This window comes from Fringilla coelebs, assembly GCF_963513975.1.
Source record: "Fringilla coelebs genome assembly, chromosome: 9".
Lineage (NCBI taxonomy): Eukaryota > Metazoa > Chordata > Aves > Passeriformes > Fringillidae > Fringilla > Fringilla coelebs.
In genome coordinates this window covers 4,667,134-4,802,905 of record NC_140067.1, presented here as the reverse complement: position 1 = coordinate 4,802,905, position 135,772 = coordinate 4,667,134, and the positions used below count along the sequence as shown (strand labels likewise).

Here is a 135,772-nt window from a genome sequence, read left to right as displayed (position 1 = left end):
AAAGACGCGCTCACGCTTTGTTTGGTGCATCTCTGCCCGGCGTTCTTCCGCTGTGGTTGAAGGTCTCCAGCCCCGCACGGAAGGACGGTCTGTAAGTGCCGTGGAGGGACGGGTGTGGAGGTGGATTTCTGCTAGATGGCGGTGGGAGAGGTTCAAAACTCTTTTCTTTTCTCGTGTTGCTTGAAAAGAGGGTTTTTCTGAGTAATGCTTAGTAGACCCTATGAATCACCATCTGCATAACTTTATATGGGGGCTGCTATTCTCAGCGGCTCACTGGAACTATGTAAACTATCAACATTATCTGTTTGTACATGAAACGTGCAAATCTATTCCCCGGAAAACTATTTCAGAGCAGGTCAAAGGAGGAGACCGGGCAGAACAAAATGTCAGGGAGGGTCGGAGAGTGGAGAAGGGTGTTTGAGAGCCGGCAATTGCTGTGGCTCCGTGAAAACTTGTGCTGGAAATGTTCCTGGGGAGTGAGAGCTGCTGTGCTGATGCTGAGTGCTCCGGGAGAGGCTGCGGGAGCCTCGGGTCCTGCCCCAGCCTCGCACCTCGCTCCCTGCTCCTTCAGGCTCTTCTTCCAGCGCTTGGCATGCTCAGAAAACACCGCGGGTCTTCCAGAGAGGCTCGGGAGAGCTGTGGCGGCCCGAGAGGGGGCTTGGCAAGGGGACGGTGCGGTGGCAATGTCACCCAGCGGTGGCGATGTCGCCACCCGTGCGGGGAGGCTGGGGGAGCTCCCTGCGCTGCGCTGGGCTCGTCAAGAGAGAGAAGAGTTTATTCTCTCGAGCTGTCAATCCATCACCTCCCAGAGGCTCCTCCGTCGGAGGCTTCTCCACCCTCCCTCCTCCTCCTCCTCGCTGCCAGCTCTCCCAGATGTGCTCGGTGCTGGAGGCTGCAAAATTCCCCGTGCCCAGGCAGGGGAACCACAGCATCTCCCAAATCTCACCAGGGAATTTGGAGCATCTCCCAGACCTCACCAGTCTGACCCCAGAATGAGGAGAGTGTTTGTTGCAGGAGGTGAACATTCCAACTCTTGGTCCTGTGCCTCAGTTTGGAGTGACCTGACATTTCCACCCAGCTGGACTCAGAGCTTTGCTCTAGGGGCTTTTTGGGTGATTTTTTTTTTTCCTCTCTAAACAACATGCTGAAATTTCTACCTGAAAACTCATTGCTGTCCAAAGGAGCTGCATCCACAGGTCAGTGGGGTCCTTGTGCTCTCCTGAGCATCTCCTGCTGCAGGGCAACCAGAGTCCAGCTCCTCTCCTGTGTCCTGCTCATGTTCAGTGCTGGTTTGGGGATGCTGATGCCAGCATCTAACACCATCTCCAACAGTCTCTTCTCCATCTCAGCTCAGCCAAGCCCCTGCCTTTCAGGAGGGAGCACCCAAACGTGCCCCCATTACAGAGGGAAGCTCTGCCTTCTCCCAGCCCAGGAACAGGACTGCTTTCCCTGCATGTGGCCACAGCTGATGACCACTGGCCACAGCCAGCCCAGGTGGCATTTTGGGCTTGTGACCCTGGGACAAATGCTGGAGTGAGCTGTTGGGGCTCCCACTCCTGCAGCTTTCCTAAATCTCACTTCTCATCAGATTCCTTCATTAAATGTTGATTAGATCAGCTAGTGCCTCTTTCACTACAAGGTAATTTGGCTTTCCATTTAGTGGGCCCATCTGATAAATAACACCTTGAAATAACATAATTCCCCCTGACCTTGATGGCACCAAGTCCATGCTGGACTTCTGCTCCCTGCCTGGCTCTGGCTCTGCCCTTTCAGATCTCGGGGTACAATTTAGGACCCCTCTAGGAGATGAGCCCTGCCTGGAGGAATGGAGATGAAAGCCACCACATTATGGTCCTGTTACTGACACACAGGCAAAGTGATGAAGGCAAAGGTGACAGCTGAGTGTGGGTCATCCATCTGTCCACCAAGCTCTGCTTGAGCTCCTCCTCTGTCCTGGCCATCCCTCGTGTGCAGGCTCTCTGCTGGCCCTGCCACAGTGACAAACCTTCACAGTGCAGTCACCCAGCACTGAATTCTCTGGGGGTGTTGGTGCTTAATTCCCACGTGGTCCAAAGCTTTTTCTCCATTGAGAAGTGGGAGCTGGGCCTGCATCTTCTGGCTGGGCAGTGAGCAGGGCCAGAGGGGATGTGGGGAAACCTGTCTGCCTCCCTGGTTTGTTGGTTAGTTTGGAGCTGGGGGTGCACAAGCTCAGAGAGCAGATGCCTGCTGTTTGCAGGAGAAAGCAATGGGGACTGAGATCAGAAACCAGTTCCCCCTCCCCAAGTTTTCCAGCACCAGGGAAACTCTCTGCATGTGACATTTAGCTGAGGAGGGCCACCCAGCAGGAACACGTGGCACTAGATCACCTGTTTGGTTGTCAAACCAACCCCAAACCACCCTGCTAAGGAGGGTGAAGCTGGTGATAACTCCTACAGGATTGATCTTGACAGGAACTTGAGAAAGTTTGCACTGGAGCTGACCCAGGCAAGCAAAGTTTTGTGTGCCAGACTTCATGTGGATGAAGATTGAACAGATTTTTCCAATGTCATCAGTTCTGGAGGAGAAAACAGGCACACTGATAATTTGGAAGTGATGACATCTTAAGTTTATGCTCCTCTCTCCAACCTCTTCCGTAAGCCATGCTATGAAAGCCCAGGAAACCCAGCTGGCATTCCTCCAGGCCTGGGAGGAAGTCTGGAATAAAACCCAAAGAGAAGAGCTCCGAAAGTGCCTGGAGCTGGGGTGTCCATCCTGCCTTTGTGCTGTTCCTTAAAAATGGGGGTGTTTTTACAAGGAAGTTCATGGATCCAACCTGGTGCTGACTTTGCTTGCTCTTCCCAAGGGCTTCCCGTCTGAGAGGGTGGAAATGCCCCTTCTGATGGATGATGATGATGATGATGATGATGATGATGATGATGATGGCTAAAGGGGCTGCACTCCCCGGACACCTCCTCACCCAGTCATTTTCTCCTCTGGCAGGTCTTCCACGAGCTTCTCCCTCTCAAACCCGTCACCTTTCTTGTCTTACAGGCTCTCTCATGCCTTGCCTCCCCCTCGTCCCCTCCTAACCCCTCCTGCCGAAGGATGGCGGCCGCCTCGTTCCGCTACGGCCTGACCATCACGGGGGCCGTGCTGCTGGTGACGGGCACGCTGTGCTTCGCCTGGTGGAGCGACGGCGAGGTGGGCTCGGCCAGCGGGGCTCGCCTCCTGCCCCCCCGGGAAGCCGAGGCCGTGCCCAGCTCCTCCTCCTCCTCCTCCTCCTCGTCCAGCGCCCTGCTCCGCTCCGTCAGCTTCTTCTGCTGCGGCATCGGCGGCATCCTGCTCATCTTCGGCCTCCTGTGGTCCGTCAAGGCCAACGCCAGGGTGGTGTCCCGGCGCTACCAGTACCATTTCCCCCGGGACCTGCAGTACTTCACGGCGGAGCCTGCGGAGAAGTGGAACTGCAGGTGGGAGCCCGGTCCCTGCCAGCACCTGGCTGGGCACAGGTGGAGGATGGGTCTGAGCCTAAACCCGCTGCCACAGAGCTCAGAGAGGCAGCAGCACTGCTCTGTGCTCTCCTCCTGCCCCCCGAGCAGATGCTCCTGCTCATTAATGTCAACCCTCCCTGCCCACCCTCTCTGTGCCCACCCCCCCCTTGCCCTGCAGGGCCATCACAGGGGACACATCTCCTTAGCAGGGCCACCAAGCAGAACAATACATCGGTTTTCTGGCAGGAGGTTTGGATGTGGGAGTGGGGAGGGGTCGCTCAGAGCTCCAGTCCAGGTCTGGCAGCTCTGCAGCGCTCTGTAGGGATGAGGGTGTTTGTAAGGTCTTTAATGGAAGCAAAGTCTTCTTTCTTACAAGGGAAGGAAAATAGTCCTTGGGATGGCATCAAGATAGGAATGTGGGCAGAGGGTCCTTTATGAAGCCCATTTCAGGGTGTAGAAAGATAAAGATTCCTTGCCCTGCCCTGAACACCACTGCTGCTTTTCCAGGTTCTCTGGGTCTTCCAGTGTGAGCCTGAGATTTGCTGCCACTTCTTTATTTAAAAGTTTCTTGATAAAAAGGTTGTTTTTTTTTTTTTTTGGAGACTGCTGTGGAAGCAGGGCCAGCCAGCCCTTCCCAGTGCTGCTTTATGGGGTCACAGCAAAGATCCTGGCTCCAGCATAAACGGGGCTCTGGGGAAAAGCAGCACTAAGAGAAACTGCTCAGAACATGAAACCATCAAAACACAGTTGGAGTGGGAGGCACGTTCCTGGTTCTCCAGGGGTTTCAGTGCCCATCTGGGTATCTGTGAGCTTGTGAGCAGGTCTGGGTGTCTGGGGGGAGTTCCTTTTCCCAGGGAGGGACTTTGCCATGCCCCCGTGGGGAATGCCCCTTTCCCTGAGCTCCCAGCTCCCTGGCTGGGTGGGATGCAGCACCCTGGCAGTGCTGGTGCTGCAGCAGCTCCTCCAGCCCCAGCAAAGCATCCTGTGCTGGGATAAATCCCCTCTCCACATTTCCAAGGTAGCATTCCTGTGCAAGCTGAGGCTGTTTGGCAAAATCCCTGGCAGAGAAGCCCGGGCTGGTCTGTCAGGGACAGGGAGCTGCCAAGGTCAGGATGGAGACATCCCTGTGGAGCACATGGCTTTTCCTTTGGAGCAGCTGTGCCCTCCCATGCCTGCTGCCTCCCCAGCTTTCATCTGCAGTGATGAGCTGCTTTCACAGCATCCCCAGCTTTGGGGCTGCACCTGGTGCGAGCAGGGCCACGTGCAGGGCAAAGGTTGTCAGAGGTTTTCCCTGTGCACGAGCTGTGTTTGCTCAGGAAAACTCTGCTGGAAGTGGCAGCAGGCTTGGCCAGTGCAGGGAGGGCTCTGGCTGGCATGGGAGCAGGGTGTGACCACGGTGACCTGGTGCTTGTCCAGGTCCTTGTGCCAAGCTGCCCCCTCAGCTGTCAGCAGCCTCTGTTCTGCAGGGGGTGAGTTAGGGGCCAGGCACGAGGATGCTCTTCTGCCCATGGGACCCTCTTGCAAAACCTCATGGATGCCAGGAAGCAGCTGACATGGTCACCCCCTGACACGGGACACTTCAGCAAAACCTGCCCATGTGCTCTCCCCAGCACACGAGTTAATCATGCTCAGGGATGCTCCAGACAATGGGGTTGGTGGGATGTTGGGGTGCTCCAGGTAATGGGGCCCTGGGATGCTGCAGGGGTGCTGGGATGCTCCAGGGGTTCTGGGATGTTCCAGGAGTGCTGGGATGCTCCAGGGGTGCTGGGATGTTCCAGGAGTGCTAGGATGCTCCAGGGGTGCTGGGATGTTCCAGGGGTGCTGGGATCCTCCAGGGATGCTGGGATGTTCCAGCTGGGTGCTGGGATGTTGATGGTGTGCGCTGCTACGTTTCTTCCTCTCCCCTCGCAGCACCTGGGACTCCAGCGCCATCCCCACCTATGAAGAAGCCCTGACCTGCCGACCGGCCCACGCTGCCCCGGCCTATGTGCAGCCGCCGGGGAGGAAGGAGGAGCTCACGCCGCCCCTGTACCGCTACCTGGAGGAGGACGAGAGCTGGCAGGGCGGCCGGCGGCGCAGCTCCTCCGACAGCGTCTTGTTCCGCCCCAGCCCGTCCTGGCTGGACACGGCGCAGCCCCCGGAGCCGCAGGCGACGCCGCCGCCCAGCTACGAGAACATCAGCGTGCGGGGGCTCTGAGCCGCGACCCTGCGGGGGCTGCCCGGTCCCGCAGCTGCCCCCTGAGCCCCCGGTGGTGGGGTGAGGAGCGGGAGGCTCAGCCCGGCATTCCCGGCTTTCCCGGCTTTCCCGGCTGTCCGGCGCTGTGCGGATTGGGGGGCCGGCGGGAGATGTGTTTGGAGCGTCGGGGGTAGCTGGCATGTTTGGAAGCTTTCATATTTTTAATAAAAGCACTGCTGGTTTCAGAGGCTTTGCATTCCCTGCTCCCCCTGGGGAGCTCCTGTCAGGCCTGCCCACTCGATAATAAATCTTCAGCACAGACCCAGTAATCTGGGCAGAGAAAGCCCAGCTCTGTCTGCACCATTCACTTCTCTGTGAGTGCCCCTTCCAGCCCTGTCTCCATCCCTTCCACCTTGTTTCCCTAAATGCTGACTGCCCACGCCTCACTTCATTTGGTGTTAGCCATGCTCAGTGGGCCGTGCCCAGAGCATCCAAGCACATTTGGCATTTCAGCAGCCTCCTAGAAAATCCACCCTGAGTGGCACAGCCCCCTCCTCCCTGCCCTCCACGGCTGGGTGTGCAGCCTTGTCCAGAGGAAAGGCCAGCTGTGTGTGGCAGGGGCTGCTGCCAGGTCCTGCATCCCACAAAAACTCAGCACTGCCCTGGGACCCCTGTGGCCCTGCAGGGCTGCAGAGTGGCTGAGGAGCCACAGCCACGTCTAACACACTGCTTATAATAGAATTATTTGTCACAAACCAGGTGTTTCAAGGGAATAAAACAAGGGAATAAATCAAGGGAATGAAGCAAACACTATCTGGCTGTCGGGTGTGTGGTGGAGACACCTTTTAACACCTCAGCTCCGACTTAAGTGAACACAGGGCACAGGGACACTTTGTCTTTACTCTCCCTTGGTGGACCAACCCCACTCCATCCTTTTCTAGCTTTAGTACCTCCTTCACAGCCCAGTGAGGCAGCCTTAGCACTCAGCCAGAGCAAGGCAGGGTCCAGCCTCCAAAAAGACCCCGGAGCTCTCCCTCTTTTCCTGTTGCAGCCCTGCAGCCCTTGAGAACACGCTGGGCCCTGGCATCCCCCTCCTCTGGGGCTGTGCCAGCTCTGATTTATGACCAAGTCCAGCTCCAGTGCCCAGGGCTGGGAAAATCCCAGCAGCACCACTGGTCTCTGGGTCCCTGCAGCCTGTCCCCTCCATCCCTTCCCAAGGTGTGGGTCTGGCTGAGTGTGCCTGCAGGGAAGGTTACCCCCTGTCCCTGCCGAGGTGTGGGTCTGCCTGCAGGGAAGGTTACCCCCTGTCCCCTGCCGAGGTGTGGGTCTGCCTGCAGGGAAGGTTACCCCCTGTCCCCTCCCAAGGTGTGGGTCTGCCTGCAGGGAAGGTTACCCCCTGTCCCTGCCGAGGTGTGGGTCTGCCTGCAGGGAAGGTTACCCCCTGTCCCTGCCGAGGTGTGGGTCTGCCTGCAGGGAAGGTTACCCGGACACGTGCCGGGTGGCTCCACTGGAGTGTGAACGGCGGGGCAGTGTTTGCATTCATTACAAACCCATTAAAAACTGGCTGGCTCAGCCCTGGGCAGGACCAGCTCGACGTGCAGCTGATCCTCAGCTCCTGGCAGCCTCTGGAGAGAGAAACCACTCCTTGCCTGGCGCTGCAGGTGTGCTCAGCAGGCAGCAGGTGAGCGGGCTTCCCAAAATCTCTCCTCCCGCCTCTCCCAGCCGGAGCCCATGGCAGAGGAGAAGACCTTCCGCTACGGCTTCATCATCTTGGGCTTCTTCCTGGTGATGCTGGGCATGTTCATCATGAGCATGGAAAAGCCCCAGTACTACATCACCTTCTGTGTGCTGGGTGTGCTGCTCGTGGCCGTGGGCATCACATGGAGCATGTGCCAGTGCTACCCGAAGGTAGGATCCCTCCTGCTGCTGGGAACTTTGGAGGGGCTCGAGGGCTCAGCTGGGTTTGGGGGGCTTTGGCTGCTGTGGATGTGCAGCCTCAGTTTCCCCAGGTGAAGCCAGCTGCAGCAATCTGGAAGGGGAATTGTTTTGGGAGGTCTGTGCCCTGCTGATGCCTGCAGGATGTGCCCTGTCTCCTTCACCCCCTGAGCCTGGGGCTTTGCTTTCAAACAGGCAGCGGGAACAATCCCAAGGAAATAAATTTGTGTTCATCTCTCCTACACAGCCCTTCCTTGGGTTTTGGGGCTTGGCAGGCTCCCAGGACTGCCAGGAAGGGGCTGTGGTGGCCATGGGGGTCGGGGGTGCTGGCTCCCCGAGCCCAGCCCTCGGCTGGCAGTCTCCTTGGCAGAGGGCACTGCCGGCACGGAGCACAGCCGCACGTCCCCGCCCTGGGAAACAGCCCTGGCAGAAAAGGGCTTTTTCCAAGGAGAGGGCATCTGTAGGACTGATCTGGGACTGCTGGATGGCCCATCAACAGCCTGGCTGCCCTCCAGAATGTGGGGGAGCCCTCTCAGGACCCAGGACCAGCTGGGACCTCTGAAAGGAGCCGTGTTCTGTGGGACTGGGGCGGAGCAGAAACCAGCTCCCCTCAAGGCTGAGCTCAGCCCCAGCTAGGAGGGACCTGTGGCTTTGCCACCGTGCTTGAGGCTCAAGGATGGGACACCCTCGGTGTGGTCCCTGACCACTGACCTCCTGTGTGGGCCTTGGGACTCCCTCTGGGCTCGGGGGCACGTGTGACCCCACAGGGGGGAAGGCACTGAGAGCAAGGCTGGACTCATTCATTCCTCACTGATTTCCCTCCAAAGTGCCCTTTCCAAGGAAAACATCCAAATATGGCGGGAAAAGACCCTAAACCCAGCTGAAGGGACACTCTGGCCCCTTCCCCACTCTGAGGGCTGGGGTCCCTGTGATGCCCAGCACAGCCCCTGGGCTCTGCCTCTCTTTTCCCCCAGATAACATTCATCCCTGCGGACCTCGAGGCCGAGCGGTTCCTGGACCACAAAGCCACGGTGCTGCCACACAAGGACACAGGGTGGGTCCCACGCAGGGTGGTCTGTGTGCCCTGCCTCAGGCTCTGACTCTGGGGACAGCTGCTCTGGTGCAGCACAAAATGCCAAGCAGGGATCGGGCTTGGAGAGGCCAGGGCTGCCTGAGCCCCCCCAGGGCTGAGCCTGAGTGATGCTGGGGGATGCAGAGCATCCAGCGGTGTTCCTGCAGGCATCCCCTGGCTCTGCTGCTGGTGTGGGCAGTGACACGGCCCTGGCGGCTTCTACAGCCACTCCCTCAGGTGATGGAGCTCTGTGTGCATGTGCCTGAGCACCTCCCAGCTCCACGGGGCCCAGGTCTGCTCAGCACCCTGTTTTCCCTTTGCCTGCAGCTTGGTTTCCCTCTGCCCCAACCCTGAGGCCATCAGCGCCTACGAGAAGAGCCTGCCATCCTACGAGCAGATCCAGAGGCAGGAGGGGAGCTCGGCCCCAGCCGCGAGCAGGGCACAGCCCCGGTCCCGCAGCTGCTCCCAGCCAGCCCTGCAGGCCACGGCAGAGATCCACCGGGAGCTGGGGGGGGCTGCAGAGCCCCTCCGGGAGCCAGCACCCCGCCCGGAAACGGCAGCAGGCGGCTGGTAGGTGATGCCTGCGGGCTTGGGGCGGCGCTGGGGGATGTGGGGTGGAAACGGGGGGATCAGACCCCCAGTACTGGGAGAGGGAGAGGATGCAGAGGGGTTTTTGCTGTGGCCACAGCGCTGAGCCTCCAGACCCTTGGCCCCACTAAATGGTGGGGATGGAGTCTCAACCCATGAGGGTTCTCTGAAGCAAATTATTTCCCAGGAGGAAATTTAGATGGCCTTTGGTTGTAATTTGCGTTTTGATGTTTGCGTTTTCGCGTTTTGCTTTCATTTCATTCGATCAATATAAACAGCATCCCTCACAAGAATAACCCCAAAGTTCCCAGTCAGACTTTGATAGAAATGAGATGCATAGTGCATCACCCTCAAACCCGACGCCACATATGACACCCAAACATTGTTTTGGGAGGTCCCAGAGGGCTCTGCAAGTGATGGGGGTGACTGTTCAGGCTCTGGGCATAGGGCTTGGGCACCTGCCAAAATGTAGCTCGGGCTGGGATGGGTACAGATCTTTCCCATGCCAGCTGCAGATTCAGGAAATGCAAGGACAGCCACTACTTCACCCCCTGGGCAGAAGGAACCTGGCAGGCAGGTGTCCCCAAAAAAACAGGCACCGAGGGCTGGGACAGAGACAGACATCCCAGGTCCCTCCAGCCACCCAGCCAGGGGGCCGGTGGCGCTGGGACAGCCGGGATGCTGCCTGAGCAGCGCCCCGGGGAGCCGCAGCTCCTGCCCAGCCGTGAGCGGTGTGCCCGTGTCCCCGCAGCCCCGCCCGGCCCGCCCCGGGGGATGCCCCGCTGGCATCGCTGCTGGAGGAGATGGACACGCCATCGCTGGAGGGCTCCGTGCCCGGCAGCCCCACGCCGCAGAGCCGGACCCTGCCCTGCTCCAGCCACCCCGGCCGCCCCCCGAGCGGCTCCCCGGCGGCGGGAGAGCGGCCCCGAGCCACCCGGAAAGGCGCCGGGAGGGAGGATGATCTCTACTACGGGCTCCAGGAGGAGCCGGATGCTCTGCTCAAGGACAGCGATGGCCTTTCTGAGCCTGAGAACTGATTTCTTTAAAGAATGGCCACTTGGCAAGGACTCACCTCACGGAGGGGACACCCAGGTCATAGCCTGGGGGAAAGGGGGCTGTCCCCAAAAGTGCGGCAGCCCCAGGATCCTGCCTGTCCCTGTGCCGTGCTGCAGCCCTTGCGCACACCCAGCTGCCCAGGGGGCTGTCATTTCCCCCAGAGCCAAAGGGGGAACGCCCAGCCCCTGAATTCACCAGAATGTGGGACGAGGCCTCCTCGCCAGAGCCATTTGGGCGGGCACAGAGAAGCTGGGCTGGGCAGGATCTGGGCTGAGTGCTGTGCTTGGGAAGGGAAAGGACTGGCTGTGCTGTTTGGAACAGGATCAGGAGTAGGGAGGTGAAACCTGCTCAGTGCAGGTGGGTTTTATCAGGCAGAGATGTCCTCAAAGTCTTTTTCCCACTCTGCTGAAATTAAAATCCAACCCTGAGTCTCCTGCAGCAGGCAGCCAGGCTGGGAGATGGGTGATGGAGGGGACAGATCCTGCTGTCCCCTATCTCCTGCACAAGGACCAGCTTCCAGCACTCCTGGGGGCACGGGGGGGAGGACACAGCTGAGCCAACACCCTGGTGATGGCACTTGAGGAAGTGGCTTTGCACACTGTCTGCTGGGTCAGTGTCACCAGCTGCAGGTGGCTTTGCAGGCTGGCATTTACCGTCCCCAAACTTTCTGTGAATAAAAGGTTTGTCCCAAACCACGTGGATGGCTCTCAGCCTGGTTTGTCACCACGGCAGGGACAGCACAGGGGCTCTCCACAGCCTGTCCCCAGCACACAGAGACGGCAGAGCTGGTGGGAGCCACAACCTTTGGCTGCTCAGGACTGTGGGGATCTGTGAGGCTGGGCCTCCCCAGGGAGGCTGGGTCTGCATCAAAGCATCCAACAGCACGGGGATGCTGAGAGTCCCTTGCTCTGTTTTGGGAAAGCTGGGCCGGGTCTGCCTGTGCCTGGCATGGCCCCAGGGGGCTTGGGAGCACAGGTCTGCTGGCAGAGGAGACTCCAGCAAATCCCATGGAATCACAGAACTGAGCTGGAAGGGAGCTAAAAAACCCTGCAGCTCCAACCCCCCAAGGGCAAAATTGGGGGAAAGCTGTCCCAGGGGGATGGGGCACGGAGCCCTGCAGGGATGTTCTGTGTGTCACACCCCTGGGACACTCCTGCACCCTTGGCTCACCTTGGTGTCACCAAAGCAGCCAGGCAGAAGGGCGGGGAGCACTTGGGGTGTTTATGGCCAACAGGAGGGTGGGGAATGAAGGCTCCAGTGTTGGCTAAACACTGGCACAGGGTTGTGAGCTGCTCTCCAGGGGAAGCATTACCAGAGGGATTGCATGGACTCAGCTCCTGCCTGTCCTGCTCCTGGGGGAGTGTGGTGCCTCTGGAATGCTGTTTGGATGGGGCCACGTCTCACTGAGCTTCAGAGGGTGCCCAGGGCAGGATGTCTCTGTGTCACTGCTCCTGTGGAGTGTGGGAATCTGCTGGAGACCCAGAAGCTTTTACCTATAGAACCACAGAATGGTTTGGGCTGGGAAAGGACCATAAAGATCATCTTGTTCCAAGCCCCCTGCCATGGGCAGGGACACCTTCCACCAGACCAGGTTGCTCCAAGGCCCGTCCAACCTGGCCTTGAATGTGACATCCGCAGCTTCCCTGGGAAAACTGTGCCAGCCCTTCACAGTCCAAAGTCCTTCCCTGCTCTCCTGTAGTCTCTGTGCTGGAAAGGGCTCTAAGGTCTCTCTGGAGCCTTTCCTTCTCCAGACTGAGCACTCTCCCAGAATTTCCTCACAGAAGAGATTCCTACCTCATGCCTTGGCACTCACTTGCAATTTGGGCAAAAGAAATCTGTTTTTCAGAAGCATTTCTCCAGGCAGAGGCAGGCGAGGGGCTGACACAGGGCCTGGCCCCTCTCCCGCACGGAACCCTTGGCGCAGCTGGGAGCGCATCCCCCATCCCGGCACGGCATCCTTGAGCCGCAGGACGCGGCTCCCGCGCCGGCCGAGGTTAAACATTGTGGGACCGGCACATTCCTGCATGGCATTAAGCGCCGCCCGCAGCCCCGGGCCCGGCTCGGCCCGTGCGGGGGGCGCCGCCCGCTGCCCACGCGTGTCACCCCGCAGGGACCCGATGGACACGGAGGAGCCGGCGGTGCCACCCACGCGGGACGGGCCGGCCCGGCCTTGGTGCCCCGCGGGGGGAGGCGGCAGCAGCGCACCAGTGGTGTAGTGGTATCATGCAAGATTCCCATTCTTGCGACCCGGGTTCGATTCCCGGCTGGTGCACAGCAGGATGCCGCGGGTTTGCCTGAAATACAGCGGTGCTTCTACGTTCAGGCATCCCACCATAATCCGTGGGAAACCTTCTTTTTAACGACGGGATGCTCCATCTCTCCCCGCGGAGGGACTGCAGCAGGGATTTAGGAGCCCTTCCCCCTTGCTGAGACCTTCTCCGATGCCCCCTCTGCTCTCTCCTTCCTCCCCCTCAACAGGAGCCCCTTCCTTACACAGACACACTCGCTGGAAGCTCCACAGAGAGCCAGGACTGAAACATCATCCTCTGTACAAGTTGTAAATTTTAGGCTATTTCTAAATAATTCTCAATTAAAAGGAAAAAAAAATAACCTTTCTGCAGATACCCACTCCTGAAGTGTGAGAGCTGGCTGGGTCCCTTCCCAGGCTTCCAAGACCTCCATGGGTTCCTCAGCACGTGGGGATGCACGTGGAACTGGGGGACCTCTGCCACCCCCACCCTCCTCTTCGGGCTCCTTCCATCCTTCCCTTCCCTGGGACACAGATTGTCCCCTGTGCAAAAACGAAGGGAAAGGCTGCAGGGAGAGGGGGACTGTCCCCCTTGAGACAGGGTCCTCCCGTGCTCAGCTGCCTCAGAAGCCTCCTGAGGCCCCAGTGATGTGTTGTGGGACTTTGCAGCACTGAGGAAGCTGAGCCAAAAATCAGGAGTGAGACTTGATCCCATAATCAGGGTCCTGAATGCTGACCCCTTCCAAAGTCAGCTCTCTGCAGCAGAGGGGTGACAAGCTGGGTCTGGTGTCCCTGCAGTCCCCCGAACCAGAGTTCAGGCACCCACTCGAGGCCTCACTAAAAAAATCAACATTTCCCCTACAAACCGTTCACATCCATATTAAACACACCCATCCATACAAACCATGCACATCCTTATAAAACATGCACACCTACATAAAGCATTAATGTCCATGCAAGGCATACACATAATTATAAAACATGGTCACTATTTAAAACATATAGGTGTGTGCAAACCACACACATCCATGTAAAACATATCTGTGCACACAAACCATACACATAGTTAGAACATGTGCACCATGTAAAACATATATTCATACAAACCGTGCACATCCCCACGAAACACACACATCTGTATAAAATGTGTGCATCCATATAAACATTTAACCTCTGAGGAGCTTGTAAATAACCAGCCCAAACCACAAATATTTTTCCTGAATTCCTATTTCCCAGAAAAGCAGGGAGCAGGGTTTGCCGAAGGTCACTGGGGATGTGGGGCAGTGTGGGATGCCGATGCTGCGGGAGGGCAGAGGTGGGAAGCGGCGTGGGGACCCGCGGGAGAGCGCCGATATCATCCCGCAAAAAGGGCATCTGCGATGTGTGACGACTCTGTAAAAAATGCCCAAACAGGATTAGAGGATTTCACGGGAAATTATTCGTGGAGCGAGGCAGTAGGAGGCACATTAAAGCTTTCAGCCCTTTCTCAAAACAGTCCTTGAGCGGCTGCGCTTTGCTCGCCAGAGCCCCCAGCGATCCGCCGGGACTCGGGGTGAGCAGCGGCCCCGTTTGCCCTCTCGCCGCGGCCCCGTTAATGCTTAACCCGCCCGGCTCGCCCGATGGGGCCGCCGGCCGCGGCGTGATCCGCGCCCCGCCGCGCTGAGCCCCGGCCAGACGGGCAGAGCCGCGGCCGCCGCTGCGCTCCGGGACCTGCGATCCGCGGGTGCGCTCCGGGACCTGCGATCCGCGGGTGCGCTCCGGGACCTGCGATCCGCGGGTGCGCTCCGGGACCTGGGATCCGCGGGTGCGCTCCGGGACTTGCGCGGGTGCGCTCCGGGACCTGCGATCCGCGGGTGCGCTCCGGGACCTGGGATCCGCGGGTGCGCTCCGGGACCTGCGCGGGTGCTCTCCGCGGGTGCGCTTCGTCTCCTGCGCTCCGCGGGTGGGCTTCGTCTCCTGCGCTCCGCGGGTGCGCTCCGGCCCTCGGCTCCTCTCCAGCTCCCCGGCCCCGCTCCAGCCCTTCGACTGCGCAGCGGCTCCTCGGCCCCGCTCCGACCGCTCGGCGGTCGCGCAGGGGTCCGGGCCGGTGCCGTCCCCGGCGCCGAGGGTCCCGGCGTCTCCCGTCTGCCCGTCGGGTGCGGGATGTCCCCGCGGGCGCTGGAGCTGGCGCTGGTGCTGGCGCTGGCGGAGCTGGTTCTGGCCCTGCGGGCGGCCGAGGAGGGGGAAGCCGCCGTCGGGGCCGCCCCTCCGGGACCCGCTGCTTTCCATCGCGCCGCCAAGGTGAGAAGCGTGGGGAGGGGGGGCAGCCACTCTCCTCTGTGTGTGTGTCCCCCGAACCCCAGCCCGGTGTCCCCGCAGGCGTCGTGGCGGCTGCCCGGGCGCTACGTGGTGATGCTGCGGGCGGGCAGCGAGGCCGAGCTGCGAGGCACGGCCCGGCGGCTGCAGGCCCGGGCGGCTCGGCGGGGACACCTGGCCGAGCTGCTGCACGTCTTCCACCTCCTGCCCGCCTTCCTGGTGAGGATGAGCAGCGACGTCCTGGACGCGGTACGTGGAGCGGAGGACAGGGTGGCGGCAGGGGACAGCAGCTGCGGTGGGCGCTGGTGGCGGTGGCAGCCCCAGCCCTGGGGGGAAACAGGAGCTTTGTGTCCTCCCCGCAGGCGCTGAAGCTGCCGCACGTGAAGTACATTGAGGAGGATGCCTACGTCTTTGCCCAGAGCATTCCCTGGAACCTGGGCAGGATCCTGCTGCCACAGCCCAGCTCGGGCCCCTACAGCCCTCCCAGTAAGCTCTGGGGTCTGTGAGAGGGGAGACGCTTTGAGGAAGAGTCAGGTTCCCCCTCCTTAATTTGAGGGGTGGAAATATTGGGAATATTTCCACTGCCCCATGGTGCTGTGGGCTCTGGAGCTGCATTTTGGGAGCAGCCCAGGTGGCCTGTGCTGACCGTGATGGAGGTTGCCTTTCTCCCCTGCTGCATCCCTGGCAGATAAAGGTGACCTGGCTGAGATTTACCTGCTGGACAGCAGCGTGCAGAGCACCCACCGGGAGATCGAGGGCAGGGTGACTGTGACTGGCTTCGAGAGCATCCCTGAGGAGGATGGCACCCACTTCCACAGGCAGGTGAGTCCTGAGGTGCTGCATCCTGGCCAGAGCATCCCTCTGTGTCCACCAAATCCGGGCCAGGCTTGTGAGGCTTTCCAGGACAAAGGAGATGCTTGGCCTGGACCAAAATGTGGGGCAGGATGGGCAGCAGGAGCTGTGTTCCTGGGGGATGTTGGGACCCTCAAGGTGGTCTGTTCGGAGCTACGGCTGAGTCGGGCAGGGCTTCTTTCTAGGAAAGTGTTCTAGGGTAGCATGGCTGTGTGTCAGGTAAGAGATTGGGGGGGCCGCTGTGGGATTGCAAACCTGCTTTGATGCAACGGGCTGGGGCATGAAAGTGCGGTGCCCGTGCCAGGCCGGCCAGTGTGACAGCCACGGGACACACGTGGCCGGGGTGCTGAGCGGGCGCGACGCCGGCGTGGCCAGAGGCGCCAACATCCGCAGCCTCCGGGTGCTGAACTGCCAGGGGAAGGGCACCGTCAGCGGCACCCTCATGGGTGAGTGACCCCGTGCCCCGAGAGCAGCAGGATCCCTCCCGGGGCTTCCTGCGATGGTGTCTTGTCCCTCGCAGCCCTGGAGTTGGTCTGGAGGACGCTGGAGGCTCGGCCGTACGCGCCGCGGGTGGTGCTGCTGCCCCTGGCCGGGGCGCAGAGCCCCGCGCTGAACGCGGGCTGCCGGCGGCTGGCGGGGACCGGAGCGGTCATGGTGGCGGCTGCCGGCAACTACAAGGACGATGCCTGCCTCTACTCGCCTGCCTCCGAGCCGGAGGTACGGCTGCGGGGGACCCTGAGGCTTGGCTGCCGCCTCATCCCCTGCAGGTCATCCCGCGGGTCAGCGGCGCGGGCTGGGGCTGGCGTGCCACCCCTCCCGTGCCGCTGTCACTGTCAGGTCATCACGGTCGGTGCCACCGACAGCGAGGACCAACCCGCCTCCATCGGCACCCTGGGCACCAACTTTGGCCGCTGCGTGGACCTGTTTGCCCCGGGGGACGACATCATCGGCGCCTCCAGCGGCTGCAGCACGTGTTTCACGGCGCGGAGCGGGACCTCGCAGGCGGCCGCACATGTGGCAGGCGAGCTGCGCCTTGAGGGGCAGGGAGGGCTGGCCCTCCTCTTGCTGATGGCCTGAGCTAGGGACATTTTTGTGCTCCCTGACTCCCGGGGTTGGTTTGTCTCGTTCGGGCGCTGCAGCCCGCACAGCGCTCCCGCGGGCGATGGGCTGCCGAGATGCCTCTGCCGTGTCTCTGGAGCCCTGCTGCCCATGGGAGCGCCGCGTAGGTGGCTCTGTCCCCTCTGGTTGTCACTGCGGCCTCTTGCAGGCATCGCGGCCGTGCTGCTCAGCGCCGAGCCCCAGCTGAGCCGGGCCGAGCTCCGCCAGCGCCTCCTGCGCTTCTCCACCAAGAGCGCCATGGACACGGCGTGGATCCCGGAGGAGCAGCGCCTGCAGACGCCCAACAGCGTGGCAGGGCTGCCCGCCCGGCTGGCAGCAGGTGAGGACCTCGCTGTCGGCTGGGTCTCGGCACAGCTCTGCCCTTAGACGGAAAGAAGTGTCGGGGTGGAAGCACGGCAGGGAATGTTCCCCGAGCTGAGCCGGGGACGGCTGAGCCGGGCTGCAGCCGCTGGCAGGGATGGGCGAGATGGAGCCTGGTCCGTGCCGTGGGCGCTGGGTGACACTGAGGGTGTCCCTGTGGGTGTCACTGTGGGTGACACTGAGGGTGTCACTGAGGGTGTCCCTGTGGGTGTCCCCCGCCGCTGACGCCCCGGCCCCGTTGCAGAGGAGCGGCTGCTCTGCCGCTCGGTGTGGTCGGCGCTCTCGGAGCCCGCCCGGCACGCCAGGGCCGTGGCTCGCTGCGCCAGCACCGAGGAGATGCTCAGCTGCTCCAGCTTCTCCCGCAGCGGCAGCCGGCTGGGCGAGCACATGGAGGTGAGCGGAGCGGAGCGGAGCTGCTGGCCCTGGAGGGCCCGCTGGCTCGGAGGGCTGTCCCCGGCCGCCGAGGTGACGCTGGGCTGCCCCGCACACAGGACAAGGACGGGCAGAAGCAGTGCGTGGCCCACGGTGCCTTCGGGGGCCAGGGCGTTCATGCCATCGCCAGGTGCTGCACATTGCCCGGGGCTGAATGCCGGATCGAGGCCGGCTCCCCGGGGGCCGAGGGCGCCCAGTGCTCCCCAGGAGAACACGTGCTGACCGGTAACACCCAACCCCCGGGGTGGGACCTTTGAGCATGATGGACAAGGGTGTTTCTACCAGAATCACTGGGATTTGGGGTAAAAGGGTGCATGTGCTGTGTGCATGGGGTGGGGAAGGTTCGGGGCTCTCTGGGGACATCCTTGGCACCAGTGTGTGCGCTGGGATGCTGCCCTGTGCCAACATCCCCTCTCCCCCGGGCAGGGTGCAGTTTCCACTCCCTATCCATGGGGCTGGGTGCTGGTGGCAGGCCGGTGGAGGGGCTGGGGAGGGGGCCCAGCCGCTGTGCCAGCGGGACAGAGGCGGTGGCACACGCCTTGTGCTGCCCCGGGGCCAGCCTCGAGTGCCGGCTGAGGGAGCGCACGGCCCTGCAACACGAGGACAAGGTAGGGATGGGCCGTGCTCCTCTGCCATGCTGCTGTCTTTGTCTCTGCTGTCCCTCTGCCACCCCGATGGCTTTTGGCTGTGGCTGTCCCCCCCAGCCTTCACTACTGTCCCCAGCTGTAATGGGTGACAGCAGTCACAGCCCCCTGAGCTGTGGGACGGGCCGGCCCTGGCCCTGTGCTGACCCATGGATGGTGACTCCTCGTCCCCGTTAGGTGACAGTGTCCTGTGAGGATGGCTGGACGCTGACAGGCTGCACCACCCTGTCCCACAGCCCCGTGGGAGCCCACGCCCAGGACAATTCCTGCGTGGCGGCCGCTGGCCCTGGCAGCAGCGCGGCCGTGGCCATTGCCATCTGCTGCCGGAGCCGGGGCTGAGCTGGAGGGGGGTCCTGGGCCACAGCAGGGATGGAGGCCTTGCTGCACTGCTGTGTCCCTGGCTCAGTGCCTTTCCAGGCTTTCCAGAACAATCCGTGCTCCGACATGCAGCTGATGACCGAACTCGTCTCCCCCTCAGGATCCAGGGCCAGCATCCAGGGTGGCTCTTCAAGAGCCCTCCAAGCATCCCCCATGCAGCTGGAGCCCTGTCCCACCACTGGAGCCATCCCAAAATCCTTTCCCTGCCATGCACTGGGTCTGTCTATAAACACCTTGACAGAGCAAGCCGTGGTGTTGTCACCCAACATAGGAAAAATCCCCTGCTTTTTAAAGAAGAAAGTCTTGTGAGGATCACTCCTTCCTTTCCTGCTTGGTTGCTCATTAGTTGTCAGCTAATGCTGCTTAGCACCTGGAAAATCTTAGTTTAGCCATTTTTGGGCAGTTTTATAATTGCCTAATCGTATTCCTAGGAGATTTCTTTACTTTTGAGTCAAGTGTAAGGGCTTTAGTTTAAACAGCCTGCTTGGTTAATTAGATTTTTTATCTGCATTGCTACAGTCAGCTACTGCTTCATTAGTGCTTTTTTTGTTGTTGAGTCAAAGTTAATGATCTGCTGGTGTTGTGTGTTAACAGTTTCTGGTCTTCCCAAGACACATAGAACTGTAGGAAGCTGTAATTCCTTAAAAAAACCCCAGAATGAAGAAAAAGCTTTCATAGCACCAGTTTTTACATTTGTACCTTAAATATTTACTTGAAGTTTTATAAACGATCATTTTATAAATGTCTTTTTAATATAAAATTCGTAGACCTGTGCTCTTGTGGTCCATTGTCTGCCTTCACAGACATCCCCCTGGGGAGCTGGTCTGAAAGAGGGAAGGGGGACCCATCCAGCAGGGATTGAGCTTTGTCAGTGAGCAGCCCCAGGTGGGATCTGACCCTGCCTGGGACCCGAGGTGCTCCTGGGGGCAGCTGGCACCTCTGGAAGCACAGCACAGGCACCTTGCCCACAGCTGGGCTGTGCTCCGGGAATGTGTTGTCCCCACACACACACGAGACCAGAAGTTTGTTTTAACAACAGTGGGGCTGGGGAAAAGCTTCCAGTTATGGAAACAAACATCAGCCAGCTTTGGGAATGCGCCCTTGAACTTGGGTCGCTGCTGTTCCTTCACTTGGGAAGGGCTGGAGCCCCAGGAAGGAGACAAAGCTTGGCTCAGAGAGATGCCAGCAGCAGCCACCAAAGCTGGGTCTCACTTTCCCTCTCGGTGCTTAGCAGCCTCCTGGTGCTACAATATGTAATTTTTGTGGTGTTATCTGAGGACAGATGAAAAAAAAATGCAGTTTGATACCACAAGCTCCAGGTTAACCTGTCAGACTCGACTGGGTTGGGTGTTTTTCCCAATCCAAAAGCCCCCTGCAGCTCTGTTACTCTGGCTTTAATTGGCAGGAGAAGACAAACCCAGCACAAAACACCACTTTGAAAGGTTGAAACTAATTCTAACTTGTTAACTAAAGCTGGCAAAACCCAGCCCTAATCTAAACATGTAATTATATAACATGGACATAATTACAGCCCATAATTTCATTCAGCTGGAACCTGAATTTTGCACAAAGAGGCAGAAAAGAAAAAGGGCTGTCAGCCTGAGAGCTCCTGGACAGCTCTGACACCGAGGGTGATTTTTCAGCAGGCTCCTTGGGCTGTCACCTCTCAAAACACACACCAGGATTTCAGCTCTGCTGCCTGCCCTGGGAGAGGGGAGGATCCAGCACAAGGTGTGAGCTTGTTCCACGCCTGATAAGACAGACAGAGCTTCCCCAGCTCAGCTCCAGCCTTCGTAAGCCTGGTGGAAGGAAACAATATTAAAAGATTAGCCCTTGCTTTGTGCCTTGTAGGTGGAAAAGCCTCTCAGTCAGGAGAGCAGGGCTGATCCCAGGGTGCTGATGCCAGTCCTGGCAGCACTTTGCCATGCCCAGTCCCTGCTCCCAGGAGCACCAGGGGAGAGCAGAGGCTGGGTCAGGCTGGAAAGTGGAAGTCCTTGTCCTTGGAGCAGGGGACAAAGGCAGAGGGGGGATGGCAGCCCCAGCTGTAGCTCCTGGTTCCCAAATAAGTGAGAAATGGAACACCAGCTCTGTGTGCAGCCCTCTGGCCCTGGCCCCTGGGGGAGGCAGGATGAATTCACACCCAGCTCGCCCACAAATCTCGGATCTGACCCACAAATCCGTCCTGATGCGCCACTGTGAGCGTGGCCAGGGTAAATCACTCTGCTGGGGGCAGGAGAGGCTGCACAGAGGTACAGACACCGTAAGGATACACAGCAGGGCAGCTGCAGGGCCACTCAGCTGCTTCCACTGACCCTGCACAGGAGCCACAGCAGCAATCAGGGCACCCTCGAGGAGCTCAGCACCTGCAGGGGGGTCAGGGTAAGAGGATCAACAAGACAAAAGCAGAGCAGTGTGTTGTGCACAGTCTAAAGATTACACTAGTTTTCTGTGAAAGGAATAACTTTATTCCATTTACCAGGAATCCCAAGACTCTTCATCAAGACTGCCTATTTTTCCAGTGCCAAATGTCTATGCATTAATTGGACAGTATCTCCTCGAGCGCTCGCAGGCAGGCTGTGGCTGCTCCTCACTGAACATTTTGTAAGCTGTATAAAAACATTTTCATCCAAAAAGATCGGCAGTAAAAATTACAACATATAAATGCATCACAATTTACACAAAAACTAGTTTGGTTGTTTTTTTTTTTTTTTTTTTTGTCGAACTCTATTTTCCAAAAAATAATCTTCAGCAGGTTCAAATGACAGCAGCTGGAAACAAAAATAAGTGACCAAGTATCATCTTATTGCAAATTATAACCACTGACTTTGTACAAGCGTGAGCAGAAGGGGTGAAAAAGTTTGTATTGGTTTCAAGTAGACAGTGGTGATGAGCCACCCTGCTGCAATTCCCACCAAGGCTTCCCTGGGCCTGAGGCTAGCCAGGATGTTGTTTCCATAGGAAATAACAGGAACCTGAAGTGACAAGTGGTGCCAACCCATGGGAACATGACCAGCTTTTCCCATCACCGCTGTGTACTGACTCCTTGGGAAGATTCATGGCCCGTTACCAAAGCATTTGGGGGTGGGGGTCTGTAAGAAATGATTAGCTCCAAATTAATTTAAAACGTCCCAGCACATCGTCAGAAACATTTACAAAATGCTAACTCTGCCCCGTGCCTCTGAAGACATTGTGGTGCCCCCCTGCAATCCATCCTACCCCACAATAAGTTATAAAGCTGTACAGCTGACATCACATCCCGTGGCTCCTTCCAACAGTGAAATGACTGGTTACTTTCAATATTAGTGCACGACAGTGAAAAGCTGTCTGCTGCTCTGTGTTTTGGCAGCAGCGTGTGAAAAGAAACAAAAAAAGGCACTTTTTGGCTGGTTGTGCCTTTAACTTGGCAAATTTGTCTGTTCTGGAGGTACCCAGGCACTCCTTAAGATGTCCCCCCGTTTTCTGTGCATGTTTGTTTATATAATTTTTTTTAAAGTAAGGCAGAATCCATAAATAAAGGCAAAAAGCAGTGCAGAAAATGTGACAAACACAAAATGTACAAAAGATGAAGTTAGTTGGCACAAAAGAAGCTTGAATCCAGAGCCAGAAATCACTGAACTGCAATTGACATAGAAAACAAAACTCTGCTCAAATCATCCCAACTGGTTTCCAGTTATTTGTGAGCAAATTAAAAGAGCTGTGATATTTTAAACGTTGCCTGGTCAAGTGAAAATGCAAACAAAGCCAATTCTTTCTTTCCCCGTGTTAAAATTGCTCTAAAATCTGCACAACAGTGTTCCCAGCTCACTCAAGGAATTATTCATCATATACAACCAATACCAACTTTCTCAGTTATTTCAAAGCATAAGCAAGTGATTGCAGATCCATGATTGAGACTACATTTTATTCAATATGTCTCCAAAGGTTAAAAAAATTTAATGAGTAAAACTGCAACAGAATTCCTTCTTAAAGTGCTTTTTTCTTTTAAACTACTCATTAACTTTTTCTTTTTTTAAAATTTTTTTTTATTCACCAACATCCTTGAATAATAAATGCTTGCATACCTAGAGAACAAAGCTTTTTTTTTAACTGCCCTTCCCAGCTGTCTGAAGGGTTTTTGGAAGGGTACTGGGAAAGATGACTCATTCCAGAGCTCCTTTACCAAATCATTCAGTAAGGAATCACTCTTCTTACAGAGCAATCCTGCTGATCTTCCTCATCAAGAGCTTTACAAATTAGCAGGGAGACATATTAAATACAGAAGTCCTTATGTAAACCCATTCTTTAACTAATATTTTACAATGAAATGTAAGTCATCACACATCTTTACAGAAATTTGAATATTCCTATTCAATATTATCAGAAAGATTAAAAATTTGCCCTCCATACATAAGGGCAGTCTGTTTCTTTTTTGTTTTTTCCTGTATAAAAACCAAAAGAATTTTTTTTTTTTTTGCAGCATCACAGAAAAGCAACAGTTTTACATTCACTCATTTAATGTTCACATAAAAATTCAACCACTAGCGTTTGTGTATTTGATAAAATCTTCTTGACAAACTTGGTTTCGGTGTTTTGGACTGTCACAAGCTACTGCAGGTAAAGATGCAGTTTTCTAGAGCATTTGTTGATCTGAAGCCTTTGTGGCTAAAAAAAATGCTTTTATCTCGCAGGGAAACAACCTCCTCCAGCATCTCCTCTGGTCCTGTGAAGCCACTGCTCCCCCAGACTCCCAATGGCATCAGCAACACGACTCCAGTTCCAGCAGGGACCAGGCATTGGATGTTTGAGCTGGTTCTTGTGCTCACAGGGATCTCCTCTAAGGGTCAACATCGTCAAGGTCACTTTTAGGCTCCCCAATCATCATCGGAGACTCTGAGCCCTTTCAAACACACAGGGACAGGGAGAGAAGGACACAGTCACTTCTGTAAGATGCACAGTTGTTAGAGTACGGTCAGTGATGGTTCTGACCCGAGCCCCATCCCCAGCTGCCCCACACAGCAGGGGTAAATCTGCCCTCATTTTACCTGCTGCAGGTGCCTCTCTCCGTTCTCATTGGCAGGGCTGCTTTCTGACCCATTGCTGCTTCCAGACTGATCCTTCTCGTTCAGCAGGGCTGTGGCATAGGCCAGAGTGTCCTGAGGTGCAAACAGCCCAAGAGAGTGTCAGGGGGTGTGGTGATCCCTTAATTTCACATTTTTAAACATTTTTATTGTTTTATTATGATTGTTTTAATAATGGCTGCTGTAGTGAGACAGCCGAGTCATCACAGCTGAGTTACCACTAATGAGTGAATACTCGTTAGTGAGTATTCACTAATATCACCCAAGGGTTAATTTTTTTCCAGGAACAACCACAGGGGCTGAGTTTATAAAGGAAAACCAGCCTGAAGTGCACTGAAATATCACAGAATCATTAAGGCTGGGAAAGATCATCAAGTCCAGCTGCCAAACCAGCACCACCACCATGCTCATCACTAAACCATGGCCTCGAGTGCTGTACCCACATATTTTTTGAACACTTCCAAGGATGGTGACTAAAGCTGCCAAACCCCACGATGCTTCCAAGAAAAGAAGAAAGCAAGTTTAACATCCTGTGCCAGGACTGACACATACCTGTGCTGAAATAGTGCGCTGGAAGGTTTTTGCAGTGGATGTTTCGTTGGACACGTTACTCTGAGGAGCCCAGTAATGTTCAGACATCTGCATAAAAAGCCAAGAAAGCCATAAATTTGCCATTTGATTTTTACTTGTGTAAAGCCTCAACCACTTGTGATGGTGGGTGAACTAAGACTGGAAAAAGCTTCCTGAGTCCTCCAGCAGTGAGCTGGAGATCTGGGGCACAGAGACTGAGCCACAAAGGTTACTGTCCCTCAGCTGCAGACCAGCAACCAACTTCTGCTGAGCTCTCCAAGTTTCCTGAGTGTCCTTAGGTATTTATGAAAGATATGTTGGCCAAACTATGTTGAGTTTAAAGGGAAGAACAAGCACTACACGTGTGGGAGGAAAAGCTGTATCAGTCGGCAGCTGTGCTTTGTGCAAAGCTGTGATGATTCTGTAAGGAATCCAATCATTTAAACATTCTCCTGCATCAACACACAGGCAATGGAAAACTGCTTTTTTAAAAAAGCTGAAGCCTCCCAACACGAATACAGTGGCACTGAAAGCTTCCCACATAGCAAAGAAAAATCACTGCAACCATTCACACTTGGTTTTATTCACTGTAAATGCATTTATGCCTGAAACACGTGGGGGGCTACTGAAATTCTGGTATTGCATCAGATTAGCTGCATCCAAGTATTCCTTGTAAAAAATGAGGTATTTTGTCTTTAGAGCCATCTCAGAGAGCCATGCAGAGGATGGAGATTATCCATCCATGATTACTGCTGCAAATGAGTGACAATTTCCCTGTTACAGGCAAATTACCTTTTTCTGTAGCCACTGCACAGCCCAACTCCAGTGGTGTGAATTCTCCTTGAAGTAATCTTTTGCAGTAGGGCACCTTGGGAATTGAAATTATATTCATTAGTCAGGAACAGGGCATTCTGGCCAACACAAAAAAAATACAAAAAAAAATTACAAAGACTCCTATCTCTTTGCACTGCTGCCCTCTGTGTGCACTGTTATCACTGCAAACTGACAAACTCTACAGCCCAGTTGATAATTGAATGAGCAAAAGCAATAATTTTAGTAAAATTTACTCAAAGCAGTCTACCCCACAGGTTCACATATTCCAGAATTATGCTTTTATCGGGACATATGCCAAGTTCTTTAGGACTCATAATATTTCAGAAACCTGGAACAGCTTCCCTATTTTTACCTGGTGTTAATGTCAGACTCCTGCTGTGCAGAATGGCTTTTTTCTTTAGAAACAGCAATTACCATTTGTTACCTGAGGAATCCCTTCAGGTACCAACCAGGAAAGATTTTACTTCATACTGGCACGGGTACTACCAAGACCTTGCACCAGTAACAAAGGATAAAAAACTGATCAAAACCAGGAGTAGTAGGTTTTACAACAGTCACAGAGGGACCTAAGGCAGGGGTGAGGTTAAAGCCTGAAACCTTCATTACTCACTTCTGAGCCAGGGTAACCAGAAACTTGACACACTGGTAGCAACGGCTGCTGTCCACGTGGTTGCTGTGGTGCATCAAAGCTGGGGGGAGAAACATGGATTAGAAACCACAACCCAGATTTCCATGTACCAGCCTGTCTGGAAGCAAAGATGAAGCTGAAATTTTAAGTTAGGGAATAGATTGTGTTTCTACAGATGTGAGCATGAGTATTTGTGTTAAACACACTGCTGTAAGTGCTGGTGTCTTGAGTACTTCCACAACTCTACTGGATTAAAAATAGAACTGCTGCATTTTCACTTTGATCTTTCAAATGCAGTACCTGAATTTTAAACAGCCCTAATACAGTTATTCTTCCCCTATAATCCATTCTATGTTAGATAATCACTATGGTTACATTTGTCTGAAGGGAAAAAAAAAAATTGTCTGAAACCCCCATAAATGAACCAGATCACCAGCTTCCACCTGGATCAAAGTTTGCAAAGCCAGAGGAATGTTTAAAGCTTCTCCACATCAACAAGCATAGCAGAATTCAACAGCCATGAGAGACTCAGGCAACACCCCAGGCCATTCCTACCAGCAAGTTTTCTCTACCATGAATTTCCACCTCTTGAGCAAAATTCTCTGACTGAGCAGAAGCACAGAGATTTCCACGGAGCTGCCCCAATCAGATTTGCTACTCAAAAGTTGCTCTGTCCACAGCAGTCAGCAAAGAACACTGCAGTGAAACCTCCAAAGCTGGCAGAAATTGTTTGGGAACTGCAAATTGCCAGTTTTAATATTGTCAAAGCAGAGCAGATGATAAAAATTACAGCACTGCTGTACTACAAATTATGCACAAACATCCTATTAAGGAGCACCAAAACCTATTATGTGCTGATTTCCCTTTCCTGGATTAAAACCAGTCAATGTGAGGGATGCTGTTCAATGCTGTGGTGAGGAAACTTCAAGGTAAAACTACAACTTTCACTCCCAAACCTCAGGGCAGTTCTCAAAGCCTTTAACATAAAAATCCAATTGAACACTTGCACTTCTCCTCTGCAGAGGAAAAAAAGGTCATGTATTGCTCAAGTTACAGCACAGAATTGGTCCAACTGGGACCAATTTCTCCAGAAATTAAAATAATCACTTAGCTATTCTCTTACAGTGCTGCGTATTTCCTTCTCTGCCATCAGCCACACATGGAAACTACTAAACAGGGGAGCACTGATGAGAGAAATAAAGAACAAAGCTAAATACTCCTTCCCACTAAATCAGAATCTGAAATAACTGAAGGTGAAAGCCACAATCTGAAGCAGCTCCTCACCCAAAGAGCCATGAAAGAGCTGCTCCAGCTGCACTAACCCAGCAGAGGGGCTCTCTGTGTAACCCACATTTCATTTACACACCAAAGCTGCTTCTCCTAATGCACATGAAATAAGTTATTTCTTTGTATAAGTTATTTCTTATTACTTCTGGGGTTTTTCTGTTGCTTTTGAATGCTTCAGTAACTTCACTTCAGTAAAGTTTTGTCTCTAATGGAAGGACAACACTTTGTATGAGCAGCAACAGGTGGGAGCCCCCATCCCACTGCAGTCAGCAGGGCAAGCATCCTGCTGGGCTGCACCAGGTTCTTTTTATGGTAATTAGGATGCTGACAAAACAAAAAGACTGGCAGCTTCTTGAGATATGTAGGAAATAAAAATTCATTTTAAGGTTACAGGATTCAAACAGTTCCTCTATTATGGTAATCAAAAGTACTTTTCTCCCTCCCCCATTACATATAGACCCTGATCTGCCCCTTATTTAAATAAGTTAGCTTTCTTTCCTATTCAATTCCTTTCTAGTTTGCTGTCACTGTTACATTTCAATGCTTATTTTGGATTTTCTTAGAGCATTTTTGGAGTGACAGGGGCTAAATAAAAGATGTCAGTTTTTTTTTCCTGAGAAGTAGAAGAGTTTAGGAGGATTAGGAACCAGGAGATGGAGTGAACCTCCACCACCACCAGGGTCAGTAGGAGACAGGAGTGTTCACCCACTGGCTTACTTGCCTATTAATCCATTTTCAGTTTCAAAGGCAAATTTGATGCGCTCTACTTGCAATGGGTCTTCAATAACCTGTTAGGAAAGAAAAATATCAACTTAGGTAAGTTGTATGTGATGATGTACCTATTCTATGGAATGGTTTTACCCACCCCTACATGCAAAACAAATAAGACTGAAGTTTAATGTGTCCTTGGATTATCAAGACAGAAATTTAGCCATTAATAAAACTTCAAACTGAAGGATTAAAATACGTGTGGATGTTGAAATTACCAATTCAGTCCCAACTTTTTTCATTACACACCAATACAAAAATCTGTCCTGTACAAGTTTTACCCTTCACCTACCAGGATCTCATGGAGTAGCTGGAATATGTTTTTCAGTTCATGAGGAGGAGCAGTTTCCAGCTGAGTCTGCATGTAAGAAAAAGCTACTTAGATAGCAAAATAAGCTGGTTAAGCAAAGAATTTCAAGACAGCTTTACAGATTTTTGAAAATTTATTAACTTTAACAGTAAAGGCCTAAGAAAACCTAAACCCCAACAGCCCCTCCAAATCCAACAAAGCGCACTGATTGTTCTGCTGTGATGGCACAAGACAGAGGATGAGCAAAACCTGGCAGAAACACCCATGGGACAGGCTGGTGGTGGCTTTGTGTGTACCTTGATGAAGTGCAGCACAGTGAAGGAGAAGTGCTCGTTGCAGAAGCAGCAGTACACCACCATCTCCATGAGCACCGACAGCGAGCCCGTCAGCTCCCGCAGCGCGTGCATCACCTGTGGGCACAGCACTCCCTTCACACACTGCTGCCTCCCAGAAAACAAGTCTGGAACACAGTGTTTGTCCTCCCCAGGAAGGATGCAGCTCTTTTCCCCAGTGCCTGCATGGCCCAGGAGGCTGAACTCCTGCTCTCACACCTGATGCTCACCTCCAAGGGTCGAGCATCATCCATCAGATCAACTCAAGGTAGCACCTGCATTTGACATGGTAAAATGCATTTGACATTTATGCAAAATGTGCATAAAACCAGGCCCCAAAGCTTAGGGATATACTAGAATATGAAGAGGACAAGAAACTAAAGGTGCCTTCTTGTTTAGGCCCAAAATAGCCACTGGTGTTGGATATTCAGTGTTTTTCATGAAAGGATTTGTCAAAGGAATACATCAGGTAAGTTTTTGGGTTCAAGCAGGGCAGAATTTAGAACAGATACCTCCATTAAGTAGGGTTTTCCCTCAGACAGGAATAGCAAGGCTTCCACTTCTTCATGGAGTGCCAGAAGTGGCCCTGAAGCGGTGATGCTGAGAGGTGGACGCTGCTTAAAGAGACCAGGAGCTATAACAGCAAATACAAAAACAATCCACTCATAGATTAGTTTGTTCTAGCACACCTTGAAGACACTGCTGCTCACTTGGTACCATGAAATCCCTCATGACACTCATCTCAACCAGTTTATAGCTCGTGTGCTACCACTCCAAGTAACAAATATCACTGAAGTGTCACTTATTTTAGTTACAGCAGACAGAAGAACTGCAGGAAGGTCAAAGCAAAATGTTCACAGACTATCAGTACTTTGAGCTTTAGTCTTACTCCCAATCCCTCTTGCACATTCATACCCAGAATATTTATAATTCTCCTGTTACTTTCTGATTTTTGACTGCTTTCAACCTCAGATAGAAATTAAATTATTCTTTTAAAAGACAACACTAAATTCCTCCTTCAGGAAACTGAAGATTTTAACTTATTCCTTCATTATCTTTATTTGGATGTTTCTGCCTCTCATAAGAAGTAACTAGGAGTGTTCAATTGTTTGTTATTCAGTAGCTTAGTCTAAATACTCCCCTTTAGATTAGCAAAAGACAGCACAAGTTTAAACAAAATACAGCTTCACTCAAATGAGGAAATACCTTTTAGGCACATGGGGAAGGGAAGAAGGTACAAAACTTAGTATCAAGATTCCCATCCCCTCAAAATACTGTTTGTCACTCAATACATTTACAGCAAAATCAGAAGTAATCAAACTTGTATTAACCATTTCTGCCTTAAATTCAAAATCCCTGTATTTTCCTCACTAATATTAAGTTACTCCCAATCAATGTAACTGAAATGCCAAGGCACCAAAAGACAAAACCACAATTCTTACCAACATTTCTTTGTGAGGAGACATCAGAGTGCAAGACAAGCAGTGCTACAGTGTTGTGAAGATATCCAAACTCACGTGCCTGTGCCGAACTCCACCTGCGGTTCTGCTTGGGTCAAAGACAGATTTAATCAACTTTGGTTTATTTAATCGACTTTGTTGAGCCAAAATAACCTTCTTACAATCCACTACCATAGTTTAATACTTTGGAGTGGGTAAAAATTTTATTATTATCCAAACCACCATGCTCACTTCTGCCAAAACAGTTATTCCATGCTAACTACACATAGGTGGGCTCACACTTGCATGAGGTTTATAGAATAATTGAAGGATTTGTCTATTCTACCACATGAAAAATATTTATTCCTAATTTAAACATCATAAAAAACGTGGGGATGGCCTGTACCTGATTGCTCTGCCGGTTGGGGCCAAGGAGAAAGTTGACCATGTGCCTCAGGGCAGAGTGCCTGAGGAGAAGACTGCTAGCCCTTATTCCCTGCTGTGAAGACAAAACCAACAAATTACCTTCCTGTGCAGGTGAAGAATTAGTGCTCAAGAGAACAACAGTAAAATGCACAGGCTAAAACCTGCACTTTCCACTCTGAAATGCCCATAATATCCCAACACAGATCAGTAAGATGAACTGCTAAAGAGCTGTCTCACTGTACACAGCACATGACACAAACCAGAGCAGAATCAGCAGATGCACAGTAAATGTCTTACAAGAAAAAAAGAAGGCAAAAAGAATAGAGAAATAGAAATAGTAAATTCAGTCAGTTATTCTGCTGCCCATGGAATAGAAATCTTGAATGCTTGATTTTTTTTATATATATACATAATTTTTTTTAAGAACAACCCCATATAACCTTCAAAGCAGACAACCAAAATTCAGATGCTGAAAATTACATCTTCCCCTGGTATACTTTAGTGATTTTATCCTAATCCATTATTCGAAGCCATTTATTTAAAAAACAAAATAAACCTGATTACTCCTAATAAAGGTTTGGAGTTTCACTATGCTAAAAACACTTTTATGAATAAAGATCACTAGCTGCTTTATTAATGTATTTTAAAATTTAAATAACCACGAGAAAACAATGTTTTCTTACCTTCTGTACAAAGTTATTGAATAGCAAAAAGTACTGAGCACAGTTTTTACAGTTTTCAGGTACATCTTTATCCAGTAGAGCAAGTAGCACCTCCAGTAACTGATGCAGAGTTTTTAACTGTGGAAAAGAAAAAAAAACCCAATGATTTTAAAGGTAAAGAGCTGTCTACTGCTTAAAAACCCAAAGTGTTTCAAACACCTCCAGAAGTTAAGAGGGAGGATGAGCTCACATAGCTCTGCCTGCAAACAGAGCAAGAGGCTCCAGGGAGAGGCAAGCAAGGGGATGTCTGGAGAGGAGGTGGCACCACTGACCTTCTCCTGATAAAGCAAGGCACTGTCGAGGGTTTTTTCAAGGATAGTGGCCACAGCAACTCGCACCTCCCTCACGCTGCATTCCAGGAGGAAGGTCCTGCAAGGGAAAGGGTGAAGCTGCAAAGAGAACTGGAACAGACTTGTACACACAGCTGCTGTGATTAAAGGTGGTGTTTAGTGTTTGTTATTTTAACAGTCCAGATACATTTTGTATTGTACTTCTGTGGGTAAGATTTAACTTATATTCACACACTCCTGCTTGTAGCAAGGCCTGTAATATTTCTCTTAATATATTTATTCATTTAAATAAAAAAAGCTCTAAAAGTTCTCATAAGATCTTGTTTCTCAATGCAAATTAAAAGATAAAATTTTCTTTACACTGACACACTTCTTTCAGCATGTCAGATCTCCAATAATTTGTTTTCAAAGCACCTATTAGCTGATCCTTAGCTTGGCAAGAAGAAAATCTTTCCAGTTCATCTGTGATCCTTGTCAGGTAAGTATTTACCTTACCTTACTCCCAACACATTTCACCATGTTGTCCTTTCTCACCACTTGTAGAGCTGACCACACAAACTTAAGCACATTCTGAGTCCCTTCACTGAATTCATCACCTGCATCCTCCTCCATGCACACTGCACTATCTAATTGGATTTTCAACAATCTCAGAAAGCTGCACAGAGAAAATGCTAAAAACAAAACTCCAAATAAATCTGAAGAGTCTGTTTAAAGAATGTGCACAGTCACTCTTTGGGAATACATCAGCACAGGCCAGATCATGGTATGAGGAAGCTTTATCCACACTTGAGACACAAAACACCTCAGACAGAATCAGCAGGACTTACTTTACAAGCTCCCGGCCCTCTGGCCCAACAAAATACTCCACCAACCACTGACAAGCATCAATGCTTTTGGAGAGCAGTGCATCTATGGTGGCAATCCATTCTTCTGTATCAGCCCTTCAACAAAACAGGGACAACTGTCAGTAATCCAGGAGGAAAAAACACCTCCCAAAACTAAACCATGCTCCTTCTTTGCCTTACCTGAGTTTCTTCTTGGTTCGGAGATAGGTTTGGAAGAGGAATTGGACTGCCAGCTGTAAGCTCACCTTTGCCATGCAGGGATAATAGGGATGTTTTACCTTAGTCTGAAAGAAATATCAAATTTAATCCAGAGCAAAAGGATGCCTGAATGACTGAAACACATCAACATGCTCTATTCAAGTTATTTGCTTCACTTGGAAAAAACAAACCACAGAATTTTTCTGTGCTAAGTCTCCAGTGCTGACTGTGCTGCTTAATAAATATGCTAAAACAGGAGCAAACTTGCTGTAAGGCCAACAAGATCTGTGGATTTCAAGAATTTAATAAATGCTGTTTGTTTATGACTCCATTTAGAAAAACTTAATTAAGAAACTATTACCAAATAAACTCTATCAACTTTGAAATAATTAACACCAACTTTTGGACCTTCCATATGGAGAGGGATTTCTGTCCCTCTAGAGGCTCAGTTTGCATCATTATAAAAGGTATGGATTATTAAATATATTTTACTGGGGCAAAATGATGTTTCCCCCAGTACTAGAAAAGGAAGCTGGAGTTTGCTTTGAGGCAGATGTTATCATCAGCATCCAAAATTACTGGAGGCAAGAAATAGCTTGTCTGGAAAAGCAAAATCATTCTTCTCTTCCAGTTTTCCTGGTTTGACCCAAATAGCTGTTGTGGCCATTTTTCCCATCATACTTTGAACACTCTAAGATTAAAATCCAGGTACTTACAGCATTCAGGGAAGCTAATGACAGAACAAAACTGAAGTAGTCACTACTGTATACATCTCTGTTCTTCATAAATTTCAAGTTTTCATCTCTCACCATCTATGAAAGTAAGAAGACAAAAGAAATTTAAAATGCTGTCAAAATACACTTCTTTAACTAAAACTTCATCTTTTATGTAAATGTGTGGTGTTTAAAAATCAGTGTCAAACCTACTCTGTTTCCTTTTGAATCACTACTTCAGCAGAGGGAAAATACATAAGGGAGATTTAGAAGATCTGGTATAAAACCAGTGATTTTCTTTCAAAGATATTACAAAACAGCAGATGAGGGACTTAATCATTTGGCCATTAAGGGAGAAAAGGAAGAAATTGCACATAAGTTCTATTTTTTGCTTGTTTTTAATAAACAAGCCAAGAGAACACCCCTCAAACCAGAAAGGCTTGCCTAACAAATTTAGATGCAGAGAGCAAGGAGTCCTGGTGTAATTACAAACTGCAGCCACAATAAGGTATTTAAATGCCAAGCCCTTCTTTTTACAAATGAGATTTTGCTGAAAGACTCTCAATAAATTTGAGCCAAGCTCTGTTCATTGTAATAACACTATCCCAGATACAAGAATGCCCAAAGTGGCTGTTAATGCCCTGAAACAGCCCATGTGGAGGGCCAGACACAGCCTGCAGAGTTTATTCTCCCTGGGTGGGTGATGCAGGCTCTCTTCACTGCTCCTCCTCTTTCTACACTCTTGTGAACTCAAGAACCTGAGGATCACTGTAATTTGCCATCATCTCTGCTGCTCCTCGAGTGTACTCCAAATGAAGCACCTTCTCTGCTGCTGTCTCTCCCTGCCTGCATGCTGACTGCTGCCAGATCTCATGTTTGATTAATCTGCCTGCAGTTTCTTCAAAGCAAAGAACTGATGGGCCAATTTCTTGAGAAAGTACAGCAAAACTTTTGAAGTTTCACTAAACAGCTTGTTAATAACTTTATGTAAGAATCCAGAATTGCTTTCTAGCTTTGCTAGGAGGGAATTACTTCAAGGTAACCTTTAAAAGTTACCATGTTTCTCTCACTATGTGCTCAAATTTTATGTGAGCAGAATTCAGTTGTCACTTTCAGCGTGCTCTACCTGATAAATCCTCACAGGCATTTTCTCTACAAAGAGCCCCTTTTTTTCTCCTTTTCGAACCAGCTTGGTCAAGATGGACAGACGGTCACTGTTGGGTCTGTGGGGTCGAGGTGATGACTGGGGTGAAATTTCTGGTGAAGAGGGAGCAGATCTGAAATATAAACAAGCTGAAGGTGAATAAAGAAATCCTACAACAAATCTACAGTTTAGGTATAAAACGCCATTGCAGTCAGAGTGATCTTATGGCAATTTTGAAGACAGCCTGAATATTTCTTGAGGCTGTCAGTCAGCTTGAACTTGCTGCAATAATGGTAATAAACAAGCAGCTTAAAAACCAACCCAAAACAACAGAAGGGTGAATACATTGCTCAGCTGGACAGTAATTAATTCTTAGTTGTGCAGAGATGTTGGAACTCTGAGGGCTGAAAACTTTTGAGTTTCCTGAACTTAAGGATGCCAACCCTCAAGTAAACACCTCATTTGACCTGAGACCTTGGAAAAAGTTTCAAAAATTGAGTGACAGCACAGAAAGAGAGTGTGTGTAGTTTGGATAGTATTATGTGATCTCACAGGATGAAAAAACTTAGATTTGGGATTTTAGCATATGGTGATATAGGGGAGCCAAGATGGAGAACTTTGGGTGTGGGTTAGTTGTCTTTTTTGCACCTTCTTCTTCATGAATCTGGGTGGTTTTCTCTAATTGGGTGAAAGATTTCCACATTGCAGGTTTCGGGTGATCATAATTGGCTTAGATGCATAAATAATATAAATGTCAACTGTAATAGACACCATTTTACCTCACTTTCTTGACTTGTTAGAGAGAGCTCACATCTTGTGAGTTTGTAATAGGTAAGGATAATAAACTTCAGAGTGAGACTTCAAAACCAACATCTCCCGAGTTTTATTCACCCCGACTTTGGAGCCAGAAAGAGCCTGGTATTCCAACAGAGAGAGGTCTGGATATCAATATGAGAGCAACCTTTCTGGACACAAGAGGCACTTACAAGGAGAGGTCCTCAGCCTCCTGCCTTACGACGCTGACTCTGCTTTTCTTGGGCAGCACGGGCGAGTTCTGGTCGGACACTCTCTGGTAGAACAGCATGTAGGCGTTCCAGTAGCGCCGGCGCACGTCGGGGTAGGGATTTGCTGTGGGGACAAAAGGCAGCCCATGGTAACAAAACTGGGGGTACAAGTAATGTGAACTGCAGCAGTGGAAATTTGTCAGGTCAAAACATCAGTCTGTGTCAGTGATTAAAAGTGTCTGAATTATGAAACAGGCAAATATTGGAAACGCACTTGGATTAAGTTCCTTACAGCATTGAAAAGTTCAACAATATGATGCCACACAGTGTTCCATGAAGCCATTCTCACTAGCCCACAATAAGGGCTGTTTTATGTTTGGCTGGGACTTTTTTTAAACTACATTAACAAGGTGCCATTTTGCTTTTCAATCTCTACCATTAAGTCTACAAAGTGCTGAATAACAGTGAATATGGCTTAATTCATATTAGACCATACACAAGCTGTTCTGTCCTTCAGTAAGGGAAGGCTTTAGGGGAAAAATGGTTTAGAAGGAGCATTAGTCCAAGTAACTCACAGTACCTACAATGGACTAAGCTCTACTGCTACTGAAATCAGTATGAAATTGAAGCTACTGTAAATCAGTCTGCACTTCTGCTTACATTGATCATAGACTTTTGGTCTATACTCTCCACCAAAACATTCATATTCCAGGGTTTCATCAGTCAATTCAAATTCTTCAACAACGGTGTCATTAAATTTATACCACTTTCCTTTTCCACATCCTCTGTGATCAAAACAGAACAGAAACACAACAGAAACAAAGTTAGTCGATTGTCTCAGTAAAAAAACAAACCACCCTGAACAGCCTAGAAGTGACAGGCCTGAACTCACATTTGTTTTGACAGTTAGAAGAAAGCTTAGTTCAATTGATGTCAAAGTTGCATTTTAAAAATTAACCTTGTTTAAAACTATGAGAAGCACATCACCTGCAAGACAGGAAGCCCTCAACTGCAATACAAGGCACATAAGAATTAATGAGAATTTTACCCTGTGATGCCCCATATCACTGTGTCATTGCCTCATGGTAAGTGCTGAGAAAGGGAAGAGTGATTCCAGAAGAGCTCTGGATGGCTCCAAGCACCTTCCCAGAACAAGAAGCCTTTAGACAGCTCTCCAACCTCCCCCACGAACCTTCTTGCCCGTTACCTCCTGTCCTTGATGAAGGAGTAGTAGTGCCCTGCATGAGCCTGGCCGCTGTGGACAATCACACCAACGAGCTCATAGTTTTCTGTAGGGGCAACTTTCTTCCTTGGGGAGCCTCCTCCTCCTCCCTGGTCTGTGTTCCTGCCATTTTCCCCCACTTCTGAGGACGAGTCCTGACGAGCCATCCCTGACACAGTGTAAGGTTCCATGTTCAGCATCCAGGGAAACTGTTTGAAGAGATATTTTGGATTAATCAAGACACTGCAGTGTGTGCATGCTTGTGTAATTTTATGAGAATGGTATCAATACTTCCCACACTAGGAACACCAAAGGAAAATATGGGACTTCAACTTCTTATGCTTGTTACACAGATGTTAAATAATAAACTCTCTTTAAGGAGGTTTTTTTGCCTTGCTTTCTGAAAGGACCCCAAAAACGTTGCAAACAAGGAAAGTTCTAAGGAAAAACTCTTATTTTCTGTAAGTGTACCACTTACTCAAAATCTCTGCTCAAAATGTGAGGAAAAGAAGGAAAAATTAATAGGAAGAACGAGAGTCCACTACACAAAGTAGCTGGGGAAGGCACCAGAAAGCCAAATTTTCTTACCCTTATTTGCTCATCGTATTTAATAGAACGGCCACTCTCCCAGTCAAAGCCAAATCTCATCAGGTGAATCACCAGCAGGCTGGGTAAGACCTTAATGCAGGTGCGCTTCACTGTAGTTCTCTTGAAAAGAAACAAGAAAATCACCTCTATCTGACACCCCAGGCCATCTGCAGCATCCTTCTAGAGATTCACAGTGAAAATCCAGCCATGGGAAGTCATAGGTGTCCATAGAAGCCAGGGTATCCATAGGGATATGTATCCATACTGGGATACAGCTCAATGCATTACACAAAACTTTACCATCCTTCCATCCCTCCAAACTTTTAGTTTACTTTAAAATTTGAGAGGCATTGAACCTTTTGTCTTCAATGCAGCAAGAGTAAGCAGCATCTAAGCATGGCTTCCATGACCATGTAATGCTTAGAAAACATCAAACTGCACATGAATATTTTTCAGTAAAATTAGGAATCAATACCTTTTCTTTGCACTTTTCACAGTAGTATGCATTGCTTCCTTCCAGAACCTCTCCTCTAACAAACTGATCCAGTGATATTTCCAGGCTTTGACATGAAGTCACACCAAGGTTGAGAGCCATGAAGGCTTCCTCACGCTCATACCTAAATTCAAGAAGAAAAACAGATTAGGATTTACCCATCTGGCAGGAACAAGACAGATGTTTAGAAAAGAATATTGCATTTGCCCCACAGCTATCAAAGCTGTGATGCTCACAGGGGCATTGAGCTACTTTCCAGTGCTACTTTGACCTATATATTGTAATATATAACACATAACTTGCTAACTGATGCACTGAATGTGTCATTACCTGTGAGGACAGTCCTTGCAGATCTTCTGATCAGAGAAGATTCCTTGAAAAGTATTCTTAAATATTTGGTCTCTTCCTATTTTCTGTTGGAGATGTAAAGTTAGACATCAGTTGGATATATTGCAGGGTGGAAGACCAAGAAATCAGTAGGAATTTTAAACTCCTGAATACTGTGCAGATTATAAAATAAGCCAAATGCCTCTCTGCCTTCTTTTATAAAGATCAAAGCAAAAAGAGAAAAAAGGTACCAAGGATATGCATATGAACCAGAAAAGAAATTTCTGAGGTTTTTACCTTGAGGTACTCATCCATTTGATCTATAAGACTGGTGAAGAACTCATAAGCATCCTGTTGCTCTCTAACATAAAGTTCCTTATTCCACATCTTGAAAATCTAGATAGAATATGAATATATGTTAATAGGTAGTTGTTTCACATATATATATATATAAAAAAAAATAGAAATATATTTTAACATGTTTTGTTTTTTTGAATTAGAGCTTACTTTATAAATTCTGCAATTGAAAAAGGCTGAATAAATGATTAATTTTTAAGTAGAAAGATACCGATTCTAAACAAAAAGATGCAATACCTTCCAGAAGTTCTCAGGTACATAATACTGTAGCTTGCTTTCCATCAAATGACCAAAAAGAGATTGAACTTGATAGAACACATTGTCATCAGGATTGTCAGTATCATCATCAATGGAAAGCAAGGCCTGGAAGGAAACAAATAACCTTATTAAATTGGTTTTTGGAAAAATCATTACTATAAGCTGTCATGACCCACAGCACTACAAGTTAAAATTTATATATTTATTGTGCATATTTAAACACACACAGTTGACTTTTCATTTTACAACTGATTTACAGATGGTGTTAAGATGAAGCGGTTCAAGTGAAAGTAACTCCAAAAAGAGGATTTTATTGGATGCTGAACTAATTACCTCTGGGAGACCAGGCTGCATGTACAGCTGCTGGAAAACAGCATTCATGTAACAAGTAGCACCACCATTCTTCAGTCCCACAAATCCAGAAATGGAGCGACTGTCCACTGGTGGAAGGTACTACAACAACAAATACATTTTTGTCCCAAAAACTTATAAAACATATGAGACTCCAACAACATTTTACAGTTTTTATAACCATCTTTGTATTGTAGAATCACAGAATGGTTTGAGTTGGAAGGGACCTTAATCCAGCTCCACCTCTGCCATGGTAGGGACACCTTCCACTACCCCAGGTTGCTCCAAACCCCATCCAGCCTGGCCTTGGACACTTCCAGGGATGGGGCAGCCCCAGCTTCTCTGGGCAACCTCTGCCAGGACCTTCCCACCCTCCCAGGGAAGAGCTTCTGCCTGATATGTAGCCTAAAACAACTCTCTTTCTGTTTAAAACCACTCCCCCTTGTATGTGAGCTGTTAAGAACAATTTAATGGAAAACCAGGAATATAAATTCTGAAAAACTGCAAGACCACTGTATTCAGTCATTTAAATATTTAACACATTGCACAACACTGTTGAAAATGGCCTAAATGGTAACAACAAATAAAATTTGTGATATTTAGGAAATTCCTTCTTACTCAGATAATAACAAAGACACATTGGAGTATCTGCTTCTGAGGAAGATCAAATGTATCTGCATTTCCCCTTAGCTGCTTTGTGGCATTTCAAACTGAAGACCATGGAAATCTCATGAATGAAGCAACAAACTAAACCATGCCCAGCACTCCAAACCATGCAAACACAAATAAAAAAAACCTTCTTGCTTACATCAAACTCCTTGGTGAGTGCAGGGTCACACTGGTGGTGCATGGAAAGCAGCTCCTTTGTAATAAGCTGGAGATTGGAGGGTGAGCTATCAGCCAGCATTACCAGCACCTCATAAGCAGCTAATCTGCTGTCTGCTGTGCTGCACCTGCAAAGAAAACCACAGCTGAGATCTACTGCCTACATGACTCAATTGTTTCTAATTCCAGAAAGCTTTATTACTCAGAACAGGCAACAATTAATGTTCTAAAGAACACTTTGAGTGATTAAACACTCCCAAGGGACTGCTGAGTGCTGGGGTTTTTTTTCTTTCTTGGGGTAGGAGAATGGGGAAGAATCCAATGAGAAGAGTGGCAAGAGGAATACTCCTTTAAACAAGCCTCCTTTACTGACATGGATACACTTGCTAACATTCAGTAGAAGGAAAAGGAGGTGCTCTAAAAGAAGACAGAATTGGTTGCATGCCTGAGGACAGACAGACAGACGCTCTCCATCATGTAACGCTGATGGAGACAAAATGACTTTGGGAGGGACACTTGGGAAGAGCTAGCCCAGACAACAGCCTTGCTACAACAGATGAGCTGAGACCTGAGCTAGACCAAAAACCCTCCCAACTCAGCTCTTTTCAGTAGTCATTCAGCACAGCAGCCTTTCTTCAGAAGGCCAAAGGCTTTATTTACTTTAGGCAAAGAAAAGAGCATGCTTAGGATGAACTGCAAAGGAGCAAAGCTGGAGCCAAACACTAAGGTGGATCAAATCCCATTCATTTCAGGGGTTGTTAAATGCTCCACTGGAACCTTCTTTTGGGTTTGGGGAAAGGCAGTGAGGATATGCCTGATCTAACACCAACTACTCAGTGCAACAACACAAACAATCCAGCTGCATCAGCTCAGAAATCCACATGAGCTGATTTACATCCACCCCTTCAGACACTGCACGGCCATGACAGTGGTGACAGGAAGGAGAAGGCCACTCTTGTCTCCAGCTGATCTATTCTGGGCTCTATCAGCTTTCTCAGGTACAAGGAGACTTGCTTGGTGTTAGCTTTTTTACAAAATAGGAAGAAGGAAAAAAGGAAGTAGTGAAAGTTTTGAGATTCTCTTTTACAAGGAGCTTGGGAAGTTAATTTCCTGCTCATGCTCCAATTTAGCCAACTTCCCAAGCAGTAACAAGCTAAAGGAATATTCTTTGGACTTATGAAATCAGCACTCAGTTGTGCCTGAAGTTCATAATTGATCTTACAATGCACAGACTTTGAAGTACAGAAATGCAAGGATATTGGATTAGATTACACAAAAATGTATAAAATGCTATTTGGGCATTTATGTAGGAAGTGTAGAAAACTGGAGATATGCTCCACCACTGGTATTAAATCCTACTATCTGCAGGATTTAATACTGACATTCACATTCATGACACTGAAGACAAAACTCAACATCAAAAAAAAAAAAAAAAAAAAAAAAAAAAAAAAAAAAGAGTTTTTACTTTGGATGGAAGTCTTGCTGACTGATTGCAGCACTGCCTGCTGGGGAATGGCTGTTCAGAATAATCCTGGATGCTCGGAACAGGAAATCATCCAACAATGGCTTAATCAAAGATGAACCTGAAACACAGCAGTCTACTGTTAAATACTCACATTATCACTGCAAATGTCAAAAAGGTGTTTCATAACAACAAAACCACTTCATAGCACCACATCAACAAATGTTTTATCAAATATTACAGGTACTGCTAAAACCAGTCCTTACAGCTCCGTATCACTTCTACCGATGTCTTCACATGACTGTCTAGTCGTGTGTTAATGCAGAATTCACACCAGTCTAGTCAATTTAAAGAGGAATACTCACCAACCATTTCCTTCTCTGCCCCACAGAGTGAAAGGAGAGTCTTGATGAGCCTCAAGTGGCCTGCTAACAGGATGTTATCAGCCTCACTAGTCTCACACTCCGCTGTGCGGTTGGGCTCAAAATTGTCCAGCCAAGTGATCTCATCTTCTAACATGGCAGCTGGGCTTATCTTCAGCTGTTCCATTTCTGATGCTGCAAGGAAAAAAAAAAAGAACACAGTAAAAAATAGCAGCTTTGGAAATGTAGAATATAAATTCAAAGAATTTCCAACAGTTTGGTAATGGTCTAGTTTTGCCCCCTTGTGTAACAAGTAAACCTTCCACCAGGGAGCTCAGTTCACTTTCCAGAAGGAATGAGCCTGCTCTGCCAAGAACAGACCATGCCAGGCACTGGCACAGGACAGCCAGCACACTAGCAGGTCCCTCTGAGCTCAAGGTGTAGTAACCCCCTTCTGCAGGCAGTTCTGCATCTCTTCTACAGCTTGGAAGCTGCCATCAGAACAGAGGAATCAGGTGTCTGCACATACTTACATGTCAGGTCATCCAGTAATTGACATCTCAGGTCAAAATATTCTGTACACTGGGACAAAAGTCTGAAACAGATATAAATAGAAGAAAAGTATACTTAAAATCATGAACTTTTCTCTAACCAGTTGTCTTTAAAGTGGGTGTGCTCTGTCCATCTAACCCAAAGCAGCATCTAGGTGTGCTTATTACTTCCCAACAGCTAGGAATCATATTGAATCTTCATTTCTTCCCTCACCTCATGGCAATTCTAGTTAGTTATCAGTTGACAATAAAGTAACAACATGCTTTAACTTCTCAGTTACTCCTCTAGAAATTGCAGGATGTCTACTTCCAACACTTGCCAAGTGTTAATCCCTTTTTCCTCAGAGCTTCCACAGTGCTGCTCATTTCAAAATGTGTCAGATTTGCTTCCTCCATAAACACACATGTGACTTACCTCTGGTTGATTCCTCTCATGATGCTGGTTGGTGACCAAAGAGGCAGCTGTGCCCCAAGAACAACGCTCAGGAGGAACTGGTTTGGCTTTTGTACATCTGGGTGAGCTGATGTGTCTGTCTGGCTAAGGGTGTACAGCTGGTCACAGGCAACGCGACGAATCTGCAACAGGGTCATTGTCATTGTCAAACACCAGCAGTTACTCAAGGGTTGGAAAAATCCCCCATGCTCCTGTTATGTTAGAAATCCACCAGGATATTGCAATGGTGCAAACCAGGCTATGAGCTCTGCACCCACCAGCCAGGGTTTCTAGGAATGTAACAAACCCTGTTCAGCCCTGAGTGAAAACCTCTGATAAATACAAATTGTAAATACAGATAAAGGGGTGAGATGCAATGACTTCATGCAAAATAGATGACACATGATGAAATGAAGTAAGCATAAAAGCCAATAGATTTTAGAATACCCAAGATGATCTTAAATCAAAAAGAATGAATTTTAGGAGGGTTCCAACACTTGGAATAAATTTTCAAAATTTCAGAAGTATCCATCAAATTTTACCCAAATCAAAGTTACTTGAAACCTTCCCTAAAGAACTAGTTTTACAGAATTTGTGTCACCAAAATGAGAATATTTTCTTTAGATTAATCACAGCACAGTCCTGTGCATCTCATGGATGAAACAAGCCTAAAAAATGAAATACTACAGCATTTTCTATCAACCCATCACCAGATACTGGAATCACTAACAATCATACAAAGGTTATTTATTCAAATACTAATCTGTGGGAACACTTGCAATAAACAATTTTATGTTCAGACTATATGAAATTATCAAATCATACACATTTCAGAAGGAGCATTTAGAGGAAGACTCTCACCTCAGCACTTGGTGATCCAAGCAGAATATCAATGATGAAATCAGCAACACAAGGCAAATTGTAAAAAGATCCTGGAACAGAAGAGTACCGGGCTATCTTATTAAAAATAATATTTTAAAATAAATCAGTTATAGTCTAGCATTAAAATACCACAGGACCTAGAGGACATCAATACTGAAAAGCAGTCTCCTTCCCTCACCAGAGGCTGCCACCATGATATAACAGCATTTTCCTTGTCTTCCTGCACCACCAATGTTTACACTTCCTGTACACAAAGACTCGAGTACTAAACAGGAGCTATGCAAACAGCAGCACTTACAGAATTACAGACTTCAAAAGCAGTGCAAATATTTATATTCTGGCAGTAAGTCAGCTTTCCCAAAACATTTCACCAAAGCATAGCACTACATGCCTTATTTCAGTCCTGGAAAAAAAATCCTTGTAATTTTTAATGAAATGTTGTGTTTTCAGCTTGAGCTATCTCAGCTAACAAATCTACAAGTTTCTCTTTTTTTTTTTTACTTGACTGTATCCAAAAGCCTCCTCCCACCTGCCTTATACTCCAAATAGTGAATAATCCAATTTTTTTCCATACCTAGCTGCTGACTACGTAGCTGAAGGCAGGTTACTAAGAGAGACAAGGCTTCCCCAGCAATGAGAGCATCTTTGGTGGACACAGACTGCTGCCTCACACAGATCCCAGCGTGCAGCGCCGTGGGCTCCCCTTCGCTTCCTGAACTGCAGTTACTTCCTGCATTAAAAAAAAAAAACAAAACAAGTACTGTAGTTCATTAAGTTTTACTCAGAAGTTTGGTCAGTTCTCTGCAATTTAAAAACTTCTCTGAATGCCTGATGAATGTACATAAATTTGCTCAGATTTTTTTGTAATTTAGTTGTATAATGTCACAAGCTGGGGGAGACTCAAGAGGATGAACATCCAGTGAATTCAGCTTCAAAGTGCTCAGTTAAAATGAAACTAAATGATTTTAGACTGGTTTAGGGACACAGTTGACCCACCTGAGCTGCTAAGTCTGTTTCTAATCCCAGCAGGGAAGAGAGTGTTGCTCTCTTTGATGGGCTGACTACTTCCCACGAGGTCCAGGCGTCCTGCAGCAGCAGCCCACGAGAGGCGCATGAAACAAGCCACTGTGGAGGTGAAATCGTTCACCTCCATGGTCTGGAGGAACATGAAACAGCAGTCACTTCTGTGATACTCAACAATCCTTGTTAATCACAGGGATGAGAGCAATGTGTCTTCTAGATCATGTCAAATTGACATTTACATTTGTTTTAACCTTTCTTCTCTATACAGGTTCAAGGATTCAAAAGTCTCTTTGCTCCCAATGAGAGATTGGCATTGCTATCTTAGCAGAAGTAATTAATTTAATTCCCCACGAGGATAGATACCCTTGCCACCAATCTGGAGGCAGGCATGCTCATTTCAATAGTTCAATCCATTTGGGAAGCACTGCTGAACAACCTAACACAGCATACTTGTCACATGAACTATGAAGTTTCTTTCAACTGGACTCCATGGGTTTTCAAACATTTCTTTAAGGTACTGAAAATATAAAATTTCCTTTTTCTCCACAATACCATCAAGCAAATTTAATTTTTAATGAGCTATTTGGAAAAGCTTGTCCAATTCTTTCTAATTCAAAGTATCATGGATTATAAAGCCACAAGTTGAAGCAGGAGACTTCTCCTATAAAGCCACAAGTTGAAGCAGGAGCCTTCTCCTTTCAATTCACAGAAAATTAACATGAGTTAGATCTTAAGAGTTAAGTGTGACTGAAGATAAATCACAAGTAAGATTGCTGTGTACATCTATTTCTTGTAAGCACTTTTGGGGGTACTGCTTCCCTTTGTGCTGCCAAAGTAATTTATGACAATATGTTAAATTTCAGATCAAGACTGGAAGCGACACGGATGGTCAAGATTTTTAGGGACTTTTAAATGAAGCCAGGGCAAAAACCTGCATAAAAGACTGATTAAAAATCTCAGAGTTATACAGCTGTCATTGGAGATGACACTGCTACATCAGACCCATCCAACACTTCCTTACTTGTATGGCAACTCTTGCAGCTGGGATGATTTCTTCTACCCTGATGGAGGATCTGTCAGACACGGAGAGCTGGCGGTAGGAGGACTTCTCAGGAGTGCCACAGATGGACATCTGCCTGCTCGCCTGCCGGCTCACGTTGCGGAAGGGCCGCGAGGACAGAGCTTCCACCCCATCCTTGATGAAATCCTCATCCAGCAGAGTGGGCATTGTCTGCCCAACCAGCAAGAACCTGCATGCAGAGAGTAAAAACATCATGGGCATTGTCTGCCCAACCAGCAAAAACCTGCATTCACAGAGTAAAAACATCTGGCTTCTATTCGAACGCTCGCAGAATGAATGGAACAGAACTCAACGTGCCAATAATCTTAAATATTAAAAGCTGCATGCTAAAAGCCAAGAAAGCAGCACTTTCTCTAATGAGAAGCAATTACATACCTTGCAAGTTGCAGGCAGATGGAATAGACTCCTTGTCTTGTTTCATAGTCCACCTCTGATGGGATGGAATCTCTCTGCATCACATTCACCACCAAACTTAAAAACAAATCGATAAGACAGACTCCATTTGGAAATGATTCAATTAATTTGTGTCTATCTTTCCTTCCTCCTATCCACTTAGCTGAGTCCCAGTTCAAACTGACTTCTTTGGGGGCCAACATCCTCATTTTCTCCTTTTATATCTACAGATGGAAGCTTCCTGCTCCTGTTGGAAAATGCTTCAAGATCTCTTGGGCAGAGGAGTGTCATGGATAGAATTACTAAGAGCAAAGTATACTTGATAAATCTCACACAATCAGTATTGTCAGGGCTTCCAAACCACTCACACTGTGCCTCAACTCTTAGCAGAAGGGTCTGAATTTTCAAGACTCTACAAATTTAATTGGGTTCCCACTGCATGACCTATACTTTGCTTAAAACGTCCACTAGTATCTACACAGAAGAGAGCAATGTACACACTTGCAAATTTGAATTAAAACACTAAAATGTCACAAACTATCCAAGTATCAACTACTTTAGTACCAGCTACATTTCACAAGCTTATTTGTGCCTAACTTGATTCTGAGATTTAACAACATATACTCTCTTAAATATGACAGCTACTGGACAGAGGTAAAACAGCCTCGGGTGGATTTTCTTCTCTGAAAAAGAAGCTGACAGGTGTATTAGTGTGCTACAATGTGGAAATAGGAAACCACACACAACTGCTAACTGAATGAAGTGCTACAAATTGAGTCAAGGTTTTGAAATCTAACCTCAAACCTCCTGCTCTGAGGAAGTTTTCACAGAAAGACTTGGCACAGTTTCTTGCCATTTCATCATCTGCAGTCGGCATCAGCTTGGAGCTCAGCACCTACAATAAATAAATAAACAAGCAGGTGTAAACTACCACCCCTCTTAGTGTTCTTTACCTGTGAAGTTTCAAAGTGTAACAGAAAAAAAAATCCACTACAAATGAAGCAATTAATAATACACTTACACAAAACTGCAGTCAGTAAGAGAAAGCTCATATATTCAATAAATCTTAAATATTTAGGACAACCATGGCAACTACAGATGCTTATTCTGAATCAAAGCATTCTATTCTCACTGCAGTTTACATGTTAGGGAATGGATGAAGTACATGGAATGTCATATTCTGGTTTACTTGGTGCTTCTTAGAAGCCCAAATTCTTCTTGGTTCTGGATTTTCAGTTCACTCCATAGATGGCTTACTTACTGATTCACACCTTCTGAAATATAATTGTACCACTATTATTCTGGTGTTTCTTTGTAAAACATGGCTCAGGTAATTCTAGAGGCCTTATGAACATCACCACTCTATCATCCCTCCTGTTTTAAATCAGCACTAAATTTCAGAGTGCAAATGCACTCAGAAACATGGCCAGAAGGAAGTCTGTGGTCTCTGTGGCTCAGCTCTCATTTTTGTTTATAATCTGTTTCACTTCACATTAAAAAAGACCCAACACCTAAACAAACCAAAAAACCCTGCACAGAAACCCCAAAACCATCAACCAAACAAACCCTGGGCTCTCCCAAAATCCCAGAAACCCCTACAGATATTATTCACTTTCTTGAAAAGTCTCCTTGGCATGTACAACAAATTCAGGTTCACAGATCAGAAGAATGTTTTACAGAGTTCCAGGCATGAAATCTTATCACGCCCTGGACATCTGCAACATTCAATTTTCATCTCTTTCATATGTTCAGCAAATTTCCTGTGCACATTTTTTTCAGAATGCAGTTCAGACTGGTTCCCATATTTTCACCAGATCACTAGCTGAGGGGATAAAAAAGCACATATTCCTTTTCCTGAGAAAAACCATCTTCCAATTGGCTTGACTGGCATGGAGGAACAAGTCCACTCATAAAATCTCCACATCTAATCCAATTTATTACTTCTCATCCCTTGCCAGAAAAGAAAGCAATTTCTTACTTGCTTTTATTATTTTCTCTGGCACAGAAGCAGCAGATAACTGTCCCATCCTACTGCTATACAACCTGTCAGCTCAACAAGACACCCTAAGCCATTTGCTTTGAGTTGTAGAACTTGTCAACATATTCCAAAGACATAATCAAGTATCTTTCACTCCAGTACAGAAAAGGGGGAATCCTAAGGCAGGAGTGTGATGACAGTGTAGGAAGATGAAGAGCTAATATTAGACTGTGGAAACCTAAAGGGAAGCAACCACAAGAAAATTCCTACAGTAATCTTGGCATGCACCATGAAGGAAAGAGAATAATTTTGTCTAATGTTCTGGAAGCAGTTGGCAATTGGTCCTCCAACCTCAAGTTGTTGTTCAAATCACATTTGTCATGGGCTCTTATAAACAGTGGGACATGCAAGTAGAACTAAACACTGTCCAGCTTTTAGTGTGCAGGTTCCTGTGTCCTACCAACAACACCAGCTGAACTCCTGTAATCCTTAAAATCCATCCTCTGAAATCTAGGACAGAATCTTTACAGGGCCCTATCCAGGATTTTGGCTAAAGAATGCTTAGGGGTAAAAGATTTCTATGTATTCCACTCTACCTGTGCAGCCAAAACAGGCCAGAGGCCTCTTGGCAAAAGCCCTGCACATTTGGATAGTGAAAATTCTTCCCAGCTGAATGCTTTGTAAAAACATTCCTCCTTAGACATAAAACGGGAGACTTACACAGTACAGAAGTTTCTGACAAATTTAATCAAGTAAAACCAATCCAACTTAAAATAGCTCCCATTAATTTTTAAAGGCCTATTTTTTTTTAATATATATTTTTTATATATACACACACACTAAAAATTGCATATTCAGGGATTTAGAGATTCAAGCAGGAATTTTATCCAAACAAGAAGAATTTGATGTTTCTTTGCTCCTCTCCACTTACTTCAGAACACTTCTTTCACCTTGCAAATCACACAAAGAGGGACCTGGTTTCTCAGTGAAGTCTCTGGAAGGGAACTTTCTGTTCCTTTCATTTTGTGTAAAATTTACCACATGTGTAAAAGCAGACTGTGTCACAATATTTTCATTTTTCATAATGACCCCATCACAGTGGACTCCTGCCCAAAACACCAAGAAATACTTAACTCCTACTGTTCAGAAACAGAAAAAACAAATTTGTTTTCTTACCTCTAAATTGTAGAGCACTCTGAACGTGGACATGCCTGGAGCAAATGATCTGAAAAGACTTTCTAGTATTGAACTGGCACTGGGCTGATGTTGGTGTTTTGAAGACAAGGATGGGGATTTTGAGGACTGAGAACTGGATTCTGAAAGCAGTGTTTTCTAGGAGGAAAAAGCCACAGAAGAAATATTTTGAGACTCCTCAGTTTTGCTGTAATTGGGAATCCATTTCCTACAACCCCTGTAATAACCCTCTCACCTCTGGCTGCTTGGAAGTAATTCAATAATAAACACTGACTTAACATGAATATATGTTGCTGTAGTTTCAAACCCTCTGTGTACAATAATCTGACAATTTAAGGAACTTGGTAGTAAAATCCTCTTTGTGTAGCTCACCATGATCAATTATTTAATCCATACCTTCCTTCCCAGGGAATCAAGCTGATCAAGAGCCTCCTGAATAGCTGGGTCAGTGGGAATCAGGAGCAGAAGTTTCCTCACCCGCAGCGTTATCCTGAAAAGAAATCCCAAGTTATGTGCACAAAACGAAGGCTCAGCCACACTGGCCTGGTGGATGCCTGCACACAGTGGAATATTCAAACTGGGCACTGGGAGCAATTCTTTAATATTTAGTAACCATTTAATCTGCTTACCTTGGCTCCTCCAGGTTGGCAAGTTGGTAAAGCATGTCAAACACATTGCACACGAGAGCCATGACCACTCCAGGGAGGGATTTCTCCTGAGAATTGAGCAGAAATACAAAGGTCTTTTTCTCACTTCTCTGTTACATGTAAATTTAACAAAGCTCTTCACTGGAGCAAATGGCCCAGATCCCAGCCTGACCCACAGAAATCCCAGCTACTTTCTAGGCTGAGACATTTACATAATTCCATTTCCCTTTAAACAGTCAATTTTTGAAGTCAGGTGTTATGAAAAGCAAAATACAAAGCAGATCAAGAGTGCTCTGAACATGCCAGCTGATGCTTTACTTTTCTACTGCAGCTTTTTATTAGTGAATATGTGGAAATCTCTACCCTCAACAAATACACAGTCTCAAAATCAAACCAGATGGGTCCTATTTGTTTAAAAGTCCCTGCAGAGATGAATAAACACCAAGCAGGCTACCATAGGTGACAGAGTACAGATTATAAAATCCAACCTGTGTGCACAAGGCAGTTGTGTGTTTAGATAATTTGTTTCAATTGCAGTTTGGAAGCAAAACCAGATTACTAAAGATTGGCAGATGTTACTGGAGCTCTTACTCTCTCCCCCATCTATTCCTGCTTCAGGAAAAATCTGAGGGAAGGCTTCTGTTGTACCTGTTCCATTGCATAGGATGAACTAAATACACTGCTGCTGTTGCTGGAGCTGGTTGAGGAATCTGCAGAGCTCCCTGATGGAGTCCCACTTCCTGATGTTTTGACTGTAAGGATTTGTTCATCAGAGAAGCCCAGCTGGTGGAGTAGTTTCTGATCTTTGTTTACTGTTAGCTGCAAGAAAATATTTATTGTTTAGTTCTGGAAAAGACTCAATTGCATAAAGAATGGGATTTATTTGCAGTTAACATACCAGGCTGTCATTGGCAAATATCTGTATATTTTCCACAGGTGAATTCAACATCTTTGCTATCTTCCACCTGACACTTCCTACAGTTTCATTGCTATGAGCCTGTGAAATTAAACAACACTGGTTCAGTAAGTCTGCTCAAGCAGTAAATGCCAAGAAAAATTAAAATCTACTGAAAGAGTTTTCCTGCATAGGGTGGTAAAAGTATTGTTGGTAAGAGTGTCAGGATAGGACAGCAGAGAAATGCTCCAACACCCACAGTGAGCAAAAAAATTATTTTTCCCATCCTGGAATTTAATGATAGAAATACATTTGGTCCACAAACACTTCCATATACTTATTTTTAACATTTTCAAGAAGAGTTTTCAAGCTAATCTTTATAACCATCTTACTCTATTCAGTCCAACCATAAAATCACCAAGAGTGGCTACATAACCAACAATCCATGGCCCACACAAGCTGGGCACACCTACCTCTATTGTGAAAGTATCTTTGGTAGACTCATATGTAACATTAAGGGTTAAAAGATGTCCATGGAAAGAGGCACCATGAGGTAGAATAGTTCTGGGAACTGAGTAAAGGTCCTACAGGAAGAGAAGGATGACAGTAAACATCACTCTTGAAAACAAAGACAATTCTGTGATGGTGGGTAACTGGCATTGCATGTTGAAATAACTTTAACTGGTTTTAAATAAAAATGGAAGTTGTGTTCTTAGCCTTGCCTAGTAGGAAATGAAACATCTTACCTCTATTGTTATCACATAACGCTCTGCCAACAGCAGCAGTCTCTCAATTATTACAAGTTTAGTTGACCTAAAGATAAACATTGAAAACAAGAGTAACTTGTCTCACAGATTCATTTCCAACGCCCACGGGTAACTACCATGAATTGTCTGGTTTTGAAGGCACCACCTTAAACTTGGAGTTAATTCAGCAGAAATGAACTAGGAAAAGAGGCTCATGTTGTACTGCTTGAGATGTTGCCAGCTTCAGAGGAAGATTCAAGTTTCTAAAGGTCCCACCCTATGCTCCTATATTTAAGTTACACATATTCAGGTATGACTAAACTAAGCTTGAGGTTGAAAAAACAACCTTTTCTCTCCTAATTTAAGAAGAACCACTGCCTCAGAAATATTACATGCTTAATAGGCTGGTAATAACCTGTGGGGTTTTTTGTTTTGTTTTGGTTGGTTGGTTTTGATTTTTGGGGGGCTGGAGGCAAGGTGGATTATTTGGTTTTGATGTGTTGTTTTGGGGTTTTTTAATGCCTATTTGGCTTCGGTTTTCTTTGTTTCCTTGTTGTTTTGTTTTTAAACACAGTTCTTTCCAAAATCTCTGGAACTCCTATTGCATAGCAATTGGAATATTCAGTTGAGGAACCACCAGAATGTACAACTACCAACCACCGAGAATTTTAATTAGCACTCAAAATCTTGTGGGAAGCAGCTGGGAGCAAATGTCTACTCTCTTCTTTATCCCTTGAGAGGCTGGCCTACCTGTAAGGAGACTGAACTGATGTTGCCACTGTAGGCATGGCAGTTGCTGTGAGCATTTTTGTAGCTCTGGTGACAGCGTGAGTTAAAGTTGGACCGCCGAGTGCAGAGCTGGCTGCCTGCAACACAGAGCAGAGCAAGAGACAGTCAGGATGGCCTGGAAAGCTCAGAGGACAAAAAATATTTGTGGAAAGAATTTTTTTCTTTAAATGGAATTATCATAGACAAGCATTCTTATTCTTAGAAACAGAATCAAAAGGATGTAGGCATGAGAATAATTAAAATTTGTCCTTTACCTCTAATCGTGTGTAGCAATCAGCAATGAATTTCTTGTGCAGTGAAACTGAATCCTAAAGATAAAATGTACAAATTAATTAGAATTTACACCAAAATCATGGGAGCTACTCATAAACTGACAGAACCCAACAACAGCTGCAGAGTATCAAGACTTCATGAATGTCAAAGGACATTTATGTACATATGCCTACCTTTTTCAATCTGGGAGTTAGATTAATATAGCTGTAATTTATTATCAGTTGAATAGCTTCATTGGCAATTTCTTCATCTGGTGACTCCATTGCAATCTTCCAAATGAAATCCATTCCTATTAATTCCAGTTTTTCTACGCTCTACACAAAGAAGGAAACAGTAAAACATGACTGGATCTCTCACACAAGAACTACAGGGACAAAAGTGTTGGAAAAGCACCTTTTGATTAAAACTTAAAAATTTTCTTTTCCAACATGCTGCCAAACTTTGGCACTGTGCAAAGCTAAACCAACTGCTGCACATTTGTGTATTTATACAAGAAAAAAAAATTGTTTACTGATGGATAAACAAGTTCCAAAGAACAACAGCAATCGAGCCAACTGAAAAATTAAAAAATTTAAAAGCATGGAAAAATTTAATCTAGAATGGAATTAGTTTCAAAAAAGTCAACATGGTAGCTAACCACACAATAAACCATCACAAAACCTGCTATGATACTTGGCAAAAAATCCTGCATTTGAAGTAAGTTCTCTGTGATAAAGATCTAAAATGCCTACAGAAAACTACTTAACATATAACTATTAATTTAACAAAACCACTGAAGGCTCAGAATAAAAAAATTATAGTAGGTTAGAATTTAAATATGATTGTCTAAGTTCCATGCAAAGAAGAAAAATAAAAAATAATTAAAAAAGACTTTCAGTGCTAGGGAGAAGAAAAAAATTGCACACTAGAATCTATGATTATTTTCAAAAAAACAGTTCAGTACTTCCTAATGCAAAGTTTTACAAGCTACAAAGCAGCTTCCAGCTTCCAATTGCTGAATTTAAACTGTTGAAATTGTCAAAATTTTAGCTTCAGAATTTAACAATGTTAATGCTACAAGGACATTCTGGTCCTTAATACAAACATGACCATGTCAAACAGCTGCTACCCAACCCTGGTCTCACCTCCCTGTCCCTAAGAGGACACAGGTAGGACACAGGAACAAACTTGGCAGAACACACTCACCAGCTGAGTTCCTTGCCTCTTCAGCCGATGGTCACACAGGTTCACATTTTCAAAGAATGTCTTAAATAAACTAAAACCTGAAAATGAAAAAAGGTGCAGATTTTTTTATGCTGGTCAGGCTTGGTTTCTTTGTTTAAAAAGTAAAGTTATCAAATACAGGAGATGAACTTTTCCCTCTATAACTAATAAAGCTCAAAATGACAGACCCCTTTATTGCATTGATTGTAGAACTGGTTAGGTGTGTGATTTGAAGGCTTGGGAAGCAAATTTCTGGTATATATTTCAACCCCAAATCTGTTCAGCAAATCCATTTTCTTACCATTCATAGTAATTTCATATGATTCCAGTTTAAGGATTTTCTCTTTGAAGAGCTGTTGCTGCACATCACTCTCCAGATCATGCTGCCCTTTTGTAAACCACTCAAAGCACATCTGTGAATGAAAGGCAGACATAATTTTTACCCCATTGTCACATCAAATATTTTAGTTTTACACAGCAAACCATGTCAGATACCACAGTAACTCATCTTGCAGAAGTTTTATCTAGAGCAAGAGGTTCAAAATGTCATCTCCTGGTAACCTCACATGTTATAGAGGCTGCATTGCAGCTTTAGGGTACCTCACAGTCATCTTTCACCTTAACAATTAATGTGTCCTTGTGTCTGCACCAACCTCCACATGCCCCTTTTCAAACCAGCATCTTCACCTAATCTCCCAGCCAATGTCCCTCTTCCAGTCGAATTTTGTCAATTGTTAACAAAAAATATTAAATGTTTGTCAGTGTTAAAAGAGCATCCTGGCCATAAGTGAACTCCTAACAGTGCCTGCTGTAGCCTACACAAAGATACTCACACTCCACATGTCTCAACAAACACACATGCTGCTCATGATCCATTAAAATTCCTTCTGCAACCACAGAAACCAACTTTTCAAGTCTTTCTTACCTCTCGGTCCAACTCACAAACATCTTGGCCAGTTACAAGGCATTCCCAGATCTCCCTGGCACGATTCCAGCCCAAATAAAGGGTGGCTTCTTGCAGAAAAAATGCCAAAAATTTTAGATGTGCCTCCAAATACTGAGAAAGAGGAAACAAAAACTCAAGCTTAAGACTTTTCTTTTTGAAACAAGTACTCTGAACATTCTATTTTTTTTTTTTGCAAATTTAGCTGTCAAACAACAGTACACTTTGAAAAGCCTAGAAACAGAAACTGTGAGGTTTATTTCTATTTTACATATACTTTGTGGCTACCTTTCTAAAAACAAACACTAAAGTCTCCTTGGATTTGCTCTTACTTTGCTGGTGCTGATATTTGACACTAAGTCAAAACTAGTGTGGAAAAAATAATTATCAAAGGATTAGCAACAAACTGCTATTTGTGTGTGTGGCTTCTATGTGCTAATTAGCAAATCTGTTGCAGGTATTAAGAGCTTCACAACACACTCAAGGGTATCACCAGGAACTGAAGCTGGTGAAGCAGGTGGAAGCTGCACAGACTTGGCAACAACAGATCCTAGGATGGGGAGATCTACTCTTCATCAGGTAGAAATTTTGCTAAGGAATTTTGTAATTTTGTGTAATGTTTACACAGCTTTATTCTACATAATAGCAAGGGTACAACAAGCTTTCATATGTAAGTAGCAGAACTATAAATAATTATTCACCAGTGAATTTCAAAAATGAAACAAGAAGGTAAAGAAATCCGGTACCTCCCGGTAGGTGTATCGGCCATCCACCAGTGTTGCTCCCACCAGCCCTCCTGGGCCTGCCACAGATGCAGCCAAACGGTGACAGGATATCAAGCTTCCTGTCACCAACTTCACTATTTCAAAGTTTTTCTTTAAATCTTGAATAATGCTCTTGGCAATAAAATAAAAGAGAGAAAGGATGGTTTTAAAACGATAGTTAAACAGGGATGTGTGTGCAGCAATCTGCTCTTCTCCAGACACACATTTCTTACCAGAAGGAATCGTGTACCCCCACTCAGAGTCAGCTGTTCCCCATCCAAGCACCCAACCCCCCTGATGTTGATGTTTTCAGCTTGTGCTGAAACACAAGTGCTGCAGATTGCAAAGCCCCACACCTCCACACAGCCACTCTACAGCACACATGATTGCTGGTAGTTCAGTCTGCTTTCCAAGAGTCAATGTCAATTCAATTACAAAGCAGTTGGTCTAAACATTAGCCATTGTTCATTTCTTAACACAAACATGCCTGTTAATTATTCTACAAAAAGCTGAGAATAAAACAAATTAGTCCTGACACAGCAAACAGATTTATACATACACAAACACACACTCACTAAGGGACAGCACAGCGCCTCTACTCCAACAGTTTGCTTATGCTACATCACTAAACTACTTTTAAAATAGTTTATTAGCTAATTAATTTTTTTTTCTAAATTCAAACTTCCATGCTTGGCTGAGCTACTCAGACACAACAAAAGTTTCAACAATCTTGCCAGCATATAGCCTTACCTTGTCTTGTTTTTGGTAAGTTTGCTTAATAAACGAGCGCGTGATTTCGTGGAGCTGACGCAGGGCTGGCACCACCCACACAAACTGGGGATTATTGTGCTGGGACGACTGGCAGCAGGAAAGGTAAAAACAGTTACACATGTGGTATGTGCTCAACAACAGATTAACCTTCCTCTCAGACTTCTGGAAGCCTAATGATATCTGTTAAGGCTGCTGTTTCAAAAGAACAGCTACCACCTCTGCTGGCTTCAGGTACTTGTTCCTGCTCTCTTTTCAAACCCACTCAAAGTGCTCTCCTTCTCTTTTCACAAGAAGTCCCTTGATACACACATATGCCATTTTGCTATCCCTATTATTAAGCCCAAAGTGCCAGCTCCTTGCTAGAGAACATGCAAATTAAGTAGCCAAAAAGAGCTCAGTTGCACCAGGGAGAGATGATAACCACCACCTTCCTCAATTATGGGAGATGAAACAGGACTAAAAGGGCACAAAAGGGCAAATCCAGTCAAATGATGTTACTTACTGCTAAAGGAAGAGCAACAGAAGGAAGCATTTCAAATACTACTGAGGCTTAAGAGACAAGAAATTTCTGATTGGTGCTGCAAGCAGCTCCCTGATAGGAAGCAAAGGATACTTAAGCTGCATTTTGAAAGAGATCCTACAAAGAATAACCCTCCTACCTCATTTTTAGAACTGCTCATCACTTTTCTGGGAGGCTTCATTTTCTGCAAAGTTTGACCACACAGACCAGTACTGAGGTTGCTTGTTCAGAGAAGTGATGTCTGGTTTAAACACTGACAACACCCAAATACCACCTACACACTCAGAGAGGCTGAAGGAACTTAACCATAATAGAGAGCTCTCCACTGAAGACTCCCTCACAAATTGGAGAAAGCTGCTTTGACATTACATTCCCTCCCATTTTATGTCTTCATTTCCCTAATGAAGGGAAATAAGAACACCATGTATTTTAGAAGTCTGCTGTATGTTTACCCCAATCCCTTCTAGTTTACAATCACAGCTTTTGTTAATGTTTCCCACTGCAGCACCTATGTAAAAGCCCTTGCCAGAATATAATTAAAAGGAATGAGATTAGGAAAGCATAAGAGAAGATCCAAAAGAAAAAAAAACCCTACAACTTTCACGGATATTGAGAACCCAAGATTTAAAATTCATATTCATGAACACACACAGAAGTGTGATCAATAACAAGAATCAACATACTATACCTCCTAAACATATTAAATCCTCTACAGATGCTGCAACACAGACAAAACCTAATTTATGAAAGAAATGAACAAAAAAAAAAATACAAGCCTTTTTCTCTATTTACAGCATACTTCAGGCTGAAAAAAGAAGACAGGAGCATTCCTGCAGGCCTGAAGACAAACTGCCTGCTACGTGAACAGCGCAGGAGAGAATGTATGCAGTCTTTTAAGCCATGCACATCTCTGCTGCTGCCAGGAAACAGTACAGGCAGCTTTGGGAATGGCTTCTTTATGTTACAGGAAAAGAGTTAAGTATTTTACTAAAATACAAAACTACTACAATTGAAATATTGATTTGTATTTGGAGACTTATCGGTCATGCCAGAACACATGCTTTACTCAAAAGAAACTAATCTAGGCTTTCACATGAAAGGGACAGTGAAAATACTGACATACCTTTACAGTGGTTCCATTTGCAAATTCTAACCTTGGGCCCATCCTGGTAGTTTCCCATAAACTGATCACTCCTTGTGCTGAAAATTTGCTTAAAACAAAGGCAAGAGACTTACTATGAGTCTCATGATCAACAAAGTGGCTCACACAAAGCCTACCCCTCTCGAGGACTCCCCAAGGTAAGAACTTACAGATGGGACACACAATTTGTGCATCTTGAAAGAAAAGGGCAACATCGAGGCTAGATAAGATTTCATTTTGGAAAAGATAAAGTAATAAACCAACCCTCTTGATATCCTCTATGCATTTGATGATGTAGCTCCTTTTGATTGCCTCTTTCACTGCATATGCATCACTGAGGATTGTCAGGTGCTCCTCCAAGGCCTGCTGGATAAGACTGCACGGTAACGTTGGAAGATGAGCCAGCTCCCAAAGTACCTCCAGAACCTGCAGGATAAGGGCAAGGATAGTCAGGACCTAGGAAGTACAGAGGTTACTCTACATTTAACAAATCAAAATTCCAAAGGAAAACCATCCCCTTGCCTTGCCAGTGGTTGTTTCCACTCGTGCTTCTCGGCCAATGCGCCCAATGAGGCTCAGCAGCTTCTGCCTCACTCGGTCACTCTCTGTCTCCCAGCTCTGGACAGCAAAGAAATCAATGTTAGAGCACCTCTGTCAGGCTGTTCCATCTCAAGTGTACACAAAAATATAATCCACAATTACTTTACTGCAGGAAAATCAAAATACAAACAAATATGTTTTCATTTTAAGTATTTCCTTATTTCTGTTGCTGGGAGTGACAGCACTAATTCGCTCAACTCTTTTTCAAATACTATTAGGGATTAAATATAATAATAAAATCTCACTTTAAGTCCCTTAGGACTGGCTACCTACTGTACTTAAAATCCAAGTCAATTAGCAATACAGCAGCAAATTAGGCTTCTGGGTTAACATAAAAGTTATGTGTTTTTTAATAGCAAATTTTACATTTATATAGAAAATACAAATTTATTCAAGGTATTTGCCTTTCAGTAGGCTGGATGCACAAGCACATCTCATCAATTCACTTCCTAAGGTATGTAAATTCATGTGAAAACTTACCTTTTGGATTAGAACAAATAAATGATTGAGCTGGTCAGAGCTAAACTTCACAGCAGCTGCAGCAATAATGGTGTGTATGTTCTCAATCACAGTGGAGGATTGTCCTGACTGAAAAGGAGGAAAACACAAGAAGGTAGGTCTTCAACCCAAACAAGCCAGAGAAAAACCTTCATGTAAGCATTATTATTCACACTAATGAGTGAGACTAGCAGCCTTTAGCATGGTAGAAACACAAGTTCAGAGTAAACTGTCTGTGCTCCTCATTTCCCTAGCTGAGAAGTCTTTGGAAGAATTCTAAAGTAGGAAACTACAAGTCTGCCATCATTACAGCAGCTTCAAGCTGCTGCAGTGGCAGCAGTACAAACATCACCTTTTCTATTGCTTGCTGAGCTTCACGTGTGAGGTGTTGAATCTTTGAAACTCTTCCAGGCTTTACTCAAAAATGAGCAATACAAAATCTCCTCCCACACGGATGGGAGCACCATGGTAACAACAGCCAGAGAGGGGGAGGAAGTATTGCTTTTTATTAAAGAATAAAAGTGAGGGAGCTAGAATCACATTTCAACTTTGCTGAGCATTAAAGGCTTGCTACCATGCCACACACACTGCAGAGCTGACAGTGTTCAATGAGTTTAGTCTAAAGTATCAACATTTGCACAGAGAGGAAAACCATTTCCTGCAGTGGAAGATTAGTTTCTTGTCAAAGTTTCCATGTGTCACTTACTGAGCACTCAAACCACCTTCCCCACACAGAAATAAATTGAATATCCTTAAAGTGAAGGCCAAAAGATGACTTGTCAGTCAATTATATGTCTGCACAGGAAGGTAAATGGGAATGGAACTCACTCTCTTTAAAGTCACACTCTGACTTTAAATCCATACCTCCAGCCACAAACACTAATATCTTAGTTTGGTCTAGACAAATATTCCTGTCACCTGTTTTCAGGCTGGCAACCTCTTATGCCAAGTCAAATACTTCTGCAGTCCCTTAACACTTGTTGCAAAGAACTGAACTTCATCACAGGATTCAGCAGCTGTGATATAAGAAATTGATTTTACATGGTAAAGGAAGAAGTAGAAGGAAATCTTTGCATTAATTATACTGTTAAAAATCTCAACACCTCCACATTGCAATGGAGATGTATAGATTATTTTTAAAAATCCCTTCATTTGAATTTTTGTTTGTAAGACAGTCTAAAAGCACCTGCCTGTCATGACTGCTTACCTGAATTCTCCAAATTTTAGTGAGTTCATCTAAAGATAATTTGCTGCCCAGCAGTTCAATAATTCCCTTTATACGATCACAGTATTGTGCTTGGTCTATATTACCTGTGAAACAAAGAAAGGCAACTCAATGAATACATTTCAAACAATATTAGATACATTCATTTTATATAAAAGAACTAATTATTTTAAAAGAGAGAACAAAGCTGTCTTCATTTGGAAGGTCTTTCTTTACTGTTACAGACAAGTATTAGTACAAAGAAAAAGAACAAGGCTGTTTCCATTTTTATTTTGTTTTGCTTCATACATCTGATAGTACTCCTACAGAATGTTACTACTTGAGAAGAAAAACACCTCTTTTCTCTCTTTTTTAGAGGCTAACAGTATATAAATTTTGAGTAAAAAACCCCAAGTACAACAGAAGACATCTGCACAGATGTCAAACAGAGGACTAGATGATAGTTACAGAATTTGCAGGATTTTACTTTATTTTGGAGATACCAAAACTCTTGAACTTTGGTTAATAGTGCTCATTAAAGTGTATTGAAAGGGAGAGATGAGATTTTTAAATTTAAGTCATTTAAAGCATGTGCCAAAAGGCTTTAGGAGAGTTCTTACCTTCCAGAGCAATTGACAGGACTGAATTCTCCACGAGCCAATTCAGCAGTCGGTCTGTGTCTATTGCATTCTTCACTGACTTGGACACAGTGCTGTCTTCTATTAATTTTGTTACCTAAAAATTAAAAAATGTAAAAAAATTCCCACCTGCATCACACACACAGAGAATGAAATCTATTCAAAAAAGCTCATGATGAAGCTTAAGTGTGAATTCTGCAATATTTTGAGTACAGAAGGTGTTTGGGATTTTTTGGGTTGGTTGTTTTTTGGAGGCTTTTTAACTTTTCATCTTTTGTTTTTTAATAAGTTTAAAGGCAAATTCCTAACCAGAAACACCATGTCATCAGTCTCTGATGCAGCAGAATCTTATTCTCAGTCTGACATAGAAAAGCTGGCCTGCAATGCCAGGTATCTTTCTACAGATATGCCAGAAGTAGGTTATCTCAGGCTTCTGCTTGTTACACTCAAATCAGTGTCCTACTTTTTATCCAATACTGAACTGATACAGGCTCCTCACTTGAGGGAGAAAAAGCACATTTCTGCTAAAATCTTCAAAAGCTGCACTTTTATAAATTCACCACGGATACACGGCCTTTATGATTAAGAACCAAACAGCAATGAGGTTTAACATCTCAATATTCTTATAAATAGAGAAGGAAAAAAGCAGCAAAGATGGACTCTGAAACACTACAGTGTCCACATACAACTGTAATAAAAAATACAATATAAAATACTACAATTATGTAGTGCAATGACCTGATGTGAGTGGACTGAAAAATCAATATAGGTTTTAGGTCCCATTTGGTTTTTTTCCTGTTTCCTCTGAGTGAAAGAAGAAAAATGGGATACATCTCAGGATGCTCAGTATTATCTCAGAGTGAATATTCAATGAATAGCATAGATAAATCAATCTAAAATTGCATTTCTTAGAATAGGGCACTTCTCAAACTGTGTCTAACTGGGAAGCCTTGCAGTGGCTACTAATGCTATAAACACCTCCTGTTATATTAACTTGTTCTGGTGTTTATTTTGAACCGAGCTTTTGCTAAGGCAACATAACTTGCAAGATGTTGCGCCATCTCTTTTCTTAAAGCTGTGGTTTCAGTGGCTTATTAACAACCCATCCTACCCAAACCCATGCTCTTGTGCACACACAGAGCCAGACAAAAAGCCAACCTACTTCTTTGAGGGAATTCATTTTTGCACTGAAGTGGGGGGATTTCAACATGCGCAGCAGAATGTCCAGCCGCAAGTCATCGACCGCCGTGACCAGGTCAGGCTGGAAGCGCATACACAGCAGTTTGATCCCAGACAGGAGCTCAGGGATACTCACCAGCCTCTGTTTGAAACAGAACAACAGGAAAAGGGACAAACAGAGGCATTGGTATTTTTGCTATTCTGCAGTGACTCACAAAGAGTAGTGACCAAACAGACTGGTTAATCAATACACAGTACCTGGTAGATATGAAAGTATTGCTTGTACAGTAGAAATTTTAAGATAATGAAACTTTTGGTTAAAGCTTCAGATTTGGTAAATTGCTCTCCTTTAGTTCAACAACCTATGAATACTTTCTTGTTTAAAACTAACAATTTCTAACTAAGTAAAAAGTCAACACAATTTAATAGAACTGAATGCCAAATTCAGGGTAATGCAGGAAGTAGCCACAAGTTACACAGACACTTTACTACCAAATTCTCAGAAGCAAACAGCTATTGCAACAGTAATATGAATTTAACAGACTGCAAGTCAGTAAATATCTTTGAGTCAGAGAAGTGAGCATTCAGCATGTTGCACAAGGGGACCAACAAAACCCAAAATTTGATAGTGACAGTGGCAAAATATTTAAGAAAGGGTCATAAACCAGATATTTACTGAAAAGGGTATTGAATGGAATTGGATAAATGCATTTTCATTATGTCATTCAGTCAGAACTCAGAACAGGCTGTATTCTTGCCAGTGAGAAGAAAGCTATTGTTCTAATTTACACTGACAGCATTTCCAAGACACGCAGGAAGTTCTTCCTAAATATTTAATATGTAAAACATTACCTTGTCTTTCAAGTCCTTCTCTTCTACATTCTGTACATATTTAATCATTTTATGAATGACTGGATCCAGCATGGGCTAAAGAACGTGAGAAAAGGCATGACAATCATTTTAATGCTTCCTGAAATCAATTGCATTACTCAAGACGTGACTGCAGCAAAAGGAAATACTTACCTGAAGGCTCACCACTACCTTAGAGATAAAGCTACACCTACAAAAATGATAAAGCTATCCTGGTAGCTATGTCCAGGGAAGAAAAAAGCTATTAGAGTAAGAACCCATTTCAGACCATTGTAATGCAGGTTTGCAAATACAAACAGACCAAATGACCTCTAAGAACACATCGGTTATTAGGTGCATGTGCCTCTCTTACTCCCAGGGGCTTCTAAACTACATCCTCTTCAAATAATGTCTTTCAGTCACTTAACAGTTTTTGGTGGTGAGGGCAGGAGTGAAGCCTGGAGTACATTTGCACATACAAAGAGATCCTGGTGAATTTTTTTCCTGTACCACAATTTTTGCAGTGTAAACTCTCATATCCATGCCCTTTATCTCAGCCAGAAAGTTAAACTGAAAGCAAAATTCATCCTTCAGGCTGGATTCTTTCCCCACATGGCTTCTACTGCTGAAGCTTACTAATAGCAGTGGCAAAGCTTCTCACTGCTGCAGATGTAGATACATGACTACAGATAATTGCTTGGAAAATGAATCTGAACATTGTCTGAGCCATTTACTCATCACCTCAGCGTGCTCAAAATGGTTCTTGTACTTTCTGCAATGTGAGGTTTGAAGGCTTTTCAAATTAGTCACCAGTTTCACACCAACACAGTTGGAAATTAATTTTTAGTCCTCTTACAAGTCATAACAAAGACATTTTACCTGTACTACAGAAGAGTTAAGATACTCTGCACAAACTCCAAATGGTTGAACTAATGCAGAGATTGCCTGAAAGAAAGACAGCAACTATTTAGGTGCATATTCAGAGAATCTTTTCATAGTAATCTATAGATTAAAAGGTAAATAAAGGTGAACAAGTATCATTTATATTATGTATTTCCAGTCACTTCCTATGACTGTTTTTGGTGTGCAAGTCCTTTACAACAACACATGGTTTAAGAAAGATTTACTCTATGGCACACAGTAGAGTATGTGCTATGTATTATATATGGCATACAGTATGTGTTATGTATTTTTGTCTGAAATAAAAAATGCCTTCCCAGTTTTCACTAATCTTGGTCCTCTCATCACTCTGTTCAGTGTTCTCTGACAGATCTGTTTCAGTCACAGAAATAAACAGACGGAAAGGAACATATCACATTTTGCCTGCTCTCTGCAGCAATCAAAAGTGTGAATGCAAAATTTAAGGTTAAAGCCATATGGCAAATTTCTTTCCCAAGGCAATACGTGGGAGAAAGCTTTTGTAAATGTGTCATATACATGTCAAGATCTCTTCAATGCATGATTTTAAGGTGGTATCTATCATCAAGAAATTAAACGTATAAAAGTATTGTTTGCCAATAAATAATATCAAAATCAGTTTCTTTTCACACTGGATCAAGAATTGTGGAACTGAGTGTGCAGCAGTGCAATCCAAGGCCCAGATTAATGATGCTGACCCAGATTTCCTTCCTAAGCAAGCAGTTATTAATCATTAAACAAAGTCAAGTCAAAGTTTCTATTACAGAACTGGCATGTATATCAAGGTTTTCCTTATTCTTCTGCCAAGCTCACATATGAACCTATTTCAATATAAAGCAGAAAATATCAATACCCCAAGAAAAAAAAGTTGAATTCCCTCCAAGTGGCATGTCACTGGAAGCAGACTGATTTTATACTGGGGGACAAGGTTCCAGATGACATAGTTTTCCTTTAGCCTCCTCATTCTCTAAGGCTTGAAAGAATTGGAAGTCTCCTGAATATAGGTTAGGAAGCTAAAACTAACCAAGTTAGACTTCATCACCAAAAATAGCTTAGCTCTGTTGAACCAGTCAATTTTAAGACACTGCTCTTGAAAAGTTGTTTAGGATTAGAACACTGTCTGTCTTCCTAAGGAATTTTTCCCTTAACAGTGATTTCTATAATAAATGACAGAAGTCAATTTGCTTGCAGCTAAACGCAGCTATGAGTGCAGTAAACAGAAAACCAGGGACATACTGGTGAACATACAACAAAACTACTTTGATTGATGTCTAACCAGAAGGCTGAATGCTAACAGAAAGGTACACTAATTTATCCTCTTCTCTGTGAAGTCTTAATTGCTCTTCAGTCAGGATTCTTATGTACAACCTCATTTGATCTTCATCCTGACAGCAGTTCTCCAGGGCTCTGTGGGAGTGCTGCTCTGGTACCAAAGAAAAGGTAAAAGCACTGCCAAAAGGGCCACTGCTGGTTCTGCATGAAAGGTAAAATGGAAAGGGAGAAGTCTCATGACAGAAGATGGACTCACCCCAAGTTCAATATCTTCAGAATTGAGTTTGGACTGAATTGCTGAAAATCCACCCAACTCTGCAAACTGAAATAAAATAGTCAGTATTACACAGTGAACTACAGTGTTTTATCTTTTAAATAAGAGATTATGGAAAATATTCATCACTGGCAGTTCCTGAGATGCCAACAAGTGTCCTTTACCATGGAACATTCCGTCCAAACAAAGCTTTATATTTTCATGGGAATGCAGGGGCACACTGGGGAATGCAATGCAATTATACATGAGAGCAGGGTAAGCATCAAGCTAGAAACTCTGTCATGAGTAAAAATGGACAGAGGGAAGAAAGGCAGACAACATACAGCAACAGCTGACTGGACTGGCACTTTTGCCTGGGGGACCTTTGATTGCAGCCTTAGCTGGGCTCTCAAATTCCCCAGGTCATAGATACCACGTTAGGGGAAAGGTGCTCAAGGGAGAAGGCAACAACTCAACAAGCTACATTTTACAAGGCAGGATTAAAATCTCAAACTAATTTTTTTGTGGTTGTCAGAAAAGTGATGAGTGAAAAAACAAGGGCAAGGTGAGGGGGGGAGAAGAAATTACCCCTGAAGACCAACGAATTCAAGTGACAAACAATTCTGGTTTACATTCACCTACCCTGTTTACCAGATCCACCAGCCACCCATGAGGTTCCTTGAACAATAAGAATAGGAACAAATTATCAGCTGCAACATCAATGCAAAACATTTGTCTTCTGAAACAGACATTTGGACACACATTCAGCCCATCAACCCACACCTCAAATGGAGGCACTATTACACAAATAAAGCAGTGTTTGTAACAGCTCCTGTAAAGTGTAGCTGGAGCTCTGGTTGGTTCTCATGAGCATCATCCTGTTTTGGACTCTGCCTGACATCACTGCCCATGTGCTGTGGCAACAGATCACATTGTGGCTGCTGACTCACAAGCAACTGTATTTATAGCACTGTAGCAGTGTGGAACATTACTTCCCCAAAGCAACGGATGTAGAATTTTCTTTCTACGGCCACAAACTTGTTTCCTGAAGGAGAAATCAACTCCACTGATGCTGTTTTGGACCCACCCATCTGGAACAACTGTGATAAGACAGTGCAAACCTCAAAAACTGCCTCCTTGCCAGTGTGTTTGAGTTGAAGTTATTTTATCCTTGGCTGTCAGAAAAGCCTGAATTCTCTACTAGAACTAGACACTTGGAGTTATCCTGGTCATTTCACACTCAACAACCAAACAGATGTCAGTCCCTAAATACACAGACCCACCCGTTGTGTGCTTCATGTCTAAAGCAAAACACAGATTGGTGTGCTACTTTAGACATGAAAGTTCACCCATTTCTAAATGCAGCCTCTAAGAGAGAATTGGAACAATTTGAGAGCACAAATTAATGTCTACAGACGAACATACATGGCACATCTATTTGCAGTAATTCTTGGTAACATATTTAAACTTTGTCTTACAAATAAATAATCTTATCTGAGACAAAGACATCCACCCTACAATTAGTTTTTAGGGCATGGCCATGCTTACCTTCTGAAAAGTGGATATGGGTGAGACAGCATGCATGTTCCCCTCCCCAAAGACTTCTGCCCAGTTTCTCTGGCACACCTTCATTCGATTCTTGAAATGATATTCATTGTCTGGATTAAATGCCTTCAAAGAAAAGCCCATGGCAATGAACAGGTGCCTTATGGTACTTTCAAAACTTATCTTGATAATTGCTTTAGCTGAGCATTCTCCTGGTTGACAGTTAAAGATCTAGCAGAAAATAAAGCTGAATACAAGCCCCCTTCTCCTGCCTCTCAGTTCTCAACATATAAAACATTTTGAAGCCTTTATATATCCAATAACCACATGAGCCAGAGGTCCATAAAACACACAACTGAACTCTAAGTAATCAGTTTTAAAAAATAAACAGCAAAGTGACAAAAATGTGATCTATTTTTTTTAAACTGGTAGTTTTCAGAAGTTTTGAACAGCACCCACTCCTTTGAATTGCATACTGGAGGTAAAATACCTGCAGCAAGCAATGGCTGTAGATTTTAAGACAATGAACTACAACTGAAACAGTTGGAAAAAGCATCAGCTGCATAAATACAAAATGGCAAATACCCAGATATTAGAAACTGCATCAGAGGGTCAAATACCATTGTAAGCACACCAAGCAGGCCCACGGGGATAGGATCTTGTTTTACTCTCTCTGCAACCAGGTCCACCAGCAGCATGAGCATGTTGTAGATTCCTTCATGGATTTCAGTTCCCCACTTGTGAACAGCACTGGATGTTAATAGCTAAAAAAGAAAAAAAAAAAAAAAAGAATTTTTTTTTAAAGTTTGAGCACAATCACAAGCAAGGACAAATTTATCAACTCCTGAAACTGTTTTTTCAGAATAAATGTTCCCTTGGAATGCAGTCATCACTGTCTGGTGTGGTTTTGAGATGTTCTTTCTGCACTAATGGCTTAAGAGTTAACTCAATTTGTAATTTTACAGAAGCACACCTTAAATCACAGTTTATGACAGAAAATAAAATCTATCAAAGTGTTTTCCATTTGCATGCACTAAGAGAGATTGTAACCTTTGCAAAGAACAACTACTATGAAATGAATCTGTCTGCAGATTGAACACACAACTATTAAATCTTGAAACAGGCAGCCATAAAGCTGCACTGATTCAGCTGAGGTAACCATTTACCAATTCACACTTTCTGAGCAGCTTCTATTGAAAAACAAAGCACATGTACCAGGAGAAAGAGGTATTTAATGCTGCTCCCACCTACTGAAACATGTTCTTTAAATCTGGTTTCATGGTTGTTTATAAAGGACACTTGGCTGCCATCTGCAAATTCATTTAATTTCTGCTGTGTCTGAACAGAAGCAGATAAAAAACTTAATAGCTCCCATACAATTACTTTTTGTACCATTAATAGAGTTTCTTGTAAATTGTAATTCAGCACATCCTGAACTTAGATTTCTACAGATTATCCTTCTGGAGGAACAATCTACATTGTTTATTTCATATGCAAAAAATACCAAGTGATATAAAACTATTATATGTAAGATTAGTACTCTGATAATAAAATGGAAAAAGAACTTTTGCCTTAAATTTCTGCCTTCCTTAAATGAAGCTATATTCTCAGAATTTTAACACTAGGAAAAAGTAACTTTTTAAAGGGTATGTATGTTTTTTTATACATATGGCTCAAATACTGGGCGGGAAATTTAGGCAGTACCTAAAGTGGATGGAATAGTGGGAAGTCAATTAGTTTGGGGAGCTCTATAAAGCAAATTCACAACAGCCCAGAGAAACACAGGGCATTGAGAACTGAGGTGAAAGGTAAAATTCTAAATGGATTGTGAGAAGAATTTAGCAACCCTCTGAAGAAATAACAGAAAGAATATTTAATGGAAATCTGACCATGCCACCAGTGGCCATATCCAAGGGTCCTTAAACCTCTCTTTGGGCTCTGGTAATTACTACAGGGCTCTTCATTTAAGAGAGGAAAAAAAAAAAAGAAAAAAGCTAAGTGCTAAAGTTGGCCAGAGTTACAGAATTGGGATCTTGTATGATTTAAATTTAAATTTTTATGATTTTAATCTAGGAAAATATTTTGAGTGTGATTTTAATCTAAGAACCCCCATCCAGTAGTTGCCTGAAGTCTGGATTACAAAACACTATTTCCACCATGAACAACACAAAGAAACATTGAACTGGCCTACTGTACCTACTTACCTTTTTAAATGCTTCAGGCATGCATCTGTCCATAAACCTCTTGCAATTCTCATCAGAATCAGAAAGACCTTTACAGAAAAGAAAGTGCTTCTTAACAGTATTTTTATAAAATTACTTTTTAAGATGACCTCAGAGACCTTGGTGCAAATTTGAGGGAACACCAACCCAAATTAGCAGTAGTAGAAGTGCTATTGTTCCTTCATAACTAGCATGTTTTTAAAGCCACAAAAAGCATGACTTGAGAGAACCTGCCTTTCAGAACTGAGAATTAATTTCCCAATACCTTTTACAGGTTTTTCAAGCATTATTAGCACTGTAAGTAGCTTGTAAACTTGAGTAAAAGAGTTTACAATTCATACATTACTGATGCTTCACAGCCTCCCACCAAAACCAAATTAAAGCCCAGCCTTTTAACACAGATTGGAAACAGAGAAGCAAACCAGAACCACTTAACAACTTCTACTCTTGCAAGAGATTACAACATTCCTTTAGTCTGCCATCATGCACGACTGAGAATCTGTCTTGTACTCTCATTATACACCAGTTGTTGGGTGTGGTGTGCCTCCAAAACCCCAGCCAAAGTACTGAATAAGAAGAGTCAAATTCAGATCTAATGCAATATAAGCACTTCACCAGGGAAAAGCAACCACTTGTACAAGAATGGTACAGCAGGGACTGAGATGACACCTTGCTTTTATGAATGGAAAATACCCAGCACAAGGAAAAAAAAAAGAGTCAGTAATTTAGCTCTGAAAAGATGTAATTCCCACAATTATTAGAACATAAAGACACATGTGTGCCACTTTTTGAAAAAAAACTGAAGAAAACAGATTACTTTAGAGAGAAAGAAAAGAGATCAATGATGTTTTTACAGCATTGGGTAGAACAGTTCACTGTTAAACACTTTCCCAGAGATGTGATTTGTGCAGGGTGTAAGAAAATAGCAGCAGGATTAAAGTGAAAGACACAACTGCCCAGCATTCTGTCTGTGACACACTCTGAACAGATAATCTGTGTAATTGTGAAAGGGAACTCACCCAGTCTTGCCAGGTAGGTGGATGCAATTAGGCACTTGCCTAGAGACTCCTCCCTCTTGTAGGGTATGGACCAGTGATCTGTCAAAACTCTGCTCTCCAGCTCATACAAATTGGTTGTTGGGAACTCAATCCCTTCACCAGAGCAATTCCCATTTTCATCATTTTTCTGCGGGTGAAAAAAAAAAAATCAAGCAAAAAACAGTTTCCTAGACACATTAAAGGGTTTAGAAAAGTCAGCTGTGCTTGTAACAAGCATGTCAAATTCTCAACCCTGAGGCTGCTTGTGTTTTTCAAAGTAGAATTGAATATTTCAATTTGAATTGAAGGGATTACATACCTGGCTGTATTTCATGGAGGTGATAAGTACCATGTTTACATAACTAATTGCTAACTAATTGCCAATTTAAGCAGCAAATCTTGTTCCATAGCATATCAGATCCTAGAGCCAGGTGATAAGTACTTCCAGTCCCTGGGAGACTGTAGAGTACAAATTTTTATCTTCATAGATCTGCACATTAATCCTCTGTTCAACAACTCCTGTGGAATATGGGAATAGTTTACTCTAAGGGAAGTCCATTTCACCCCATCACACTAGAAATACAGGATACTGTTTCAGTACATCAAGATTTTCTTTTACTAACTAATAATCTAAAGAAAAACCTACATCAAATATAGTTGTCCAACGAGGTAATGTAATTACCCTTCTCCTGAAGTCATAATGAGTTACTGGCAAATATTCTGGGAGGTAAGGGGGAAAAGGCAAGCAGGTGACTGCAGCTAAGCTTTAGAGGTTTCCTTGCTAGTGGCACTTTAGAGCAGCTATTTCTGGGTACAGGACACAGAATCACTGCCTGCTCTCCTCTAAGTGCCATATGAGGTAACTGCCCCAGCAGCGCCAAAGAAACAGTAGACAAGTTATTCATTTATTTTCTTTTGTTTATTTTTTAACCTCCCATAGATGCCAGGTACCCAATGTGTCAAAGAGTTCACATAGACCTTTCCCTGCCTCCACAAGAGCAGGCAAAGCCAGCAGGAGAAAGGACAGAATGTCTGGATCAGGCCTGGCAGAGAGCAGGGGCCACTGTCAGAGACAGTGGAAAACAAGTGCAGAGATGGTAACAAGATCCCACTGAGAAAGAAGCCAGGGACATGGAGGGAGGAAGGACAAGCAGGAAACACATTCCAAAGTAAAAACCAGACACTGACAGGAAAGTGAGTGGAACAACTAGAAAGGAATAAACTAAAAGAAATAACTGAACTCCGGAGGAGATGGTATACCAAGAACAAAATCTATGTAGGCACACAAGTGCATTTGCTATTTGTAGGATTAGACCTGTTTTTACAAAGTAAATGTGTCATTCACTTTCATAATGGTTCAAAACTATTAAGCCAAGGGAACAGCAATTGTGCAGAGCTTAACCTTTAAAGTTCACAGACAGCACGGGAGCTGGACTTGCTAATGTTCTGCAGAGCAGCAGGACAATTTATAGGAGCAGAACACTGCTTAGAAAAAAAACACATATTGGTGCTTGGGAAATAAAGCACTGCCTTTCTCCAACCCCCTACTAAACACTGACTAAACAGTTTGTCTTTATGGGAGGCTGTACTTTAGCAGACCTGAATATCAGCTTCGGAAACTGTGGTCACCTGATCGAGCACTGTGCATGGAAGCCTGATGCAATTCCCATCTAGCAAATCACACCCTGTTTAAATACTTCAGATTTTGGAGAAGGGTTGTTTGAAGGTCTACATGAAAAGATACCAAAATTATTTAGAAGCATTTTTTAGAAATGAAACAGTTAATTATAAAGCTTCTGTAAAGAACACCCATGCAGAAAACAAAATAATTTCCTACAGAAAACAAGCGTGCAGTTATAAACAAAGTGCTCACAGTAACAGAGCAGGAACGAACTTTTAGTATAATAAAGGCAGAATGAGTATAACTTAAACACCCAATTGCAGGGTGTTCAAGGACTACAGTTCAGCCTCCACTTGTAGCCAAGGAAAGCAACATTTCAACAAATGTTACAGAAACAGAGCAACAGTTGCTTCATTCCCTGGGGAAAAGCATCCACATTAAATAAACGCAGCAACAGCAACTGGTATCTGAAGAGGCACAGAATAGCAAGGCAGACCTTCAACTGGAGATGTAAAACTCCACTTCTTGTTCTGCTTTCCCATCTGCATCCCAGCAATCCTGCTCACTAGTTGCCTGTTTCCACACAAGTGATTGCCAGGGTCCGTGACACAGAAATTCACTTGGAAAGTGAAATAATACATGATCTTCACTGTACATTCAGCTCCCACATTATCCTAAATTATGCTTAGAACACATCTGGATTATTGCTAGATTGAGTCTACCAACAGAGCAGTGAAAAGATGGCTTTACACAAAAAATGAGTGTGGTATTTGGAATATTGCCCTGTAGTAATGGGAGCTATTTGCATTGAAGGAGCATGCCTTTGGCACTTTCCAGGAATTAGAGGCAATGAGGCTTCTTGCTTGACAGTGCTCTGCTACTAAAACCATGTGCAGCAAGTATCAAGTTCATGTATTAATTTTAGAACACATCACATCCACATAGCTTCACAGCTACGGTGAAACCTGTGACAGTCTCAAACACACACCCAGGCAGTTTAAAACCCAAATCCCCCTCCAAACCATTAATAAATTTAACACTCTGCATTTCTGGGAGGTTTCAGCTATGTTCACATTATATTAGTGCAGACTGAGCTGCGTTCCTTAAACCAAATCCACTACAAGAAACAGTCTCTATAAAGACTTACTGCTGCTCTTTCATAATTAGTGTCTTTCTGCACATGAAAAAGCCCAAACTGCTCACCACCCAATTTTGAAATCAATTTTGGCACTGCTCTTTAAAGTGAGGGATTTACTAGCAGCAGCTGCTGCAGCAAGGTGAAACGTCAGCTCAGTTCTTGCATCATCTTATGCTGGCTGGAGATCTGCACACTCCAACACAGCCTGGAGAATTCACTTCTCAGCTGACACTCACAAATGCAACAAAGCCCTGAACACCACAATTAATGCTCTGTAACTGAGGAGCTCAGGAACTGTCACTGCAAACTCTATTGACAAAGGTCCATGGAGGAAATACAAGATTTTGAAGAAAAATTATGGTATATGCAAAACTAAATAGGATACAAGGCCATGTCGGCCACTCAAAAAGTGATTTTCTCAATCTTGGCTTTTACATGGGGAATTACATGGGGTTTGTTTGCTTGTTTCTAAATAAATATATATAAAGAGCTATCTCCCTCCCCTCGAATAGGTGACTTCAGAATGGTGTCTGCCAGTTAATGATGATCTCTATCAGGACTCTGCAATTCTGCCTGAACAGACTTAGCACTGAACTGGCCCCCAGCATGGTAAGGATTTGTACAGATGTTCTTCCAGCAAATAGCAAAGAGCAAACAAAGCCCCCAACCCTACTCCAGGTAACCAATGGGTCATCTAATGATAAACTGTCTAAAATGCTGTTACAATCACTCTTTTCTGCAGTAGGAAGTCACAGTGCACAGCATAAATCTGTGACTTTCTGCAGCTGAAAGAGTGAGACCAACAAACTTCTGCTGACAAACCTTTAACATAGTTTTCCAAGCCTTCTGATATATCTCATTGCACAAAAACCCTGAAGATCCCCTCCTTCTAAGAGTCTTGGCTCTTCTGGCTTATTTTCAAGGTGTGAAAATGCAGTTATGGCTAAACACACACACAGGCTCCCAGGAGAAATACCCTCACAGGAACAGGCTTGAGCACTGATTCAAGATTCCCTCTCTGGGGACCTGGCACCTCCCAGATTTGCTTGCAAGGCTGAATAAACAAAAATTGTTCAACATCTGATCAATAAAGCATTGCTTAAATCTGTAGCATAAAACCTTCTACTGAAGAGTAACACAGAACAAAGATTAGCACAAAAAGTGAAATATGAATTAACTTTAATTGCCAAAAGGTCACAGTTTAAAGCTTTAAAATGTACTCATGCAGTATTCAGCTAATTAACTCATCAAACACTGTTTAACTAAAGCCACTGACAGTTCCCATACCACTCACTTTACATAAAATAACAAAGAGTTTAAGACTTGTTTTGATTCTAATCGGCAGCCTTAGTAATGAAATTACAGTCAAATCATAATTTAAATTAGTTAATTTGATTTTGATAGGAGGCTACCAACAGAATCTATTATCACCATAACCAAATCACATTATGTGCTCTTGAACCCAGTATAACTCAGGAAACAAAACCCCAAAGTCTTGTTTCTTTCAACAAGGAACAGGGTCAGACTTTCTAAGACACCAGCAGACCAAGCATTTACCTCCACCTCATGCCTTTCTAATAAGTCATTTTCACAAAATAACCATTGTTTTATAGCCAAGAAAACAGATTTTAGAAGTTTTATTGCATTGTTCAAAAAAACCCCAAAAACCAACCACAAAACGTTTTCACAATATACCTACAAACAGGACAAAGTTTAACTGCTCTGAAGATCAGTAATGAAAAATATGCATAGAGCCAGAACTAGCTGACAAAAATTTTAGGTCCATCTTTCAATTTTTAATCACAGACAAAGACAACATAAAGAAATCAATTTTCCAATGCTACAGCTTTTCCAGCTGCCAAGTATCAGCAGGGATGCTCCCCTCTGCACAGCACTGCTGTACCACTCACAAGTGTTTGCAGAGCACTGCAATGCTCAGGTGGAGGCAAGGTGAGAGAAATACATCAAATACCAGAAAAACAAAGCATTTCTCTGCTCTGATGTACTGTGCCCATCAATTTGTGGGAGAAGCTATGAATCCTGAAGTCGTGACCTGACAGTCCCTCCACCTGCCAGACTATTAAAGCAGTTTTTAGTTTCACACCTGGATGTGAAACTTTTTTTCTGTTAATTAACTCCTAAAAGTAACAGATATTCTGTTACCTAGAACTCAGACACAAGTGTAAGAATTCAAAGCCTTTCTAATACCTCAAAGCTACCACCTTGCACTTACACGTAAACACTAAGAACAAGACAATGTTTAAAAAAATTGTCACATTTTCATACCTGCAGCCTATTTGCTTTTTATAAACTGGTATTTCAGATGGTTAAAGAACTTTTGTCTCTTGTTAAGAGGCAGATGTAGGAACAAAATTTGAGCTGCCTGTTCCTGCACTCAGATTGAACCCATTGGACCCACACTGCTAAGAGCAAGCTTGGAATCCTCTTGTGAATAGGTCAGAATTAGTAAGATTCAAAAAATGGTGTCATGTATGGAATTTCCACATTCTGTTTCTTACCTGGCAATAAGAAAACCCACTGTGATTTCCTGAATGTTTTACTGACAAACAGACATTTACTTGCAAAGTATTGTCACAGTTTTTAACAGTTTTAAGTTTTAAAGAGATGTAGCATCTCACCCTGGAATTTTCATCCAGAGAAACATATTTGGATGCAAAAATTTTAAGTGCAGCAACAGATAGGAATGGTTTTTGCTATTTATGTTCTGCTAAGAGAACATAAACTTGTTAATGAGATACACAGATGTTTTATTTTGTTCTTTTTTCATAGAAAGGAAGCTCTTAAAATTTCTACTATGGACTACTTTACACAAACAAATGCAGTCTTGTCACAAGAAAAAAATGCTAGTATTTTGTCATGCCAATATAAAAGGATGATACCAGTCTACTACTAAAGGAAAAGAAATCCTACTTTACAGACTCCACCTAACTGAAGTTGATCTGAACTCTCATTCCATCATAGAGATGTCCTAAGAAAAACCCAATTTATTTAGTGAACTTTCTCACAGAAGGTGAGTTAGACACTGACCTTAACTGAGAGTTGCACTAAGACCATCAAAGATGCATGTATATATATAATTTGTTATAATCCTTTACAGCTACTAAGGTTTTAGTCTAAACTGTTAGTAGCTGTAAAGAATTATAACAAATTATAACCAGAAAAACCCTACGGCTCCACCTTCCCTCTGCCCCCCAGCTCTCACAACCAAGAATAGTGTAAGAATGGGAAGAAGAACACAATATGAATTTGAAAAATAAAAATAAATTCAGCAAAGCTGAGAATTAACTCAGAGTTTCTGAAAGCTTGGCTTGCACTCTCTCCCTGATTTCCAGGGTGACGGTGTGATGTTACCAGGCAATACTCCCTGATGTACTTGCCTGCTTGTTCAAAGATAAACATAGTCCTGAGCATCACTGCAAAACAAAACAACTGAGGCTCTGTAAAAATAGCACTTGAATTAAAACCTCCATTTAACTTCAAAAATACAAGGAGCCTCTTTGCCCTTTTACACTGCTATTACCACAGCATTCAGTGAAATCTGAGGCAGAGATTCACTACAATCACTTTTGGCAACGTATTTGGAAGTCTGATAAGTTGTAGGTGAGGGAGAGGTCATGGAAAGCACTGTTAGGAATGCCATTCATAAGGAACCAAGGAAAACACTTATCTTCCATGTGTTTTCACTATTGTCTGTGGATATATTTAAAAACTTACTCCATTTGTGTAACTACAAACAGCCAGACTCGGAGTCAACACCAATATTCCTCCCAAACCTGGAGTTTTCATAAGTACAAAACCTCATGCTTGTTCCAAATAACTCAGAAAAACTTAGTGTGATATCAGATAAACATTGTGCTTTTAAACAATAAAGCAATGAATCAGAAATGCTTAACATTTCAGTGCTTAAAATTAAGTCAACACTTGTATCTCCATTTGCCAAAACACCAGGAATTAATAGAGAAGTGCTGCAGAACCACTACATAAAGTATTTACTGTAACATTTTAGTGACCAAAGGTCAGGCTCTGGAAAGGAAAATTAATTCAATAATGCTACTAAACACTCATCTATATTTCTGTTCTACTGATGTATAGTGAGACAGAAACCAGAACTGACAAAGCAGCTGATTTTGACAGTGTGTAATGCCAAAACTGTGACTAACTAATATGAAAAAAAATCTTTAAATGCCTCTCAAGATTGTTCTGCTGTGCATCTGAAAAGCCAGAACTGTTGTAAACTAGTGGCAGGAAGATCAAGTGGTAACAGACACCTGGGAACAATGGCTTTTAAAATTAATTTTTAATTTGGCCCCTGAACCATATATACCAAAAGCTATTCCTACAGCAGCACAAATACATGTTTTTTCAAAATAAAAGCTTACAAAAGAAACAGGCACTTCCTCTTTGCCCTCCCCATACAAAGAGCTACTGTTCCTTAATCCAAAAGCAATCCAAATGATTTGCTGGAATTAACTTCTAACACTGGCTAATTTGTTTTTATTCTCATTCTTCCTCAGTATTTCACTTCCTTATTAAACAGCTGCCACAGAACAGCACTGTAAACTGGGAAGATGACCAAAAAATGCTTCCAGAGGACATTATACCAGAAACACTTCCTGCCCAGCTGAGAATTTGGCTGTACAGAGCTGTCTCCCACCTTCACTGACCCTGCAGGCATCACCTTCACCAATGAACCAGTAATTACAGAGTGCTCCTCTCAATCCAGCAATTACTCTAACGATCACATTACATGATAATGACTTCGTGAGTTATTCAAAACAAAGCTTACATTTAAAATTAAACCAGCTGCATCTCTCAGTATCACCCCTACTTCCCTAACTTCATGTAGTATCTCTATTAGTCTCTGTTATATCAAGAATGAAACTCAGAGTATTTTCTTTCAAATGCTTTCAAGGAAGTGTTAATGGAATCAGATTAGAGAAAGAGGTTCCACACCAGGACCACTCATTTTTGAAAACAGTGATGCTGAAAACCAGGAGTGCTAAAATACTAATTCCACTTGACATTCTGATGGCATCCAGCCAGGGACTCGATGCCAGAATCCACCACAGAGCTTTATTTGATTGCTTAATTGTTTTACAAGGCCAATTCGTAGACAAGCCACTCTGTAAAACTTCCACATGAGAATGCAAGAAATACTCACTTTTGCAAAGCTCAGGACTGCTTACAAGAGAGAAGACTGACTTTAAATGTGCAGAATTGTAGCGTGAAATCCATCTCATTTGCTTGAAGGCTAAATACCTTCTTTGTCTTTAAATAAATACAGCTCCTTCCATTCAAAGATCAAAGAACTTCACAAGCCTAACGTCCATGGTTCTCCTAATAAAGCACACCCCATTATCCTCATTTTACACTTTAAAAGCTAAAGCACATCTGTGGCAGAACTGCTTTCAGTCCTGAGCTTTAATAATGAGGAGAGGTAGGGTTTGAACACCACAGTTCTGCAGCATGACTAGTGAGAATGTTCCTGGCACTGGCACTCACTACGGTCGCCGGCCTGTTTTTTTCACAAAATCATTTTCTCTTGCAGTCAAACAGCACCTCAAAAGCAATCTTGGACAAGTTTTATTATAAACCTTACCTAGTAAAATCTGGCATGTATGAGCTTTTGATCCAGTTTAACTAAAAAAACATAAATCAAAAGAGCACATGCTGAAGGGGACAGGAATAGCCAGGGGGTAATATAATCTGTTCATCACAATTTAGCTGAAAGGTCATAGTAATGACTCTCAGAAGCTGTTTTAAAAGCAAATTAAGGTTGTTTTAGTGAAGGTTATACAAACCATTGGTATGTGTTTGATATTTTACCTGTCCCTCCCCACAATTTCAAGTCCTCTGGTCACAATCCCCACATTTGTTTAGCCTGCTCTTCTCTACCCCACTCCTCTCAAACTCATGAAAGCCAGCAATTGTGGCACTTGTGGCAATTCATGGACACACTGACAGACGTTGTCATCACACTCATTTATAGTCTTGTCTTAAATTATAAGGATTTAGCAGCAGTTCATAAAGCAGCTTATCTGTCAGTCAGATGAAGAGATGAGCACAGCATCCTTCACCCGCCTCCCTCGGCACAGAATCACACCGTGACAATCTGCATGTTGCCTAAGGAATAAACACAGAAACCCCACGTTCCTGCCAAACTGCAAGATTTACTTCTGTCAACAGACATAAACACAGAAGTTATGTCAAACACACAAAGTTGCCTCTTGAAAAGCAGGTGACCTCAGTCTATCAGTGCGGTTTGGTGCTACAAAGGGCAAAACTTCCCAAGCAGCTGTAAACCTCAAGGTGAACTTCCCGTGGTTTTAGGAAGACTGCACAAAGGAACTGAAGCCCCCAAGTTTGTCTGGCCTCTTCCTTTTGATGAGTTAAGTGTGGTCATGCTACCAGCATCAATGCCAAAGGCACACCACAGCTATTAACCCAAAACTGAAGCAAATGGGAAACACCAGCCTGCTGAAACTGAAGTTTGAACCTCATGAAATTGAAATTTATGCACACCTTCACTCAAGCCCCATACAGAAAGAAAGCACAGGGCATATGTTGGGCCAGCTCACAGCAGATATCTTGCTTCTGGGCCAGTTACTCCAAATTCAGGCTTCTTTAACACTTTCAGAGAGCCCTGAAGACCAGCAGCATGGACCACTGAAAAAAAATTCACACTGATTTTTAAAACCTTATCTAAAGAAAACATGTTTTAACTAGTATGATATGTATCTGGTTGCTGTGCTCCTCTCAAAGAAAACCACTAGACAAGCCTTTCTTTGATCCACATGAATGCTGAACAGATTCTAACATTATGTAAGAGAGACCAAATAAGCATATGCAAACATAATGGATTCATTACTGATTAGGGAAAATGTAAAGTGTTTAATCATTCATAGACCTATTCTTATATGCATGCTAAAGTGTGCTCAGCCAAAAAAAGCACATAAATTCAAAGTACAGACTTGTTATACACATTTTGAAGAATGACTGAAGATTTCTTGTTATTTTTAAATAATAAATCTAATCCTAACTTTTGTTCATGAAGCATAAGATTGGAACGTTTTACTTGGGGGAAAATTTCTAAGAATTCTTCTCCTGTGATTTATCTTCTCTTTATCTCCTGTTGCTGATATATAAAATCCAAAAATCTAACACACCACTTCGTCCGCACTGAATAAAAGTTAAAACTGGCATTATGAGGAGAAGGAAGAATACACACTCGAAGAGCTGTTAGAAAGAGAGATGATACTGAGAGGAAGAAAACCAGAAATAACATCTGAATTACCACAAGACAGCATGGGGTACAATATGTTTCACCATAATGTGTATGACTACAATGAATAATATAGCTGCTTCTGCAATGGCTTTCTGTACAGCTTCATATGCCATAAGCTTCTGCTGAATGGAAAACTACTGATTAACCTGATTAATTACTGATTAACCACCTAAAGAATAGCTGTAGCTTATTAAATGTAATGCTAGATTACAGCTGACGAAATAAAAAACCCCAAGAACTGATGATATATCGCTTTCCTCCTCTGATAAAATGTATGTCAAAAGCTGTTAAATTGTACTGCAGTGTTAGACAAATATGCACAGGCAACAATTCCAGTCTCAGGACTTTTATAGATGCAACTCTTTTATTACAAAAATACTGTTTTGCATACACGTGCAGGAGTTGACAGATGCTCATCTGCAAATGAATCCAATTACTAAATTGAGGCATGAATTTATATGAAATTTCATGTAGCAAGACACCTCAATCCTTCTGAAATGCCTGCTCTGTACAGTGATTTACCTACAATGAAATGTTTTGACTTCCCTCCTGTGGGTTAAAAAGAACACAAGTCAGAGCAAACAGGAACGTGAGTGGCAAAGGAAACTATTATAAAGCATAAGTAAATTTGATCAGAAATACAGGATGAAATAACGGGGGGCGGGAGAATCCTCTGAGAGTTGTCAAAGTGCCATTTGTAACGGGAACAAGAGCGGGGGAAAAAAGTGCTTCTCTGCAGTTTACACTGACAGCTTCACTTGAAATGTCACACTGACAAGCCAGACTGTCCCAGCTCTAACTACGTCCAACCCAAATGCCAACAAGAACTCTCGTTCACTCTCAATCCTTCACAGGAAAGGTTGGAAACCAGTTCCATGGCGCTTCAGTCAGGGAAGTTAAGGAGCGGCTCCGTCTGTGCAGGGCACACGTGCCACCCCACGGATCACCTTACTCCACAAGCACACATCAGCAGCTTAGAGCAGCTCAGGACCTAACCCAGTTAATTCAGGGAGCAGGATCACCTATCCTTATTCTGCAGGGCTGGACGTCAATACGCCAAGGTTACGGATACGGATGATCCGTGCAAGTGTAGTTACGCACCAGACACGCCCGTGATTCTTCACCAATTTATTTATGGACACACACACACATGCATGCACAGAAAGGGAGCACTTTTCTGGCATAGAAAACCTTCAGGATACTCATCAATGGAGCCTGGGAGGGTACACGAGGTTCCCTGGTTTTATTCATGAGCTTATGCATCTGCTCTTGACCAGTTCTTGAGACAGAGGCTGTGCAAGGTGGCCCTCTGGTATCACACAGAGGGGCTTTCTGCTGTTCTCACCCCCGAGAGTCCCACAGTCTGGACACTACTGATTAGCACTTTTCTTATGAGCACCTTGTGAAGTTTCGGGAAAAAGACCAGGAGGAGGAGAAGACTTTATAGGAAAGCACTACAAGACTGTTCCAGACAGCAAGGAGAGCACCCTGAGTGTATCTGCTGGCTGAAGGGTGCAGAGTTCTGGAAGAGGATGGAAGAGAAAGGCAAATAAGGAGGAAGGAAAGAACCTGGAAAGGGCTGACAGTCTCCAGCACTTCTATCTACATCACAGCCCTAAGTCATGAGTTAAAGCTCTGTTCTGAAAAAACATTTGACCTCACTAGGTTCCTATTTCAGAACTTACGCTCAGCTTACCCAAATAAAACTGTACGTAAAGTCATACCCACATTGCGCTTTCCTTCACATTGTGCAAACAGTGTCAAAAAAATAGACAGCCTTTAGTCACCGGAATTATGCAAGAAGGCACAAGAGGGGGAGCGAAAAGCAGAGCCCTACGGTAGCCACACATTCCTGGAATGCCAAGGAAAACCCTGGCTGCGCTTCACCTTGCAGCGATCGCAGGGAAGGGGCTGGGGAGCGCGCCGGGCGGGCGGCAGGCGCGGAACGCGGGGCGACGAGGAGCCCCCGGCCCGGGGAGTGGCGGAGGGTCCCCGGGCACCTCCCGCCGGCCCCGCGCCCGGACCGACCCCCGGCGGCAGCGGGGAGGCTGCGGCTGGCTCCCACCGCCCCGGGACCGCCCGCCCGCAGCTCACCTCGGTCTCCACCACTTCGTGGTAGGCGGGCGGCGGGTCGAAGCCGCCCCCGCCGCCTCCGCCGTCCCCGTCGCCGCCGCGGGGGCCCTGCCCGCCGGCGGGGGAGCCGTGCCCGCCCGGCGGGCCCTGCCCGCTCTCCATGGGCTCGTAGCCGCCGTAGTGGAGGCCGGGCCGCTCGTTGGTGAGCAGCGCCACGGCCTCGTTGATGTCGTTCTTGGCCAGGCGCAGGGCCTTGCGGATGGCGGCCGCGTCCGAGAAGCCCATGCAGAGCAGCGTGGTCATGTGCTGCTCCTCCTCGCTCTCCATGGCCGCGCCGGGGAGCGGGGCAGGGGCAGGGGCAGGAGGAGGAGGAGAAGGGAGAAGGAGGAGGAGAAGGAAGAAGAGGAGGCCGGGGCCGGGGGGAAACCCCCGCGGACCGAGAGGCGCCGGGCTCAGGCGCTGCCCGCCCCGCGCGCCGCCATGTTGCCGGGAGCGCCGCTCCCCTCCCGCCGCCGCCGCCGCCGCGGCGGCCGCCCCGCCCCGCCCCGGCCCCGCCCCCCGCGCGCGCCCCGGCCCCGCCCCCGGCCCGGCCCGGCCCGGAAGCGGCGGCGAAGCCGCGGCCGGGGAGCGCCCGCCGGGCCCGCGTCACGTGACGGGAGAGACTGGGGAATGAATGGAGCGGCGTGGGAAGGGGGCGTGGCTGAGGGGCCGCGTGAGAGCGGGCGGCGTTGTGAGGGGAGCGGGGACGGGGACGGGGACGGGGATGGGGATGGGGATGGGGATGGGGATGGGGACGGGGACCGGGACGGGGACCGGGACGGGGACGGGGACGGGGACGGGGACGAGGACGGGGATTGGGGATGGGAACGGGAACGGAGATGGGGACCGGGGCGACGATGTGGACTGGGATCGGGACAGGGGATGGGGACCGGGACGAGGATGTGGACCGGCGTTAGGACCCGAGATGGGGATGGGGATGGGGACCGGGATCAGGGCGGGGACTGGCGGCGGGGCCTGGCGGTGTCTCACGGACTGCCGGGGCTGGGCTGCACAGAATGGGGTGTCGGGGGTGGGCAGCCCGGGGTAGGGTAGCAGGCCCGGCCTCCTGCCGCTGCTGTCCGTGGGCAGGTGCCGGTGCGGCACGGCCGGCGCGGTCACGGCGGAGCCCGAGGGGCCCAAGCGCAGCCGGGGGGAGCCTGGGGGAGCCTGGGGGCCCGAGCGAGCGGCGGGGCCAGCCCTGCCCTTGGCTGAGGGAATGGGGTCGGTCCTACGGCCCTGCGAGCTCCCGGGCCCGACCGACAGCTCCTGGCCCTGGAGGGAGCCTGGGAGTGGGGTGGAAGTGCTGGGAGGATGCTTTGGCTCTTGGGAGCACATCATGGAGTTACTGGAATTACATTCTTTAAGTATATGATATTAGGACGAAATTCAGCCCTGTGGGGGTGGTGAGGCCCTGGCACAGGTGCCCAGAGAAGCTGTGGCTGCACCATCCCTGGAAGTGCCCAAGGCCAGGTGGACGGGGCTTGGAACAACCTGGGATAGTGGAAGGTGTCCCTGCCCATGGCAGGGGGTGGATCTAGGTAATCTTTAAAAGTACCTTCCAACCCAAACCATTCTGCATACACACAATGAAGCAGAGTACAATCAGGAAAATAAAAATTCTAGTTCCCAAAGCAGAGAGAAAATTGTATGTATTCCTTAGACACACTTGGTGAGCTCTTGTACTGCACAGAAGTCAGCAGATCTGGCTCTCCTGGCACTCTCCCAGGCCAAATTTATGACCTAATAGTAACAATGTATTTTCTGTGTCCAGAGAAGAGGAGGAAGGAGGAAACAGATAGAAGATTTGTCAAGATCAGTGCTGGTATCTGCATATAAACATTTGGTTTTGGAGGCTTATGTTTTCAGGCAAACTGTTTTGTATTAACAGTGATTGACTCTGGGGCTGGGAATCCAGAAACCCTGTGTGATGTCTCAGATCCAAATCACATTCAGCATAAAGGGAAGTTTCAATTGTAGGGGATACAAACCCTGTGTGATGTCTCAGATCCAAATCACATTCAGCATAAAGGAAAGTTTCAATTGTAGGGGACACAAGCAGTATTTTAGGTCTCTAACATGAACTTTCAGAGCTCAGTGTTTGTCTTTGAAAGAGACAAACTGATCGATCAGACTGTTGGAATAGCAGATCTTGGATTAATTTTTAGATTGAAGTATGGCACCAGTGATCTCATTTTAGTTATTTACTTTCCTGAAGAGCAATCACAGCTCCTTCTTCTTGCTCAGTCCTCCCTGGCTTTTTTTTTCCCTCTAAGCTGACATTCAGTGGAATGGAGATAATGTGTATATGACTCTCATCTTCACCTTCTGGATCTTAGGAAGGTCTTTTATTCAGGCTGATCTCCAGCTACAAAAGAAATTGTTATGGCTCAGTCTTGGCAGACTTCAGAAAAACTCTAGCACTTCAAATGCATTCAGTTAATATGCAGAATATTGACTCACTGCTTACTCATGTGACTAACATTTAAATGACACTTTCTCATTTTTAAAGGGTATTATAAATGATGGTTTAATCCTTACAGCCTGATGAAGTCAGTTGGCATAATTTCCCCCCTACTAATGCAAAAAAAAGTTGTAGGAAAAAGTAAGAAATTTATTAGATGTCATTATTGCTTCTAGAAGTATTTCAAGGAAGTGCTCCTGTAAATTTGTGCTGAGCTAATTAATGAAAACTACACAAGTGATGGAGGAACTAATTGTAATCCCAAGTGGCAAAGGAAGAAGAGGATGCTTTGCCATTAAATTACTCACACTCTGTTGTCCAGCTGTCCTGAAAGAAGCCTGGGGGAAATTTGAATTTACCAGTAGGTGAGAATAACACTTGGACACAGCAGCTCAATGTAACTGACAGTGAGGGGGGCTGGTCCTCAAAGCATTTTTTACAGACTTCACTGACAGCACCTCTCTTGAGACTGCTTGAAGGACAAGATCCCACATTCCAGCTTAGTGAAGGAGTGAGCACATCCTTTTCTAGGCATTATTCAGCCTGGAAGTCCCAGTTTGTGAATGTTTTTCATGCATTGCCGTGTCTAGAAAAGTTGCAGGGAGAAGCAGAGCAAACTTGTCGGAGAACAATGAAAGGGAACTGTGAGGGATTCTCTGTGGGGCACCAGGAGCTGCAAGGAGAAAAGGGAAGGAAATAAACTGAAGAGAGGGAATAAATATCCCCAAGATCTGCTTTTAGATAACTTGGAGTTTGTGCCTGTGTAGTTACCAGTTAGATATTACACACAGTTACAAGTTATTTGATTGCCTTACCATGTGGAATGTAGTTACTTTCTACTGACTGCCTCATGTTGTGTATCCTGAGGCATGTCTGACATAAGAAACCTCTGTGTTACAGAAAAAACTACTTTTTTGAAGAGAAACCACTGTTTTGGTAAGTAGTCATATTGTGACGTCAGACCTTTGGTTTGATCATGGTGTGGCCAGGTAGAATAAAAATAGAGTGTGAGGGAGAATTGCAATGACTTCTGCAGCAATGTTACACTAGGTGTGTTTGAATAATTTGTCTTTTTGATGAGAATGCTTTTATGCTTTTCTCCATAAACTTGTTTTAAAGCCAGTCCTGTGTTTACAGCTCTTTTGCTGTTTAAACAGTGAATGCAGTGTTTCCCCTCAAAGAGAAACAACCCTATTGTTCTGCTGGAACATACACTCACAGCCAAACTAAAAAGTGACTCTGCCTTATTGAACTTGGAGGTTTCCTAGTTGTTTATATGTGTTGGGAAATTCCAGCCAAGATCCCATGTACTCTGGAAAACACCAATGTCCCCCTGATTTTCCTTCCCTCTTTGTTGCACTGTCCCAGCCATGATTGTAACATAAATACTCAGAAATTATTATAGAAGGGACCTAAAGTTCAATATGTTGACACCAAATCTTCAATTTCGTGTGTGTTTTTACTCTGCATAATATGGGAAATCTGGACAAAATTTAATGACAGAATTCTACCACTCTACAGTACATAAGCACAGAAGTTGTATGAAAACTGGGGCTACAGTAGCTAAAAAAAAAAAATTCTTTGCAGTTGTTGCATGAGTGAGGAGTGTGTGTGAACCTGGATGAATCCAACCTCCCTTGTTTGGAAGAGAAGAACATTCTTTTTCTGACTGATGTTAATGGTTTGGTATGCTAATACAGTTAAATCTCAGAATTTTAAGAAGTGGCTTCTGTCCTGTCTGCCAGATGAACAGAAACACTCTCCACAGGCTGCAGAGTAAATGCTTTTTTGTAGACTTGGATTAGATTAACCAAAGAGATGGCAGAGCAATTGGTGTCTTGCAGGAAATCTCATCACCCACTGGAGGTAAGAAGGTCACTTGCTGGTGAGAAATGTCTTGTCCCTGTACCCCTAAAGATACCAAACACTGACAAGAGGAACATTTGTAAATAATGTTTACAGAGGTCTCCCTAATGTTACATTTTGGATTGGCAAGGCACTTGCTGTTTAGTGTAGCTGCCTGTTGGGGCAAAGGATATCTTTACTGTATGAAAAAAGAGTATCTGGGATATTGCAGAACCAAGTATTTGTATAGTATTGCAAAGAATAATTTAGATTTTCTGAATGATTTTATCTTTCCTTCCTTCCTTCCTTCCTTCCTTGTATTCCTTGTCCCACCCAGTCTCTTCCAGTTTCCTGTTTCTAGTTTATTTATAGTTTAATGCAATAGGTGGATTTTAAGCAAGTGCCTTGGGAACTAGTTAGTGAAAATCCCCCTGAGTTATTGAAAATCACATTTCTTATATGTAGATATTGGTGAATTGTGTTTGGTTGCCTTTAGCAGAGAGGTTCAAAGTGTTTGTGTAGAGAAAAACTTCATAACCCCCCTCCAAGGTAGAGTTGCAATGGAGAATTAGTAAAGTAGATGCCCAGATACTTTTGGCTCCTCAGGTAGCTGTGCAGCATCACTCAAAACAGATTTTAGCAACCACAGGAAGTGTGTGAGCCTGTCCACAAGCACCAGCTGACAGATTCTTGCAATACACTTCTAGAGTTGGTCTGTGGTAGGAAATTTTGCTGCCTTTTGTCCATCAAGAAAGGAGATTTGAGCTGGGGCAGCAGCCAAGGCTTTGCCTGCTGTCAGCAATGATTTGCACAGAGGCAGCTTCCCGTGGTTTCAAGCTGGGACTCATGCACACTACTAATCATAATCACAATATTTAGCTCAAAGTCAGTGCTTGTAAGATGGGTATCTAACAAGCCTTTTGGGGGATGGAGGAATACCATTAGCTCCTCAGCATGTATTAATTTTTGCAACAGCTACAACCCATCTTGGGGCTGAAAGAGAAAGAAGGTGAACAGATCTTGTGGTGTTGCTGTGCCTCCTGCAGCAAGTCTGTCCCTGTTGTCATTCCAGCGTCCAAAGGCAACAGGAGCTGAGCCATGACTGCTTTTCTGCAGCAGAAGCTGGGTACCCGCTGGCCTCCTGAATACAAAAATGAAGTTTCATACTGTTTCCCTTGAATGGAAACAGCATGAGGTGAGCGTGGAAAGAGTGGAACAGTGTGTTAAGGGAAACAGGGCAGAAAGGAGAGAACAGCTGACTCCAGGGGCTGAGCAGATCTGCTCCCTCTGCTTCGCTGTGTGGGTTTGTTTTCAGCTCAGACCATCTTGGGTCTCCTAGCACATCTCCACAGCGCTGGTCTGGAAAATGAAACAACTGCAAGGAGGTTGTTCCTTCTTCCTGAAACAAGCTTCACAGCCTGTGGGAAATGAAAACTAAGGCTGAGCTTCAAAACAAGCAGGAAGTACTCAGATGCAGAAGTGCAGAGTGAAGGCATTCAATAGAGTCAGATTTGGAACAGAGCCCTGAAAAAAACCTGCAGTTATGACTAATCCATTTTTAATGCATGTGGTTGTAGGTAAAATCACTTCTTTAAAAGATCATTTCTCTCCCTGTATTGGTTACAGCTCTTTACCATCATTTTAGATAAATGATGTGTTGACACGTGAGCTCAGTTACAGATGGACTGCAAGGACAGAAGTGTTTCTGATGCTGGAGAGGCTCTGGCTGAGCTGCTAGTGAAGGGGAGAAATGATACAAACAGGATATTCAGTGTCAAGCTGCAGCAGCACCCTGAGAGACCCACCCAGAGGCAGGCACTTGAATGCTCACTCTCTCCGGCAGCCAAGTGACATAATAGTTGAGTGTAGAGCCCTGTTTGTGCAGGGACGAGCTCAGGCAGTGACATTTTAGAAGTGAAACAGTCTGAAAAGGAAACCTCTTGTTGCACTGCACAAGTCTGTGAGGCACCACACAGTTTTACAGGGTAGCTTTTGGGTGCTTTTTTTTTGTGCTCAAGTTGTCCCAGCCTCGCTTGCTGGTCCCCTTGCAGGGATCCCTCAATGCTGTCACAGAGCCAGCGAGGCTAACACACTGCTGTAGGGGGACCTGTGACACTGTGAATGTCCTGGCTGTCGTGATACCAGCCAACACTTACAGAATTTGCAGTCTTATAATCTGTAAAGCTGTGAATAGGAGCAGGACATCACTGCAAACACACATTGACTGTGGTGGGGAACAGCATGGAGACTGTTTAGGCAGCTAGAAAACAGCACAGTAAATCCAGCTGAGATGGGATGTACTCAAAGACCCCCTCAGCTAGAAAACAGCACAGCAAGTCCAGCTGAGATGGGATGTACTGAAAGACTCCCTGAGTCTGGCTAAGGGTGTGTGGTGTGGTGGCAGAGGCTGTAGTGACTCGTGGTGTGTGTGAGTATCTGATAGCCAGCAACAAAAGCAGTTGGTGTTTCCTGGTGTACACTGGGACGTGGTGCAATGTGATAGAGCAACAGGGAACTCCTTGCTGGCTTCTCGCCCTCTGCAGATTCCTTCTGAATTAGGTGCTGACCTTTAAAGCCAGACCTGCTTCTTCAGTTTCTCATTGTTTAAATTCTGCACCGAAGCTTGAGAAACAAGTCTGTGAAGCTGCAGGATTTTTTTTTAAAGCTCTAATTAGTGAAACACATAATAGGTTGGAAGGAGTCTGAGGGAGAGAATCACCAAATGGAAACCATTTTACAGGTCTGGTGCCTTTTATTTTTTATTTTACTCCATTCCACAACAGTATGGGCCTGTGTGGTGCTGGGCTTAAATCAGCACCAAAAAAAAGGTTGATATTAAAGGCTGGTCCCTAACCCTCTCCTGCTGTTAAAGGGCACTTCTGATCAAAAATACCACCTTGTTTGCCCTCAGTGATTTGGAAACCCAAAGTTGTACTCCTGCTGCCAGGGTTTTGTACTAGAACACTGCAGCTGCTTGGCACCAGCAGGAGTTTGGAGGTGAGAGAGGTGAAAACCATTATCCTGACTGAAAATCTGGAGGTATTTAGGCAGAGGGGCTGTGATGGAAGAACCTCTTTCCCTTTTTGAATGTTTTTAACATTACCGTTGCTTCGTCTGCGTTTTCACAGGATTTCTCCATTTCTCATTCAGGCAGATTCTGACATTTCATGCAGATTATGAAGTGCTGGCCGAAGGGCAGCTGGAACTCAGCTCTGGGGGGAGGCAGCAGCTGGCCCGAGCTTCAGCATCTGCAGGTGGGACTTGCATCAAACCTGAATATTCTTGGTTCCATCACAAGGCTTAATTTCTCAGAAGTTCTTCAAGGCTGTGAGAGCCTAAAGCCTTGGATTTCTCCTGCCTCATCTGCCTGCTGGCACGCACAGCCCTGTTGTCCCATTTACAAGGCATTTGATCTGTCAGTGACTCATTCCCAGGCTCTCTATCTGCACCAGCAAGGTGCTCCGGGGCTGAGTCGCACCCATGTTACTGTACCCTGTTATCAGCTCCTCTTTTCACTCCTGGGGTGCTCCCGGCCTTTGATCTGTTCCTGAGCTGCAGCAACAGCTTTTCTTGTTTTTTTAATGCTCCATTACACTGTGCAGGGCCATCAGCCCTCCCCAAATGCTGCAATCTCTGCTGCCTGCATGCTGCTCTCACAAGTACATCCAGGCTTTTTCTTGAAAGCGTGAAATAAAACTCTTATTACCCCCCAGCCCTCAAACAATCATGGTGGAGATCAGTTTGCTTCAAGATGGCAATTTCCATCAGGCACTACATGGCAGTGTAATGATATGGTTAATTATTCCCTTGCTTCTCCCTGCTGCATTTAGCTGCTGCTTTTAAAAATCTATGGAGCAGAGGCTGTTTACTCCATCCTTACAGCTCCTGGTGCTGTGGGCTCTGACCAGTCTGTAAATCCTAATGTTACTGAGCACTCCTGAGTCCTGTCTTCCAGCAGAAGTCCCTTTTTGCTCGCCAGGCCAGATCTAGTTTAATTTGAGGCTGATTCTGTCAAAGCTAGAGACTCAAGTGGAAAGAAAGGTGCTCTGTGTGCTGAAGGACTGAAAGATCTTTCTGTGTTTTACAGCTGATTTTTTTTTCCCCAGAGTGGCTAATGGGCAAAGGCAGAGACACACAATGATTTAAAATGTATTTGCTTAAAATCAGCCACATTCATAGTAATTGTGGAAGAAACCAGCAGCTGCCCCTGAGCTGGTTCTGCTGGAGATGGTGCTTATCAGATGACTTAGCAAGACCTGACTGGTTTGTAGGATTTGGGGCAGAAACTCCAGCACAACAAGCACATTCCTCAGAGATCCTTCTGAGCAGCCAGTCCCTGCTGATGTGGTTGCAGATCAGTGATCCAACTCGTTTTGTCCCCGCACTCAGGGGTGGGCCTTGGCTGTGCTGCGGGGTGGAGGACAGACAGACAGACAGACAGGCAGACAGCAGTGTTGGCCGCACTAGCTCATGCACAGGGAAGGCTGTGGCTGTGTCTCTGTGTTTGTCTGCTCAGGGGGTCCAGCCAAGTGGCCCAGCCCTGCTCTGCAGCACGTCCCAAAGGCTGGAGTCCTGCCCGCGGCGCGCTGCTCCTGGGCTGGTTTCAGGGATGAATCCTCTCCTTCCACTGGCCAGGCTGGGCTGGTTCTGTTTGTGCCTTTAAACCTCTCCATCCCCCATGCTGTGACCTGTGCCAAACCGTTTGGCAGGTGGAAAGCTGTGCCTGCTGCGTGGGCAGGAGGAGGGCCACGGCGTGGTGCAGAAAATGTGTGAGATGTGGTGCAGGAGTGTGGGGAGCACGGGGCGAGGCCCTGGGGTGTCATTTGTGTGCTCAGCTCAGGACTTGCCCAGCCTGTTTCACAGACTTGGGACTACTGATCCTCCACTATGTTTCAGGCCTGGCCTACAGTCACTAATTGTCAGTGTCCTGGGGCTTCTCCCAAGTTTTAATTGTCCCTATTAATGTGATGGATGTGGGAAGAAAGGTCATGCTGGAGAAAGGTGGCAGTGTTTTTGCTGCTGCCACTGTCATTGTCTGCGCTGCCATTAAAGCTGCTTATTGGAATTTGCCCTCCTGTGAAATGTGTAGGTGAGCTATTTATAAATGTGCAGAGAGATTCTACCTCTCTAGCTTGTGCTGTGATTTAAGAGTAATCCTCACCAGGAGGGGAGAATCTGTCCAGTACTGCAAAGGAGGTTAGGGGCAGAGCTGGAAATAATCCACCACTGGTGAGCCTCAGGGTTGCCCGTAGGATGGGGTGGATTTCTGGGGCCAGATGAGGAAATGGAGAAGCAGCACGTTGTTTCCCCACGAGCTCTGTCGGCTCCAGTGCGATCTCCCATCTTCGGGGCAGAGAGAAGCACTTTTCCTGCTGCACAGCCCCCTCTCCTGTTCTCTGCTCTTCTACACAGCAAGTGCACTCAGCTCCCTCCTGGGCTGCATCCAACCTCAGCCTTCACTTGCTTCTACTTTTCCTTTCTGGAGAGGATTAAGCCTGGTTTTCAGGAGGGAGTGGCCCTTTTCCTGGAGCAGTCCAGTCACAGGAGTTAGTGTCTGTACACCTCAAAAATTCTTCTGAAAGCAGATACAGCCATTTGCTTCCATTATTCCTCTCCTGCAAGCTGCAAACAACCTCACCTTTTAAATCATGCAGTTTCCTGAAGAGCAAGATGAGTGTAGCAGGATTATTAGCGCATCTGATTGTCTTTTATCTTTCCACATGAAGACTTGTTGGTGACTAATGACAGAGAAGCTTCTCAGCCTGTCCTAAGTGGGAACATGACTTTGCTTCCTGACTCCCAGGTGTTGTTTGTGATGTTTTCTCACCTTCATAAACTTGTTTAGAAATATCTTGCATTCAGCCTAAGGATGCTGATTAATGTTATTTCCAGAAAAAAATTGCTTTCATACCTGTTGTGAAGTTTCCTGTTAACATCAGCATGACGTGAAATTTCAGTAAACCCAGGAGCTGGAATTTGGTGATCCTTGTGGGTCCCTTCCAACTCAGAATATTCTGTGTTTTTCTGTAATTGAGGGACATTATCCACCTTTGAGGCCTGCACCTCAAAATGCTCAGGTGGGATCACACAGACACGAGGGCATCCCAATAGCTGAAAGAAGGTTAATGTGATGTGGCTGTGCTCAGGAAATGAGATTCTCTCCTTGAGAGCTCCTGGGCTGCTGGCTGGATCTGCAGGACACACTGCCCTCCCTTGGCCAGGGATGGGCTGTGGATCTGGGCTGGGGAACATTTCTGAGCATCCCTGGGCTGGGGAACATTTCTGAGCATCCCTGGGCTGGGGAACCTGCCTTTCCTGAGCATCCCTGGGCCAAGGAACCTGCCTTTCCTGAGCATCCCTGGGCTGGGGAAGGTCACTGGAAGCTGCTGTGTGCTGTGATTTATAAACTCAGAGGTGCAGACTTTGTAGGTGATTCCAACATTCCCTCCAGGAGTTCAAGATTTATGTGAAGCTTCAGCACTGTGTGAAATCAGCTGTGAGAAAAATAGCTTAGGAGGGATTTCATCGTTGGATGCAGGAAAGTGATGTAAGAAACCACAGAAATCTGCTAGGCTGATTCTTGAGCGTGCAATGGAAGACTTTCATCTGGCTTCACTTGTAAATGAGAGTTTTATGTAAATGCTGGAAAATCATAATTATGGCATAGGCTGCTCAGAGAATTTGTACTTCCAGATGTAATGGAGATGTGGCAGCAATCTGGGAACAGAGACTTGTTTGAAAGAGACCTCTCTGACTTTCCCCCTTTTGAGGTTATGCTCACTTAGAGCCTGTCCCTGGTGCTGTGATCCAGTGTCAGGCTGAGCTCTGCACTGGTCCATACAGGTATTCTAACAACTGGGGTGTAATGGTCCCACATTTTTCCATTTCTGCTACATGTTGTCCTTCTTCCTGCCCTTGTGAGGGCTATGTTGTCCTGGCAGAGTCTGACATTGTATTCAACCTTTTTCATGGCCTGGAGAGCCTCATTAACATTCTCTATCTCTTTTTTAGATTACTGAAATATCATGTTACAGCAAGATGGAGGTGAGGGGGAGGAAAAGTCAGCTGTTTTTCAGTATGATTGTGTTCTGATGTTTTGTCTCTTATCAAAAGAATTACTGCCAGCAAGAAAACTCTCTGTGCCTTGGAAGTTCATGTACTCACAGCACATACCCTTGGAGGAGCAGGAGCTGGAAACAGGCAGTGCTTGGGTCACAGTGTCTCAGAACAGCCACTGGTTGATGGATATCTCCATATTCACATGGAGCCACAGGGCTAGATCTAAAAAAAATAAAAACCAATGAAACTGTGATCCCAAACATCTCATCTCTCTTACCTGCCTTGCTCATGGGGTCAGGTGCCCTCACTGTGCACACAAAGGTGGGCTGCAAATCCCCCTGTGTGCCTGCAGCCCTGGGAAGCCCCCAGAGATTATGCCCAGAGTGTGACAAACTCTGGGCAAAGTCAAAACCTCAACACCTGCACAGGCAATGGGAGGGTTGGGTGTTTGGTGCTGCTGGGCAGTTCATGCACATCTCCCAGATCTGCCTGGATCCCTGAGCTGCTGGAGGAGGCTGAGAGCTCAGGGAACTGTCCCATGGAAGCAGAGGGGAAGAGCAGGGCAGAGTTACCCACATGAGAAAGCTTTGTGTGCTCTCAGCTTGCTTTGGAAAAACCCTGACATGTGTCTGTTTAGAAACCCACTGTCCTGGGGCACAGGGCACCTGCTCAGCACTCTGCCAGGCTGGTACTCTTATGTTTTTTAAAGGAAAAAAGAAATCACTCCTGATCTACAGCAGAGGGTGCCTGTCCCTGAAGAGCATTCCCAGCCCCAGATGTAAAGAAGCCTGCACACAGTGTTCAGAGCAAGGGGAGTACAAATGATATCTCAGTTTGCTTGCCTTTAGCAATTTCTTCCCAAAAAAACCATACTCTTTGTGCCTAATTCTTACAGATGGGCCTGAGGTGCCCAATTTTGTTTTCTGGTAATCCTGGGGGGCTGGTAGGTGCAGAAATACATTGGGTTAACATGGGACTGGTTACCTGACCCACTCTTGCTGTCCTGTGTAATGAAAACTGTAATGAACTGTAATGAAAGGAAAAACAGCCAAAGAGGTGTGGGGGTACTTTTTCTTTTTCTTTTTCTTTTTCTTTTTCTTTTTCTTTTTCTTTTTCTTTTTCTTTTTCTTTTTCTTTTTCTTTTTCTTTTTCTTTTTCTTTTTCTTTTTCTTTTTCTTTTTCTTTTTCTTTTTCTTTTCTTTTTCTTCTTTCCTTTTCCTTTTCCTTTTCCTTTTCCTTTTCCTTTTCCTTTTCCTTTTCCTTTTCCTTTTCCTTTTCCTTTTCCTTTTCCTTTTCCTTTTCCTTTTCCTTTTCCTTTTCCTTTTCCTTTTCCTTTTCCTTTTCCTTTTCCTTTTCCTTTTCCTTTTCCTTTTCCTTTTCCTTTCCCTTTCCCTTTCCCTTTCCCTTTTCCCTTTTCCCTTTCCCTTTCCCTTTTTTCCTATTTTCCTTTTTTCCTTTTCTTTTTTTCCTTTTTTTCCTTTTTTCCTTTTCCTTTTTTCATTCTTTTTTCTTTTTTTTCTCCTTTTCCCAGCGCAGCCAGGCAGGATTTGAAGCCATTCTGGGCTAGCTGCTGACCCTGTGGCAGCCTCCCTGCAGTGGATGGGCTTGTGCAGCCTGGACAAGCCCCCAGGTGAGTTCGGGGCACTCCAGACAATTTGATCCGCAGTTCTCACGCCTCGGCTCGACCAAACCCATACCCTGACCTTGCAGCTGCGGGCAGGACCAGAACCACTGGGCAGCGGTTGTTTATTCACTTCCCCGAGTTTATTCACTTACCTGACCGGGAGATAGGGAAGGTGCGCTCCCGGCCGGAGCCCCGCCGCCGCGGCTGCTGTGGCTGCTGCCACCAGAGGACACTCTTGGATCGCCTATGGATCCTCCCGGCCCGGCAGGCGCTTCCCCCTCAGGCTGCTCCCATCCCTCAAGCCCCGGCTGCCTCTCCCCCTCCGTCCTTGGCACTCCTCGCCCTGGCTCTGCTCCTCTGGAGCTGTTCCCTGCAGCCCCCGCTGTCCGTTTTCCTCGGGCAGTTTTATCGCCCAAGGTCACCGCGTTGCCGTATCTGGTGCTTTGCTCTGTCCCTGTCCCCGGGGGCAGGTAGCCAAGTCACCAATTTGCTGGGAGTGTGCCAAGGACCTGCTCGGAGCTGCCGCGCTTGGCACGCCCGGGACCGAGAGACATAACCCAGACACAACCTGCCCTGGAGCTTGGAAGCACTCAGAGTGGATAGGGATTTGGGTATGGGCCTGTTTAGGAGATTAAGTTCAGCCTGGGTTCAGATCTACAAGTTCTCCCTGTTAAAAAAACCCCAAACTCCTATAATTCTATTCCCTGTAAAAAGCACGAAGTGTAAGGTTCATTGCTTTGAAGTCAGTGCCTCAGTGGTTTGTGCAATAAGACTGACATGTCCTTACTTGCTTGAAATAAATAACAATAAAAATAAGGCGTCATATTGCTTTCTCAGATGGAAAGAGGCATTCCTTAAGGAGCCTGAGCAGGTGGGTATGTGAGTGTTGTGGTTCTCTTCCTTCTGAGAAAAGCAGGTTGGGTAATTTGTGTGTTCAAGTGGCTCCTCTCAGGGAAGGTCACTATGGGAGGGCAGCATCCATGGCTGCTGGGAAGAGGCTTCTCTCAGCATCCCACCCAGGAGAGCAGTTTGTCTGTGCTGGCTCTCATACAGACAGCCTTGGGGAGAAGGAAAGGGAGGAGAGCCTGTGAGCCCAAAAATGGATTTTGCTCCTTACAAAGGCAGGTCTTCCTTAGGTCCAAACTCATATGGACAAAACCCCTCTTGAGTCTCTGAAGTTAAACCTGGGGTTGGGACTTTGCTTGAGACCTGCCCCAGTGCTGGCTGCCCCTGGCTGCAGCTCCTGTTGGCCTTTGGAGTCACCTAGCAGAGTGATGGAGCATTGTCCTTGCCCCAGGCAGCACAGGGATGTTTTGTAGGGCCTCATTCTGAGTGTAAAACTGCTTGGTCTGTAAGAAGTTTTGGGATTATTATCATTTTGGAAAGGATGTTTCTTTTTTTCTAGGATCCCCCAAGGCATGAGGTGTCTCCTGAGTTGCATTGTTGCCTGAAGATCAGGACGGTGTTGTTACCATCCAGTGCTCTGTCTTTCACTGCTAACACACAGATTTAGAGGGAATATAATTCTGTATCTCTGCTCATGTCACTGGGCACGTGGACTTTAGTCCACCCGAGAATCTGGTCCATCTTGTAGACATCTTTTATGTAGTGGTGTTTCTCCCAACACCTTTGCCAAGTGCAAATATTGCACCAGAGAGAAAATCCCTCGTTGTGCTTCGGTGAGAACCAGCATGCTGAAGAACTCCACGCCTTGTGCACAGACCAACAGGGCTTCAAGCCCCTCTGGGAAGTGTTTTTAGGTGTCAGTTTCCTTTCTGTTTGGGAGATGTTCTCTTCAGAAAATGTCCACAACTCTTATGCTAGGAGAATTTCAGCTCATGATTGCTTTTATACTTGAAGTGTTTAAAAAAAAAGGAAGGTGATTTTAGAAATGAAGAGTAAGTGTTCTGGCAGCCAAGTGATGTTTGAGGATGGATGTGGTGTAGGCAGTGTTCCCTATTCCCCAGTAGGATGTCAGGAGGCTGGAGGCAGCAGTCTCTGTTAATTATGCTTATGGTCAGCAGCCAGTGCCTCAGCTGGGACTGCCTGTGCTGATCATGATTGATTGGAATTCCAGAGGAGGCTCAAACTCAGTGTGTCTTCTCAAAGTATGCTGAGAGGATGGTAACATTTCATTAAAGTTTTATGTTCTTTATGGTGCTTTGTCCCTTGTGACAGTAGAAGCATTTCTGTAATCCAGAGCACGCTGGATTATTCCTAGAACATTTCTTTCCTAAAGAGTGTTTTTACTCAGAAAACTGTTTCAAGTCACTGGAAGTGAAACTTCCCTGCAAAGCCCCAGATTTCATGTGCATGTGGTCCCCGGAAATTGATGGAAAGAAAAGGAAGGTGCTGAAACTCATAAGAGAAGCCCCCCTGCTTCCCTGCATCCCACATTGCTTCCTGAAGAGGCCAAGGTGTTTGGCAGCACCTCCTGGCTCTCACAGAGACACTGAAGGGTCTCCATGTCACTGAGGTTTAGGCCATGTGTTGGAAAGGCAGCTTCCTCCTGTAGTTAAAGAAGAAATAGATATTCTGATGTGAGAGTGTCTGCTCTGAGGATAAATTTCTCTGGAGAGTTTTCTTGGAGTTAGAAACAATGCTGTGGAAGACAGGCTGTTTTTTAAAGTAATGCTTTTTGTCTGAATTGACCTTTTGCAAATATCTTTGTAAACATGTGCAATGTAGAGAGAAGGAGAGACCAGGGCCTGATGGCTGGGACCTGGGGCAGAGGAGCAGGAGGACACCAGGGATCTGCTTTCATGGAGCAAGCTCATGGAAGCCCTCACTCTGAGCCTCAGTTTCTCCCTTTGCCAAGAGGGAGATTTGGTAACAGCTCCTGCCTTGCAGGATGATTCCCACAGTGGGGCATCAGCCTCTCTGTAACAGGGCCCCAGCAGAGCAGCTCTGGCAGTAAGATGTGATTTAAATTATTTAGGGTGTTGTCATGTGATCACAACTGATTGAGTTCCTGTGGCTTCACAAGTTGCCATCTGTTATCATCCCCATTATGAATTATGCATTAGCCTAAATCAAGGCTTAAGCCAGAGGAATTCAAACAGAGTCCTCACACAGTGGTACCATAAAACTGTCTTTAGGGTGTTAGTGCTGGGTCCAAGTCACTGCAGCCACACGAGGGATCATGCTGGTTCGGTGTCAGCTCTCCCTGCTGGCTCAGACCATCCTGGAAGGCTCCCTTGTTAGTGGTAGGATTTATGCTGGGCCAGGTGTCACCTGCCCCCTTTGTGATGCAGGCTCTAAAACTGGTCCAAAAATTCCATTGCCTGTGTTCTGGCTAAGTGGGCAGAAATGAGCCCACAGCCCCACAGCAGAGCCCCAAAAAGATCTCAGGATTCCTCAGCCAGGTTGCTGCTGCTGAGGGCTCAGTGGCCACATGGCTGGCTGGGTGTGGGGCTTAGGAAGCTGCTGGCTTTGGAAGGGCCACGAGCCCTCCTGTAAAACCTGCCAGTTTATGCAGATCTGGTGGTGTAAAAGTGGCCATTTGGGGCAAAACGCTTCAAGACCAGCTCAGGCATCCATCAGAGTCCTCTGGCCTGGGAGTGTCCTGGTCTGAAAGTGGCTTCCTCTAGAGCATTCCTGCTCCTCAAGCTGGCCTGCAGAGCACCACGTGGTCAGTGCCCTTTTCCTGTCAAGGAGAGGTGCCTCAAGCCCCTCCAGCTTCCCTCTCAGGCCAACCTGCTGGGGCTTCTCCCAAGCTCTGGAAGCTGCCGCTGGCCAAGCTGGGACATCTTTCCCTTTTGGTTGTGCAGCTTCCATTGGATCTCATTTAGGGCCTGCTGTCCTCCCAAGGGTGTGATTCCTGATGTCCCATCCTCTCCCAAGCCACATTTAGAGGCCAGGCTTTCTCTGCCCAGCACGAGGCAGCCCAGGCTGATGGGGCAGGCTTGGCTCTCACCGGGGCACGCCGAATTCATCCTCATCTGCTGGGCAGCAGATTGGGTCAGCGACCTTGTTCTGATGCACAGGCAGGCAGTTTATTCCCATCCACTTGAGATCCTGTAAAATAAACAGCTCTCTTTGTGGGAACAGGCTGCAGAGATTACTGCAGCTAAATCAAGGCTTGCTTGGCGAGTGTGTGCGGTAGGGAACGCAGAAAATTCACGGCATGCCCAGAAGCCAAGCGCTTTCACACAGATTGTGTGGCTGTCCTGGGGAGGACCACTGGCATCTGTGAGCCAGGGAGGATGGATAGGCAGGGAATGGACGTCTCCTGGCATTAGCAGGGGTTGCAGTGATAATTTCTGCTTGAGTTTTTGGGTCATAAATCTGTTTGTGTCTGCGAGGACGCTTCCAGTGGCTCCAGCTTTATCCTGGTGCTGGGAGCTGTTTTTCTACAGCTGAAGGGTGCTTGTTCCATCAGCTGGCACCAGGGCTGACTCTGGCTCCTGGTTTCTGCCCTTGGATATCTGAGGGCAAGAATCCTTTGGCTTCAGAGGGAGCTGCTCACACAATGTCCCTGCTGGAAATAGAACTGCATCCCTCCTCTTTAAAGCTGGGCCAGATTCTCTGTCTGCATCTTGATGTGTAAAGCCTTTCCCCTGGGAGGGAGCCAGCCTCCTTTTCTCTCCCAAATTCACAAGTGTCCATACCTCTTGCAGTTTTACAGGGGGCTGAACAGCCTCTTCAACCAAGACAGGAATTTGGAGTATTTCCTAATCTTTTTTGGAAAGAGGGTGGTGGATAGAGCAGCAATAGTGCCAGTGTGGAGGTTTTTGTAAACTGAATTGGTGATACCAGAGATCTTCTCTCGCATTTTGCCCCTGTGACTTTGCAGTTTGGAGGTGAAGGAAAGAATGGTGAAGCTCTGGATGCTGGGACCATAATGGGTCAGGAAGAAAGGAGTAAGAAAGCAAAGGAGAAAGAGTTGGGATTTAGTGTGGACCACCAAGATGGGAGAAAAGTGAGACAAATTTTTGGACTAAGACTTAAATTGCTCCAAACCACAGGGTGCTGTGCCTGAGGGAGACAGGGAGGGAATGGTTATGCAATTTCACCCTCAATCATGCAGAGGCAAAGTGCTGGACAAAGGGATTGCCTTAGATATATTGCAGTTGGAGCCTGGTAGAGCATTTGAGACGGGGTCTTACAAGAGCTTGCCCTCCCTCCGAGGTTGTTTGGCTTGTTTTGAATAGAAACTCAGTCCTGTGGATTAGTAGAAGTGACAAATGATACATGGCTCTGGTCATGCAGATTTTCTACCAATGTGACTGATGAAAGCTTTTGATTCATCCATTTCGCTGAGGGCTCCTCCTGTGCATTAGCAAAGCAGTAAAGAGCATTTTAATGGCAGTTTTAGGTGAGATGTTTTTCAAACATCACTGAGTGCCTTGTAGGTGAAGCATGGCAGAAACCAGGGAGTTTGGTCATTTTGGGGGGAAAGTGATGGAATGTTAGAGGAGGAAAAGTAGTTTTTCTATATGAGAGAAATGTCTGAAAGCAAACTTCTTTAGGAAGGAGGAGCTCTTAAAGCTTTAGTGTGAGAGACAGCAAAGTGAGCCCTTGGGTGTGTGTGACAGACTGACAGCAAGATAACTGGAGTCAGGCTATTGGGCTGGACTGGGAAAAGTGGCACAGCTCCATGGAAATTACAGAGATTTGGCAGTTTATCCCTGCTGAAGATACATCTGGGGTAGAATTTACTGAGAAGAAATTGCCAATCAACTGGTTTGAAATCAGAGCTGAAAGCATGAGGGGCAGCTTAAATAAATCTGCTTGCCCCCACATATTGAGGGCTGGAGCCTGCTTATTGCAGGCAAGAGGAGCAGGAGAGAGGCTGTGCAGGAGCCTGCCAAAACCTCTGAGGTGTGAGAGCATTGCTGAGCAGTGTGGGAAGACTTGGCACACTTGAAAGGAAGTGGAGTATGGCACTCCAGCCCATTCCTTGGGAGCAAGAGGGCTGGCTGGGAGGCAGCCTGGCTGACCAAATCTGTCTTCCTACCTCATCCTAGCATCACAGCCAGTCCATTCCAGGAGATGACTGGGTGGTCAGAAAGTTGCTGTTGAAAATGCTTTGTTTTGTATCTGTATTTTGTTCCTCTCTTTGTGGTTTCATTCCCTGAAAACAACTATCAGGTTGGTGAAGGCTGCATTTGTGAAGTAAGGAGCAAGCAGCTGGTTTCAAACACTCCCTGAGCTGGTCCTTCAGGCAACTCTTTGAGAATTTTGCACCAAAGGAAAAGGAGAGAAGAAAGGAGAAAGTGGAAGGGAGTGTTTATATTGAAATCTTTATTTAAATCCAAGAGCCTAGAGCAAAGCATCAAAACACAGAGTGCCTCATACAAGCCAAGACAGGGAATAGAATTCCCATTTTATTCCAGATGAGAAGTAGGTCTTGTTATAAAGGGGGTTGGGTGACAAAGCTAAATGCAATTTAAATTTCTACTCCAATCTATTTTTAATTATTCATGTGTAGATTCCTTTGTGGGGTTAACAAGGAATTTGCCAGGAGCCAGGCCACAAAGGCTTGAGTCGTAGTTTTCCAGCAGACATCCTGAAAATCCACTGTCACAGGCAATCAGTGTCCTTGGGGAGGTGGCCTGTTAACAGGGTGTTTACTAATTGGGATCATCCCACAGTGGATAATTGTTTGTGACACCCACGCTGATTGGACCCACAATATCTTCCCATCCTGCAAATGGCCCGTGACAGTTCTGATGAATTTGGAGTTTGGAGTCTGAATAAACCCAAGGAAGGAAAGAAGAAATGCTTCCACTGGAAAATACATGCAGGGGAGCAGAGCTGTGCCCTGGGTCAGCCCCAAGAATGGAGACACATGAGCACACAGGGAAGGGCCACTGGTGGCTCTTGTCACACTTCCTATTCTTATCTCTTGTGTTAATTAAGAGACTGGAGGAGGACCAGCCATGCCAAAAGAAAACGGGGAGAACTGGTTTATTTTTGCCCTGTCCTAACCAAGGGCTTTTGGACTTATGGGGAAACTGCAGATTTATTGAAATATCTGAATGAGTTCAGGCGTGGGTCAGGCCTTGCTGCCAGACAATAGCAGAAGTGATGCAGGTATGCCCAGCAAACCTGCAGCTCTCTGGGCTGGGAGCAGGATGTGAGGGTTGAAAAAATACCATTTTGCAGAGGAGATACAGGAGATACAGTCTGCCCAAAAGGTATTTGATATTTTTTGCCATGATTGACCAATACATTGGTACGTGCTTTATGGCCAGATTGATAATCACAGAACTGTAAGAGCATTCCTGTCCAGCTCTCTACTCAAAACTTTTTTGCTCTTCTGTCCCAAGCATTAATTGAATTTTCAGTCATTTGACAGAAAGGTGGTTGCTGTGTTTTGTCTGGTTTGTATCTGCACTGCACCAAGATGAGCAGGAGAAGCAGCAGGTTTGGTCTTTGCAGTTCAGAGCTCAGAGCTGCAGTTGGGTTCTGTAAACTCCATGCAAGTGAAAGTGCACAGCATTTCCAGATTTCAGACTAGGGGTGAAGTGCAGGGCTGGTCTCTGGCCATGGATAATGGTAAATATTCTGGGCTTCCCTGCTCCCAGAATGTCCTCAGTGGTCAGTAATTTTTCTGTATGTATTTCAGGGAGACTCTAGGAAACTTAGGACCGGATATATATCAGATCTAAGAATCACTGCTGCAATTCCCATATCCACTGTCTGGACCTTTTGGTTGGGAAGTAAAGAATTAAAGAAGCATTACTCTGTAACAAGCTTGGCAAGCCAGGGAAGTTATTAGTGCTCTTAGGAGAAACTATATCCATGTCCTGGCTAGTAATAGGCTAAAGTAATGGCTAAAGCATAGGAGACAAGGATTCAAAGGTGTCCAACAGCCAGAGTTCATATTCCTGTACAAAACAAAGGTCAGTCATCCTCCTGAGCCAGAAATTGTTCCTGGAGAGAGAGCTCTCCTGCTGCAGTAGTCATGCTCCGTTCCACAAGCAAAGGAAGTTCCAGATGCAAATTGCTATGGAAAATTATGAGAAGCCATCTAGATCAGAGCTTTGAAAATGGGAACTCTTCACACAATCACTCATTTCTTCCAGCTCCTCCCTGCCCAGCCCAGCGTGAGAGGCATGCCATGGAAGGCAGGCTCACCGGGGGTTTTAACGGTGTAGAAGCAGTCATGGTGAGCTGAGTGGAGGTGTGTGATGGAATAGAAAATCCCTCTTGGTCTTATCCAAGGGAAAACAGTCCTCTGAAGATCTGCCTGGATGCTGGAGAATATTCTCCACAAACTCATCACGCTGGGGCCTGCGATCGCGCTGGATGAGTTCAACAGAGTTTGGCTGAGTTAGACACTGGGAGAGAAACCAGTGCCTTGTCCTTGAGGCAAAGCTGAAGATGCTTCTCAGGACACCAAAATCATGACATTGAGTAGCAGTGCCAGGCCAAGGAACTGTGCATGTTCATTATTTATGCAGGTGTGTTGTTCAATTCCATATGGAATCACCAGGGCAACGAGAGCTGTGCCCAGCACACACGGACTGGACGGGTGAGTGGAAATGCACAGGACCTGCAGGAGGAGATCCACTGCCACAGAAACTGTGCCTGCCAGACACTGACCATTTGACACCCCATTTAAGATCTCCCCAGGGAAGCCCTCCAATCCAAGAAGAACTGTATTCCCTAAAATAAAACTTTGAAGGCTTTCTCAGGACCTTTGTCAGCCTCGTGTTCTGTTGCGGTGCAGTGAGGAGACTTGCCCAAGAGCCATACAGAGAACAAAAAAGTCCAAACTGAAAGTGTCCTGGTGTGCTTTACAGTTGCCCCTTGTATGCAACAAATGGGGTTAATTACCTGTTTCTAAAAATGTGGTAAAGGTTTCCCCAGCAGTGAGAGCTGGGACGCTGCTCTGGTCGTGCAGCGCTCCCCCAAAGCCGGCAGGATCACACAGGAGTGGTGTGGTCCAGCTTTCTGGCTCCTATCAGCAGATTATGACTTAAATGGGATCAAGGACTCAGACTTTGGAGTGGGAGCACTGGTTACATGAGATGATCATTTTTATGGGTCTTAAGAGAGGCAACCCGTCTCCTAAAAGCCGGCGTCCCGCACATTCGCTTAACTCTGATAATCTTCCGGAGCTTTAGCAGATTCACAGGAAAGGGTGGACCTGGAAGGATTCCTGGAGGCTGTCAAATAAGCATCCAGTGTTTCAATTGCAATGAGCTCCAGTGCATCTTCTGTAAATCTGTTTCAAGCTGTTTTTTTCGGGGTCAGTGGAATACAGTATAAATCCCAGCTCGCTCAAGTCCTTCAGGCAGAGAATTTGTGGAATACATATGGAAATACTTTTGCCTGGTGTTCTCTGCTCTGCACCTCTCCCAAACAGAACTTACAATTGTGTTGCAGAATAAAAGGGAAAAAAAACCTCCGAGCCTGGAGTAATGTATACAATTCAATAATACACGAAATTCAAAGCCGCACATTAATCACATTCATGTTTAACTTTCAGATTTAAACCCCTGCAGGTTGGCTGCCCTTTGTTCTGCTTAGAGGAAGGGGGCATTCCAGCCTCTCCCGTGCAGAGTTCAAAAACTGCCTCGGGTAACAAGTGCAATTGGCTTTTTAGGCCTCATTGTATTCTCCCTTCGGGGCATAGTGTGAAGCTACTGCACAGGTTGGCCCCTTATCAAGCTGTTCAAAGGGAGGAAAGTTTGGATAGCAGAGGTTTGGCAGGTCACTGCCAGGGGCTGCTCGCAGGTTCAGGAGGCCAAGGCAGGAAAAGTGATGATGCTGCAAGTCAGAATCCAGCTGCATTGGCAGGTCTGGGCAGGAAGGGCAAGTTATACAACAGCCTCTCCTTTCCTCCCGCCGCCACGCAGCCTCCAAGCCCCTTGTTTTCATTAGTGTCAGCTCATTTGCAGATTTCTGTGAGCAGGATTTCAGGTGGGAGTGCTTGCCTCGGACATGCCCTTGTGTGTGTTGGATTATTATTAACTGTTCCTGGTGGTTACCTTTGTGCAGGACTCACTCATCCGAGCACTGCAGCTTCCTTGCCTCTGGCTGTTCAGACCCCCTTCCTCCCTCCCTCCTTTCAATCCATTCAAAATGCTGTTGCAGAATGGCTTTATCCCTTCCCTTTTCCCAGCAGCCTGGCTTTCCAGGGCTCCAGACTATTCTGCTGCCCTTCAGAGGAGAGCTGCCAAAGGAACCTGCCTGCTTGGCTCTGCCTCCACTGGCCTCGGTTATAAACACCAGTGGGGTGCTGTGGCTAACTGGAGAATGAGATTATTTGCAGTAGCTGATTTGCATCAGGGTTACAGCCTGGGCTGATCCAATCACAGCAAGATGTGGCAGCAGTCATGGCTGGGCTGTGGCTGCAGATATATTGGGAGTAGCTTCAGGGAGAAAAATCTGGGGGCTGGGAGTGGTCCAGCTGTGGAACTGTGGGGGTTAAGCATGTAGTAAAATCCTCACCAAAAACCTGGTCAGTGACTATTAATCTACAATACTTTGACCATCAGGGAGTTTAAAGGGCATCCACAGAGCTGTAATGACACGTTGTCCAGCTTCCAAGTGATGGGATCATGGTTGGGTTGACAGGGACCTTCCAGATGATCTCATTCCAACCTGCTGCCACGGGCAGGGACACCTTCCACTATCCCAGCTTGCTCAGGGCTCCATCCTGGCCTTGAACACTTCGGGGATGGGCATCCACACCTTCTCTGGCACTGCCAGTGTCTCTCCACCCTCACTAATATCCGATCTAAACCTGTTCTCTGTCACCTCAAAGCCATCTCCCCTTGTCTTGTCATTCCAGGCCCTTGTCCAAAGTCCCTCTCCCCTTCTCCAGAGCCCTGGAGAGTGCTCTAAGGTCTCCTGGAGCCTTCTCTTCTCCTGGCTGAATGACTCAGTCTGTCTCCATAGGAGAGGGGATCCAGCCCTCGGGTCCCAGTGTGTCAGCCCAGGGAAGGCCAGAACTGGAGATGCTCTGTCTGAATGGAGGGGACACAATCAGCATCCCAAGAGTGTTATAAACATCCCATAAAACAGGATATGGAGCAGACAGTTGAGGAATAAACATGGGTGACTCAGTGAGACCCATCACCAGCCAAACAGAGCCTGAACTTTGAAGTTAAATGGTCTGAATTCCAGGGAGTCCGAACATTTTACACAGCCAAGTGAAATGCCAAGTTCAAGGCATACAGGAGGTGTAGTGCTGGATGAAGTGCTCTCCAAACAGGGATGACCTCCTCCTGCTGGGTCATCCAAGGACATTTTCCATGCTGAATTCAGCTTCTGATGGTGCACACCATTAACAGCCATCATCAAAGTGGTGGAGGAGTTTGATCCTGCGGGGACCTCTCCGAAACCTAAAGGAGGAGAATAAAGAGGTCTTTCAGCAGGGGGTGGAATTCAGATGTTTGTTAAGACTGAGTGGTAAATTTGTCACTCTCACCTGCAAAATTGTGGGCTGACAGATTGGGCTGAGCCCAGCTGTGGGCTGAGCCCACCAGCTGACAAAGACAGTGTGGCCTGAAGGACTTTCATGTAGAGCACAAATATTGAGGTGCAGCAGAGGGCAAAACTTTCTGGTGGTGCCAGTTGAAGAGAGAATATTTTATGCAACAACACTGGGTTCAAATTGCAGTTATAAAGAATATACTGTTCCTGTAGGGCCACACTGGGGTTTTAATAAAGCAAAGTTCCTCCTGATAGGGTTTGGCCCACAGCAACTTCAGCCCTGGAAGTTATTCTGCATTATATGGAGAAAGAAGAAAATTTCCAACCTATCAAGCTTTGATGCAAAAAAAAACTTTTCCTATTTATGTCAAAAGAATGATTAGTGTCCTGTAAGCAGCATGCAAAAATTTCCAAAAGGCCGGATTATTGAACAGTACTTTGGATCTTTAGTGAGAGAGAACAAAAGTGACTTTCCAAACTTACTCCCTGTGCTTCTGCACTATTGAAATATATGGAAAAAGGTGGAACAGGCTGTCCAAAGGCATTAAGCACCCCACTTAAAATCCATATAGAGCCAGGTGTCTAATTTAGGCAGTCCTTGGTGTTCCACAGCTGCCATAAGGAGCAGTGTTAGTTAGGATATAGTGAGAGATTTCAGAGAAGTTCTGTTGACTTAAAAAGGAGCAGGACTCAGCTCAGCTTCTGATCTAAAGGGTTGGACACAGGAGTAAGCATCTGTCAGCTGCCCAGTAATAATTGCTGTTGGTGTATTCTGACCCTGTGACAGTCCACTATAAGTGGGAAACAATTAGATTTAGTGTGTTAGTCTGTAACTCATGAGAAAACCATCCCACATTTGAAAAAAAAGGCTCCCCAGGGACATGAGTGTGCATGTGGACTGAGGGAAGCTGCTCTGTGGTAGTTTGTTGCAATCACTCATGATTCCTGAGTCAGAATATAGCAATTTCCATCTCCTCTAACTTCTCTTGATTCTTTCTGTTCCTTCCTTTCAACTGTTTTTTTCCCTTCCAGAAAGGAGGGGAGATTTCTGTCATGGGCAGTACTGAAGTTGTAAATTGGATGCCCATACACCATTCCTTCTTCCTATTTTCCTGACTGATGAGCTGTATCCCATTTTCCCAGGGGAACAAGGCCCGTGGTGGTGGTTTCCTGTGTGTTCTCTCAGCTTGGAATAGCACAACCTGCAATTTGGAGCTTTTGCTTGTGTCCATCAGGGCTGGATGGACGCTCACCCAACCCCTGGATGCTCCTGTCCTTCAAAGAGGGTCACAGCTGGGAGATGTCTTTATGATCAGCCAAACTAATCCAGGTTCTGACCCTGTCACATTTGGTTTAAAGTTTACAATTAGTGGGCTGTAAAGAGGGGCTCAGTTCCTATTACACTGGGGAGAAAAATCCCAGGACAGTTTTTAAGGTTCAAGGTGGGAAAGGAAACTCCCACAACTCTCTTCCCACAACATTCTAGGGAGGAGAAACCTGTGGCTCTCTGCTTTGCAGCAAGACAGAGGTGACACCTTCTAGAAATCTGTGCTTAGTACAGGCTCAGCTTCCCTCAGAGCAGAAAATTGCTTCCAACATCCCAAAAATTTAAAAGCACAGATGGGAATACACTATGAAGGAACATGAAGTGAATCCGAGGCAACAGGTTATATCTAAAAGGACTTTTTTCTTAAAAGGCAGCGTCTAATGAAAGCCTTGCAGTCTCTCTTCTCTTCATATGCTGGGAAAAAAATGTTCTGGCCACACTTCAGGCAGCCAGATAGTTCACAGAAAGATTCAGTAACTTAACATGATCTTACTTGTACAGAACTTGCTGTTCTTTGACCTAACTCAATCCAGGAGGGCTTGAAAGGAGAGAAATAAGGTGTTTCTAATTAAAAAATTGGGGAAAAAAGAGAGAAGTTTTCAAGAAGGATAAAAGTAAATAACAGAAGAATTATTTAACTTTAAAAAGTTGCCTAATTCTCCCCGTGTTTCGAGATGAAAGGTGGATCTGTGGCCAGCTTGTAAAGTGCAATCCCTTGGCCACTGCCCCACACACATGGGCAGCAAGTCAGCTCCTGCCCTGCCTCCTCCCCAGCCTGTGATGTGCTCAGAGGGCAGGGGGAGGCAGAGGGACGTGAGCAGGAGCACTGCAGAGCTGGCAGAGTCAGCAGCTGGTTGGATGCCATTTTTACAGCTGTTGGATGTTTGTGTTTGGGGAAGGAAAAGCTGATTTGTGAGTCTGAGACGAGGATAACTCCAGTCCTCCCAGTGCCTGGAGAGGGGAGTCACAAAGTCTTTGAGATTTTGCAACTTGTGTGCACAGCTCTTGAGGTGACAGATTTGGGAGAAAGGCTCTTTTCCTTGGTAAATCTTTGGAGGGGAAAGCATGTAGGATATTTTAAAAACGGGTTTAGTTTAGGGAAAAAACTTATTTGATCTCGAGTTTCACTGCAATTTTGATCATTCTCTCTGGCATCTGGTGCCCATTTAAAAGGTACAAAGTAAGGAATCAGTTAAAAGCATGCACCAGCAAATGTGAAATTTGTGCTAGAACAATGCACTTGGGGATTTTAATGCAATAATTGACCCCTTCCTTGTTTGTCTGCCTAGCGCTCACTTTGTTCTCTCTAGATCTCACAAGATATTGAATTTACTGGCTAGAGAAGGGCTGCAGACTAGAGAAAACAGAAAAAATTGCTGAGAAAGCTAAATAAGAGGTTAGTGGAAAAAGCCTTGTTTTCTCTGGGCAAACAGTACTTATTCTCTTTGTGATCAACACCAGACACTCTCCAGCAATGGTTTCTTGTTCTTCACTCCACCCTGAAAGGGTTCTTATAGCCAGAACTATTGTTTCAGTGGCTTTACAGATTTGACAAAAACACCCAGAGAGCCCTACAATCCGTGTCAGATAACAGCTGATCAGTGCTGAAAACCTGCCACCTCCCAGCTCCCAAAGAGATTCACAGACAGTGGGGACAGACAAAACCTCTCTTCCTCTCACTCTGCATGTCTGTCATGCTGCAGGCTTTTCATATTTTTCAAGGTAGATCTTAAATTTGTAATGGGAAAGGAAGCTGGTGAATATTTAGTGCCTGGCAGGCTGGGAGGGAGAAACTCCTGGGTGAGTTGTTGTGCTCAATACAAAACAAATGACCTGTGCTGCAGAAGCCCCTGTGCTTCTCTGTGATGTGGGCACTGTGAAACCCTCATGCTGCCACTGCAGTTGGAAATGTTTGTCCTTTGGCCCAGAAACTGCAAATTTTTGTGGTACCTGAGAATTTAGAGTGCTGCTGCCACATCCCAGGGCTAGGCTAGAGCTGGTGGTGGGCTCCACTGGGCTGCTCTGAAGGAGGAAACAGGGACAAATTGAAAAGTTTCAGCAGGGTCATTTCAGTGGTGTCTTCTTGTCTCCATCCTTTGCTTGTGTCCCATTGCACCAGACTCTCCCCTTCCAGCTAGATCTGCCTTTTCCAGGCAAGACTATTTCAGTCAAGGAATGCAATGATTTTGGTGTTTCCTATTCCAACTCTTGGGCTGATGTTCAGGTGTCTGGCCTCTGATTTAGCTCCTTGCTCCTCAGGTGCCAGGTAGCTCTTTGGATCTTGTCACCAGGCTTTCCTTAGGCTGGCAGAACAAGTTACCACCATGAGCTCATTCCCATCTGTAGCCATGCAGCCTCTTTGTTTCCCAGCCTGTTGGCTTCACCTGCCCCCAGGAGCAAGTCTTGGGCAGAGGAAGGATTGCACAGCCAGGCCCAGATTTGTCTGGCTGGGGAATCCCGAGTTCTGAGGTCTGATAATTAAGTGTTTCATTAAGCATGACACTGTGGTGAAGCCTGGAAAAATATGTGATGTGTGTTAGAGCCCTTTCACGTGCTGGAGCACTGAGCTCTGCTAGAAACTCACACTGGGGGAGAGCTGAGTCTGCTGTGCTGGATTAAACCTGGTTCTAAAAGGTCTAAACCTTGTTCTGAAAGGACCCAGTGGGTCCTGAGTGAGGACAAGGGACAACTGATGGCAGCTTGTCCCAGCACAGGCTGCCCCACCTGCAGCCTCTTCCCCAGGAAGTTCCTGTGTGGAAGTGGAATGAGCTGAAAAAAGAACAGAACTGTCCTTGGGGGAGCAGAAGAAGACAAAAGAGGATGCTGAGGAGGGCCAGAAAGTCCCAGGGAGCTGGAAGACTGTCAGAAGGGAAAGACATGACTGGAAGGGTCCCAAAGACTTAAATGTGGGAGGAGATTTTCTCTGCAGCTTTAGATGAACTGAAAGGCATTGGAGCATGGCTGGTTCCCTGTCAGCTCCTTATCACTGTATCCAGGCATCTCTCCAGAGCCTAGCAGCAAAAAGAGGCTTCTCCATGAATCATTTACACTGAGCAATTCTGCTGCAGACACCACCTCTGCAAGACACCCTTTGGTCCTGTGCAGCTCTACTGTTCTACATCCCATCTGCCCCCAAAATCTCTTTTATCCCGAGTGAGACGCTGCTCATCATGATTGAAATAGTCTCATTCCAGAAAGAGCAAAATGAGAAATAAATGGCAAACAGCTCCAGCAAAAGGAATTACATCTTATAAATGGAGTCAGGTTGTGCTGGGGTCAGTCACATCAGAACTGAATTTTCCCAGGTGCCAGCTGTGTTTATGGGTTGTACCTGTAGCAGGAAGAAAAGCCCTGTGTGATGGGGAGAACTCCCTGCCCAGGTGCCCATGGACAGGTGATCTGGACAATCATTGTTAGGTAAAAGCTCAAGGGTGTGCTGTGGCTGCAGGGAAACACTGCACAGCTTTTCTTTTACACCACTGGGAATAACTTCTGGTCTCTGCTTTTCTATTCAGCCTGACATTTATTGCTCACAAACAATGGAAATAGCTCACATTTAAAGTGCTTGCTCATCTTAAAACCGAGACCCAATCAAAAAGGAACTCTTTGAAAGAAGTTTTCAGCAATAATTTATTTCACTATAATATGAACAAGCTTGAACTGAAACTTTTATGACCTATGACTTGTCAGATTTTTCTTCACAGACCTTACCCTTTAGCACATTTTTCATGATAATACAAACCAATCTGTTTATTATTTTCAATTTAAAAAAGTAAAAAAGTATCGCATCCTCATGAAAATTGCTTCATTGTTGGGCTGCTTGAGTGGTCAGTGTAATATATCATTGTTTGATCTGGCAGAACCATCTATTTATAAGCTAGTATGTGTCAAACTATTTTTTTGGCAAAACTGGGAAGACACCTGGTTTAGTTTAGATTCCTCACTATGTAATTCCAAACATCGCTCAGTCCTCTTGGATGGAAAACGTGGGCTGGGATCCAGACTTAGGAGTGCTGCTGTCATTCACGAGATGCTCAAGGGCCTCTGCTCTCAAGGTTCATGAGATCATAAATTCTTTTTTAATTTTTCTTTTTTTTTTCATGGTTCAAGCCTAGGCATGAACCCAGCGCAGGGCACACCCAAAATGCGAGCGAGGCGCAGTCAGCCCCGCCTGCGGCTTCAGAGCAGCCTGGACTGACCAACAGAGGCAGCAGCAAGGCAGCCACACTTTGCTGATGAGATCAGGAGGTGTGGGTCACCTTTGCAGAGCTGACATAAAGCTTGGGAAGGCAGCACAATCCTGGGCCAACGCTGGGAACAGGAATTAGGAATGCAGTAATTCCGCAGCGAAGTACATTTAAGGGAAGTGGTGATTGATTTGCTGTTGAAAGGCACTGTTCAATAGCAGGGCAATAATGCCTTTACAGAGGTGTCTTTGTAGTTTGTTCGTTCCCTCTTGTTATATATGACATGTTATATATGACATTTTACATATGACATACTGTAGCAGTGCTGTATTTCAATGCAGTTCCCCTTTTGAGTCAGCTAGATCGTGTTATTAGAAAAGATGCAGGCTGTGCCTGTCACTGTTCCATGGCTGTAAAGCTTAAGAGCTTCATATTGATGGATTCCTATTGATTTCAGCTGTAATTGGTTACAGATCTCATAAAGGGTGCTGGGATCATCACTGTCAAGTGATTGGTGTGATGAGAGCTGCAGCATGCACCACTCTGTGTGTGTTCAGCACTTAGAGAAATGTAGTAGTAAAGATGAGGGAGAAGGCAAGGTGAGAGCCAGGGGAAGAGAGGAGGAGAGAGGGAAAAGGGAGGCACAGACCCTGACCATCTGCTGTGCTCCTGGTCAAACCCTTGCACTGGTCCTTTCTGTCCAGTAACATCAGAGCATTCAATCAGCACCAGGATCAGCCTTTAGCAGGCTTTGTTTTGCCTCTGTGGTGGATCTTCTGTCTTCCACCTGAGAAGGAGCCCTTTGCAAGGAGCTGACCAGTTGTCTAAATAGGCTCCAGCCCCTCTTGATTATTTTCTCTTCGTTCTCCTGGTGAGGGACATAGGTGGTCTGGAAAACAGAGGCCAAGTGAAACTGTTCATGCCCAGAGCAGCTAAGCAAAACTATGCTTTGAGGCCAACTTATTTTTCATAATTTATCTTGTAATGTAAGCCAATGCAGTAGTTTGAGGCAAAATTATTTAAAGCCTTAAAGGGCAAAGGACTTGTATATTTAACCACAGGCTAAGTCTGACTTAAGTACACTGAATTCAGCAATGACTGTTACTTCAGTGTCCTGTTAGGCAAAGTCCTTCTGCTCCTGCAGCCTGCCTTTAGACACCCTCAGTAATGCAACCTTGACAGAGCTCTGGAAAGAAGCAATGGAGCTTGGTGGTGAGTGGATGAGTGGTTATTTGTGACAGCTGAACATTCATCAGTGCAGTGATTACCCCGTGTTGCCATTTCCAACGTGTGCGGGACACGGAGCGAAGAGTTGGTCACTCAGCCCCAGCGCTGACCTCAGCTCTGGGGGGCTGCCAGGAGAAATGGCAGAGAGGAAAGGATGCCTCAAGTATTTCCCTTCTTGTTGCTTCAGGTTACTCAGGGTTCCTGCAGGCTGGATTTCACCAGCTCCCCAGCCCAAAGCGTCTCAGAGTGCCCTGGAGCTGCTCCGCTCCTTTGGCCAGGCTGTTCCCAAAGGCAGCCAGGGGGGCACAGCTGGAACAGCTCCTCTGGAGCAGAACACAAGGGTAGAACCTGGTGAGGTGGGAGAGCTACACTTTAAACCTTCTTTAATCCTCCTGCAGCCCTTCTGATCCATCTTTTCCAATTTCATGCTGGAAGACAACTTAGGACGAGGGAGGGGATTCTTCAGCCCTCCTGAAGCTGCCAGGACCAGAAGGAACATTACTCCTGTCACAGAAGGCATTCCCTTGTTTTCCAATGGTCTTAAAACTCTATGCATATTTTATTTTGCGTGTCTTTAATGCAAATTTCAGAAACTGTCGGGTTACACAGAGTTTGTGTCTTGTCTTCTTGGACTCTGATATCTGCAACACATCCAGCTTGAACTGTAGGCAGCTAAGTGGTTTGCTGGATCTGGCCCTAAATATTTCTTCTGCTCAAAAGATGAAGTGTCAGCTTGCTATTAATGGAGCATCTTCTCTGATAGGGCCATTACTTTTCTTAGCTGTCTGCTACCAGTTCCAGGCTATTTAAATGAAGTTACATGGATTTGCATGGCAAATGCATCCATTTAAAACCAGTCAGTAACTGTGCCAGCACAGCCCCTGATGGTTTATGAATCTGAAAAGGTATCTAAGCTAAGAAGCTACAGAAGGTGAAAGAAAATGTTATTAAGAGCCAGTAAAGGGGCTACATTTTCTGCTTTTGTGTTAGAGATTCTTTCCTGTAGCTCTTGCAGAAGCAGTGGAACGGATTATCCCCACTAAATCATTCCTTTGAGCATATGTTGGGTTTGAGCTGCTATCCAGTGAGAGAGAGCAGGATGCTGTGGATTCAAACCATTTCAAATTGGATCTGTGTGCAGTGAGAATTCAGTCCTGATTCAGTGGGACACTGATTTTTCTTTTTCCTCTGCTAGTAGATCACTGTAGAAGCAGCACTTAGCAGCTACTTAAAACAAACTAGAAAAACTGTGAACATCCTCTATGGCTTTTAAATGCAATATTTAATTTTTAAAAAGTTCTGTGTCCTGAGCCTGGGACTATTGCAGACTTCAATAAATTAGCATTCATTAATAAATGTGCCTTGAGCTGTTTCTTAGACTGCTGCCATTCTGTCCTAGGTACACCTGGATGTCCTTCCACCTCCTGTAAGGAATGGCATTTTATTTCTTGTTTTGCCAGTTTTCAGGATCCCAAGATCTTTGATTATCTAAACCTTGGAATTTTGAAATACTGTGTCACCTTTACCACATTGGGGTAAAGGTTGAAAACTTCTTATTTCTCAGAAAATCTGTACTGGGACCTACCCAACAGTTAGAGGGAAGAGATTCTCAGTAATAGGGATATTAATTGAAGAGTTTGCAACAGTTTTAAGAATGCCTTTTCACCCTGCAGTGAATTACACATCTTTGTTCTGCTCCCTTAATAGTTCTGAATTCTCTCCTTCCTGTTGTACCCACCCATTACAATTAATGAGCTCTTTTACATTTATCCCTAATTTCATATGGGTAAAGAGGATGCAGGCTGTGGGAACAACTAAAGTATTTTGTCTTCCATATGCAATATGGAATCCCAGCCCAGGATCCTTCCTGCTCCTGAATGTCTGTTTGCTGAGCCCTGACAATGAACACTATTTCCAGTTCTCTACATATTTTAGCAAAAAGTAAGGCCTGTTCCAGTGGTGAAGGCATAAATTTGTTTTATGAGTGTGTTACACAAAACACCACAAGCTAGTATATTCTGATTTTTATTTGGTGGTAATCTTGATCAATAGCAGCTAAACCATTTACAGAAGAAAAATAAATGGAAAGAAAATTTCACATTTATATTCCAGCTGTGCAGAGGGATCTTGGGTTTTCCCCCATTCTCTCCTCGCAGAGCTTGTCAGCAGTAGGAATTCATAGTAATAAAAGCCAGAGTTATTTCCAATGCAGGTGTTTCTGGAGTGATTGTAATCTTTTTGATTAACTGCATATGCAAGAGATCTCATCATTACAAGCAGAGCAGAAGTTATGAAGGAAGGTGCCCCTAAAGTAGCGAGCTGGCAATTAAAATAATGTGATATTCTTTGGCACATGGGATTGGATGGGAATTTTGGAAATGCATAAAGGTAGGTCTGAAGATGTCATTATGCCACCAAAACCTTTGAAGCCTGCAGCAACGTAATGGATTGGCAAAGGCAAAGGAGCCTGGTGTGATTAGGTAGTGCTGAAACCCAGCTTTTGGAGATCAGGCTGCATTACTGAGATCAGGGGCCCTTATCAAACTCAGTCCCAGCAGATTGCCCTGAGTCACCAGGGAAATGGCTGCAGAAAAGGGCTGATTTGGTCAAAACAGCATTTCACTGTTGTGGAAGTCCCTAGGATGACAGCCTTGGAGGCTGGGGTTTGGTTTCCTCATGCCAAGCAGCAGGATGAGGTTTGGGAACATTACAAACTGAGTGGTCTCACTCTGCATTTGGAACAACAAGATTTAATTGAAAGGGAAATTGATTAACAGTTGCTAATCGAGGCCACATTCTCTTCCAGCCTCTCAGCTGGGGCATGGGAAATATTTATGAATGGTTGTCATTCCAAGCTGAGGTTTTAGGGAGAGCAGGGTAAATTTACACAAATAAGATGCATGTGCTGTAACCTGCCTAGGAGCTTTCACAGCCTTTACAACCACAGCCTGAGCAGAACTATCACCAAAGGGTGGGGCTGGGAGAGGTGGGACAGCCTGATGACAGCACTGTCCCCTCCTGCTGGCAGATTTTTTCCAGATCTTTCTTGGTTGCCTGGAACTGTGACTTCTTTCCCCTGTTGCTCATCATGACACTGATCCCTCCAGTCACAACAGGATATCATCCCTTACAGAAACCTGTTGGGGTGAGGAGTTACTTCCACACATGCAGATGCAGCAAGGGGTGACTGCCCAGGACGTGTGTCAGGGCTTGACCCTCTGAGTGCCACTCCAAATCCCTGTTTTTGAGACAATCCCTCCTGCTTGGCAGTGTGAAATCAGCTTACACCTGGATGTGTGGCACAAAGAATTAAACTTTCTCAGCCAGGGGCATGGCAGTGCTTTGGCTTTCCCATCATTACTTGCAGAGAGACAAATGAAAGGATTCAGTGTCCTGCAGCCATGACCCAAAGTCAAAAGGCTGTCTAAGTTTTTACTGGAGGAGATCCAGTCGTAGGAAGAAAAATTCTTGCCAAATCAGCTAGAGAAAGTTGACTGAAGTATGTTTGAACAGACAGATTGTTCAACCATCTATGCAGCTGGCTCGGTAGAGGAAACAGTTATTCCTGGGTAATTGGAAACAACTATGTGTATATATGTATAAAAAAATAATAATATATATTGCACAGTCTTTCAAGCTGTCACTGATTCTCTCAGTGAGGAGGCTGAATTCCAGGGGTAGGAGAGGGAAGAACTCAAACCTAGCAATTCAGGGGTGGTACCCTCCCACCCCAATAATCCTCTATTTTGTCACAGGAGTCTGAGGCTCTGGACAGTGCTGTTGTTTGACACACTCCACCCAGCTATCCCCATTCTCTCCTGCCTTAAAAAGCCACAGCAGATTTCCTCTGCCTCATCATATATCACCAAATAGGGAAAGCCTTTTGGTTTAGAGAACCTGGTTGCTAAATCCAGGATGGGATTTCATCAACAGCTGAACATCGATGCAGAACCACTCACTAGCAAAACATTTCATATCCCCCATTCTGCATTCATCTGCATTTTGGGGCTTGGCAGCAGCACCAAATTTTGTATTTTTTTGGGGGGATATCACAAGGAGAAATTCTGTTCCTTTTGAAGCATTTAGCCTTCTCTGCTGGGCACATGGCAGGCCCTGGCTTTTCTAGTGGGACTGAAGGGTTAAACTGAGCCCCAAGCACTTGTTCTTCCAACATACCCTGCACTCCTCACTCCCCAGGATTTATGGTCATCTAGCCACTTGTTTAAAAGATTATTGGAAAAATATGTAAATGAAAGTTAATAAGTGTAGCAGAGGGGTGTAAGAGCAGACTTATTAGCGACAGGACGCGAGGCTCTGCACATGCTACATTTCTGCTGCTGGAAACACCATCAAAGAGCTTTCCAAGACTGCAGGGCCCAGATGGATTTTACATCTTTATGCACCAGCCCTGAGCCAAAGCTGAATTCACAGGTGAAGCTGACACCACAGCACATGGGGAGGTGTCTGGGTTGTGTGTCTGTCCCTCACCCCAGCTGCAGTTCTGGCTCCTGGGAGAAGTGGGAGAGGTCTCCTCAGAAAAGTGGTTTGGGGTAGAGTAATAATAATAGTAATAATAGTAATAATAATAATAATAGTAGTAATAATAATAATAATAATAATAATAATAATAATAATAATAATAATAATAGTAGGTGCAAGGGACAGCTGTGCTTCTACATTGGGAATTTAATGAGGCTTTGGCTTTAAGGCTGAAAATACACATCACAACTCTTCCCTTTCCAGGCCCATTGGAACTTTTCCCCCTCTAGAAGTTAAGCATCTTCTGCCAGCTGCCTGTGGGGCAGTGCATTAACCATGCTCTTTTCTTCCTTTGCTGGCAAAGAAGCTGTAGGCTTAAATAGCAAACCAGCAGTGCCACAAATCCCATCTGCTTTCAGCACCCACAGGAATCATGGCAAGGGTTTCTCTGGCAGTGGCCACCTGCCTGGGCAGCAGGACGTGGAGCAGAAAGAGCAGGAACCCCTTTTCCCCTGCTGTCACTCCTGCTCTCCTGAGGGAGCAATCCTCCAGCTGTGTAGCTGATGGAGAGATCTCACAGACACAGAATTCCACACTGAGAACCAAAGACAGCTCTGTGGGTATATTCAAGTTTTTGGGAAGAGCCCATACGGGAAAATTTGGCAATTATTATTATTTTAGTGGTAAACAGTTAGGTGCACTTGAACTATACCCTGCAGAACCCCCCTTAGATTCCAAAAGAGAGGCTGTCAGCACTCCAGACTGGATTCTGGAGCCTGGAGAGATGCAGCCAGAGGCCCCACTGAATTCCCTGTCTGCACTGGTATTTGCTCTGTGGTTGCCCCAACACCCCTGATCCATTTTGCATGGGGAGCAGAGTGCTTGGGCTGCTGCAGAACCCACCTCTGCCCTGCTCTGAGTGCTGGGAGGGTGCCCCAGCCTCCAGATCCAGGAGTGCTCCAGGGATCCTGCTGCTCACCTCCATCCTCTTGATCAGCAACCAGGTGGGCGTGCTCAAGACCCCTTAAATCCAGCCTTTGGAAACCTCAGTCTGAGAGGGCCCTTACAAAAATAAGCCCTCAAACAATAACAACAAAACCAGCATGTGACTAAAAGCTGGAGCGAGGCACTGCCAGGATTTCTCTTGGCAACCCATCCCTCCAAGAATCTGCTTCTTGCCACACTTGTGCAAGGCACATTATTGAACATTTCCTGACTATTTGCCCAGGATGCTGTAAATGCTGTCCAAATAGCAGGGTCCTGCCTGCTGCTTTGATACATCTGGCTAAATTGCATTAAGCAGCACGCCAGAGGCTGATGGAGTCCCCACAGGACGTGCTCTGCCTGTCAGGCTCTCCAAAGAGTGATGAATGATGGTGCTAACATTAAACAGCCTGCCTGGGATGCTTTTCAAGTGTCCCTCCCCAGCAGCTCGCCTGCTGCCCTGTCTTCCAGGAGATAACCCAGCCCAACAGAACATTACCTCATTAAACAAGCTGGCTCTAATTAAAAACAGACAGGGCATCACCTCCCCTGTGCTAGCCTGGAGGGTCCCCTCTGCCCTTTGGATTCCTCTTTGGAAGATTAATATCCATGCACGTTGTGAAGAGTGACGTTCTCAGGAGCAAATGTTAGATGTGATGAAAGTGAGCATCAACAACAGGGATTGCAGTCATGGGGGCTTCAGATGTTCCTGCCATGCCCTGGGAGGGTGACATGGATGTGTGTGTGAGGGATCTCTCCATCCCCAGCTTGGCAGAAATGGAGAGATGTGATTTTGTGCAAATCCCATATTAATACCACCCAGACATGTTGTTGAAGCCCAGGTTCTCTATCACTACACTATACCTGTATAAATATATAATGTATATGTATATATATGTATATATTTTCACAGGACACTCACAGCAGAACCTTCTGCAAACATCCTGCCACATCAGCTCCTCTGTTCCTCCCGTTACTCTGAGTTTCAGGACAAAGAGAGGCCAGGTAAGAGATGCATTTGGCTGGCCCCTGAATGGATGGAAAGGAAAAGGAGAAAATGAATCATATCCATGAACTCAGAGCTCACTTTTCATGGCACTCAAGTTTTTCATCCCTGATGGCTCTCTGGTTTATTTTAAGCCAAAGGTTTTAAGTTCAAAAATGACTTAATTTGGAATAATTTGAAGCAAGCCAGTAGCCTTATTTAAGTCACTTACTACTTAGTTTGGCTTTTATTTGACACAGAGCACTGCCATGATTTATGCAGAATTCCCATTGCAGGAGTGGCCTGACACATTGGAAGTACTTTTACTTTAGGATTTTACTGCCACTACCTGACTGGCAAATCCAATCCTTGTTTGGGTCGTGATTTCAGTTCATATTGAAGTGGTCAGTGGCAGAGATGGGAATACCCATGGATTAGCACTTCTTTCAGGTCCAGAAGCATCATGTTTTAGGAACAGCCTTTAAAAAACAGGTGTAATCTGTTTGACTGGCAGCTTCACAGTTACTCAAATTACAATTAACTGAAGTTACCATGGTATGTGTACTTAACTGTCTTTTTCTTTTTCTTTCATTGATAAGATGATGCTTGAAGTCACAAAAAGCTGGCTTAGCAGCCACTGTACTGAAAAATCAGCACAAAAGGCACATTTTAAGCAGTCAAACATCATGTAAAAAGTCAAATGCAGTTGCCTCTAGGTGGAAAAGCTCAACAGGGTTGTTTGGAGGAGCATGGCAGGGGGGGGAAAGTGCTTAAATATCCATAGTAAATTTTGATCTGAAACCCTTTGGTTTAAATTAAACTGAAGAGCCACTAGGGAAGAAAAATGGTGACTTAAGTAGACCTAATCTGTGACCTGAAGAAGTGGCTGTCTGAAATGCAGGTGATGTGGGCAGTAATTTCAGGTCATGGTGCCACCTGCATTTTGGCAGCATTTAGTGAAGATTGCTGTACAAAAATAAAATTTACTTGGTCAAGGTGGGGACACATTGCAGCTTAATTAGCTGGTGTCCTGGACAAAACAGCCAGAACCACTCGGTATGATCTGTACTTTCATCACACATTCAGTGGAAACAAGTACCCTGGAAGAAAGATTCTCATCCTCTGTGCCTGTCTCTCCCCCAGGAAATGTTTGGCTCAGAACCTGAGCAAGGGAATTGAGATTTAAAACTGAAACATCAGGCTTAATGCTCACCTTAATGTGCATGTGGGAACAGGAGAATGGATTTAATGAGGAAGAGGCAGTTTGGATCCTTGCCCAAATCTTAGTCCCAGTATCATGGCTTGAGAATGATCAGGTGCAATTTAAAAAAAAAAAAAAAGGTTTCTTATTTCTGTGTTCTCCAACTGTCAGGCTCTCCAAGAACATCTGTTTTCTAGCCAGACCCAAAGTATCAGGAAGATCCTACCCTGATATCTTTTTATCAGGAGATCACCAGTCCAGCTATGGAAGGTCACGTGGAGAGAGCAGGCAGCCACAGCAAAGCTGGCAGACCCTTGAGGTGCTTCAGTCAGGAGCTTCAGCAAAATTTCACCGAGTTCTTGAACCTTACAGCTCCACATGGACCCCCACCCCTCCATTCACAGAGGTGTTCAGACTTGCAGTCAAGTTATTTTAATTCATAAAGCACTCTTGTTGTTATGAGTACGATCTGGAACTCTTCATGATGCTTTAAAGTGTAACAGGTTTAAAAAACAAAACAAACCCAGGCAATAAATGGCTTTTTCAGTTTGCTTTTTGAATAATCTGCAATAGTCATAAAATCAAAGAGGAAATAATAAAATCCAATATTCACACGCGTTATTAACTAAGTGGAAATGGCTTTTAAAAACTCTCTACCTCCACCTGTGCTGAATCCTTGGGAGTTCCTTAAGGGCTCCCTTAAGGGATATAAGTGGCAAAAATTGTGGTAGGCTGGAGTAGACTTCTCCACTGGCAAGACCCTCACCTCCATCCTAAAACTGGTTCCATATTCTCACCCTTTCACACAAGGAGGTGTCTGTTAATTAAAGCAACACAAGGAGATAATGGCAAATTAAACAAATGCTGCTGTGGAAGTTGCTAAAGGAGAGGGCAGAGTTTGCTGATCTCAGAGTGTTTCAGCAGCTCAGTTTACTTGGCATTACAGATATCACATATTACATGCCTGTCCCTTGGAAATATGTGCATCTAGTCTGCAAATTCACCTTGAGTTTTTGGTAAGCTGTTGCTCTTCTCTTCCATTCTGCAGCCATAAAAATCATGAGGCCATGATATTCCTAAAGCATCCTTTCTCCACTCTCAAACCTAGGTCACCTTCCACCATTTTACTGTCTTACATTCTAAAATTCAATGAAAACTTTTGATCAAGATGTTGATTCTTCTTTCTTCTTTCACCTCTAGCAGATGAAATGTTCTTTTCTTAGTAAGGGAGCACAGTGCTAAAGGACATTCCTTCCACGTGCCATTTTCCTGATGGCCAACACAATATTCTAGCAGGTCACAAGAAGGAGTGATGAGATGTAGAAGGATCAACAGGTGCAGAAGGATGGAATAAAATTTTTCCTGACAAACATTTCCTGGGAGCAGGACAAGGAAGATGCTGCATCCTACAAAGAGGAGCCTGGCAAGTGAAAGCAGGTCATGTCATTTAACTCTGTCCTGACAAAAGCAGATGTTGGGCACACCCAGCTTTCCAATGCACCTGGAGACAGTGTTTTCACAGCTCTCCTTGCTTCACTCATCAAGGGAATTGTTTTCAGCTGAAATCAGCTCACCTCCCTCAGAGCTGCCTCTTGGCACACCAGGCACCTCCACTAACCAACCAAGGCATTTCTGTTTTAATGCTTCTGTTAATACACTAAGCTGCTAAGCAAGATGCCAACTTCATGGAATTCTGTACTAGCAAGGCTTCCAGAAGTTCTGTCTCTCTCCAAATGAGTGAACTCCCACCTGAGCCACCTTGTGCACTTGTAGGAGCTCAGGAGCAGCCTTGGGCTGCAAAGCTGCATGGAGATGATTGTTACTGCTCCTCATGGGCAAACTCCTGTAATCCACATTTCCTTGATGCAGAGACTGCTCCTTCCCACCCAAGAAGCTTGTGTGAATGGAGTCATGTTCTGGTGTCACCTTCTTGGAGGCCTTTAAATAATGTAAGTCTTGCAAGCAGAGTTGAGCAGAGAATGTTTATCTCATTGGCAGAAAATTGTGAATCTCAAGGTTTTCCCCTGCTGGGAGTCATTACAAAACCAGAACCAGCTCACAATAGCCTGAATTTATTCCCCTGGGAGGTGGGAAAGCCCATCTTCCATCCTGGCCAGGCTTCATTCAGGATATTCTGGGTTGTCTTGGTGTTAAGTCACAGATGCATTTCTGAAGAGTTTTAACAAAGACATTTTCCAGCAGAAGACATGTCAGAATGGTCCTAAGCAGACCTTACAACAGAGCCTATCAGTCATGCATTTTGGGAGGCTCGATGGTTAATTCCAACTTCCAGCTCTGCTGCAGGAAGAATTTCACACAGCTGGGGTTGGTTAAATGAGAAATGAGATGACACCATTGCAGGCCCAAACAGTAATGGCAACAGATCCCTCTCCTCTCAACACCAAAGGTAAAACTCAAAGTATTCCTGGCTGTGTCTTGCACATTTGCAGATCCAGGATGTGTCTGGCTGCACTGCACAAATGCCTGAGCACAGCCTCAGTGGTGACATTTATTTCCCTTCTGTTTCTCACTGGTGCTTAGATTCCCTATTTAAACACCAACCTTTCAATTCCCACAATCCCTTTCCAAAGAGAAAAATACTCTAATTCCTCACAAGCCCTCTAGGACATAAACACAGCACTAACCTTCAGATAGAAAAAGTTACTTCCATAAGAGAGCTTTTCCAGAGAATGAAATAGCTCCTGACTGTAGAATGAGAGTTTAGCCATAAAAACTCACTTTGGGGTCTGTAGTGCAGGATATGAACATGAAGGAAAGATTAAAAATATGAGTAGAGAATAAAAGCTCTCCCTAAATCTCCCTTATTGTATAAGCTGCTATGAATTAAAGCCCTTTCAGTCTGATTTTTAGTCATCAACGTAATTATTCAGGAACATTTTCCAGACCAGTGTTTTTTACAAGTATTTTAACAACCTGCAAATCAGGAAACTGTAAATCAGAGAAATGAACTGAAATCAGCAATCAGGAGGCAGGAGGCCCCTGGCTGAGGCTGTGACAGTGAATAGTGGCAGCCCTGCTCCCAAGGCTGGGCATGGCTGCTGGGGTTAGGCTTGAGCTCAAATCCAGCCCAGCCTGGGACCTGACCAGGCTGGGAGAGTTTGACTGCAGTGCCCTGAGGCAGAACACACTCAAATCCCATTCTTGCTGTGGAAGGTGGGGCATTGCAGCACTCTGGGTTTGCACTCTCTCCTTGTCCCTCTCCGAGCAGAGCAAACCTAGAACTAAAACTCCTTTGCAAGTCTCTTCTTCCCTTCCCCAGAATGAACCAGTTCTGCTTCACTTTCGTGCACCAAATTGAGGCAGCAGGTTTATAAACCACATTTGCAGGGCAAACCATAAAGATGAGTGCCAAAAAAGCACAGCTGTGTGTTTTCTAGAGGTGCACTCCACCATCAGCCTGGGTCAGCCTCACCTCAAGGCAGAATTCTGATCTCTATTCCACGCTGTAAGAATGGCCTCAGTTTTGCTGTAAAGTTTTTTTGGTAGTCAAGTGAGGCAATTTGTTCAAAAGTATTGAATACTGGGGGATTCCTATTCAGCCTTTGCAGATGTGGTTTGTGGCAGCCCTTGGGTTCACTGGTCAGCAACCTGTGGGGCAGATGTCTGTTCTTTAACAAAGGATTCATGTGCCAGAAACCAAAATCACACCTGGCATGGCAGGAAAGTGAGCCAGTGAGGTCCCTGCTCTGCTCTGTTCTGTCTGGTAGTGAAGTGATTCAGTTTTAAAAAAAATCTCTGTAGAAATGTGGTACAAAAAAAACCTGAGTAAAAATAAACAACAGCAAAAGAAAATCACTGTGGTTTATTTTTTCCTTACTGAAGATGTCAAAAGAGGACTGGAACTGTTCCCCTTACCCCCAAAAAAGTAATTTAAACCTTGCAGAACCACTTATGTAGCCAGATACCTGGAGCTGCATTAGTGCTTACTCACACTTGGCTATAACCCCAGCCAAGGAATGCCTGAAAGGTGAGTTCTAGGAGAGTCCAGAAAAGGACTGAGATGGGGGAAAAGGATGAGAGGAAGACAAATCTGTTGTGAGTTTTACTCTCTTCTGAATAACAATATTTCTTGTATGAGTCTGAGAAGAGTCTTTCTATTGTTTCTGAGAGGCTTTTTTCCCCCACTTCTCATTTTTTCTCCAGAGTTGTCCCCAGGCTTTGCAAGTTTCTGTTGTAGCACAGAACAGGTCAGTGTTCTCTAAATCTAAGTGGTGGCTTTCCTTGCTGAACTTCCTTCCATAAGGAAAATGCATTGGGGTTACCAGGAGGGCTGGCAGCAATTTCCTAAACAGCCTTTTGAAAGTTAAAAAAAAAAAAAAAAATTAAAAATAATAGCAAATACCAAACACAAAGATATTCCCATCTCCTTGTGCAGAAATGCTGGCAGCTGCTGCAAGGAGCTGAAAAAATCATCATTGTACTCCAGGCAGCTTGAAACCAAATAATATGCACTGACAAAAGGTTTTCATTTTGGAGCTATTGTGCCTGGCCTGTTTGGGAGGAGGGGAGAAAGAGACCTATTGTCTCTCAAAAAGCAAAACAGTGGCCTGGCTTGGGTTCTGCAGGAGCGGAGCGGTCTGCGCGCTGTTCCAGTCGAGACATCCTCCCTGCTCCACTGAGTTTGCAACTGGTTTGCCAAATCCCCACGGGGCAGGAGGCTTTGCACTCCAGCTGCTGGAGGAGGAATATCCCCCACTGCTCCCAGCGATGGGAGGGCAATGGAAACAGCATTTCTGAAAGGAAAATGGGGCTTGCAGAAGCAAGTGGAGGCTGGATGGCTTGACTGGGAAAGGGCTTTGCATCCTTAGCGAGTTTGGGGGTGAAAACTTGAGAAGGGCAAGAAGTGTCCCAGAATCCCTCAAATCTAGGCAGATGGTGAACCTTTGTAGGCATTTGTAATTGCAAATTGTATAGGCATTGTAATTGTTGTCTAAAGTCCTTCTGATAGACACTACAATTGTTTATGAAAATGTTGTTTAGGGTCTTTCTAGGAGAAAAAACACTTCTCTATTCAAGCAATTACTGCAACTTTTCTCAGCCTCCCTTTTGTTCCTGACTACTCTTCTAAACAAAAACAACTTTTAAAGAAAACTACTGGCTGTAGGCACAAAGCACCCACAGAATTTCAGTTCTGTCTTTGTCAAGGACTTAACATTGATCACAACTGAGAACACAGACCCGTTGAATGACACTTTTATAAGTAAATTTTTCATTATACAGCCTTGCTCCAGCACCCTTAAAATATATATAGGAAAGATTGTACCAACACTATAAACTCAATAATTATTTCATCATTATTTCATGGCCTATCCTGCCCAAGAGCTGTGTTTTTAAAATGTTCTGAACATTCTGAGTGCACTGTCCTCTTGCAGTAAGTGCTGCTTTCCCAAAACTCAGGAAATAAGGGGTGCCACCAACTATAAACAGAAATGATTCCAACTAGTTTGTGAGTGTCTCTGCTTGCATGAATTTAGTCCTTAAAGCATTTTTATAATTTAAAAAGTTATTGACTTTTCCCCACTTAAATAATCTCAGCTATACATAGATACTGATCAAATAATTAAGGATGTTAACCCTTTGCATTTGTGTTCAGCTGTTTTTAATGAAGAACCTTAAGTGTAGCATCAGAAAAATTTGGACTCCTGGGATGTGTAAGCACATGGTGTCTCTTTCCAAACAAGGTTCACAGAAGTTGTCTCATTTGAAGCACCAGGACAGCAAAAAAAAAAAAAAAAAAAAAAATCCTATAAAGAAAAGGAAATAAACTGTAGGATGTCACGTTTTTCATTGGTCAAACATGATTGTACTAAGAAAATGGACAGGTTGAACACTAATGTTTTGAGCTTCTCAATGCCAGGATTAAACTCCTGTCTCTGAAACTGTAGGAATTTGTCCTGTGAAACAGAAACAGCTACTTCAGCAATGAACATTAAAGGATCTATTATGATACTGAAATGAATTGGTGTGCCTGCATTCAGCTGAGCACAATGGTACAGGCAGGCACTGGTTGTTCATTGCAGTGGTGTTTTTAACCCATATATATATATATAATATATAAATGTATAAAGTGTTCTGGAACATCCCCTCTCTTCTTTGTGGGATACTCCTGCAGACCTCTGCCTTTTCCACTAAGGGAGAATAAAGGAATCTTGTTGTGTTTCTGGCATCCAAGGAGAATGCTGTGGAAACACCTTTGGACCAAGGTTGTCACTTTCTTGGTCCAGACTATTTCAGTTCAAATATCCTGTGGACCTTGGCTCAAACACTTTGCATCCCAGACTATGTCCAGGCTGGCTTTCACAAACACTTGGCTCCAAAACCCTTAGAGATGCATTGCACATCTGTGATGTTCTGGAAGGACAATGTTGGTAGGAGAGATGGGGCTAGGAGTGTTTCTTCAGTCAGATATTTTATAGGACAAAGGACAAATAAAGCTCAGTTAAACACTGGGAAAAAACCTTCAAACAAATGCCCAGCAAATCAGTTCTATGTGTAGAGGACCTCAGGGATTTGGAAGCATGAAACTCTTGAACTGATGTGGCCAGAAAGGTTCTAAATTATATGAAATTGGTAAGTCTCTGACATTGCCTTGATTGTTTGAAAAATTAGTATCTCCAGCTTATTTTTATAATATGGGAAAAAAGCATTAAGATAAAGGACTGGACCTCCACAGCATCCTGTCATTGCAAGATATACTGAGTTGAAAAGACTCAAAGGCATGAAATGGGTAAAGTTTTTGTTATGAGGGACAGGATTCAGAAGTTTTTGGTTTTGAAGCTATCAGTGAATATCTCTTTTTTTTTTTTTTCCAGAATAGAAGGATAACACACAGTTTGTTTTGCTCATAATAATGATTTGTATGAAGTTACATTAGAAATAATTGCCTTCTAATGAAATTAAAACTACATCCCTTGTGGAATTCGAAAGAATTCTGGGTGTTCTTCCAATGTTGTTAAATACTAGAGATGAGTTAGTTCTGCAGTATCTAACAGTTGTGAAGAGCAGCAGAACATTTGTAAGATTAATTGGAGCTGATGTCAGTGAGTCTGACACTTTTATTTACTCAAAGAACAAGGTGATATCCCAAGAGTCTTGAGACTGTTGCTGAGTGTAGGACCTCAAAGAAACATGCAAAAAAATCTGTGAGCCCATCAGACAAGACAAAATAATTGACACATCCAGAAACCCCAGATGTTGCTGATCTTACCTGAGATCAGGTCTGAGGCTTTAGAAACCTGTTGATAGTGAATGAGAGGATTTTTTTTTAGAAACATAGAGGGGGAACTTGCAGCTGAAACTTTGTGTGTAGAGGCTGAGAGAGCTGTTGCAGAGACAATTGTTTGTCTCAGAATGAGAAGGCACCTTATGCTGAGAATTACAAGTGGAGGATGAATTAAATGACACATCAGATAATAAAATACAATAGAGATGACAGGGGAGAAGAGGGGGATTAATAATGTGAATGCACTTTACAAGAGCAGCCATGTGTGGAGAAATGAGTGAGCAGGACTAAGGATGAAAGTGGAAATTACAGTGCAACTAAAGAAATGGAGAAAATACTGTGATCTCTTCAACAGTGAGGTGGAAAAAAGAGACACTGGCTGTAATCCAGAGAGCTCAGCTGTTTTGTAGAAATACCACATTTTGAGGAGCTTTGAGAGACAATTACAATTCTCAGGACCAATAAAGCACCAGGGGCTGATAGTGTTCCTGCTGCATTATTGAAAACAGGAGGGCCTACACAGACTCAAAGGCTTTTGAAACTGATTTGGTTTGGAAGCTTGAATAACTTCCAAGTGAATATGCCCAATTCTCTAGAAGAGAGAAACCAGAATGGAAGAAATGTTGCAGTACTTTCCCTTCTTTGTACAGCCTAATATGCCAAAATTGCTTTATAAAAAAACCCTGGTTTTGTTCACAGAGAGAAGAGACTTCATCCATTAAGAGCTCAGGAGAGAACAGGAATCTGATCAGGATATATATATATATTTACATATATACATATGTATATCTGTGTGTATGTTTGCTCTCTAGCTTTTTGGGAGGTATAAGAAATCTCATGTACTTGTCACAAATTGACTTCCAGCAGAAAAAGGGTCTGGCACAGCTTGAAAAATGAATCAGAAAGGTGTAAATATGAATTGATTGCAATGGCAGACATTGCACATTCTGCTCTGTTTGACCTCAGTGAAGGGTTAAGTCAGAGAGATGCTCAAGTATCATTCCTATAACTTTTCATAGGACTGGGTGGGATTAATACACTCATTGTGAAGTTCTCAGAATGGTGTGAATTTGAATGGTTTACATTTCCTTTTTGACCATTGTGGTGAGTTAACTGTCGTGAGAGAGAAGAAATACAGCTCAGAAGAGAGCTGTAGACCAGGAGGTACTGCAAATAAAAAGCCAAACTCCAAACTGTGCTTGAATGTGAAGGAAATAAAGCCCAGTTGTTAGCTTGAGATCATCTTGGGAATGCTTTTCTGGGAGTCAGTAAATACTCTAGGTTATGTTGATGTTAAAGGGTTTGAACACCTCAGAGGAAACTAAGGCTTGTTAAGAGTGATAATGATGGTATTTTTTTCCTGCAGGTAATATTTAGGTCCAAAAGAGTGAGAGAAACCAAGCTGCAGAGCTTCAGGTTGCTGGATCTCTGCTTAGATGGAAGAATGGCCACTAAATAACTTGAACAAAGCCCTGGGATGGGTTTTTGGAGAATGTAAGGGAAAATGTGTGCAGAAGATTTGATAAAGATGAGCTTGAAGTCTGTAAAGAGCCTATTATAGTAAAGGTAATGAAATCCCTGGCCATTTAGGATGATGGAGGAGAGAACAGCCAAAGATCTCTTGAAAGGCTGTTCTCATGGTATTTGACCTGGGTGCTGATCAAAGAGACAGCATGACTGAGCATGACCAAGGGCCCTTAATGTGAGTTAGTAACAATGGAGAAAAAAATACCCTAATGGAAAAAAAAAAATGCCCTTGACAGTTTTAGCAAACCATGGAAAGAGCCAGGGAATTTTTTGGGCCTGTAGAGCTAGTAAATAAGTAACTAGCACTGCATTAACAGGGTTTTTGTAGTGGCAGATATGATGCAGTTAAAGTGCAATGGAAATTTTGCATGGAGGAAGTCAGCAGGTAGACCTGGCCCAAATATTAGACATCAGTGGAGGTGAGAAAATGAGGGCAAATCTGCTTGGGAAGATCTAAGAGAGCTAGAGCAATTGAACCAAGAACTGTGCAAGGAAGCAATCTGGCTGGAAGTGTGGTTGGTGATTATCAGAAGGGTTCTGATGGCTGCAGCTTTGGTTTTCATGTGAATTCTTACATAAAAAATGGTCTCAGCTGGAGATAAGGAGCTGTAAATGCACCACACTGGGGTAATTCTGATATGACTGTTTGACCTTCATCTGTTTCTTCACTTGCATTTGTATTCTGACCTTCTCAACTGCTAGCACAATATTTTTATGACTTGGACTTACTCTCTATGCAGTTCACTTGTAGGAGCACTTCTGTCCTTAGCTAGCCTGAAAATTGCAGGGATTCTGGGATGTGAGCCAAGGTTCTCTGAAGCTCCTGGAAACACTTGTGGATGAGGCTCTGTCATGTGGCTGTTTGTCAGGTCTGAAGGTATTCACAATTCTCTGCCACATTCCAACTCTAGATGCTGACCTAGATTGCTAGGACTGACCCCTTTATATTTTCAATTTCTCAAACCTTTTTATTCTACGTTGACGTGCAATCAAACCAACATTGAGGGATTGTTTGGTGTCCTGAGAATATGTGTGACTACATCTTGGGGGAGATAATGGAGAGTTTTCCTTGATGTGCTGTGATTGTCTAGGTAAGACTTCCTTTCCAGTACCCTTACCTGGCAAAAAAAAAAAAAAACCCAAAACCCTTATTACATGTATGTATGTATTTATCACATGTGTATGTATTATGTGCAGATACAAACATTGTCATACCTGCACAAAGAGCTCAGCTCACTGCATTGTGATTTCCCAAAGCTCACTGCATTGTGATTTCCCTCTCAGCTCACCCTGGCTCCTTGCTCAAGCTCTGTCACAGCCCCTCCTGCAGTGGCTTTTCAACTCAGAACTTTTCTCCACATCCCACTTCCTCTTGGGTTTAAAGGACAAGTTGTTCTCCCTCCAGTGGCTTTTGTTCCCATGACTCTTTCTCAGACTTTTGCATTAGCCATTAGTATCCTGTTGCCCCTGATAGCTCATTGAACTTGGTCTTGAGTCAGTGCTCTTGTTTTGAGCCGATTAGAAAAGATTTCCTTTCCTTTATCAAAGCTAAACAAAAACGAGGAAATTAAATTAAATACAAAACTGTGTTTGAATAACAGCAGGGCTGTGACTTGAGGCAGGAAGCTCAAAGATAAGGCTGATGATCTGCCCAGAAGTGCTGCAGGAATGAAGGCCAGAATGTCAGGCACCATCCAGCATTTTTGTGGGGCTCCATCAGTTGTCCACCAGAGCAGTGACTGCCTGGGGTAAGAAAAGAGCATCTCTGGGCTGGGCTGGGAGGGAGGGATGTGTGCTGTCCCCCTGTGCTGCTCACCACCCCTCTCTGCAGGCTGGGAGCTGCTACCTCCATGCACTCAGGTGCTCTGGGAGGTCTGAAAGGGCTCTAATCCCTGTCCTCATACTGTCCATCCCCTGTGAAGTGAGGAGATCATTTCTCTGGAGCATTTCAGGCTGCTTCTAGGGTAAGAAATGTTGCTAAGCTGGGCATCCTTTGGTGATGTTGTTCAACAGCTTTATTGCTCATCCTTCTCTGATGCTTCTTTTTATAGCCAGGGGCAGAGGGCAAATATCCATTTATTCTATCCTTCTCTCAGTTCCCTTGGTGAGAACTGAAAACTGTCTCTACAGCTGATGCTAAAGGAGTTGGATTTTTGCTCTGCTGGAAAATATCATGTTAGTGACTCCAGCTCTTTACTGCTGTGACTTCAGCTGGAAATCAGAGTTATGGAGTGTCCATCCATCCTGCTCCTTATGGAGGTTGTTCACACTTCCCCTCCATGCTGGTGTCTGATGAAATGATAGAGGAATAACTGGGTGTGATGCCTTTAAATATATTGAACTGTCCCAAAGTTTCTCTTGCTACAATTTCTGTCCTCAGTAGGAGTTATGATGCTCATATTCTCACCAGCAGACTGAGAGCCAAGTTCAAAGCTGAAGAAGGCTCAAAAGAGAAAAGCTCTTCACTCTGCTATCAGGTACTTGGGCATAGAAACACTGGGGAGGAGTGAGAAATGCAGAGTAAGAACTGCAGGTCCTTTGGCTTCCTCCTATTTTCCAAGACAAGCAGTAAATGTTTCTTTTTAAAACACAAGTTTCTCCATCATTCTTAACTTATGTGAGCTCATTTCAATTGCACTGGCTCTAAATATTTCTTTGGCTATTTATTTTTAAATAATGTACTTCAAATTCTCTCAAGGAAGAGAATATTCAATTGAAATTCAAGGCAGAGCCCTCTGTTGGAGCACTGCTGACAGACAGCTGTAAGGACAAAAAAAGCCACAGCTCTGGTAATAAAGATAAGAGGAGCTCAAAACATGAACTAAATTCCTCTCTTGCTGTAATTCAGCGTGGTTTGTTTCTTTCAGATGAATTGAACACAGTCAATTTCCAGTCAGTATTGCAGATAATCTTTTTCTCAATAAACCATTTTGGCAAAATACCTGAGGTGGACTATGGACAGCTTCAAACCTCATATAAATGATTTATAATAACTTAAAATACGTAATGTTGCTGGACTGTTGGCTGGGGTAAGTTTGCTGGGGTAAGTTTGGTGAATAAATGTCCCCATCCAGCAAAGTTCAGCACCCTGGAAGTGGTCACAGCACATAAAACTCCTGTAGCTGCCAGCAGAGAGTCAGGGCTGAGCCCTGCTGGGAGCTGGGACACCTCCCTGTGCAGAGCAGGTGCTGGCAGGAGCTGGGGGTTCTTTGCCTCTGTTATCTCTGCCTGTTATCAGGGGGAGCCCCTGCCAGAAGGGTGGAGAGTATCAAAGAACACATTCCAGTGACCCTTCAATTATAAAGATGCCTAAAGCTGGGGACCACCTGGAAGATGAGGGAAACAGGGATGACTGATGGCTTTCTCCTCTTTCAGGGTCCTGATTGCTGTTGTCACTCCAGCCTTTCACAGCCTTATCCTGCTCCATCTCAGCATCAATCTCACAGCACGGGTGGCTTCCTGTGCCTGTGGCCATTCAGGGCTCATCCATCTGGAAAGACCTGCCACAGGGCAGTGGGAGAACTCACCTGGGCAGGAAGGAACAATGAAACTCTGCCCTAATGATTGACAGAGTCCCTGTGATCACAGCCACGCCAGCTGATAGCCTGTGTGCTTTCCTGTCCTGCCCCTGGCTGGGATACATCCTGGGGTTTGTATTTGCTGTTTTCTGCCCTCACTGGAACAGGGGAGATTGTTAAAACCCTGTTTTGATTCACTCCTCTCCCTGTGCAAACCACCACCTTTTCCTTTGTGGTATTTGTCCACAGAAGATCTGAAGCTGAAGGACAGGTGTGTTTTTCAGAAGATAAGGATGCCTTATTTTTCTTTGCTTAGCTGTTTTCCCTGAGTCCAGGGCTGGAAGAGAGGTTTCTAACTTGTCTCTCCCTGGTGCTTCTTCTCTCAAGATCAGACTTTCTTGGCATGATTTGAAATTCCCAATTATGGGTTTTTTTTTGGGTTTTTATTCACCTTTTTGGTCACACAACTAAAGAAGGGACCAGCAGCAGAACTACCCAGTAGAGAAGTGGAGGTGACTGACCCAAGCAAAAATTGTGCCCCTTCCTCTGGCACAGGAAAAAAAGAAAAAAGGGAATCACATGGGAAATATCTCAAAGCAAAACCAGCGAGAATTTATGAATTAGATTCTCCAGAATACTCTTGCTGTGAGCTGGTGACCAAAAAAGCTCTTTAAACAGCAGTGTCATGTGACAAGTGCAGAGCCTGAGACTGTTCCCCATTTGGTTTTGGTTATTTAATACAAGTTAGACTAACAGAAAGCTCTTCAATGAAAGGCCTTAAGGAAGAACATATTGTTGATCTGAAAAAGCCGATAAACAACTGGCAGCCACGCAGGGTATTTTCATGCTAAACCAAGATAAAAAGATTCCCTCCCTGTACTCCCCCATGCCCCCTTGTTTCTTTTTGGGATAATGTGAACATATGTTTTTGTCCCCATGAAAGGGACACGATTTTGATCAAGGCTTTGGCATGTCCAGCGAGCCTAAAGCAATTTTTTGCGTTTGCAAATAACAAAAATGATATTTTTAAGATTGGCAGCCTCCCACCCTCTCGGGGAACAAACCACCTCACAGCTTTGACTGTGACACACAGCCCTGCTGAAACCTGCCTGTCTCCTCAGAAGGAGTTTTATAACCAAAGCAATGGCTCTCCTCCTGCACAGTCCCACCAGGGAGCTCTTGTGCTTCACACCAAACACTCATTAGCCTGCCACAGCCTGTGTGACACTTGAAAATGTCTGTGCCACTACCTAAAGGCTCATCACCGACTTTCCTTTATTTCCAATTAAAATAAACATGTATTAAGTAAATATTCAGCGTCAGGCCCTAAATGTGAATTACTGCTGCGTGCCATTTGTCAGGCCTTGTTCTGGGACGTGTTGCTTATGATCTGCCGGGTGTTTGTTACATTTTCCCCTGTAAGAGTGTTTGGATATTTCATCAATCATGCGTGCAAGTTCCTTTGTCGTCTTTTGAAGGAGTGATGTGGTTTCATTTATAAAAACCACGTTGAGAACATGCTTCCTTTTAAAAAGTGAAACCTCTTCTTAGCAGCGCTTCATCTGGAAGTGGCAGGGACAGAAAACAACTTTAGCTGGTCTTGGGGATGATTTCTGAGTCTGGAAAGTTTTCCAGTTCTGCATGCAGGGGTCTGGTGGTAATTAGGTCACTCTCTGTGGATGCCACAAACTGAGAGGAATCCTGACAAAACCCAGGTCTAAACATATGCTTGGGCATCTTCCCCTGTGCAGAGCTGGGAAGAAGTTTCAGTGATCTAGAACATTCCCTGAGATACACAAGATGGTTTTAAGGAAGATGTGAGGGAATTCTGGTGTTAATAGATCATCCCCACATGGTCTCTGTGTGCCCTCCCTTAGGTATTGAGGGGACAGGTTTTTCCTGCTTTTAGCCTCAGGCAATTTAATTTCTTCACTGGAGAAAGGGTGGTGAGGCACTGGAATGGGCTTCCCTGGGAAGGGATGGAGTCACCATCCCTGGAAGTGCTCAAGAATCACCTGCTACCTCTTGGGTGAGTAGACTGCAAAGAACAGCTTAGAGGGAAATTCCTAATTAAAAAAAGAGTAAATGAGTTCATCTGAGCTCACCATGAGTTTGTGAGACTAATGAACTAATCCCAAGCAGCGACTGTGACGCTTCTCTGATTGTCCCTCCACCTGGATTGCCATTTCAACTTGATGGAAATCTGGGCGGGACAGAACTAGAAAATACAAGGTGCTGTGAGATGCCATGTGTCTTGGCACAGACTTTTGGCACTGGGGCTGGGAGGCTGTTCATCAGCCCAGCTACATGAGCTCATGTCTGTGCAGCTCACATGCTCCCACTTCCCAGTGAAACAGGAGAGGGTGCCTTGGCATCACATGAAGAAGCTTTTTGGTCCCTTTCAAATGTCAGCTTTCCCCCTGGAGACTTGTTAAGCACAAAATGACAGTGTCCCCAGGTCATGCATTACTCAGCAGCAACATCAGGCCCCCAGATGTGCTGTGCCTCCAGCTCACAGGATGTTCTTTGTCCAGGGGACATGGCTCCAGTTTTGGGCTTGGTTTTGTTTTAGTGCATCTGCCTAAAGAGGGCAGGAGCCAAGGCACTGATTTGACTTGAACTTGAGGCATCACTCTCAAACACAAAGACCCTCCCATT

The 135,772-nt window shown here is 45.3% G+C and overlaps 4 protein-coding genes and 1 long non-coding RNA gene across 6 annotated transcripts; 4 read left to right on the top strand and 1 right to left on the bottom strand.

Annotated features, from left to right (window-relative positions):
- Positions 1–3,084: 3,084 nt before the first annotated feature.
- On the top strand, positions 3,085–5,664 carry TMEM61 (transmembrane protein 61; the record flags this gene model as incomplete). Its single annotated transcript, XM_084210956.1, has 2 exons — positions 3,085–3,446; positions 5,379–5,664. The coding sequence occupies 2 exons, from the start codon at positions 3,085–3,087 to the stop codon at positions 5,662–5,664; spliced, it is 648 nt and encodes a 215-aa protein (XP_084067082.1).
- A 1,710-nt stretch (positions 5,665–7,374) lies between these two features.
- On the top strand, positions 7,375–10,275 carry BSND (barttin CLCNK type accessory subunit beta; the record flags this gene model as incomplete). The annotated part of the gene is made up of 4 exons (XM_084211267.1): positions 7,375–7,551; positions 8,553–8,632; positions 8,978–9,220; positions 9,990–10,275. The coding sequence occupies 4 exons, from the start codon at positions 7,375–7,377 to the stop codon at positions 10,273–10,275; spliced, it is 786 nt and encodes a 261-aa protein (XP_084067393.1).
- Positions 10,276–14,684: 4,409 nt separating this feature from the next.
- Positions 14,685–18,583, top strand: PCSK9 (proprotein convertase subtilisin/kexin type 9; the record flags this gene model as incomplete). The annotated part of the gene is made up of 12 exons (XM_084210955.1): positions 14,685–14,822; positions 14,901–15,086; positions 15,200–15,323; positions 15,526–15,659; positions 15,994–16,135; positions 16,210–16,406; positions 16,527–16,710; positions 16,957–17,127; positions 17,413–17,561; positions 17,660–17,825; positions 18,027–18,208; positions 18,422–18,583. The coding sequence occupies 12 exons, from the start codon at positions 14,685–14,687 to the stop codon at positions 18,581–18,583; spliced, it is 1,935 nt and encodes a 644-aa protein (XP_084067081.1).
- A 2,481-nt stretch (positions 18,584–21,064) lies between these two features.
- Positions 21,065–82,520, bottom strand: USP24 (ubiquitin specific peptidase 24). Of its 2 annotated transcripts, none has more exons than XM_084210915.1 (67): positions 82,036–82,520; positions 69,859–70,024; positions 68,822–68,889; positions 67,238–67,381; positions 66,621–66,743; positions 65,715–65,750; positions 65,076–65,141; positions 63,509–63,574; positions 62,633–62,707; positions 61,764–61,922; positions 60,584–60,698; positions 59,967–60,070; positions 58,742–58,849; positions 58,184–58,279; positions 57,926–58,087; positions 55,980–56,087; positions 55,212–55,361; positions 54,448–54,579; positions 53,824–53,935; positions 53,505–53,581; positions 52,493–52,633; positions 52,301–52,354; positions 52,008–52,123; positions 51,258–51,324; positions 50,985–51,095; positions 50,515–50,613; positions 50,265–50,435; positions 49,599–49,684; positions 49,366–49,459; positions 48,952–49,107; positions 46,595–46,692; positions 45,780–45,875; positions 45,345–45,573; positions 44,297–44,456; positions 43,875–44,030; positions 43,280–43,350; positions 42,401–42,561; positions 41,968–42,029; positions 41,438–41,629; positions 41,076–41,193; positions 39,594–39,738; positions 38,768–38,887; positions 38,414–38,539; positions 38,117–38,215; positions 37,823–37,905; positions 37,475–37,616; positions 37,000–37,119; positions 36,397–36,620; positions 35,850–35,974; positions 35,172–35,313; positions 34,168–34,318; positions 33,045–33,140; positions 32,311–32,414; positions 32,113–32,226; positions 31,268–31,364; positions 30,957–31,073; positions 30,254–30,346; positions 29,851–29,956; positions 28,921–29,042; positions 28,373–28,486; positions 28,059–28,124; positions 27,720–27,786; positions 25,694–25,772; positions 25,042–25,117; positions 24,232–24,318; positions 23,644–23,754; positions 21,065–23,498 (listed from the first exon to the last, which is right to left on the bottom strand). In XM_084210915.1, the coding sequence occupies exons 1-67, from the start codon at positions 82,339–82,341 to the stop codon at positions 23,436–23,438; spliced, it is 7,800 nt and encodes a 2,599-aa protein (XP_084067041.1). In that variant the 5' UTR covers positions 82,342–82,520; the 3' UTR covers positions 21,065–23,435. The 2 variants fall into 2 exon arrangements, with proteins under 2 accessions (XP_084067041.1, XP_084067042.1); XM_084210916.1 differs by having other exon boundaries at positions 29,851–29,953.
- A 48,710-nt stretch (positions 82,521–131,230) lies between these two features.
- LOC311156796 lies at positions 131,231–134,405 on the top strand. The gene is made up of 3 exons (XR_014616372.1): positions 131,231–131,344; positions 132,010–132,073; positions 132,972–134,405. It is a non-coding gene; the product is annotated as an uncharacterized lncRNA (long non-coding RNA).
- Positions 134,406–135,772: the final 1,367 nt, after the last annotated feature.

What these genes read in the sequence shown, in the direction of transcription:
- USP24 (XM_084210915.1), bottom strand. Translation starts at nt 82,341, where the DNA reads ATGGAGAGCGAGGAGGAGCAGCACATGACCACGCTGCTCTGCATGGGC. An exon ending in ATTACTGGATGACCTGACAT is followed by an intron (nt 41,630 to 41,967) that starts GTAAGTATGTGC and finishes TTTTCCTTGCAG; the next exon opens with CATCAGAAATGGAACAGCTG. An exon ending in CACTCACCAAGGAGTTTGAT is followed by an intron (nt 38,888 to 39,593) that starts GTAAGCAAGAAG and finishes TTGTTGTTGTAG; the next exon opens with TACCTTCCACCAGTGGACAG.